Consider the following 136,697-nt stretch of genomic DNA (forward strand, 5'->3'; position numbering starts at 1 on the left):
TAAAAGTCGCCAAAGAAATTCTCTGTAATGCGCAATTAGAGCGCAGCTCTTGAGGAGGAGGCGAGGAAGGTATGCCCCTCTTCCCTCTCCGTAATCTCTCCTCCTTTTCTCTTCATCTTCTCCTCCTCCTTCATCCCCTCCTCCCCCCTTTTCCTCCAATTCAGTTTCCCCGCTAAATTTAGTCGGGAAAGTGACGTCACATGACATGGTGTCACGTCACTTAAGAACAAATTCAGTTTCTGCACTAGATTTAGCGGGAAAATTGACGTCACATGACCTCAGCACCAATTAAATTCCACGCTAAATTTATGGGGGAAAATAAGTGCTAAATTGGTGTTGAGGTCACGTAGCAGAAATTGATTTGGTGTTGAGGTCGCGTGACGTCAATTTTCCCGCAAAATTTTAGCGCGGTTACGCCGACGCTGACGGCGACACCTACGCCGCTCAACCCGGAAACGGGCGCTTTAGAACAGCGCTCTAACGAGCAGCGTTCATCCCCTCAACTGGCAGGCAAAACAAACGGCCGGGTGATCTGGAGCCGATTAGATGTCGCCAATGTCGATCATAGCCACGCGCTGGAATTAGCAAAGCACAGGACTCGCGCTGAGTTCCAGACATAGTGTTATGGTTCGGCTACTGTCATCATTTCAGTGATCGGACACGGACCACTACCCGAATGCTTGTTGAGCTATCACGAGCCCAAATCGAGTGCTCACGCAATCATCGAGTTGAATCGATGAACCCCATTCAAACATCGTCAATGGAGGATACTGCGACCCCGAGCTACGCCATCAAGTTTTGCGAGGGAGATATTGAAAGAAAACGCTCGCTTTTGTCCTTGAAGTCACACCGCGTCAAAGGAGACTTTTGCTTAGTGGTGTTGCGTGCGAGGATACTTGGGTCCAAATATTGGCAGAAGGCTACTAAGCTTACTGGCTGTAAGCTTACTAGCTTACTTAAGCTTAATCATCGCCAATAAGTGATGCAGCAGGCTTTCGCTTCGCCTAACCTTACTTAAATCACAAAGTAGGAGGGATGATCCCGCTCTGTTTTCTAGCACCTTCTGATTCTGGCCGTTCTTAACCCTGAATGTACGCGGTAAAGGCTAAACTCCGTGGAGCGAATATGCAGCAAAGAACCGACGAACTTCGTCCAGCGGCGCGTTCGCTTTGTGCGCGGCGCAACATCCACTCTTCTTCTGACACAACGCACAGAGCGAACGCCGCCGAGCGAAATTCGTCGCCTTCTACGCATGGAACTGCCACTGATCTTTATGACAATTTGCTGGATCGCACATTCTTGGTCGCTGCAGCGCATTTGCGACCACCGGAAGTTCCGAATCGGCCATCTTGGGCCCGTGTAAACCTACCGGGTAAAGAGTTGCAGAGACTGGGCGGATGCGTCCTAAAAAACACGTTTTCTGCTCGTTCGCCGTCATTTGCTGAAGGATTTTTCGAAAACCCTGGGTGTATGGTCGTAGATGCTTTTGAGAACCCGCGAAAATGTCAACATAAGCGCCGCACCTCGGAAAAAAGGCAGACCTTGTCGAACGCAAGACTCGCGGTCAGGCGTCATGATAAAAACGACGTGGCTTGGCACGACGAAGTGCTGCACCTCTGTGCCTTCGCACGCTTGGATACCGATCAACAATCGACGCCGTGTTAATCCTTCGCGAAAAAGTCACGAGTGCAACATGCGTGAAGGTATATGTGCCTCTGGAGCAACGTTTCACTTTACTTCGACGACAGTATTTCTAATTTGCGGCACGCGCGGCCCAGAAACGAGTTTGTTTAAAGGGACATTGCAAGGCAAAAACAAGTTTTTTTTAATAGCATATAGATGGGACAGGTTTTTCTTTTTTAATACTTTTCTCCACAAAAAAGTTTTTTTTGCGCAATATTTACGGTATTAGACGCAGTTTAGGTGGAGGTCACAACCCGCTCAAAGCCCCGCCAACCAATTAGTGACCCCACCCACTTGACTGGATTGGGTGCTCGACCGAACAGGCTAACAAGCGTAGTGTCTCCCTTTCGCGTCATCCGGTGCGCCCAGTCTTGAAGTATAAAACCGATAGCTAGTCGTGCGAGCAGACGAGCGGCAGCCTCCGGCATCTTCTGCTATTTCACCGCTTTCTATCGCCGTCTGCAATGCCGTGAGACGTGGACACAAAAGCTGTGTGTCGGCGCCCGCTTTCGTCTCTGTCCGTCTGCTATTCATCCGTCGCCTGAAAATGTCTGCAGCGCTCAGAGGACACGACCACGAAAGCGGCGTTCTAGCGTTCTATCAAGCCCGCAACACGGTCCAAGAAGTCAAAAGTCAAGCCAAATAAGTCGTTAGTTGTTCGAGGTTAGTCTGCGACAACATGGCGACATTGTTACCCACTGTAGATAAGCAATTTAGCCAGTGCAGTACGACTGCTAGCCTGGGGTTTTTAATTTGCACCACGCAGTAATGATGCACGACCACACGCCGTTACGATGCTCGTCCAGATCGAAACGGGCAGGGGTGGGAATTGAACCCAGGATCCCTGGGTTCTGCACACGCGAGCTTTCGCTCCACGTGCTCCGAGCCGGTATGCGCTAGCTCACCCCGCGACCGATATGCATGCAGTAAAGACATGTACGCACGACCTAGATTCAAAACATCAACACGGCGTTAATTCTTGAACGGTGTCCCAGCGCGCGAAGGCGACTTGACGCAGCACTTCGGCGTGCAAAGGCACGTCCTTTGATCACGCCGCCTGACCGCCGGACGCGTTCGGCAAGTTGTAACTTTTTCCTGCCGTTTTTGAAAACAGAGTTTTCGAAAACTTCTTTGGTGAACGACGGCGAATGAGCAGGAAATGTGTCTTTCAGCACGCAGTCGCCCAGCCTCTGCAACGCTTCACCCGGAAAATTTACATGGGTCCAAGATGGCCTATTGAAAACTTCCGGTGACCGCATTCGCGGAGAGGGAAGCATGATCCAGCAAATAGACCTATTGCTAAATTATCCAAGCATGAACGGGAATTCTCGGAATGTAAGTTTACGCGCCGCACGCGCTCGCCTTCCCCGTGTTGAAGATTCGAAGTAAATAAACAAAATATTGTGCTAACGAACGCGCGTGAAAGATGCCATTTTATTTTGGGTATTCACTTCAAATGTTTCATACAGGGAAGGTGAGCGCGTGTGGCGCGCAGACCTACATTGACAGCATTCATGTTTATGTTTCGTAATTTAGCGATAGGTCTATTGCCATAGGGATCAGTGGTTACTGTTGACACGAGAGCTCCTGGTGAAAGAAAAAAAGAAAGGCGCATATATATGTTTGAATCGTATTGATTTGGACTTGACTTCCAACATCCAAACATTTAATGATTTGTAGAAAAACAATACAAAAAACGAGTACGTTGGGTTTTACCTTCCCCAATATTGTGACACAAGCAAAACAATGCTTGTTAAAGGAATGCCTCATTCTCAACTGTTCGAAGAGAATCGCGATGTCACAATCTTTGCTTTATCCCGCCCTTTTCCAAACATACGGCCATCCGTTTGAGATATCGATGCATGAGTGATGTTTTGGAGTTCGTAGCGTCCTGTTCAACGCTTCTGCGGCCTTATATTGAGTAATCCAAATTACGGTTCAGCATCCCTCTAAACTTAAGTATATTACGTTCTTTTTTTTTTTTTTTAAAGCGGAGCTTTTAAGGGCTAGTTTCCCCAGGATCGTGTCCGTCAGCAAACAAATGATGACACAAATGATGATGATGATGATGATGATGATGCGGCTTTTCCTTTTATACCGGGCGAGCTCGAAGAGTCTTTGTGCCCTAGCCCAAAAAACCCTATAAGCTTCAGTTCTAAATTTTCTTCAACCAGTGTTCCAGAAGGGCTTTCGTTCTTCGCACGCACCGCATGGTGGAAATGCCATGCCCGTCCTGTGAGGGTCGTCTGCTCCGCCAGTATAGCGGTTGTCAGAGTCAGCCGTCGTGCACATGCTAGCATCGCCTCTGAGTGAAGCCGGCGATCCACCAGTGGGGTTTGCAGCAGGCACTTACAAAAGAGCACTAGGTGTTCAACTGTCTCAGGTACTTTTCTACACGCGCGGCACATCGTGGAAACCACCTTGGGGTCAAACCGCTGCCGGTATACCAGAGTTCGTAGAGCGCTTCTCGCTCCTCGAACAGAAGGCGGCTACCCAAGCAGTTGTCATAGAGCAGGGTTTCAGTCGCGATCAGTTCTTGTTTTTACTATACACCAGCAGCGTCAGCTTCGCTTGAGCGGCTTCAAATCACTGGAAGACCTCCCTCTCACGTACTCTGCTTCTCACTTGGCCTCCAACCTGTCACCCATCACTGCCTCTAAGGGTTCTGCGAAGAAGCCATACTTTTTTTGGAGTTGGTAGAAACGCTTCTGCCACCTTGTTTGTGTCCCAATCACCTGAGTGTGTACAAAAAGGCTCTTTGCCCATCGGTTTCGATCCATGCGGCGGAGTCGTGCATCATAGCTTATTTTGCTGGTGGCTTCCCTGGCCTAGAAGCTTCGAAAAAACAGAACTTCGGAAAGCTACCGCTATCTATATGCGACGGCGGCAACCAGACAACCGGCCTTTCGAGCCTTTCCACTCTGGCTTGCCGACGTGCGGCCGGACATTACTCCATTCCTACCATCGTACAACTACAGTGGCTTAAAGAGGGTAGTATAGTTACCGCATAGCTTCCACTATGCATCGGAAACGGCCGCTCCTTGGAAGACGGTGTAGGTGGCGGTTCGATCCGCAGCTCCGTTAGGGTGCCTCCATCGGCCGGCAGATAGAGGCACCCTAACACGCTTCATAACTAATATAAATACCTCAAAAACAATTATTTGTTTCCAGTGAACTTCCAAGGACATTGTTTGTGTTCGTAAGTGAATAAAATGTGAAACTAGCAGACAACGTTACTAGAACCACTCAGTTGGGAAACTGCCATAGAGACTGCTCTGAAAAAATGGCCCCAAGCTGTCCACCAGAACCGAGCTAATGGCGAACACAACGCCACCATTTCTCCCGCAGCGGCCACTCGAGGATCTGCATGTTACTTTTATTTTGGCTTTCATCGGCCACTTTGGTGCCGAAACAGATACAGCGGAAGAGGTTACAAAGGTGCCACCCCCGTCTCCCCAGCGGACACGCCGCGAATCTCTTCCAAAGTTAAAATGCACCCAGGTCGGGACGCGTATACCTGAAAGGACCGCTGAGGCATGGTTGTATAAAAACATCACGCGCCCTTCATTTTGTACTAAACTTCAACAAATTTCATACAAAAAGAGTCTTTTCCGTTTGTTTTTACGGAAAAACATGCTTTCAAAAAGTTTAAGGTGACCACAGTACAGACAAATGATAAAGAGTGGCGCTGTTGTCGTATTTAGCTCGGTCTCGGTGGACGCCAGCGGCCCAGGTTTCGACGGCGAGTTTCCCAACTGAGAGTTCTAGTAACGTTGGTAGCAGACGACGGTGTAGTCGACAGCCTCCGGAGCCAAGCTGGCCAAGTGGCCAAGCCGGAGCCATAGCCGAAACGACGGTGCTGCAAGCGCCAGCCCCACCCGCGGCCGTCTTTCGACGCTGTGCCGCTTCTCCGGTTTTGGTAGTACAGCTTCTCTGGTCTTCCTTCTTCACCGAAGTGGAAAGGCCTGAAAGCTTTTTTTAAAATATTTATTCATTTCGCTTGTTAGCCATATTGGCGCTGCAGCGAGTTTGCGACACATCCACACGGCGTCAATTCTTGGTCGGTATCCAAGCGTGCGAAGGCACAGAGACACGGCACATCGGCGTGCCAAGGAAGCTTTGAACACGCCGCGAGACCGGCGAAACGTGCTTTCGACGAGTTGTGCCTTTTTCTTGCGGCACTGCGATTTCGTAAAAATTTCCACGTGTTCTCAACGGCAAGTATCACGCATTAAACAGGATCTTAAAGAACGTCTTCGGCGAATGACGACGAACGAGTAGAAAACGTGTCTACAGCACGCTGGAAAACCGCAACAAAACGCTAGCAAAACGAACAAATTTGCCATGCAAGATGGCCGTTCGGAGGCCGCACTCCCGGAGCGGGGATGCGCGGTCCAGCAATTGTTATTGAGATCAGTTAACTGGAAACGCAAGCATGTCACGACGTAGTGAAAACCAACGTTTTTAGATTAGGGTCAGTTGGCACGCAGCCAACCAAGCCGCGATAAGACTTGTAAGACGATGAACGAAGTGCATTTAAAGAGATCATATGCAGCAAACCTAAAAAGTAAAGTGCCAGTATATTATACAATGTTTCCTTGCCACGAAGCGCATCTGTTTTAGCTCTTTTCTTTGGGGCATGCCGGAAAGCATCGGTCAAATAACAGAATTTTCTGCTCGCGCGTCCGGTTAGTAAAGTAGGTCGCTCATAAGGAACAGTTGGGTATTTTAACAAAACCGTTACCGCGTACCCAGTGTTGTAGACGTTACCAAAAAAAAAAAAAGTAACGAAATGCGTTACTCCTTACGGTCAACATAAAAGAACGAGTGACCGATATACGTTACCCCAAAATAAAAGAAACCAATTTCCGATACCGATAACGGGGACGCATGTTACTGTTGCATTACTTTTTATTTAAAACGTTAACACAGTTTATTTTTTTATTTTTTTTGCGGCTGCGTTTTTTAACATTTGATGCAAAGGCCGTGGGCTTTCGGGTTTTTCTAACGCACGAGTTCTTGCGTGGGGAAAAGACGAACAAAATTTCGAAGGTATGTGGAATGAGTGCTATAATTAATGACTTGCCGTATATACTTCGTTTCAGCTTAAGTCCAGACGCAGTCAACGCTACGAGGTAGTGGGACCAATCAAGCATCATAAAAAGCGCAAGTCACTGGGGCTTTCGTGTTTATAATTGGTTCAGTGATCATACAACACCTACAGAAACATGACGACCACCATGACGGTGCGCTTTTGACGATGTCTGATCGGCCTCATCAGCTGGTAGCGTCGGCTGCGTCTGGACTTAACGTGAAACGAAATATATAAGTACGAAAAAAAATTGTACTTCAAAAAGTGTACTTTTTCTTTTAGACCCTGGGAAGAAGGTGTAACAAATAACGTAACTACTTTACCCGTTACTTTTAATAAGTTACGTAAGTTACACGTTACTGTTATGAAAAAAAGTAAAGAGTACGTCCTAACTGGAACAAGTAACCCGTTACCGGCAACGACGTTACTTAAACGCTTTAACGCCAATACTGCGCGAACCGCACTATCAGAGCCTTTGAAGCACGCTTTGAAGCGCGCGCCCGGGTGATACCATGACCGCGGGGCACGCGCTTAGATCGCAACGGGACGCCAGTGTCGCCTTTCGGAAACGCTAAAACACTGAAGCCGCTGCCACCCGGAAGTTTTCCAACTGACCCTAATTTTAAAACGTCGGTGAAAACTCAATCTGGCGCGTGTTTAAAGGCCGACGTTCAGACTCAAGATTCTGCAAGGCAGAAGATCCCCCTCACCATGGGGGAGGAGGAAACAGGTAACGGTGGACAGGGTCGAAGGAGGGGGAGGAGGAGGAGCAAAAATGGAAAGCACGAACTGGTCGTCGATCTTTAAAGCGTCGATAAGACGCTTTAAACACGCGCCAGATTGAGCCGCCATTGCCGGCCTTCTCTCGTCTTACCGAGATGCCGAGCCACTGAAGCGGGGGATTGACGAGCCTCCACAAATGCCTACGTTGGGGAGAAGGAAGCAGTAGCACCTAAAGTGGCAATAACCTGCCCTGCTGCGGCAATGATAAAGGGAAGCTAGCGGAATAAGAAGGACAAAAACTGAAGGTCGGTTATGGCGGCGCCCGTACACAGCTGCTGCAAAGCGTCTATTCTATAGAGCCGGCAGCGCAAAAAAAGGTCGCTTGTTTTGGTCATTGGTTCTGGCTGCGAGTTGAGGGCACGAACGATGTTCTTCATTTCGTTTTCAACTTTTTCTCCGCGACTGCCAATATTTGCAAAACAAAGGTAGAAGACTTTTTTTTTTTTTACTATAAGCATTAACCTTTTTTTTTTTTTGCCGTATGTAAGTAAAAATACAATCTTTTCAACGGCCCCGTTTACTACTACTATGTTGCGGAAGCACGTGTGATTGTAAGCTTCTCAAAGTTACCTTAGCGTGCAAGGCTGCACGTGCTTGCTCATATGGGGATACGTGGGTGCGCCCGCCAACCAAAACGTGCGGAATCCACGAGCGGCGGCCACAGCAACTGCAATAGTTCCCTCTGACGGCGGAGAAACCGTTACCGGATCCATTCGAACCTCTCCCGAATTTTTAGTGACCACTGCCTCCTTTCGTCGCTGTAATGTCTGGAGACTCGTTGCCGCGTTCGGTGACTGACGTCGAACTTCAGGAGTATTGTCCTCGTCTTGGTCTCTCGGTTCACGCCCACACGCAGACTTTCGGGGATTCTGGAGTGTCGGGTTTCTCAACGTCTGAGCGGCAAACGGTGCCATCGAGTAGATCGACCGAAGAGCCGGTGAGTAAATAATAATCGCAGAGTTTTTGTTTTATTTATAGGGTGTTATTATTACCGGAGTTATCTCTAAAATCTGTCGTAAAGCGTGGCGCCTGAACGTTGCAGTCTCCAATTGTCATCAACGTTTTAATTTAGTGGTGGGTTTTACCGTGTTAATTTTTGAGGCTTGTAAACATTGAGAGCGACACCACTGACATGCTTAACGGCATACATAGACGGCCTACATAGACGGCCGAGTTGACCGAGGGCAGGTTTAGTAACCGGGGGTATGTTTGCGGTGCCATCTCCCGATAGTCAGAGCGGGCAGATGACGATCTCGACCGATTGCAGACAAAGCCGTCATCTACTCGCCGATTATTATTGATATTTTTTTTAGAGCGCACCTCTTAAGCGCCCGTTTCCGGCTTGAGCGGCGTCGGCGTCGCCGTCGGCGTAACCGCGACCCCCCCCCCCCCCCCCCCTCGGGGGGACCTCGGGTTCCTTTAAAGGACCTCGGGTTCCTTCTGGAGGACCTCGGGAGGACCTTGAGTACTTTCGGTGACCTCGGGGAGAGGGGGGGGGGGGGTCACGTGACCCCCCCCTCCCCCCAGGGTCACGTAACCCCTCTCCCTAAGTACCCTTCCCTACTCCTCCTCAAGACCTGCGCTCTAATTCAGCGTTACAGGGAGTTGTAAACGGCTTTCACTTTTTTGCAAGGAACACACCGTTTTATGGTACAACGGCTTGTACAATAAATTTTTCCAAGCTTTGCCGTAATTTTTTATTGATAGTACATTGATAGTACGGACGTAGCTTGGTATAAATTTCCGGTTCGCATTATCCGTACAAATTTCAACTATGGCGACACTATACTCAGAATACAGTATTTTAATTGCGTTAAAACGACCGTTACATAATAGCAACACCTTACACCCGGATGAAAGTCACTATTTTCTTTGAGGTACGGAGGTCCAAAACGCACTTCATTTTTTGTTTGATTTGTTTTAGTGAGTAATGAACAAGTGTAGAGTGAGTGACAACGAGACGGACAGCTTCAGAAACAATTTCAGTGAACAACCACTCTCGAATAAACTCAAGAAGTGACGGGCACGCTCCAGCGGGTCAGAGAAAGTATTGTATATAAAGTAATTGAGGACGATGGTGATGACGATCGTAATGAACATAAAAAACGAAAATTAGGAGCTATTTATTTAAACCCTCCTTATAGTGTTCTTTATCCGGTGTGTATCTTTTGTATACCTCAAAACGTTTTCCATCATATTTGTTTTTACAAAAAACGAAAACAAAAAGTGAAAGCTGTTTACAACTCCCTGTAACGCCGAATTACAGCGCAGCTCTTGAGGAGGAGGAGGGAAGGGTACTCAGGGGGAGGGGGGGTCATGTGGCCTCACGGGGGTGGGGTCACGTGCCCTGGGGGGTGTCACGTGACCCCCCTCCCTCCCCGAAGGTACCCGAAGCCCTCCCGAGGTCCTCCCGAAGGAACCCGAGGTCCTCCCGAAGGAACCCGAGGTCCTCCTGAAGGAACCCGAGGTCCTCCCGATGGAACCCGAGAGCCTCCCGAGGTCCTCCCGAAGGCCCTCCCGAAGGTACCCGAGGTCCTCCTGATGTCCTCCCGAAGGAACTCGAGGTCCTCCCGAGCTCCTCCCGAAGGAACCCAAGGTCCTCCCAAGGTCCTCCCGAAGGAACCCGAGGTCCTCCCAAAAATATTCGAGGTCCTCCCGAGGTCCTCCCGAGGTAATCCCGAGGTCCTCCCGAAGGTACCCGAGGACCTCCCGAAGGAACCCGAGGTCCTCCCGAAGGAACACGAGGCCCTCCCGAGGTCCTCGGGAGGAGGGGGGGGGGGGGGGGGGGGGGGGGGGCTCACGGTTACGCCGACGCCGCTCAAGCCGGAAACGGGCGCCTAAGAGCGGCGCTCTTAAAAATCACGCGAGTTAAAACTGCAGGAATTTTATTTTTACTGTCTTGTTGTTATTTGAACACAATTGAAATATGCAGTGATCTGTTTGTGCCATGCTAGTCACATAAGTACCTTGTAATTAGTAAGACTGCTTCATTGAGATATCAACAATTCCAGGTTTCTGTTGGAGTTGAAGTTCAGGTCTTGAACTTCACCTGTAGCTCCTGGAGACTGTGGAAGCAGGCTTTTTGCGCTGGAGCCCTTCTTAGTTTTGCCGCCGCAGTCGTCTACTTTGGAGTCACCGTTCGGATGGGTATCAAGTATCCATACTTTACTGCGGAAAGAAAACCACTCGGATTCCTGTTCCAGCTGTCATCCTCCTGCCACGAGGTCGCCTGCCACAAGTACGCCCAAGAGCTGGGCACCTCACTCAACCAATCCATAGATCCATGCGAAAACTTGTACGACTTCGTCTGCGGTGGCCGCAGGACATCGTCGGTCAAGGCTGAGGCAGAGGAAAGGCTGTACGAGCAGGCACTGACAACCGCGCTCTGGAGCTCGGCGACTTCCGCGCACAGATCTGTTGCTGGCAAGATCGGTGCTCTGGTGCGGTCCTGTTTGGCCATCTCCACGCACGGCCTGAACGAACTCGTCCAGTTCCTCAAAGATCGTCATTTGCCTTGGCCGTATCACCCGAGACTCAATTTACTCAGTATTTTGGTGGACTTATCCGTAAACTGGAACATTCACGTATGGTTTGAAGTGGTGGTTCCGTCAACGCTCGATAAGAGCGGCACCGTCCAACGACCCACCATCGAATTCCGGAACAGCGCGCAATTGAAGGAATGGTTCAAGACGCTGAGCACGCTTGGGCAGACGCCCCAGCACAAAAACAACCTCCGGCGATTATTTCAACTTCTCGGGATTTCGAAGTCTAGGACACGAAAAATGGTTCCTACTATACAGGCTATGGACAATCTTATTAGCAAAGTGCTGTTACCGGCTTCAATGAGAGAATACCCAAAGGCGATGGTGCTATCTATTGAGCATATGTCGCGTAATTTGACTCCCAGTGTGTCGACAGCCAGCTGGATCTTTCTCCTTAGCGGATGCGCTCTTTGGGCGGGGCCTTTCTCCGCTAACGACCTCGTGCGCGTCAAGAATCCAAGTACCCTCCTTGCAGTCGACTACTTGCTGAGTCTGAACTCCGACATCGAAGAAGGCCTGGCGCTCAGTGTTGGCCTCCGAGTGATCCAGGAGATTGGATGGATGGCTCACAAAGATATCGATATTCACCTTCGCGACACTGCGCCCTACAGATTCACCCGACGGTGCCAGCATCAGGTGGAGCAGATGGTTGGCGTGGCCTGGTTCAGTCTTCTGTCGCTTCCAGAGGGAGACAATGGCTTGATCAAGCGCATACAGAGCGCTCTCCAAGAGATCGGTCTGCCACATGGGCCGGCCGAGGGCATACTCAAGGGTCCCTGGGACCTGCCATCACTGCTACTACCCGTTCAACGGGAGACCTTCTTCGGCAACTGGATGGCCTACACTCAGCTTCACTGGAACTTGACCAAGAACAGAAACATAATGAGGATGAACTCCTATCAGGACTGGACATGGAAGTTCAATGTCACCGTGACTCCTCTGATTTTTTCTTTCCCTTTCTACCACAAAGACATGCCTAGCGCCGTCAACTACGCTGGTGCCGGTCGCCTTCTGGCTCGCGAGCTTCTTCGAGCAGCCCAGGGTCCAGCACAATTGCAACTGACCACGGACACTAGATCTTTGCTCGCATCTTTGACGGCATACCGCCAAGAGAGCAAGACACCGAGGTTCAGCCTCGGGCAACCACACGGCAACACGAAGGATCAGCTGTTTTTTGTGGCGTCCTGTTACGCGCTCTGTTCAGCAGACCAGGACGGCGCTGCTCGGAGGGCCTGCAATGCGCCTGTCAAGGGTTTACCGGACTTTAGAGCCGCCTTTCAGTGCTTTGGGACATAGGCTGACTGGTCTTTTTTTTTTTTTTTTCCTTTTATAAAGCAGTTTTTGTCTTATGCAAAAAAGAAAGAAAAAAGAACACTGATCAAGACAGTCACTGTGGAATTATTACTTTATTAAAATTTTAGAAACACAGCAAAATGCTTTCCGGATGTTGGATCTTAACTGCCGACGTTTTTCTTCATTAATAAATGAATACACAATAATCCACATTGACTTCACACACAAAAAAATAAGTTTATTTATAAAAATACGGGTTTTTATTATGCACTGGCGCAAAAAAGTACTACAGTGCACGACAAAACACAAACCATGCAATGATCGTAATTTTTTTTTTATTTTACAATTGGAAGCCTAATAAACTACTAGTGTGGTGGAAACATCATTTGTGGCACATGCCTCGGCATTACAGTACAGCGATCTTCAATACCATTTTTATTAAAATAATAATAAAAAAAACGCTAGCGTCGTGTTTGCGCTACCTGTGTCGTACAGTGTACATAGTAAATATTTGCGAGCTTCATGGACTGCGTTTCAAACACATCAACGCGCATTTGACTCGTTGATGACCTCTCTGTGGCCCCACTGCGCCCCTCCACAAGGGTCATATATAAAGAGAGTTTCGTCCCAATAATCACTTTCACCTAGCTCTCCTATTTGTCCATTGAGTGTAATGTTGTCGAGGCTGGCATTATTTTCCACGATTTTTCAGCCTCGAGCAAATTGAGCAGGAAGCTTTAGCAGACCATTTCATTCTGGAGATATATAGTGATCGAAAGGCTAACACTACCGTTTTATGCAGGCATTGAAGATTAAAAAGAAGAAAAACAGTCGGTAATGCTAACGATATTAAATACTAAAAACAAAAAACACTAGCAGCCACCACAAAAAGGTTCCCGTGCATGAACTTGTATTGTTGCTTAGCCTCGTGACGAAAAGAGATGGCAGCACATATGCGTGTTCACTTCTTGCAAAGTTTTGACGAACCCCAGCGGACGCCACGAGCCATGCCAACTGACCTAGCGCTTTGAACGTATCACGTGAGTACACGCCATGCGCGTAGTGGTGCCCCTCCCGAAGGTAACGTGACACTCGCGCGACATTGGATTCGCTTCGATGCAGTGCAAACAAAGGCAGCTTCTGTCTCCTCTGCATTCTTTGAACGTGTTCGAACGCCGGGCGCCGGTTCCGCGTTCTTATCAAGAAACCTTGATGTAACTTTCCGTTTCACTAAACATTTTCTGGATGACTCGCTCAGTTTCTTTATTAAATTAAATGCTGTCTTTTTTTTTTCTTTTTTTTTATCGTGAACGGTAGTCATGAAAGTGTTTGTCCTGTCATATAACCAACGTGTGAAACTTCCCTTCAGCTGTTTGTGCATTTGGTCCAGCCCCATGCTCTAGCCGACAACCCAAGGGCTCTAGCCAACAGCTACCTACCGAGCGCTCAAGTAGCAATCAGTGCCCGCATCATTAACTTCTGACGGCATCACGCACACACACGCACACATACACAAAGGCGCAAACATGTAGAACAGGTTTTCGTGGTCTCCTTGCTAAGTGGGAAGAGTGAATAAATATAGCAAGAAAGACAGGCTGTTACGAAACAATAAAAATCCTCTGTGGCTCAGTTTCAGTTGCTGTCAAGGCCACTAGGCCTCTGGAGAGTTGAGAAACTGGACAGATATTTTTATATGTGTTCTTTTTCATTACCACTATAACGTTTAAACGACGCTCATTCACAGTGACAAGGTAGCTTACATATCTTCATCAACCTCCCCTCTTGCCATTTTCTTTATTCTAAAACGTCTCAGGGTGCGCTCTCATGGTAACGATTTTCTAATTACCTTAAAAGTTCTCGAATCAACCGAGTGTGTCAGGTTTTGCCTCATTTAACCGATAACGTAAAAAGTCAGGCTAGTAAAAAACCAAAAAAAAAAACCTTTGAATTACTTAATGAACTGTTGAAAGACGGGATAAACGTTTTCTTTTAAAGGGAAGCTAAAACACTTAAAAAATAGCTTATGTTTTTTTTAGCGTTATTTATTTTCCTGGAGAACCTAAACACAGGTGTCACCATCATTTGTTCTTAAAACAACACTAAATGTGTAAAAAAAATATTCAGCCGCTCCCCACCGCCGAACGTTATTGGTTGGTTGGGCCGTGATGTCATAAAAGGACCTGGCGCTATTATATTTGCATCTGTCGCTCATTTATCAAAATAATAATTGGGTTGTGTGTATGTTTATACAGCCTAGAAGTTGGTCTGCGTCAACGGGCGACGAGTCTCCCAGCAGTATAGATGAGCAATTTAGCCAGTGCGGTACAACCTCTGGCCTGGGGTCTTTAACGTGCATCACGCAGTAGTGGTACACGTTCACGCACATTATCAAACTAATTGAACTCATCGTTCGGCACCATCTTCCTTTCTCGCCGGAGCGAAGGGACAATCTGTAGGAAGGGAAATTTGTCCTCGGCTCTCTGCAGAGTTCCGGGATTAGCAAGCGTCCGTGACGTGGCCCAGATAACCTCGAAACATGGTGACGTATAGGCCTCTACTTGGAGAAAATCTCCGTCGTATGAGTATGCCACAAGAGCAATTTCAGACTGTCAACTTCGACGCTGGTGGTGAAAGAATGCGACGACTTCAAGCTTGCCTCATGCTTTTGTAGAAGCCACCGAACTTGTCGTTCGACGCCATCGTTTCTCGCGGGAATGATAGGGCAATCCTCGGCTCTCGGCGGAGCCAACGTGCTTTTCTAGATGTTTCTGCAACGAACTGAACATGCTACACGCCAGGGGGCATTCCGAAGTTTCATTTTTCCCTTCAGCCTTCAGGTTGAGGGTAAGCCACTTCAGCTCGAGGTCGACGCTGGCGCTGCATGTTCGTTGATCAGCGAAGAAAAATTTCACTCAACCTGACCCAGAAATCCACCAAAGCTCACTAAAGACGACTCGGAACCCTAAACTTGGAGCGGTGAAGGCCTAAAACGTTTTGGGTCGCTTCAAGCACACGGGTACGTGTTTGCACGGGTACGGCAAGCAAAAACCTTCACAGAGCTGGTTTCGCTGGGATGGCTTGTAGAGTCAACTGCGGTCAAACCTAAGGTGAAATGAACTATAGTGAACTAATAGTAGATATTTTATTTCATTTATTTTATGACTGATACTCGTTACAGCACCGTTTGGCAAATAAAATACGACACGTTTTCTTTCTCATTTCCACAGTTACAACAGAACAGAAGGTCTTAGTTCCGGACAATTCGTGACATGTGAAATCTTTGCGTCATTTAGTAAAACCTAGACCCTGATACAACTCTGTTTAGTCTCTTGCTCCCCCAGGGAGCTCCCCGCTGCGGTTTCTGTGAGTTTTTGTTAGGTGAGCAAGACTAAAAGGAAGCAGACGGCGGTCTCTTCGGTTCAACCTACTCACTGACGCATGAGTGAATAATGACTGTACATTATAAATCTGTATCTAATTCGAACTTATGCGTTGGATACACAAGCCCTGTACGAGGGGGTGAAAAAACGCCTTCTTTTGTTCCGTCGCCCACTATTCTCGTTTATGTTGGCATGGGGCGCCATAGGCAGTATTGCGGGCAGACGATCCCGCTTACTTCCCCCTTCCTATTAAACACAGGGCAGTTAACTCGTCTTTGCACAAAATAGCATCAAGCAGTCAATTGTTTCATGCTCTCGTTGCTTTACGGACTCCCGATGGTGCATGCCCATCGGGAGTCCGGAAAGCAACGAGAGTGCGACTTTTGAAGCTGCTTCCAATGTGCGTCCTAGTACGCCTTTGCACGCAGCATGAGGGAACCTGGACGTCAGCGCACAACTTTTGCAGCGGCGAGGACCCGAAACACACTTGTTCGGCGTCTCGCCGCAGCGGGGCGACAGTCATGTGGCTCTCCTCCCATCCATTGTCTACCGCTCAACCTTTTCTATTTCGGCGGCCGCCTCTCGTGGCGATCTACCAGGCTTTGTCAGTATATAGGAGGCTATGGTTCAGGGCAGCATGCTCGTGCTTGTGCTTCTACCTTGCCCCCACATAAAATGAAAAAAAAAAATCCATGGTAATATCTACGGAACAGGGCACATGCACGTAAGCCTAGATTTGCCGAATGTTTTTGCTTGTACGGGAATCGGCACACAGAAGGCAATTTCGAAGGCCAGACGCTCGCGCCCGTGCTTTTGTCGTCAGCATTACCGATCTCTCTGAGATGGAGTAGAAACCCCACAGTTCGCTCTGCCTGTAACCGAGAGCAGAAAAAGACACCTCTGGAAAATGCACATCATAGACTCTTTGACATAAGTGAACCAGGCCACCGCACGCAGTGACATCCTCGCGGCGAAATAATACAGCGCCGCACGAACTCATTCATCAGTGCCACGTCATGGGATGGCGCCACTGCGTAGAGCCCAAAAAACGGTGCCTAGCCGACGAATTTTTGATTTCACCGAAGAGGAAACTACCTCAATATGATCAGTCATATCTTATTGACAAGTTAGAAGCCATTCAAAACCGTGCCATCCGCTTCGTTTTCCGCAAGTATACACGTACAAGTATAACAACACTTGAACAACAAACTAATATGTTAATATAATTCTTGCTGACCGACGTAAAATAACACGACTAACTTCCCTTCATCACATGTACTATCATTCACCCTCAAAGAAAGAAAAATATTGCCCAGCCGCCCACCATATCTCGGCACGCACAGACAACTCACAGAAACTTCAGCTTGCCACTCCTAGAACTAACACTTTCAAATTTTCTCCCTTACAGTTATCTATATCAGACTGGAATTGCCTCCCCGACGACATCGTGGCAGTAAAAGAGCCGATTAGATTTCGTTCCGCAATTGCCACTCTTCACAATATGTAAAAAAGAGCGGAAGGAGGAAAAAATTCCTAACTCTTGTTGACTTGTATCTGTATTGTTGTTTTTGCCCCCCCCCCCCCTTCCCTTATGTAAAGCCCCTACCGGGCGCTATAAGAGTACAATAAATGAAATGAAATGAAATTAATTTCCTAACGATACTGCCCTGAGGAAATCTGTTAGCAGATATGAAGTCACAAATTCATTTTAAACTGCAACGCGCCACTACAAGTTGTATTTATCCTTTATTTTATTTCTAAAACACTTCAAAACAATTTTCTTTTTGTTTAATTTGAGGTTCTGCACAAGAATAATGAACGCAAAAGCGAAAAATCCTCCTAGAACGTTCTGGGCCAACAGCGAAAAAGTCCGCTCGTTGCGAACGGGAAGCTTCTGTGTGTAAATATTGCTTTTATTGTAAATTAAAGAATAAATAAAATAGAAAGAGGGATGCAAGACGCATTGTTAGTCACCCATGGAGGGGTCTGGTTCGTCGTCTTGCGGGGATCGGGAGGAAAAGAGGATAGGGTAGGAGGTGACAATGGGGATGGGCGTATTTACAGAAATGAAGGGTATAGCCGCCGATGCGCTGGAAGGACAGGTCGCATCCCACCGCCGCCCCAAACGCAGCCAGAGCACGCGCTCCCCTGCTGGGCGCTGACTTCAAGAAGCCAAAGCGCCGTGGCACGAGCGCCCCCGCCACGACTAGGGCGACGGAACGAAGCACCCGCCACTTCGACCCATCGGCGACCATAGGATGAAGGCATGTTGTATGCTAGTTCACAGTCTCGATGACAGGTTTGTCGTTTCTAAAAAGTCAATGAGGGCTTTCAGTATATTTGTCCTTCTCGTCCGGGATCCTGATGGGAAGAGGAGAGCGTTAGAATCCCCCGGCGAAACATGGAGAGCCTTCAGTGTTTGCGTTAGTGTGGTTCGCTCTGTCTCTAGCGACTGACACTCCCAAATAATGTGGTTTCTGTCTTCGATGATGTTGCATGTGGTGCAGTTGGGAGACTTAATGCGCTTGATGAGATGAAGTCTCTTGTTGGTTGAAGCGCAGTCGGCTCGCAACCTGTGTAGGAGTGATTGTTGAGGCCTGGAGAACTTTTTCCGCGGAATCAAAGCTGGGATGGGTGTTAAATTGGTTTCAATATACGGGTGCATGCTTTCTATTGCCGTTGTTATAAGAGATTTTGCTGCGTTGTACGGGTGGACAAAGATAGTGGGACTTTGGTCTGAGTGGGCCTCTGCTGCCAGCGAATCTGCTCTTTCATTTCCGGGTATACCTACATGTGACGGGATCCATTGAAACCAGATGGTTGTTTCCTGTTTTGCAGCGCGCCTGGTCAAATTTGCGATGGATCTGGCTAGTGGGCACGCTTTTTCCAGACATGTTAGTTGTTGTAAGGCGCCTCGAGAGTCCGAAAAGATGGCGATGTTGGATAGGTTGGTGTGTCGTAGAGTTTGGGTAATTGCTAACCAAATGGCAGCAAGCTCTGCAGTGGTGGAATCAACGCAGATATCAATTCGTCCTTTACCGTGGTGTCCATCTTCAGGCGAGACATAGGCTGCAGTGCACGATCTGTCTTTTATACTTCCATCGGTATAAATGTGCGTCATGCCGGAGTAGGTATTTTCTATTGTCTCAACGGCGATGCTCCGCGCTACCACCTCAGAAACGTGCTTGCGTCGGGGGAGGTCGACTATCTCTGTTGAGACGTGGAGTTGACAGTCATCCCGATAAGGGGGAGGTATCGGGCATACATCTGTTGGGTAGCCGATAGTATCGCGGAATGTTTTTACAGCCTTTCCAACCTGAGAGTGGTGTCGTGTCATGAGGCGTTGAAGAAGTTGGTCCGAGGATGGAGCATCTGATAGACGGCTGACATATCTTAATGCTTTCTCCTGTGCTTGGAGCTGCAGTGGAGAATCTCCCGCCTCGGTCAAAGTTGGAGTGTTCTGTGCGGATTTAGGTAGCCCAAGGCAGAAACGGAGGGCCTTCCTGTGAAAGGTTTCTAAATATTTCCATTGCGTTTGATTTATATTTAAGAACGGCAAGGCGTAGAGTATACGACTTGTTATTAGTCCTCGGTAGAGTGTCGTCATTGTCATCTGTCTGGCACCCCAGTTTTTTCCAGATATTCGATGGAGAGCGCCGAGGAGCTTATGGGACTCATTGAGGATACCTTTTACCGCGGGGCGCCAAGTGACGCGGTCGTCAATGATTACGCCTAAGTATCGAACGGGAAGCTTCTCGAATGTTGGGATGTTGCCAAAAGTCACGGGTGTTGAAGCAGTTTAGTGAGTCGCCTACCACGGTTTTTATCAGTAGTCTGCCAGCACAAAATATTCCTTATTAAACATTCTTTTTTTTTTTCGGCATTTCATAGGCGTGTACGAAGAGCAGTTGAAATCGAAAAGCGCTCTGTCCTTCATAGCATTCGCAATGCCTAAAAAAATAATAATAAAAAAAACAAAAAAAAAACACGTTGTACCGGTTTGTTTTGCAGTGTTGGAGCTCTTCGCCTCGAGATTCGATCGTCACGGCTCATTAGGTGAAAACCATAACTACGCTTTGCTTTACCACTTAGAGGAAAACGAATGCTACGCACGCGAGGCCGAAGCCATAGCGGCGCCGATGCAGCGTTTGCGCTCCGGTATCAACTGCTAAGAGCTCGCGCTCTCTAACCTTGCCCGTGCTCTGAGCCGTTGGTGTGGACGCTTTGTCTTCATCCGAACTGTGGACAGAGGGATCCACCCCGTGTCTCACAAAGAAACATAGATGAACAAGAACGCGCTTCTTCTAAATTCAACCTGGGTCTCGAGGCCAATGGGGTGACGCCGCGCTGTTCGAATCGAAGCGGTATTCGCGCATTATTTAATTTAGTCGCACGATTAAGTTAATTGTGACGTCAATACACGCCATGTGTCCCATGGCTTGCATTGACGTCCCGTCAGCCGCCATTGCTCTGTACCAGGGATGGGCAGTAGTTCAAATACAAGTATTTGCAATACGCATTTCGAATACTTTGTGTATTTTGCATTTGTATTTAATTACAAATTGGGTCATGTATTTGACGTGTTTATTTAAATACTAAAACGTGGGTATTTCAAATACAATTCTAATTAAATACAATTTTGTGGGCGAAAATACATCCCTCAAATTTATTGTCACTGCCCAGAGCAGGAAGTAAACTACGTTCTGCACCGAATGCAGTGTCTCTCAATCAAGCACCAGCGTTTAGTGACTTTGTGATTACGGTACTAGTCCAGGGCAAGAATAGTGACGAAATCGACGTTCACGGGCAGACTGGCTAAATAAGTGCCTGTGACAACTTGTGATGCTTTCCAGCCTGATTTCCATTCATGTTTTTGCTTGGAACATTCTAAATGCGCGGGTCGTCCAGATTTTCGTAACTGGTGCGAGTTGCAACATTAAAAAATTCTCTAGCCAGGGCTGCGCGTCTTGGTGGTCTCGGTTCTTTGTTGGTCTATACCAAAATGTAATCGACAGAAAGAGCTGCTTGAAGCTCTGTACTTTTTTCGCCTATTACGTCCAAGCTGATTACATTTTTTTTTCTGTTATTATATTTCTATTCCGTTACTAGAGCCTCGTACACTAACTCCCGAGTGTGCGATGCAAAATTAAAATAAGATACCCAGAAACCCGTTGCAGGTGCCCTGAAGTAGCTGACGCAAATTTTGAGGAATGTATTCGGAAAAGTATTTGGAGGAGACCAAATATATTTGGTTGTATTTGTATCTTGTACTTAAATGCTTTTTTTGGAAATCTAATTAGATTTGTAATTAAATACATTTTTGGACGAAGTATTTTGTATTTGCATTTCGATACATACTTGCATGTATTTTGCCCATCCCTGCTCCGTACCATGTTCCAGTGCCCGTGCCTTCTGCGGCATACATTTAGCACCATCGAATCTGTTCGCCTCCGCAAGGTTTGCCAAGAAGAACGAATTCGATTATCCGAAATGTATGCTGCAGATGGTACGGGCACATGAGCGTGGTACGGAGCAGTGGCGGCTGGTACGGTGCCATATGACGTCACATGCAAGGTCTCTTTTCAAGACGCGCCATTAGTTTCTCGTAGTCCGTTCTTGGTGAGAGTGAGGGAGGGAAGAGAGAGAGAGACACATCTGCCACTTTATTGCTTCTCCAGTGGTAACGAGATAGCCAAGACCGGAGTTACGTTATATCTATTCGTAACAACCCAAAAACATTCCGATTTTTTTTTTCAGGATTGTTACGTAGTCTTTTATTTCGGTCAGTGTTTTTTTGTTTTTTTTTCTTCATGTTCAACGGACGTGGTGTTTTTCCGTGATCAGAATTCGGTGCGGTGTTGGCGTTCTTCCGACACTCCGATTTCCGGACGTTGAAACGGAATACCGGAATTTACCATTGATCTGTGTACGTTGCCCGGCGCCGGCAGCCGCCGCAGCCGTTCCTTTTTTTTTTCTTTTCTTTTTTTCATCCTTCCTTTTTTTCATCGTATTCACCACGCAGTCTTTCTTCATTTACGTGTGGTGGTGCCTCTGATATTTTCTATCTTTCTTTCTTCTTTTTTTTCTCTCTCTCTCGCGCTGTTTTCCTCTACGTTGCTCGGTCTCCATTTGTTATAACGCGACGTCCTGACGGCGCGAGTCCTGCCAAGGCCGTCTATCCAACAAGTTCCCTTTGTGTCCCCAGACACCAAACCCAACTTTTGAAATTACAAACAACAAAAAAATGGTATTAGTCATAAAAGAATGCTACAAATTCGCTTCTTTCCCTTTTTCTTTTTGTATTGAGTTTGTTTTTGTTTAGCCTGCCTGACTATTCATATGCTCGATGGCAAAGCAGACCAGAAGGCGGCTCCTTCGTTAAACGTCCGGTTATTATACTCGAGTAGTGACGATATTATATTTTTCCCGCGTTTGTCATTTAAATCAATCTGAAATTGTTTGCCATTACGCGCCTGCGTAAAGCCGCAATTTCGCACTGCTCGCACATCATACAAAACAGACGGTGTTCGCTCCATTCATGATGAGAAAAATTATCCGCGAAAAGGCCACAAGCGTGTTTTGCTTCATACATTTAAACATGCCAGCAGGTAGTTTCGTATTACTAATGCGACCGTTATACAAGGAAGGAACACGTCTCAGGCAGTTGAGACTTTTAGGGAACCGTCTTTGCAAATCCGACACGGTACGATGGGTCTTCCGGTACGAACTGCGCATGCGCGAGTATTCTGCGGTGACGCATGCGCAGTTCGTACCCGACGGCCCATCGTACCGTATCGGATGTGCGAAAACGGTTCCCTGAAACTTCCTGGTGTCTGCGGGCTGTCTTTTGTATTATGTATTCGCAGTCGGACCGCGGCTTTAATAACAGTGTGTACGCGGCTTAATAGGCGTTGGCAGATTTGAGTTCTATTTCGTAACCCACGAGGTATACTCCGGCCGTGTACCACTACTGCGCGGTGCACGTTAAAAACCCCCAGGCTAACGGTTGTACGGCACCGGCTAAATTGCTCAGCTACAGCTGAGATACAAGTCGCCCGTTGAGGCAGACTAATTTAGGGCTGTATAAACATACAGACAACTTTAAAAATAGTTTATTTTGACGGTTAGAAAACACGCGCGCACACACACAGGCGCACGCGCACACACACACACACACACACGCGCGCGCGCGCTCGCATGCGCACAAGCGCACACGCGCACACGCACATGCACTGCACATTCTTGAGAGCATAACCTGTACGGTTCCTGGACATTTCATCGAATGCCGTTTCGTCGGACGCCGTTTCATCGAAAAAATGGACGTTTCATCGAACGCTCTTTCATCGAACGCCGTTTCATCGAATCGCTGACGGCCGTTTCATCGAATGTCTTTTATATAAAAAGTGTGAAAGATGCTCTTTTATGCACGGATCGAGTGCATTTTCGTGTCATTCACCCATTTCATCATCTCATCGTCAGGTTTTTTAATATACAAACTTGTAGCTGTTACAATTTATTCTGATGCAAGTAACCTATGGGGATATTTGTACCGATTTTTATGTTTGTTTCGCATATTGTGCTTATATGTTGACCCCCTCTGTATTACCCGATGGGCCTTGAGGGTATTGTAACAAATCAATAAAAAGTCGCACTCCCGGTAAGAGCGCACTCCGATTCATGGAGGCCAGAAGGCGACTTAGGTTTTGCGCAGGCGCAACAACTTGAGCCATGTGAACCTCCTAGCCTCTCATGTCTTGCTATTGATACTTTTTTACTGCCCGAAGCTTGCAGTAGCTGAAGCTGAGGTGCTATTTATGAAACTACAACGAAACATTTTTTTTTTTAGTTCTCAGACTCAATGAAGTAAAAAGTAAGTACATCACTTCAAATTTAATTTGAAAACTTTCGGGGGGTTCATGTGCTTGTGCGACAGCCATTCAACGTTTCAAATGATGAGCAATTGCTCTCAAAAAGTCCCCCACAGCCTTGCTCCGTCGGTTCTCATAAAAAGGGCGGACCTTCTCATTTCTTGCCACTATGGCCTTCTCTGGCGAGGAGGCTCTTGGGAAATCAGCCTGGCCTCCAGCTTGTCTTCCGTCAGTTGATGTTCTACGGCGATGCAAGTCAAAAACCTTCAGAACCCGGGATGGGCACCTCCGACCAGCTTCAGGAAGCGGGAATGCCACCCTGGCGTTCGATAAGACGGCGTTCGATAAAACGGCGTTCGATGAAACGACTTCGATGAAACGGCTTCGATGAAACGGCTTCGATGAAACGGTGTTCGATGATACGGCGTTCGACGAAACGGCGTTCGATGAAATGTCCGGTCCCAAACCTGTGCATGGTTCTCTGCCCTCTGCTTCTGCCATCAATTGACCCATGGCCTTTGAATGTACGCCAAATAAAACAATATCTAAAATAAAATGACTTTTTTAAAGGTATTAATCCTGCATCGCGAAGGTTACACAAATCCCAGCAGTTGTGATCCCCACATATGAAACGTGAGAGACATAATTTCGCTACCCTTTAGTAATTTTTTAGTAATGAAAGAGAGGCCCGATTTCTTAGCGTTGCAGGAAACCAAGATGTTTGAGGAGGAGCAGGTAGCCAGTGCACTAAAGCCTTCCTGTCTTCGTATGAAGTTTGTGTTACGCACGCTGCCGGTGTTTCGGGGGGTTGTTTTTCATTTTCGAAAAAGTATTTTCCTTTGCCTGAGTTGGCTGTCACCACTGACACAGAAGGGCGTTTGATTGTGTTGGTATTTTCTTCTTCAGAAGTTCACTGGCGGCTTATTTGCTTATATGCCCCCGTACGATAAAAGACCAGTTTTTTTTATTTATTTACGTTGTTTTACGTCGTTTTGTAGATAGAGACAGGACGGTTGTCCTGTTAGGTGATTTTAACTACGTTGTCAGAGCAGCAGACAGAACGCAGTCTCGACAGCGCGCTGATAGATGTGCGGACTTCTTGCAGAACTGCTTGAAGATTACGATTTGATCGATGCTGGTACCGCTAAAAACGACACGTGCGAGATGCTTTTCACCCACTTTCAAGCTTCATTTCATGCCCGGTTAGACAGAGTGTATGTTTCAGCCTCTATGGCCACGTTGTTAACAAAGTACCGCGCCACCCCCGTGTTTTTCTTTCTGATCACTGTCTAATTTCAACAACCATCGGTGAAAAGGCGCAGCCGCAGGCAAAGTTAAACTGGAGGCTTTGGAAGTTTAAAATAAAGCTCCTGAAGGATGATGCTTTTCTTGAAGCAGCAGATAAAGCATTCAGAAACGTTTTTGAAGGAAGGGAGAGCGACATTTCTGAGGCGTGGGAAGTCGCAAAACAGGAAATTAAGATGATCGCTATAGAGAGATCTTCCGTCTTGGCGTTTGCTGCGCGCAGCAGTGAGCGTGAGATGAGCAGGAATTTGCTAGCTCTTTTGAGGGCGGGGTGCGAAAGGCCTGGCGTAGATTTTAAAAACATAGAAAGCGTTAGAGGTCAAATAGAGAACTTGCATCGCGAGCGGTATACTTAAAGGGCTACTCCACCGATTTTTTCATTGTCTCCGATTTGCTTGAAATTTTGCTAAACTAACCAACAAACATCGCGAAAATAGTATCCCAAATATTAGGTCAAAATATTGTTTTTTCGCGAAGTTATTGAATTTACAGTTTTGGTCCTCACCGTGTTTTTCAAGATCGAAGTCTCTACTGGCAACAATGAAAAAGTGACGTCAGTGGAAGGCAGGGGTTCACTCTTTGGGGTGTAGATTTTGTTTTAAACTGATTCGAAGCAGTTTCATGGTGTCAAAAGAATGCTTGGGAAGCTCGCTGCAGTACCCGCGCTCCGGCACGGAACAAATGATTGGCATATTCTATTTTTTGGCTGCTTGCTGGACTGACAAGCCTGCCTGCTACTGACGTCACGGCCCTGAAAAGCGCGCGTATATTTGAATGTTGGTTTTTGCATCATTTTCATTTGCCGATTTCGCAATAACTATTATGAATTTCGCGATTCTAAATAGCATACCGGAGAGAGTAAAGGCCGGGGAGTCAGAAAATATAGTTAGTTGAGGTAGCTCAAAAAATCGGTGGAGTACCCCTTTAAGTGCCATGGTTCGTGCTTGGTCAGAAAAATGCGTAATGGGAAAGCAACCGACAAAACGAGCCTTACCGGAGGAAAAATGCCACGCACTCCGTGATGAAATCGGCGAGATCGGGTACCGGGGTGTAAGTAGCACGAGTCCAAGCCATGATCAGAAGGCTTTTGTTGACCATTATAGGACTCTTTTTGAGATCCAAGCCAACGGGAGGAAAGATCCTATGTTTGCGGACCTTCTTGAGGCCCTTTAGACGCAAAGGAGCAGAAAATGCTCGAGAAACCTATTACGCTACAGGAGGTGGAGAGAAGGATCGGCGACTTGCTGAGCGCAAAAACGCCGGAGTCAGACTGACTGGGGGAGAGTTTAACAAGAAGTTTAATAACGTGGTGGCTAGTTTTTTGTGGTGTAATTTGCGAAGCGTATGAACGTAAGGTGCTGCCATCGTCGTTTGCCCAAACGTATGCGGTTTTAATTTCCAAAAGCGACGATGTTGACAAGCTTAGAAACGTCACAGGTTATCGACCGATAACGCTGTGCAACGTTGATTTTAAAGTTTTCGAAAAAATTTTGGTGCGTCGTTTTCAGAGTATTGCCTGCGAGATCATAGGTGAGTACAAACTTGTGGGATTCAAGGGCGGTCTATAGGAACAAATGATCACGTTGCTCGTAGTGTTTTAGAGAGCAAGCGACGATGACATAAATCAAATCGCTATGCTCTAAATAGACCTTGACAAAGCTTTTGACCGTGTTAAACGCGACGTTCTTTTTATGTGTTGGAGCGCGCCAATGTTGGTACGGAATTTTCGGAAGGGGCCAAGATGGCATAGAGGGGTTGTACGACAAAGTTTATTGTAAACAAAGAGGGTACCGAAGAAATTAATGTCCGGTCATCAGTCAGGCAAGGGTGCCCTCTGTCACCTTTATTTTTCCATCTGTACTTACAACCGTCCTGGTCGAGTATTTTAGGCAGCGAGGATTGTCGTGGTTACCGGCTGGGTGATGTTGAGATGAAGATAATGAGCTACGCCGATGATATTGCAGTATTTTGTAGAGAAAAGGAAAACGTTAGGTGCTGCTGTGGCGTTGGTAAAAAGGTTTTGTGAGGCCACAGGGGTAGCAGTGAATTGGGAGAAGTGCCGTGGATTTCGGCATGGGGCGTGGGACACAACGCCTTCAGTTTTCGAAGGCGTCAGCTGGGACCGGGCACCGTGCACATTCCTCGACGTGCCTTTAAACTGCTATCGTGAAAACAAATCCTATTGGTCGGGTGTCGCCACCGACCTCGGCAGGCGCGCCTCTCACTGGAAGAGGCGGGACTTGTCTATTTTTGCGCGCGCGACTGTTTGTAATGTTTTTTTTCTTACTGCCAAGTTATGGTATGTCATGCAAGTAATTTATTGTGCCCGCATCAACGTACAAAAGTTTCACCGCGTTTTTGTGACATACATCTGGAACTCGTCTTGGGAGCCCATGAGGCGCGACAATCTGTTTCATCGTGTCAGGGATGGCGGATAGGGATTATCGCCCTTGTTTGTGCGGCAGTTGGTGTCACGTTTCATTTTTCTCCGCGATCAAGACCACCCTTTCATACGCTCGTTCACTCAAAACAAAACTGCCACCTCATTTGCTGACCTTTGTAGTCATCAAGACTGCAAGGTTTTCACAAACAGGCTGTCGACGCATTCCCCTTTTTGTTTTCCCGCTTTTCTTTAGAGTATCTGTCTCTGTAAGCAAAGAAGACGCTGAAGCGTGAGTCGGTGTTAACTTTGTTTCCGGCCCCGCTGAACAGAAGTGTCATTTTTAGCGACGGCCGCGATGTACTCAAACGTGTTAAGCGCATGAGTGTTCCACCCGCTGTCCAAGCTTTTTTTTTTTTTTTTTTTTTTTTTTTTCAAATTGCATAGCAATACGCTTCCAATTAAAGCTTGGCTTAGAGAAGAGGACGTGGGTGTGCCATGGCCGGTGGAGTGCATGTTGTGTAAACAACCCGAGACAGTTGAGTACGTTTTTATTTTTTGTTAAGACGCAACTTTTTTTTTAGCCTACACTAAAGAAAGAGTTCTATATCAACCCGTCGGGCATACGTTGTTTGAGCGTAAGCAGCGACTATCGTGTACGATTTGATATGTTCTTTCTTTTAGGACTGTGCAGCATATGGCGCTCGCGCATGGCAGTGCGTCATGCCGACTTCAATACCAAAAAAGTTCGGTTTTACTTCTTTGCCCTTGTTAAACAAATAGAAAGCGTTTTTTTTTTTTTCGCCCATTAGCCTAAGGCCGAAAGGCTAGGCCTTTTCAAAAAGCTATTAAAAGGCTAGGCCTTTGCAAAAAGCTATTGGAAATGAAAGCTTTTTAATGTGCCCTGCAAAAGCTTTGGAGAGCATTTTTATTATTATTTGACATGTGGTTCCTTGCTTTATGCAATAAAGGAAAAAAAAAATGTGTGGACTAGTCAGTAGCGCTAGCTCACAACCGATGGGTCGTAAATTCAAATACCGCCTAAGTTTTTTTTTGTTTTTTTTTTTATAATTTTTTAAGGCTAATGAACTACTTTATAATGTAAAATCATTTGAGACCTGCGGCGACCTTTAATTCGCATTACATGTCATGTTTTTTATTCACTTTCATTTCACGCGTGACGTCACGTTTCACGTGAGCGTTGTGGGTTGTTTAAAATTCCCGCTCGAGGTCACGTGCCTGTTACGCCATAACTCTATCGACCAATCAGGATTTTCCCGCCTACCGACGTAGACGCCGACCCCGGCTTCTCCGCGACACAAACTCCGTAACGCTCCCCCGTTAAAAAAAAAAAAAAAAAAAAAAAAAAGCAGCTTAATTTGGCAGAATGATGAAGCCAGCCATATAATCTGGAGCCACCTACGAGCTCCATCGATAAGGGCGCGCCCCTTAATTTTCCGGTGTACGAGGGGCCGTGAGCACCTGCGCGATAAGCGGTTACGACTTTTGTGACGTAGCCCGTCCGCGTTGTGTGCGCCAGTGCAATAGGCAACCCTAGCTGTTGTAGTCCGATGCCCGAAGCAGAGCGATAAGCCGGCACAGTGCAACGTCAGACGATGTCCGAACCTCCGTGCGTCGGCGAAAGTTGGCCGGCCCCCTTCACAGGGTGAACCCATCGCACGAGTACGTCGTCCGTTGCTGGACGACCTTGAAAGAACGGCTGCCGTGAGTGTTCCGACCAAAATATCTCGTCAGCATAATAGTGTTACTAGGCTGTCCATACGTTGTGCTCTACGGAACCAGAGGGACTCTTGAATCTTGATATTCCGCAGGCTGTTATATCATTCTTCGTGAATGGCGTTCGTAGTTCGTAATGGCTGCCTTTTGCTTGTAACATAGAGAGAATGATAAATATATAGAGAAAAAAAAATGGTTAGGAGGCGTTTCTATTAACTCTGATCTAATTTAGATCTAGGCAGCCACTGTATTGCCCGACTCCCGTTTTTTATATATTTATTTGTCCATTCATTTATTTATTTATACTTTATTGAAGACTGTCATGGGGCACAATAGGGATGGGTTGCTGAAAACTGCTGTAGTAAAAAAGCGAAGTCATAGACTGGCTTCGGATTGAAACACTTTGCACATTTTCATTGTTTGTAGAAATCGATAGTCAATCTGAGTTTATTAAAGCGAACATGACCATGATGTTATATTTTTAACTGAGAAAAGAGAGGGGGGTGGGGGTAAATTAATAAACTAAGGTGTTTAGTAAATCTGTCTCTTCGCGTGCCTATATACTTTATTGCCAGCAGGGTGGCTTGCGAGCGCATATTCTTAATTTCAGATAGTACCGCGCATAAAGGCAATGTAATTTAATTATTCAAATAAAAGAAAATACCAACCGGTCTTCTGGTTAAAACGCCAGAGAGGTTTGTTCCAAAACACACAGTTCAAACATTTTTCGATATCATTTATATATAAAAAAAATTATGACCTAATGTTATACCTAAGGTTTCATATATAGATCGCTACAGGGTTGTGGGGAAAAAAAGAGAGTTTGCTCTAACAGAAGTTGATACGGTTTTTCGTGGCAGCAGGTGTCACAGAAAGCGGAATACAAGGCAGAACAAAACGAAAAAAAGAACGAGTGGACAAGAGAGAGAAACGGGAGAATTAAGGGGCTCACAGCAATTACAGCCAAATTGCTCTCATAGTGAAAAAGAAAAACTTCACACTAGGGACAAAAATTGGGACAAATATTTTGTGTTGTCCCAGTTTTCGTTCCTAGTCTGACAGGTTTCTTTCTTCTCACTGTGATCGTTCACTTGCTCGCCTGCGCAGTAGCCCTTATTTCAATGTTGCTGTGCCCGTGTTAGAAGGATGTCAGCCAGCCAGCTTTAAACAAGTGATGGCGACAACTTGAGAACTTCGACTGTGACGAGTTGACTCACGGTTGTATGCGATGTCGAGGTTTTCAGGGTTGCTCGTCCCAAGGATTACGAGTTCGTTAAAGATACATTTACTGAAATAAGATCTGCGCCAGGCTTGTCCCTATTTCAAATACTCCACTCAAAATACTGCAGTTTAAATACTTTTGGTAGTATTTTGGTACAGTATATTACAATTGCATTTATCGATGGTATTTGCTACCCTATCTTAATTTTAGCTATCACAATCTTGTACTGATTATCTCAAATATATATATCAACGTCCGAAGAAATGTGTCGCTTTAATATTTTACGGGAATTCAGGGATCGGCGGAACCGATTGCAGACTTCGAGCGGATACTACCGACAGGAAACAAGCCATGACAGCCGCAAAATGCTAACAAAAGAACAAGTAGAGGAAATTAAGAGTACACCAAACTTGAAAAAACGGTTAAAGTGCAGGCGAGCTGGTGTAAGTTATACATGATGATTGAAAACCTGAGACTTTGGTTTGAAAAACGGAAACTCGTGAAGTAGAAAGAAAAAGAGACAGACAACGTCTGTCCCTTTTTCTTTCTACTTCACGAGTTTCCGTTTTTTAAACCGCAGTCTCAGGTTTTTAATCGTCAGGACAAAATGTGACTTTGTTTTTCAAATTCTTTCTTTTTTACCATGCTTACGGGTTCATGAAATGCGGAATGGACGTAATTGAATTATATTTTTCTGAAGCAGGTATTTAGAAACTTATCATCTTAATTACTATTGTCGAGTATTTGTCCCACACTCATCTGCGCTCAAACTTTGTCTTTATCAAAATGAGGACACCATGAACTCTAGAGTCTACATTTTGCAAATTAAAGAAACGTATTTTGCTAAGGATTCTTTTCTATTCGTGTTTTCGCGACGCGCTGCGTTCTCAGTATAGATTCCTATGCGTTCACGTTTTACCGGAATTGTTCGCGGAACCTATATTTCGCGAATTGTAGGCGATTCGCGAAAATTAGGTCCCCGCGAATATTAAGTCCGTTTGCAGTATTCGCCGAGAAACTGAGAGGGAGAGGGAGACCTACAGTCACTGAATAGGTTTCCAGAGTACCGAAAATCCCAAGACCCGCGCCGTGGCGCTCAAATTCGTCCATGTCCGTGTCGCCATTTAGGTTCCTTGCATAGTACACTGTGCAATAACCGTACGCATACCGCGTCGCTGGCGTTGCCGAAAGGTCTTTCAGGTAAGTGTGCAGCGCTGTGGATAGCCGCTTTAAATCATTTGCGACATCATTTGCAATGCAGTCTAGCTGCACTCGTGTAATCATTACTCCGCGGCTTACGTTAAAGACCCCCAGGTTAGTAGTCATTGGTAAAATATCTCATTTTGAGGTCAGTCACCTATCACTGTCTAAATATTCAGAAATCTCAATAATTCACTCGAAGAGGGTGGTCTGTTTCGTGTTCCCATTGCAATGGCGAATTTGCTTAGCCGTTTATTTCTGGCCTCACATTATGCCGCTGACATTTTTTTGTTTACGCTTTTTGAACACTCAAAAGAGGGTCGTATAGACGCTTTGCAGCAGCTGTGAATGGACGCCGCCATAACTGACCTTCAGTTTTTGTTTCCTCGTATTTCGTTTATTTCACTTCATCATTACCATAGCAGGCCAGGTTATTGCCACATTAGATTCAACTGTGTCCTTTTCTAAAACATCGGCCTCTGTGGAGGATCGTCAACTACCGTTTCAGTTGCTCGGCATCTCGGTAAGACAAGAGAAGGTCAGCCATGGCGGCTGTAATTTGGCGCGTGTGTAAAGCATCTATAGATGCAGAAGCATTTCATAGATTTATTTACAACTGCATACAAGATGTTCAGGACTGGACAGGAACTGTATAGATTGAAACATAGTATGAAGCCATTGTGATCACTTGACAATTGCTTTGCTGGCCAGATGAAGCTTGCAGCGAAGTACAGCAATAGGAGGTATTCACTGGACGCCATATTTGAGGGCGATGTTTAGAGCGCATACTCAGAAGGAGCTCACATTAATAGACGCTTTGCACACGAGCTATATTGCAGCCGCCATTACTGACCTTCTCTTGTCTTACCGAGATACCAAGCCACTGAAGCGCGCTTTGAGGAGCCTCCACAAAGGCCATTGCTGGGGAGAAGGACACATTCGGACCTAAAATGGCAATAACCTGTCCTGCTGGGGCAATGATGGAGGGAAATGATCAAAATAAAAGGAAACAAAAACTGAAGGTCACTTATGGCGGCGCCCATGAACAGCTGCTGAAAAGCGTCTATAGGCTGCTAAGACCGGTAATCTTGATGGTCTGAAATACACGTGGTAAAAGAACTGCGGAAGCTCGCCGTCTGCACGCGCTCAGTAGCAGCGCACACAGATATGGCCGCCTGTGAATCCTCCCTATAATTTCCCCATGACGATTCTGGAGGCAGTTGATCGTTGACGTTATCTCTGTAAGTGGTTAATGCGGACAAATGGAACTGATGGTGAGTTACGAGAATGCCTTGATACGAATTCGATGACTCCCTAAACCGCAAACACCAAAGATGTTTTTGTGATCAGTTATTCTACCCGAACAGCAAGATGCATCTCATTCGCTCGGGGCATCAAGCACGGTGGCATCAAGTGACATACCTATCTAAGACTCTGCTGTCAATGCTTCATTCATGTTTTTGTACCACAAAAAGGGAAAACCAGCAATATAATAAAAATTAAAAAAAAACTCAAATGACAACCGCCTTACCCATTCAAACACAACTGTTTGCTTAAATTGTGTAACGAGTCACCCGGACATTCGTGCTTCGAATTTTGCATGCAAAGCTCTCCTTACATTTGTTTCTTGCGCTTCGTAGGAAGCAAAGCAGTGTGAATAAAAAGCACCGTTCGTGCGGAACCAAGCTCAGTCGAAGAAGCCTAATCGGCTAGGAGGCGACGAGTAATACGCGAAGGAGACCGGTGAAATGCACTCACCTCACAAAGCTTCCTTCCTGCAGTGGGCTTGGAATTCTTTCGTTTTAAAATGGCAAGCCAAACACTCCTCCTCTTCACATTAGCGTTCTTGCCCGACGTTCTCGGATCTGCTTCGGCACCCGAAGGCACAGCAAGCAGGCATATGAAGGTTGCGAAATACGGAACGTCAAGATGTCATTCCATGGGGAAATCCCTTGCAGTCGAAGCTGGCTGGACCCAACACGGTGGCTCATTGCGGCGATCAGAAAAACTGTTAATGATAGTGACGGCACACGTCTCGTATGACTGCTGCCGTACATTGATGTCGCAGGAAATCAAAACTTACACTACTAGAGTGGGACTGTGGTCGGCAAAGCATTAAAGAATGGGAATTCAGTACTCTCACACAGTATTCGGTGACTCCAGGTAGATCTAAAGAGACTGGATCGTGGCAAAGTAGCACCAAGGTCCCCCCATGGTCGCCATTTTGACTCATGAAATGAGCAACTTCTCCTTCACCTCTCCATTCCTGGTACGCCGATCTAACTTCGCTGGTGGGGGTAGCTTTATAGAGACGTGTCTTGTATACCGAGATTTCGCTATCCCCACACCGGCGAAACAAGCGGACATTCCGATATTAATTCCTGGAGAATGGGTGCAAGGGGGACAAAGGACAAACACAAATCTCTAAACACGGCTTGGATCCTTGTTCCCCTCCTCCTCTAGGGATTATTATCTCTATTCTTGTCAAGCTCGCTTGCACCTTTGCATTTATTGCATTATCATCACAAGCGTATACATCTTCGTACCACCACCACATGCGTTGTCGGTGCTTGGAGTTATTGAAAAATAATTTTCCTGTTTTGAAATACAAAAGAAGAACAATATCATTGTAAGAGATCCGTGGAGATGGGCACGATGAATAAGTTGATTGCATACACAATGCCAAAGACGCTTATATTGGCGAGGAACGCTTCCAGTACGATGATGCTCCATGGTGATCTTGGTGCGACTGGATAAGAACAACCCTCTCGAAGCATCGAGGTTTTGAAGGGGCCGAAATGGCGATTGCCATAGCTATACAAAGACCGATTAATCAACCCCTTGCGAAATTTCGGTCGTCTGCATGTTAGTATTTTTTTATTTATTTATTTTTTTGCATTCGTCTAGCAGACAGGAAAGGCAACTGCGCCACTTTTCCAGGATCTAGTGAGTATATGTAGACCTAGAGCTAGGTGCCTTTATGTCCACTGCAGTAGTCGAACGCGTTCGAATGCAAAAGCGAAACGCCGGATGCCGGCGTTCCGCGTCTTAACGCGTTCGGCGAGTGCAGTGAAGATAAAGGCTGCAACACTCTAAAAAAAAGGGGGTATCACTTGACACCATTCCGTCGCATATGGTGCACCCCAAAATTTTATTTCGACGTACTGCGCACTATAGTCGAAAAGACGGCCCTAAATTTTACGAGGAGCTTGATAACGGTGCGATATAAGTTATTAAATAGCTAAAGTACGTACCAAAGACCAAAGAAAGAAAACACTGAGGTTTTGCAGTAGGGCAAAAAAAATTATTTTATTATTATTATTTTTTGTAGTCTGTAACACGTGCATTAGCTATTTTAATAAGTTGTACCACACGGCTATCAAGCCTCTCGTGAAAATTAGTACAGTCAGATCGAGGTCAGTGCGCTGTTCGTCGAACAGACGTTTTGGGGTGTATTATTTCATTTCATTTCATTTATTATTCCCTCAGGGCCCGAAGGCATTACAGAGGGGAGTGGGCGGTCGACAGATAAAAATAACATAGTTGAACGAGGCAAAAATAGAAAAAAAAACAAAAAACACACACACACACACACAGCAAAAACACGCGCTACGCATCATCTGTTAAAAAGTTGGTAATAGCATTTTTAAAATAAACAGTGTTAGTTATTGAGACTATATGTGCGGGAAGGCGATTCCAATCAATGGAGGTTTGGGGTAGAAAAGAAGCATTAAAAGTGGATGTGCTACAATGGGGAATCCCTACCTTTAGGTCATGGTCTACACGTGATGATATGTACGATGGTTCTAAAAACAATGCTTGACGGAGAGCGGGGTTAGAGTAATAAATCTTGTGAAATAAACATAGACGAGATATTTTTCTTCGGAGAGAGAGATCAGGTAAGGAGAGGGACGATTTCATGGAAGTTACACTGGCTGTACGATGATAGTTCGAGAGTATGAAACGGGCAGAACGATTCTGAATAGATTCGACAGCTGATGCAAGGGTGATACCGGGGCCCCAGATAGAAGCTGCATATTCCAGTTTAGGACGAACTAGGGTTTTATAGAGGAGAAGTTTTAACGAAAGAGGAGCAAGCGAAAAGTTACGTTTGAGATAGCCCAAAAGCCTATTTGCGTTGTTAGTGACATATTGGACGTGGATATTCCAGGAGAGGTCGTTGGTTATGTGAATGCCGAGATATTTATAGGAGGACACAGAAACTAAAGTAGAATTGTTAATAGAGTAGGAAGGACAAGTGTTGTTATGACGAGATACTCTCATAGATGTACATTTAGTGATGTTAAGCTCCATGAGCGATTCCTTGCACCATTTGCAGATGTTGTTAATATCAACCTGAAGGGCGGAAATGTCAGAGTCGTTAACTATATCTTTATAAATTACACAATCGTCAGCGAACAAACTAATAGAGGAAGAAACATGCACAGGAAGGTCATTGATATAAATAAGAAATAAGAGTGGTCCGAGTACGGAGCCCTGAGGGACACCGGAGTTAACAGGTGAGGGCGAAGAATTAGTGTCATTAGTTCGAACAAATTGGAAGCGATTCGTTAGGAATGATTTTAGGAATGAATGGGACAAAGAATGTAAAAATACACCTTTTTTTTTAAGAGTGTAGTTTTTGGTATGCCCACTAATCTTTCCCAGTAGAGCTCGGCGTTCTGATGTTCCCGCGTGCTCTCGTCTCCTCTTCTCCCTTATTTTCTCGGCGCATTGCGACTACCTAAAAACCATCATTTGGGTCTCTAAATGAGCTTCGCATATTTGCCACTGGGTGCAGTCTTTATGTGGAAAATATCCAATAAAGTGTTTTGGTAGATCGTTCTCTTACCACCGATATCGATACCCGGTGACGAGACGATGCATGCGCAAAGGCGTCGGCGGAGTATCGTGTATCGTTATCGGAGTCATCGGAACGATCGGGTGAAACTCACTATTACCTAAATGTGACATGCGTCCGGGCTCCTTCAAACTTTAGCTTGCTTGCAACACTCAGGAAGTTGCGCGCCCGTCTCTGTTGCCGAGCTCGCGGAAAGAAAAAACGGGAGACAGTAGGGAGTTTCCGCAGATGGTTTTCGCCGTCTGCGAAAACCATAGCGGGTTGCGGAGTGCGTTGGCAACGCAACGCACTCAGCAACCCGCTACGATACCCGAAACTCTACAGCCAAGGCCATCGGCGCGCAGCCGCAGTAGCGGCTTCTTGGTTACGAAAGGGCTTAGCAAAGGGGGAAACGTGGTCTACGAAATCTCTTAATGAAGGCCGCATTTCGCAACATCAATACCAACATGCAAAAAAAAAAAAGCGAAAAAAAGAAACACGAGTAAATTTATTTCGCCGTATGCTTTTTTTTTTTTTTTTTTCATTATTAATAGTTTGTTTTGCAGTTTGCACGAGAGCTTCCGGGTTGTGTAGCTTCGAAGGCCACCGTCGCCGCCGCCCGATGGCACGGGCAGGGGCAGTCGAGGCCGGGCTTTTTTTAGCCACGGTCTTGGCCGCGTTCGCGCTCTGGTAGCGACCAACTGCCGACGGGAGTAGTTCGAGCCGATAGGCGCTAGCTGCCTCGTCTGCTCAACGCTGAAGCGTCTGTGCGCTCGCAGAACACGAACAAGGACTGCGCCCCAGCAATCGCTGGCATCGGCTACTTGGTCGAAAGCAGCGATGGAAACATCCCTCAGTGAGCGACGTCTTGTCAATATCTCGCATGGAACGCGCCGCAGAAACCGCGCTCACACTGCTCATTCCACAGACGACCACTGTCTGCGGCTCTTCCTTGGATAAACGGTCCCGTCAGATTGGCCGCGCCAAAGCGTCTGCAAACCTATTCGAGGCATGCGTACAAATTTTTCGACCATGTCTGTAACGCGTTACCTCTAACGCGTTACTCGCACATAGTTACGTTTTCCAGTAACGAAGTAACCGCCAAAGACTAATTTATTTTTATTACTTTTTGTTGTAGTTATGAGTAACAGTATTTATAGTTACTTAGAGAGGGGAACGATTACAACACAAGTACCGAACCTATGCGGGGCGCAAGTTCGTCTGCTTCTATTGCAGGGGTTGTTGTGACGTCAGAGAGACGCCGAGCTCTCATTGGCTCTGATTGCGAGGATAGTGGGTAGACCATGAAGCAAGCTGCCTTGAGGCCTATCCACTCCTCTTCCATCAGAGCCAATCAGAGCTCGGCATTCTGACGTCATCACAATCCCTGCAAAAGAAGCAGACGAAATTGTGCCCCGCATAAAGTTCTCGCCCGAGCTCGCGCCTGTAACTTGCACGACGAGAAAACGCTGATAGATTATAAAAAGTATGTACACAAGGTACGGTCAGGGTACAGTGTACGCACAGCTACCCTGAATGAACGCGTTAAAAAGCGAGGAATTATTAACAACGACAAATATTGGAAGCGCCTACAGCTTTATAAAAACGACACGTTCGAAGTAACGAGAAAATAACGCGTTACTTTCAAGCTGATGTACCGCATTCCCTTTGAATCGTAGTAAGGAGTAACGTACTTTGTTACTTTTTTGAAGTAAGTAACGAGAAAGGGTATTTAATTACTCTATTTCAGTCACGTGCACATGTCTGATTGAAACGTTAGTTGAGGCGTGTCCGCACATGCTTTTGTCGTCATGTCTGTAGCGAACGCCGTGTTTTGTACGAGAGATGGACAGTGTGGCTGCGCCTTCAAGGTCACGCCGTCTGAACGTTGCGTTGCTCTTCGTGCGAACTGACAGTCTTGCGAAGGGTCGAGGTTAACATCATATCTTTTGACCGTGCGCCCACACGGAGTAGTTGCCCGATTTCACCCTTTCGCAATCCGGAACGGATTGCGAAATAGCGGAATCGATACTCGAAGGTCAGCCCTGAGTTTGAAAGCGGGAAAGTAGAGGAACGGATTCTGATGGCTCGAATTTGGGAAGCTAGACTATGCCCTTTACAATTTTCTGTCGTGGGGTTCGAAGGTCCTTGGCGAAGTTGTTGCGAGCGCGTAGTGGTGACGCCCTATTCATTCATTACCTTTGTTCGACTAGAAGGTAAGACCTCAATCATCAGTAGAAGTTCAATTGTTAGACCATAAGGTCACACTGTAAAGATCCGTGCAGCATTTAATTCGGATAAGTTTTGAAAGGACAACCACGGCTTCGCGGCGACAGTTTTCAACGGCTCATTACAAAAAAAAAAAAAAAAATGTTAACTCACCTGGCATTCACGTAAACGCCCGACCATTCGCTAATGTGTCTTTCGGTGAGAAGTCAGCGTTCGCTAAAACGTTCGACCAACTGAGTGCCGCGCCACCTAAACTCTATTTTCATCGGTGACATGGTATCTATGGGAATCCTTTTTCGAATTCCTGATTAAAAGGCGTGTGCAAATACTGTTTCGAATCGAATGGCACAGAGTCATATCCCTAGCTTCGACACTGCAAAGTGGGTCAGTATTACATAGGGCGCTGTGAAGGCTATTGATCACTCAAGTTCGGCGTTAGCATTCTGCTGTTACTGGCGCAGTGACTAGTTGAAGCTAATCGCTGCTCCAACGAAGAAATCTCACGAGCAGATTTAATTTTAGTTTCAAAGTTTTCAAAGTTGCGCTTTACAGATTTCTCAAAAGATCCTTTATGCAAATTCAGACTCGGAAAATTTAAGACTTCATAGGCGACGTCTCACCGAATAGAGTCAAATGTCCTAAGCTCCTTGAAATTTTTGTTTTATTGGCCTAATATGAGCAGTCACCGAAAAGGCGTCTGTTCCTGCAATGTTACGCTGAAGCACGGTAGGGATACCATGCAGGTAATCGTTCGTGCTACACTAGATGTTAACCGGTTAAAATATAATCGCTTCCGTAAGACTCTATACGTCAGGGCAGACTGACTTTCTGTCGTGTAACTATTGCAACTCGCAACTTCGTATAATTGCGTTCGTAGTTAGAAAGGACTTCCCAAGCAAAATTAGGTTATGAAATGCTTTATCAGGAAAGTGCACCGTTGTTTCTCCTTCGCCGTAAAGCTGAGCGCACCCTCGCCTTTGCAGCGGCCACGTGTCTCAGCAGCTGTTTGTCAACACCGGAGTGCCGGGATAAACGGAAGCCATAGGTCGCTCCGCAAATAGTCACGCCGCTCGCAGCGGAACGGCGGAACTTTCAAACCCTCAGTCCCATTATAGCGGCTGGTTGACATCCGGGATCGTCTCGACCGGCATGACGACACAAAATCGCGCCATTACCATCCGGTTCACGTGACAGCCCGGCGGCGAGTCACGTGCCCCGTCGCTTAGCAACGGGGCGACAAGCCAGACACTCCGCGCGTGTGCAGTGGACGCTCAAGGAAAATTCCGCTTCTCGGTGCTTCGAGTAGGATTCGATCCGGGCGGAGCGCGGCATCGATTTTCGGGAGCTGCAGCTGCGCATAAAAGCGACAGCGCTCACAGGCGCCGGTCTAGCTGAGAGAGTTCTCTTGTCGTTCGAGTCGCATCTTCAGCTTCTTCGGGAAGGACGGTAGGACGACCTCTCTTTTGATTCTGATCCTTTCACTTTGTAGCGTGTCGTGCTGAGCCTGTGTTTTCTGTTTCAGTCGCTTCTCCTGCCCACCGGGGCTTGGGTGCGCGCTCCTTCTCCTGAGGATGGGCAGCCGTCCTCAGGAGAAGGGCTCTTGTCGGTCTCACCCGGAGAAGACCGCCCACGTCTGGCGCTATTGGAGACGCAGCTCGGCCCCGATCAGCTGCTGGCTCGTTGCCACGACTTTGACCACGGCGATTGTTCCAATCAACCTATCAAAAGTGCAAAACCACCGTCCTGCCTAACAATAAGCACTATCTGGTCAGATATTATACGAAAGTCTGGGTTCCGAACGTTACTTCCGGAAACTGCCAAGCTCCCTTGCACTTTCGAGGTTGTTTGTAACATGCCTGATGGTGCTTCGTTCGTAGTTGTAGCTATTTGAATCCTGGAAAAAAATGGACCATTCTATGTAGCACCCGTCATAGACCAATTCTTGGCAGCACTTTGCCGTGTGCTTGATCACTTCTGTCCAAGCCGGTATTGTCCGTCTATGACTGTTGCTGCTTAGGACGTGTTCTTGGCAGCGAGCCAGCTTGCGTCGTTCATTAGATTGTCGTCCGGGCATGTCTAAATTTTTCTTTTTTCTTAAAATTCAATATTAAGTGCACACTTGCGAAAACTTAACGAGACCTGACGATGTGGCTGAGGAATTCTGCATGCTATGAACATCGTGCGTGTCCAATGATCTCATCGATTCGCGGCTGTGCATGCCAAAGACCAAACGAGATGTATCAGTGTTTTCTCATTTATATTTCCATGAGATAAATCAATTCAGACCATTCGTGTGCCCTGTATTCTTGCCATCGAGAGTGCCTCTTCCCAGTGGTGGCGTGCCGGTGACGCTTTTTGCCGAAGTCCCACGACCCGTCACCTCTAAAAGCAGTTTGTCCTCCAGAGGAACAGTATCTCGCTGACGTGTCTTGTGCGTGGCGGACTGTCCGACTTCCCCGGTGACACTGCTGTCATTCCCGCTCTCTTTCGTCCGTAGGCGTCCAGCTACAGCCATCATGTCAAGTAAACATGTTTCAATTAAATAATGTCGTACTTTTTGCACGTGGGAGCGTAAAGTACCCGAGCCAACATGGACTACCTTCCAGCACCGACACTTGTCCAAAATGATTGTCCTTGTCAGTACTTTTCAATCAAAGGTGCTGAAATTCTCTAGGGTATTTAGAACCCTTCTAGATGTAACTATATCTCTGTACTGGCTTTAGCTTCAGAAATTCTTTAGATGGGAGGGAAGTAAATTGTGTCGTACATGGATGGTTTGGATGGAGATTTATGCTGCGGTTTTCCGTGCGACAGGTGTCCTAACTCGATGACCCAACTCTTCAGGTTAAAGATTCTATTATGAGCCCCTGATGACATTAATCCAGCCCTGACGTTATTTCTCGGAGCACTTGGCTCGGTGCCAGTGACAACGTTCAAACACCCGCTATAGCAGAGACGAATGTGCGTCTATGTATGCGTTTGTGTGAGCGTGTACAAATATAGGCGCATTCCTGGGGGGGTCGTACGCGACAGACCGAGACGTGTGGCGCACGCAGAGCCGACAGTCAGACTTGCATAACGGGAAGAATGTCGCCGGGAGGGTTGCAACCGGTCTGACGGCCCGTGGCGCGACGTCTTCGCGTGTCGCGGGTCTCGCGGGCAGTAGCGGTCGCGGTGGAGCGAGCACGGGGGCGATATCCGCTCTCCTGTTTTGGCATCGGAGCAGATCGCCGCGTGGCCGACATGGTGAAGGTGGAGATCGAGAGCCCCGGCGTGCGCTACTCGGCCGAGCACATCGAGGCGGACTACCTCTACTCTACGTCTGAGGTGAAGGTGGATGGGCCTGTGTACCGCGTGAGGCCTCGCGAGGTGCGCATGACCTTTAGGACCAAGCGCCGAGTACCCAGGCTGGGCGTCATGCTGGTCGGCTGGGGAGGCAACAACGGCAGCACCGTCACTGCGGCCACGCTCGCCAACCGGATGGCCCTCTCCTGGAGGACCAAGAACGGCACGCAGGTACGTTTCGATCGGTGGACCGGGGACTGAACCCTTTGTAACAGGCGGTAGCTTGCACCACGTAGTCTGAAGACTTTAGGAAATACACTATTCTTCCCGTCTTATTAAGCTACCGTATATCTCTATGACCTGCGGCCATAAGGCTGGTCAAAAAATGTTATAGAGGACGGAAAGGGGGGGGGGGGGGGGGGAAGTTGCTTTTTTGCTTTTTTTCTTTCGGAGGGGGAGTCGCCAAGTTTCCTCTCGTCAAACCTTGTCGGCGTCACTCCGACACCAGATCCACTGGGGGATAGCATTGAGCAAACCAAAATATGGTTTGTTTAGGATGGCGATCAACAAAAGTAAGGAGCCTACGGTGTGATAAGAGTTAGAACCCCGTTGCCGTTACTGTCGGGACATCTACCGTCATCGCTGTGTGATAAATTGTTATTTCAACTTGCAGTACTAGAAAAAGGAGTTGGTGACTTATCCTCAAGTTTCTTAAATCCGGGGCGGTCTTACGAACAAAGTAATGGATCCCCCCAAAACTCCATTCGATATGTCTTAAAATGCGCTACAATGTCTCCCAGTCAGGCGATGGAGAGGGACAAGTCAGATTCATGAAACAGTCAGATTTTTGTGCTTTAAAAGCATGAAATGATTTTTAACGAAACTTTACGAAAAACGAAATCCCGAAATTTGGTCCGTTTGTCCGTCCGTCCGTCAGTGCGTTTTCCGGTAAATTTAGCGGAGAAAGGGGCATCACGTGACCTCACGTGACCAATACACCTTGGGGAAATTGACGGCGCGTGACCGATACGTCAACTCAGTTTCCCCGCTAAATGTAGCTGGAAACTGCACGTCTTGTGGCCAAAATATGAATTCAGTTGCCCAGCTCAATCGAAAAATAGCGTCGCGTGACATATATGCTCCAATTTTGTTTCGCCGCGAAATTTAGCGGGAAAATATACGTCACATGACGCACCAATTCCCTCATTGCTCCCTCCTCTTTCTTCCTCCTCTTCCCCCTCCTAGCAACACTTTCTAGATAACCCTAGGGGATGTTGCTCCCAGGGTGTTTCACAGCATGTCATGCATTATAAGACCTTCATGGTCGATGCCAATTTGTGTTGTTTAGGTCACAGGTTAGCGATCCGGTTATTCACTAGTCTAGCGTTTTGGTTTAGCGTGTAATCAGTCGAAAGGGGTGAGAGCAGTGACATATAAAAAAAATGAAAGGCGTTTACACTTATCCGTACTGCTGAATTTTGAGGAGGAGGAGGCGAGGGTACGGAGAGGAGTCGAGGCCCCTCCTCTCCTCTTCGCCTGCTCCCCTCCCATTTAGCGGGAAATTTTCGCTAAATTTCCTGCTACATTTAGTGAAAATTTTCTAAAGTTAGCAGAGAAATTTTCTTGCTAAAGATAGTGTTGAAATCTTTCCGTTAAATTCAGCGGAAAAATTTCCCCGCTAAATTTAGCAGAAAAACTTTTCCGCTAAATTTAGCGGGAAAATTCCCCCGCTAAGTTTAGCGAAAATATTTCCCCGCTAACTTTAGCGGGGGAACGCCCCATAACGCAACGCGCGGTTAAGTCAACGCCGATGGCGACGCCGACACCGCTCAACCCGGAAAGGGGGCGCTTAAGAGCTGCGCTCTAAAACGCTCGATAACGTCTTTATTTTGCTGCCTTCAAAAGAGAGTAAAGGTCAATAAAGCATAATCTCATCCTTAGTGATTGCAATACCGCACACTGTTTTTTTTTTTTTAAGTCGGAACATCAAGAATTTGTTGATGAGGCTGTTAAATTTATTGACAGGGGGCAACTCGACGTATTAGACATGGGGAATTTGTAGAGAGCTCATAATGGGATAGCTACATCAATAGCAGTGAATTGAACTTATAAAAAAAAATCTTAAACGAGCAATGACTCTATATACGGCAAAGACGCACAGCTCAAATAAACCGTTACCTGCCGGTGAGCAATAAGAAACAATGAGCCTCATGCGACTTAAGCTACGGCGAGATAGTACAACGAATTCATGTAGAAGACAATTTTTACTTCACTCTCGCGCTTTCGATTAGTGTTCTGTGATCAGTCAATCGCGTATTGGCCGAGAAATCTTCAGCTTTTATTTTTTATAATATCTGACATTTGGAGCACTCATTTGGTTTCCGATTTCTCATCTGTCAGAAATACCAGGCTGAAACAATACTTTATGGCGAATTTCACTGGTCGTTTTGGAGCGCGTCGGGATCGACTTTTCTGGAGCGAGCCTATTTCACTGGGCGATCGGGATCGAGACCGACGTGTTTCACAGGTCGTTTTGGATTAGCTCCCGCTCCAGATCTCGATCTGGATCCGAGAAAAGTCGCTCCCACGATTTCGGCGGATTCAACCGGATGCCAGCCGGGCCAGCCCTCGGCGCACACACGTGACTTCCTTGCTCGTGGGGCATCTCGCCTGATCTCGCCCATCTCGCCGCAGAAGAAGAAGAAGAAGAACGTCACGTGCTGGGCTCCTAGATTATCTCGACATCAGAAAAATTCGTAATGGCCGCTTGCTTACCCCTTGGCTCGACAGCCGGTTCGTTTTCCAGGAAGGAGAAGAGAAGGTATTTGCCGCGCTACGGGCATTCCGGCAATCTTTGCTAGAAGCGCCTGAGCCATTCGTGCCGCTTGTGCGTCAAACACGTGTTTTAGCGCCGCGATTGCGAAAACGTCTTCGAAACGACCGCTGCGGCCGCGGAAAGGGGATTCCCGGGCAGTTGAATGACGGGAAGGCATCCGCCGATCCCGGAGCAGTGGTCATGTTCCATTGGGGATCCGTAGGCGGCGCGACCCCGTTCGGATCGTGTGCTCTAGTCCGGGTCTGGTCAACTGATCCCGGCGCGCTCCAAAACGCCCAGTGGAATTCGCCATTAGATTGAGCATATTCCAGTTCAATTCGCTCGCTATCCTTCCGTGAAATTACCAAGTCAAATTAGGATTTTGTAGTATGTAAAGAAGCTCATTGGGTAATTTTCATTTGAGTTAAATTTCCCAGGCAAGGAATACATTTAATCAGTTTGTTGACCTGCTGAGTTTCAAGCATAATGGATCCCAAACGTAGTGTCCCAAAGTATTTCTGTCCTTAATCTCCATCTTTACTGCGGAAAAGAGCTCATCGCCACGTATTTAAGACAGCTCGACATCTTGCAGCTGTCTGCACAAATAAGCGCGAACAGAAAGAGAGTGGGAGAGAAAAGGTAGTGCCGCAACCAACGAGTTGTGATGGTATAGTGCCGCAACCAACAAGCTGTGAAGAGATAGTGCCGCAACCAAGGGGTTGTGAACAGAAACTGCCGCAGCCAATGAGTTGAGAACTATCTTTTACGGCCACCACCTTTGTGTCGCAGAAAGCCAACTACCTGGGCTCGATAACTCAAGCGTCGACGGTGAGCCTGGGCACGGGCCCCGAGGGCGAGGTCTACGTGCCTCTCAAGGACCTGCTGCCCATGGTGAACCCAAACGACGTGGTCTTCGACGGCTGGGACATCTCGAGCGCCAACCTGGCGCAGGCCATGCGCCGCGCCAAGGTCCTGGACGTTCAGCTTCAGGACCAACTCTGGCCCCACATGGAGAAGATGAAGCCGCGGCCGGGCATCTTCGACATCGAGTTTGTGGCCGACAACCAGGCGGAGAGGGCCGACAACGTCATACCTGGTGAGGCCACGGGGCGACACCTTCCGATGCATGGCTTGCTTTGACGTTACATCAGTGACGGATGTCCTTGCCGCTGAACGCGTACTGTCTGCAACAACACAGTTTGCACCATGTACCAGATCTTTTTTCTGCAAGAGTAAGTTGAAGTTACCACCATAATGCGACGGCGTCACGCCTATGTCATGTATGCTTTTTACGCACAGGGATCTCAATATATATTTACGCCAAACACACTTGAACCCCCAGTGGCGCATCAGATCGCGCACCCGACGCTGCGCGCGACCCTCGACTTGCTCTAATTCGTATACCAACATGCGTAAATTTGCGAGTCCGTAAAATATACAAGAAAAGACAAAAAATAAAAAAAGCGATCGGTACAGGGATGGGTAAACAGCGCTTCACGTTTCTTCTACTTGTTCCTGTCTTTGTTCCACTCTTTCATTTTAATTGCTATCCAGATTCGATTATCCTTTCAAATCCCTCGGCATAAATGCCATTCGAAATGCCCGTGATAGTCAGGTGTGTCAGTTTTTGGACAGGGAAGACGCCCGTCAGTTCAGCTGAACTCGACCGTCGCTGCACTAACTAGACTTTGCAAAACAGTGTCCATGAAACTTGAACGAAGCAGACACCGCCTATTGCAATAAGAGTGGCAACGCGCAGCTGTTCCTGCAGGATCTAAAAGCCACATCCGCGCTTTTGTTGATAACACGTGGCCTGCAGCGCCCAGGTATCCGGGGTTCAGTTTCGATCTGGGTGAGCTTCGTACCGCCTGAACCTGCGCAGGGTGGTTTTCACGACTGTCATTTTAAATTTGTCGGAACATATAAGGCTTAACGCTTTTGTTTATTTAAATGCCCCCCCCCCCCCCCTCCCTCGCAGTTTTTATCAGATGTTAATGAGGGACACCACTGTCCCTCGTTAACATCTAACCATTCAAAGCTCTTATATTTGAGCTTTAAAATAGAGAGTGTCTAGTCTAAGTGATCGAATATGTGAACCTGAATTTGGGACCGCGTGGTTTTCAGGAACCAAGAAGGAGCAGCTGGACCGAATCCGGGCGGACATCCGGGACTTCTCCAAGAAGGTGGACAAGGTCATCGTGCTGTGGACGGCCAACACGGAGCGCTACTGCGACGTCCTGGAAGGCGTGCACGACACGGCCCAGAACCTGTTGGCGGCCATCGACCAGGGTCACAAGGAGATCTCGCCGTCCACCATCTTTGCCGTCGCCAGCGTCCTCGAAGGCGTGCGTTGCCTTTCTTTCAAACTGGGGCAACTGAATACGATGGAGCCAGGGCTCCTCCGCGTTCATTTTCCCTTCGCCGTCAGCTCAGCGTATTATCGGCGTCGATGCGTATACGCTGTCACATGCGGAAACGCCGTTTAAGAGTACTGCAGAGAAGCGACCTTTCGGGGCATTCAAATTACAGTTCCTGTATTCCTTTTAGATTGGAAACTATTTCAATCAAGACCAGCAGGCGCTTGTCTATGTACAATGTTGTGCGCCTCTCCAGGTGGAACCGTAAGACAGTAATGGAATCTGTGTGAAATATGGCTGGGCACTTGGCGCACCCGGCCGAGCTAGCTTTTGGCATGCCCTCAATGGAAGTTACGGCGAGCCGCCCCCTTTACAAAGGGGTCGCTATAAAATCCGAATCACCCCCCCCCCCCCCTCTCCGCCAAAAAAAAAAAAAATTACTTTTTAGAGTTTGTTTTGATCAACGTTTTCAGAAACCCTTTGTTTGTGTGTGTGTGTCTGTTTTTGTGTGTGTTTGTGTGTGATCTTGTAGTCATGTGTAATCAACCGCGTTTTGGCACTGCCAGCCTTGCGCTCGTTGCACGAGGGGTAACCTTAGCGCACTTCCGCGCTTCCAACACGCCCCAAATCATTCTAAAATTGACTTATGTAGTGGTTTTCGGTGACGCTCACCAAGTTTTTGATTAAAACCACATATTCATCTTTAATAATTAAGAAGTTAATTAACAAATATTAGATAATTAAATGGCTTATCATGAGGAGTATCCTTCTTTACTGTGGCCCCCTGGCGGTATAGTTCAACTGCACAGACCGCAGTGTAGCTCTCACGACTTGTCTACAACAAACCTGAAAACCTAATAAAAACGACCTGTATTGTTTTACTCGATCAATAGCCTATTTTACGCTAATGCAAAAGGGCTAACTCTTATTTAGGAGCAGTCATCCAGCATAAATCCTTAAATACTTTTTTTTCTGCCAGAAATTGTTTATGCAGGTGGCAATCACGTGAAATTGTCTCTTAATTGAGTTCCTGTTTCAATTCCATTATTTTCACGACATTGCGTTTTGCGTTTCGTGTGCAGTGCACCTACATCAACGGTTCCCCTCAAAACACCTTCGTGCCGGGCCTCCAAGAGCTTGCCCGGCAGAAGCGCACATTCCTGGCGGGCGACGATTTCAAGTCCGGTCAGACCAAGCTCAAATCTGTCCTGGTGGACTTTCTCATCTCGGCGGGCATCAAGCCGGCCTCCATCGTAAGCTACAACCACCTAGGCAACAACGACGGCAAGAACCTGTCCGCCCCGGAGCAGTTCCGCTCCAAGGAAATCAGCAAGAGCAATGTGGTCGATGACATGGTTGAGAGCAACCCAATCCTCTATTCTCCGGGGGAAAAGCCCGATCATTGCGTGAGTGTCTTTTCGCAGCTGACGCTGCTTTTACTCCTTCCCATGGACCACAACGGGCCTATACGAGCCACAGGAGCCAATTCATATATCCGCGGTGGGCGAGAAGTCACGAGATGCTCCGAGCTATGTGGATTGGCTTTGGTAGCTGGCAGCGTTCGTCGCGGTACATTTAGATTCCCTAGTAGCACAATTAGTTCTGTGAACGTCCTCAGGATGCCCTAACGTTCTAGGGTTGTCCCAGGGACGTTCACAGGACATTTATGCTGCTTGAGTTTGTTTCACTGGGATGGGACCGGCTAAGTTCTAGGGCACAGAATACCTTGTTTCGTTTCGTACACCGATCATTCGTGGTGGGCAGGGCTGCGGTAGGGGATGTACAGGGAAGTGAGGGCCCATAAGGTAGGTAATCTTCACACGGGGGAACCTCATGATTGACGTCTTATTTTGTGGCTTTGCCAATGGCGCGGCCGCGAGTTATCGCGTCACTGGAATGGCTATCCTAAATATTAATGCCAGCAGACGACTCCACGCCGCCCTCCGACTCTCTGGGGCGCGGCCCGCAAGCATCCCGTGGCTGCGAGCCCCCGTTCCCATGCTTTGAGTGCTACACGCGCCATGAATAATAGTTTCATGGCGTTGATATCTTTTCGCTCGAGAAAGAGCTCTTCTCATATAACGTGTTCACACATTTTGCAATATTCTGTTTTTTTTTTTTACTGAAAATTGCTTCGTTTACTTATTTGCTTCTCGGCCCTTTCTCGCGTAGATCAACCGGGCTTTGCTCATAGGCCCATCGGCTCCATGAATATTTGGTCAGTAGGAGCAACTGCCAAAGATAAAGCTACCAGCGCAGGTTTCTGGCCGTCGGAAAATATCCCTCAAATACAAGTATTTTCGTATAATGCTGCTATAAAAATCATCAGGAAAGCAAGAAGTGCCGTAAAAAGAGATTTGTTGTCATGCCTGGTGCGCCTAGTAAAATATACAAAAATTAAACTTCTGGAAAATACGCCGAAATCGCTGCTGTCGCTACTCTGATTCTCAACTAAATGCGTTAGCATTTGGCGCAGGGGTTCCGACTCGGCGAAGGATGAGAATTCCAACTTCGCGACGGTTCGTACAGTGTTGTTTTCGGAGAGCCGGTCTGCTCTCCCGGGCGTCGGTGGTTTCGGATGCAGCCATCACAGCTTCCGTACAGTCCCGCTCCTGCGGCGCGTCATTGAAAGCGTGCCAAAGAACCTTTCCCTCTTGTAAGAAGACAAGCGGGCGTAACGAGCGAACGAACGAAGCGAAGGAGCACGGCAAGAACTGTGCACTGTGCCGCGGCATCATGAAGCCATTCTAGCCCTGTCCAGCCCAGTCGAAACTATAGTCCAAACCAAAGCACGACCGCTTAAAGGGACTGCTACATGCACCAAAACGATAAATTCTAACGCGTTCGAAAGAAATAAAATAGGCTTTGTTTGAATGTCAGTTTTCAGTATATTTTATGGTGCAGTTGTTGTCCAGCCGTATGGCCTCAAAACTATCGGATGCAAAATTTTGAATACTCTTGTTATCCAGCCGTCTGGCCTCAAAACTATTGGATGCAAAATTATGAATGTCATTCAAGCAGTTGTCAAATGAAAATGAAGAGGTGAAAAGCGCGCTATCTGTCGAACTGTCTTTTCTACATAGGAAAACAAAATGGCACTCCTGTGACAATCACTTTGACCACAATTTCTATAGTCTGGAATCATTACTGTGGCATCTCATGACACTCTCATAAAAGTATGTGCTCAGACTCTTGTTGCTTCGGATTAATTTTCGAAATCTGATGAAAGGGACCGCTTACCCCGCGCGCAGGTGGTGATCAAGTACGTTCCGTACGTGGGCGACAGCAAGCGCGCCATGGACGAGTACACGAGCGAGATCATGCTCGGAGGCCACAACACCATCGTGGTCCACAACACCTGCGAGGATTCCTTGCTGGCAGCCCCCCTCATCATCGACCTGTTCGTCTTGGCCGAGCTCTGCGAACGCATAGAGTTCAGCGTGGCCGGCAGCAAGCTGCAGAGCTTCCACAGCATGCTGTCGCTGCTCTCGTACCTGTGCAAGGCCCCCATGGCTCCCCCTGGAGCTCCCGTGGTGAATGCTCTATTCAGTCAGCGCTGGTGCATCGTCAACGTGCTCCGCGCCTGCCTAGGGCTGGCCCCGTGCAACTTTATGGACATCGAGCACAAGCTGAGCGATCATTCCGTTTGGGACAGGCCCAAGACGCTAGTGCCCGAGGAGACCGCCAAGAAGACCATGGCTAGGTCTCCGCACGAAGTCCGCACCATTGCGTGAAAGGGGCGGAACTGCGCTGTGTTGAGTTTGTCCAGATGCTGGCTCATTCGAAATTCCTTGATCGCTCGCCGGATAGCTCTAAAGGGAGCAGTCTTCGGACGTGAAGCTGGCGATGTTTATAATAGGTCTGACTCTGTATTTTGCTTCCCTTTCGGAATTTGTAAGGTTGCATGAATCTTCAGCAATGTTCCTTTCCTGTCTCAAGAATACTTTATTTTGCTTAGTTACTTGGCTTTGTTGGAAAAAGAAGTGAAACAAAGCAAAGGAGTGTTGCAGGGCGTGCGCGAAATGTTCTGACCGAGAGTAACTGTATGTTATTAAAACATACACATTTACTTTCTTTGAGGTTTAGAATGTGCGCATACAGAAGTTAACCACAAAACACTTTTTATGGTAATAAATTTATTTTTGAACCGATAAAAGACACTACTAAGGCACTTGCACACCTCAAGTGTTTGTGTAATGCATTCGTGTCTCGTACAGTAGTTTGTGGGTTACTCAAACCGACTAGCGACAGCAAACGATGTTTTGTATGTTTGATCTTGTTTCTGTGTATTCACCTAAAAATAAAGCCGATGGCGTTTCTTTTTCGTAGCATTTCAGTGTATCACTGTTGAATTTTGACAATATGTAGATTTACCTAATGGACAGAGCTCAGACGGAAGTAGATAAAATCCACATTCTCGCACCGATGCCTGTTTATGTTATGCTCAATGCCGCGGTGTATGTTTGCTACAGACTAGAGACAGCACAGCGGAAAACGAGACATGCGTCCAAACGAATTGCCCGAACAAAAAGAATCGTTTGGATACGAAATACCATTGTTGGTGGTAAATTAAGATGCTCTCCTAATCTAATACTTGTCAACAGCTCTATTACAAAAAAAAAAAGAAAAAGAATGTTGGGGCTAATTTATGCTGTGAAGGTGGTTCGACAGTGAAGTTGGGGTATCACATGCGAGGGACTGCCCGCTGTGCTATGGACCCTTTTCATGGCAAACACCATTAGGTGGTGCTTTGACGTCTTATAAAACTGCCGGTTTATAGAAAGAATGAAAAAAGGCAACCTTAACACCGCTGCTTCAAATGTATGGAAATCGCTTAACCACCAGGGCCCGTTTTCTCGAACGCGAACCGTGGTTTCAAGTTAACTATTGTCCCTAGAAGGGGGAATTCTAGGTCACGTGACTCGAAGAGCAGGGGCGCCGAGGGAGGAGCAGTACCTAGAAGCAAAATGGCCGCGGCGTCGCTTAATGAGGGCTAATAGTTCTGCTTGGTTCTGCTGAGCATTCATTTCGATCCGGCTGTTATATTAATGACGCACCACCAACCTTTTAGCACGTCAAGCAAAGCGATAGTTCATAGGGACTACTAAACTAACCGACGGCAGCATTCCGCGAACGCATCACTCTTCAGCAGTCCGGGATCCAAGAGATATGACGGTACTTAAGCCTTGCAAGTGTTTTTATGGTGAGTAAAAAAAAATTTTTTGCGAACGAGTGTTGGTGTATATTTATACACTATGCACGCCAACTCGTGAGCAGCGATTACTTTGCGGAGAAAGGGGGTTATCCTCAATAAAGTCTTCGTTCCGGGTGAACAGCTGAGACATTGTACTGTTTTTTTGTTCACAGTGCGCCGACGGTATTCCGACAGCATTGAAGTTTCTACATATCCCCGGTGGCCAGCAATTTAACGGTGACGAGAAGCTTAGCTTCTCGTCACCGGTGGATCGGTTGGGCAAACGGAAGAGAGGGCAAACAGTTGAGATCAGCAGGAATCGCAGAAACGTGCTTCGCAAGGAACAAAAACGAGACTACAGCACCGGCGTTGCCAGACTGGAAGGAACACGGTAAAGTTATGCGTTGTTTATGGCGAAACATATTGAAGGAAATGATTCTTATATTTTCGAATATTCGTCGACAAACTCTAGTATAGTAGCTAAAATTTCTTCGTACCATCGGAAGCAAATAAATTGGTCTTCAAGTACAACATTACTATATTTTGTCTTAAAATACCATACTAGATCGATGACAACCAGCGGAAAAAGAGGCTAAAAAAATAACTGGCTTGTTTCACCGATAGATGGCGGATCTTAATGCCCAATCAAAAAGAATTATTGTTGTTCTATATCCAGCCGTTTATTACACTACCTAGGTACTTTTCCCTTCCTAGGCACCGTGGTTTACCAAAATGGGTTTACCATCGCTTCGAGAAAACCGGCCCTGGTGGACGCCAAAAGAACGAAGGAGTGCGAGATCTGTTGAAGGGATACCGAACCAAACAATTTAACGTGCGTAATAAGGCGCGCGCTTAATTCTTTTCTTTCCACGAGCCAGCAGCCGTCGATGTGCGCGAGCGCACGCAACGAAATTGACGTCATAGTCCCCCAATCGCGCTTAAGATGACAGTGAAATGTACGGGCTCCGGGCAGAAGGAGAATAAAGACATGATTTTCATCGCCACAAGCGAAAGCTAAGTGTTTGTTACACCAATTAATCGCCTACCTTTTATCACTAGACACCCCTTGAGATGAAAAAGCCAGTCTTTTTTCTCATTCCCATCATCGAAGAAGAAGCCAACTGGGCGTAAGACGTGTCTTTTCGATCGTCCGAAAGCCAGCCGGACCAGTGGCACAGACCACGTCTTCGATCGACATGGTGCTCAGGCTGCTCAGTTACAAGCTGGACCGCAGGCTGAAAGACTCCAAGGCCCGCTTTCGTAAAGACCGCCGCTCGGCCAACACCGGCGCCAACCCCTGCAGCCCGCCCGCGGGGGTGATGGATTCCCTGCGTCGCCGGTAATTCGGCCGGCTACTATGCAAGTCGGACACGCGAGGAGCCCACTCCAGGTGTTCGAGACCGGCCTGCTAGAAGTAAGCAGCAAATGGCAGCACCGCGAAGACCACAACCGCGAAGAATGCTATTAGGCCTAACGCACATACCTAATCATAAGCACTCTCATCTTGTATATTACATCATCTTATAATCCCCTTCACTAGACGCGGCACCGCGGGCCTCCTTGGTACGGGCTGTTGCCTTTCTGCGGTGCCGCGGCTCTCCTGAGCAAATAAAGATTATTATTATTATTATTATTATTATTATTTTCCCCGGGGCCCATATTTCCCTGTCATCTTAAGCGTGAAGTGGAGGGGGGTTGCGACGGTCAATCTTGTTGTGTGTGCTCGCGCACACTGGCGGCCGTTGGCTTGTCGAAAGATCGTGCGCTGCTTAATTCAGACACTGAAATGTTTGGTTCAGCATCCCTTTAACATGTTTTGAGTGTTCTTGTAAGCCAACTTGCCTCCTCAAAGATGTAATATCGTACAGCCGAAGGCCCTCGTTAAATCTCCAACTTTGTTGTCCGTATAGCACATGTGCTTTCTAGCACTGGTGACATAAGCAAGCTCAACAGGGTTGCAAAGGCGGTGCGACCGGAAGTCGCTTGGGACGCAAGCGGCAGTTCATGCTGGTAAACAGCAAAAGGGTCCATGATTATTTTTATGGCAAACGCCACCAGATGGTGCTCCAGTCTTTGACGTCCCAGAGAACTTCCGGATTAAAGAAAGAATGGACAAAGGCTGCTTGAAATGTAGGTGAAACGTTTGACAACCAATTCTCCAGGTGAACGCCGAAAGAACGAAGGAGTGCGAGATCTGTTAAAGCATAGCCTCCTCTCTACTCACAAAGCCTGGCAGTTCGATGACGGAGGCATAGAGTCCCCGGTCACAGATTTGGAGCGCGAGGATCCGGTAGCACAGAGCATTTCTCGTAGTCTGGTATTCAGCACACAGCTTTTGCAGCGGCGAGGACCCGAAACATGGATTCAAACCCGACGAGAAAAGAAGCGGTAGCCCGAGGAATGCGAGAAGCACGAGCGGACATTCCATCGCTCGGGACAAGTGTGCGTAGGCGGCTCGCCGCAGCGGGGCGCCCGTTACATGACCCTTGTAGAGTGCCTTCATACACACGCGCGCTTTTGCTTGAGTGGTGACATCTCAGCCATTTTTCCGCCCAATCGTTTTTTTATGCATTTTGAAGTGCGCGCAATCCGGTGTCACTCAGCTCGAGCGCGTAGCTCTGGCTGATGCATTGACGCCATCTTACCGCCCAAGTCACGCACCGAGTGCGCGAGAGCGTCACGCGCTGGCACATTCCGGACAACAATGGATGTCTTCACCCTGAGACAGACAGACATCTAGGCACCCTAGACCCTTGTCTGCCGCTCTACCTGTTCACTTTCGGCGGCCGCGTCACGCGACGATCTGGGGCTCTAGTTCGAGGGATACTGAACCAAACAGTTTAGTGTCCATAATAAGTAGCGCACTTTCTTTCCACGAGCCAGCAGCCGCGGTGTGCGCGAACACACGCAACTAGATTGACGTCATAGTCCCCCATTCGCGCTTGGGATGACAGTGGAATGTACGGCCTCCGGGCAAAAGGAGAATAAAGACAGGATTTTCATCTCCACAAGCGAACGCTACGTGTTTGTTACGCCAATTAATCGACTAGCTTTTATCACCGGACCTTACTGTGGAGATAAAAAGTCTGTCTTTATTCTCCTTTTCCCCGGAGCCCACACATTTCACTGCCATCTTAAGCGTGAAGGGCGATCGATGGCCGAGTGGGCTAGCGCACACCAGCTCGGAGCACGTGGAGCGAAAGCTCGCGCTGCAGAATCCAGGGATCCTGGATTTAATCCCCACCCCTGCCCGTTTCGATTTGGATGAGCATCGTACAGGCGTGCGGTCGTGTATCACCACTGCGTGGTGCACGTTAAAGAACCCAGGCTTGTACTGCACTGGCTAAATCGCTGATCTAGAGCTGGGAGACTCGTCGCCCGTTGAGGCAGACTACAGCCACTAAATGAGCTGCGCTTAGAGTATCGGCACTCCGCTCCCCGACTTTGTTGTGGGCGCCGCCATTTTGGCTCGTATGCAGAGCAGACGAAACTGCCGATCGTCATGATTCAAAAGTGCGACTTCCTCAGCATTAGATTCGATGTTAGGAAGCTCATGTAATATTGTTTTGCTCTGTCGTAAACTGTTTGAACATTTGTGGATAGCGGAAAAGCGTTTCCTGTGATTTCAGATAAAGCTTCAGGTAACTGGCAACCATAATTCTAAGACACAATATGGCCAAGTGTCGTTACTCTGAAGGGTAGATTATTTAGTGGCACTAAGGCAGACCAAGTTCTAGGCTGTATAAACATACACAACACCTTTTTTTTAAGCGTGAATGGAGGACTATGACGTCAATTCCATTGCGTGTGCTCTCGCACACCAGCGGCTGTTGACTCGTGGAAAGGATGTGCGCCACTTATTATAGACACTGAAATGTTTGGTTCAGCATCCCTTTAAAATGCTGCGAATGTTCTTCTAAGCCAACTTGCCTCCTCCAAGATTTAATATTGTAGAGCCGAAGGCCCTCGTTAAATCTCCAACTTTGTTGTCCGTGAAGCATATGTACAAGGTGTCACAAAAGAAAATTTACACAGTCTTTTTTACCGCAAAAATAAACTAGGCATCGCCGAACGCTCATTCTCCGCCCAAAGGTAGAGCTAGAGGTCACAACCAGAAGCCAAAGTTTCAGCCCGATCCGATAACTTAATCAAAAGTTATAAGTGATTTTCTGAAAATTTCAATGGGAAAATGGCGGCCGACGGAGTTTTCAAACACATGGGGCTCTATGGCACCAGAAACCGAAAACGGGCAAAAATGGGCTCCATTTTCCCATTGAAATTTTCAGAAAATCACTTATAACTTTTGATTAACTTATCGCATCGCGCTGAAACTTTGGCATCTCGTTGTGACCTCTAGCTCTACCTTTGGGCGGAGAATGAGCGTTTGGCGATGTCTAGTTTATTTTTGCGGTAAAAAAGACCGTGTAAATTTTCTTTTGTGACACCCTGTACATCCTAGCACTTGTGACATTAGGAAGCTCAACAGGCTTGGAAAGACGGTCTGACCGGAAGTCGCTTGGGATGCAAGCGGAGGTTCATGTCTGTAAACAGTAAAAGGGTCTATATTAAATGATTGGCAAAAGAAAGGTAAATGAACCGTACCAAACCTTTTGTATATACGAAAGGCTAGTGATGTTACTTTCCACGTGACGTCACAAGCTGCCGTCAAAGCTGCGGCGACGGCAGCTTGCGCAACAGTAATCTTTACCGAGAAACGTAGGCGGCGAGCGCTACGTGCTTCACATTGTTAGCAGGAGCGCCTTATGATCAATCATCTGGTTCGTGTGCTTTTTTTGTTCTTGCTTTTGAGGGTGTTTTTTTTTTTTTTTTTAAACAAACGCTGTGTTGTATTTTGTAGGCGTGATAAACACTTATCGTTTTAATCACTGAAGGTTTTTTTTTTTTCCCGTGAGGACGACTACACGAAAAAATTTAAAAACAAATCCGACCTGTAAACTTCAAAGTAAAAAAAAAAGTTTAAATTTAAGCGTAAATATACTCGTGGATGCTTGAGCGCGTTGATGTCTAATTCAGGATAACGAAAGAGCGCCATGGAAGACAGACGGCACAGACTTCCGTCTGTTTCTCTTCCATGTCCGTCTTTCGTTGTCGTAAAAACTATAATACCCTTGTTACACGGGCACATTTAACTGCAGTTACGCTAAGCCACAGATAGCGCACAATACTTGCGGACAACATTCTGCGGCTATGCAGTCAAAGCTATGGGCGAACGTGCGCTTGAGCATCTTGAGCATCTATCGAAGCAGTGCGCGCGCGCTCTTCACTTTTTCTGAAATAGCTGTCAGAGAGTGTAGTGCGGTATCTGTGGTGCCGCGCAACAGCAGTTAAGCCGAGTTAACCGCGGTTAAGTGTGCCCGTGTAACAGGGGTATAAGAGTGATTCCTGTCCCAGTCAAATTTTAAATGACGCAGAGTAATGCAACTTGCTTCGTATGACATATTTGAGAAAAAGGGGAAGCGTGTACACAGGAGCACGGAAGGGAGGGTAGAGCAAGTCACTGGATAGAGCGTCAACAAAGGGACTGTCCGAATTTTTCAGTAATTTTCTGATATTTTGCTGCAGCGTCGCGTATATTTTCAATATAGTCAAACATCGCAGCTGCTTGAAACCAAAACCGAAACTGGACTGGGAAGGGGGGAGGGGGGGGGGGGAGAGGGTGAGAAGAAATATGGTAACTATTTCAACGTCAACAACGTCCACTTTCAAAATAATTTTTAGTATTACTTTGACGTCCGTGACGCCACTTCCTGTAGACTTGAAAATATTTTCAAAAACATCTTGACGTCCCCCGTCAAAATATTTTGTCATTATTTTGACTTCTCAAATTTAGAACTTTGGAGCTTCTGAGTCCGGAGCGATCAAAAAGGCGACTGCGGAGCGATCAAAAAGGCGATAAAAAATATATATATATCAGGGTGTCGAACCGGAACCGAACCGAACCGAAAACCGGAACCGAACCGGTATTTTTTTCCGGAACTGAACCCGAACCCGAACCGTTATATTGTTATCGCGATGAACCCGAACCGGAACTGAAGCGGAAAAAGATAACGGTTACCGGCTTATGTCAAAACGGTTCGGCCACGCGCTGTTGACAATGAATGTGCTATCAATGCCATTTGTTTTTTAAGTGCCGTCAACTGACACACACCTCGCTTACATATTTTTCTTCTCCACTCAGTTTTAGGAATATAAACGCTGCATCCATGAATCTTGACAAACGCTGCATCCATGAATCTTGACATAGGAATTAGTATTGCGCTGGTCGCGGCTTGCACGGAAGAAAAAGAATTGGAAGGCTGTGCAAAAAAAGAAAATCGCGTCACGGGATTTCATTTTCCTACAATCTCATAAATCCTAAATGCTGCTGTGTGCTAATTTCATAACACGTTTCTAGAACGCGCGAATTCTTGAAGCTTGCTTCCATCGGAATGAGAAAAGAAAAGGCTGTGGAGTTTGATAATAATGCATCCGGTTTCGTATAGGCACTTAGAAGCTAACGTATTTGTGAGACAGCGAACCCTTTTATTTTAATATTTATCCTATTACGTCCTTCTGGCGTTGCGTTCGGTGAAGTGTTTTCATATCCGTATCTTGTTTAATGAAAACGTCTTTAAGGGTCTAATTTGAGTTACCGAAGGCTAGTTCAAGTAAAGAAAGCTGTATTTTCTCCCCACTGTTCCTTCAATTGCCTATACGCCGAGGAGGCGGGATAGTTAGCGAGTTCTACTTGTAAGTGGGTTTGTAAGGAGGTCGCGGATTTTACAGCTAATGCGTCGGACCCAATTACATGAAGTCCGAATGCGTAAACGTCGGTGAGGTAACCTTTGAGTGCACATAAAGAAACCATTCCTGGTAGAAAGCCTTACACTACGATGTATCCCGTTTCGTATGTGCTGATTTCAGATGTTTTATTTGTAATTTATTTTGATGTTGCAATTTGTCATTTATAATTTCCGAACCGGTTCGCGAACCGGTTAGCGGATCCAATTAATCGAACCGGAACTGAACCGGAACAAAATTAATTTACCTGAACCTGAACCGTAACCGAACCCGTATTTTTTTCGGTTCGACACACTGATATATATATAATCTTTATTGCAGGCAGCGTCGCGGTTCGACACGCATTTTCCAGAAACAAGTGTCATGCAGTCAACTGCTGTTTTATGACCTTTTAAACAATGTGAAATGCAAAAAAAAATGTTGGGATTTTAAATTACGCTGTGAAGCTGGTTGGAGAGCGAAGCCGTGGTATCTCCTGAAACGATTGCTCCCAAGTGCACACCAGCCGAGCAAGATGGCGGCGCTCTGAAGCCGGACTTGCAAACGTGTATACCAAATGATCGACGAAAGAAAAGTAAATGCACCGTACCAAAACCTGTTTTATATATGAAATACTTCGTATGCTGCCGTTGCCGCGGCAGCCTATGGAACCACAATACCGAGAAACGCATGCGGGGAACGCTACGCGTTTCGCAATGTTCGCGCGCGCCTTATCAGCTAGGATTATACTTTGACGCTTATTTTGTGGTTTTCTTATTGAAACAAGTATCAAAACCCCATGATAAATGATAAGGCGCGCGCGAACGGTGATAAGGCACGCACGATGGTTTTCTGTTGACTATTCCGTCGTCTACTGTTCCGTCGACGGACTCGAGAAAACTTAACCAACAAGCCAAACACAGGGCGTCACAAAAGAAAAATTACACGTTTTCTTTTTTTTTCTTCTTTTTTTACCGCAAAAATAAACTAGGCATCGCGGAACGCTCATTCTCCGCCCAAAGGTAGCGCTAGAGGTCACAACCATATGCCAAAGTTTCAGCCCGATTCGATACCTTATTCAAAGGTTATAAGTGATTTTCTGAAAATTTCAATGTGAAAATGGCGGCCGACGGAGTTTTTGAATACATGGGGCTCTATGGCACCAGAAACCGAAAACAAGCAAAAGTCGACTCCATTTTCCCGTTGAACTTTTCAGAAAATGACTTATAACTTTCGATTAAGTCATCGGATCGGGCTGAAACTTTGGCATCTGGTTGTGACCTATAGAGCTACCTTCGAACGGGGAATGAGCGTTCGGCGGTGCCTAGTTTATTTTTTGCGGTAGAAAAAAAAAAAAACCTGTAAATTTTCTTTTCTCACACCCTGTTCAGCTTTGCTGTAAAACTTCTCAAAGTACATCAGCTATCAGGTCGCACGTAAAGTTTTCTCGGTTGTGCCAAACAGCACAAAATGCGGCACCGCTAATTTTCATTATTTATTTTGCGTGATTTATATAGACAACGGAGTTAAACGCCGTGTCATAAAATGCGCATGCAGTTGATTGGGAAATGGTATCTCGAACCCCAACCGCGCCCGAACCTTTGTTCGTTCGCACCGGTCAAGAAACATGAAGGAGGCGATGCATTCCTTCACAACCTTTTATTTAACATCCCGATCGTTTCGTAGAAGTGGAACGACACAAGGTGCACTCGCAACTGTGGTTTATTTCGAAAAGTACATGCATTTATAGACCCCAGAACCCTGTCAGTTGCGAGGGACACGCTGATGACTGACAGGGTTCTGGGGCCTATAAATGCATGTACTTTTCGAAATAAACCACAGTTGCGAGTGCGCCTTGAGTCGTTCCACTTCTTTGTCCTTGTCTCTTTCGTCGCTTTTAATTATTTAAAGGATCAGTCATAGTTTCATAATGATGAAATTCATGCGTGCATTTGCGTGCTCTCCCTGTCTTTCTTGAGATGTTCCATTTTTGTACTCTTTTGTATTGTGTCCATAGGTTTTGGGAATTTTTGATGCTTTTCTGTGTAATGCCCACCCCTCATGTAATACCGTAATACCTCCTTCTCCGGGGGTCTTCGAGGAAAATAAGCTTCAAAATAAGCCTGAAGCCTCACATAACCCTCCCCCCTGGCTACGCCGCTGCGGTAAGGCGGTGAATAGTCCTGATTCCTGAAGCACGCCGCGCAAGCTGTAATGTGAAACTCGAGGCTTGTTTTTAAATATTTTAAAGTTTTCTCATGTAGAAAGAAAAACTTCGTGGCGTTGTTATTTATTAGAAAGATTACTGGTAAACTAGCATAGCCAATCTGTGCTTTCGCATAGCACGTCGTTAGCTTGCATCCTACTAGCTGCGTCACAGGAGGGCGCCCGCTAAGTGGCGCCACCAAGACATATCGTTGCCAATGCCCGCTATGTTCATGCGACACTAATGGGACGAGAGAAGTTGCCACTCATTTACAGTCGACTTGGGGGAAATTTGAGTTTGTCTGGTTCCCTAATATATAAACAAACGTTGGACTTCGCACGACAATTCTTATACGCGTAGCTGAGCGCGCCGCCGGATACTAGCAATACATTTCAGGGTTGATGAAAATACAAGACTCAATGACAGAATACGAACACTGACAGAAATAACGGTGGTGTCCGTTCTTGTCCCTAACTGTTTTTATTCTTTTATTGATTCTTGTCCCTAATGCATGTTGGCATGTTCTATGATGTGTCATAAGAATGAGCCATGGAAACTCGGTGCCTCCACGTGAGAGCTCACTTTTATATATCAAACGTGTATCTTACAGCGAAGCTGTATACGGCTATGGTTCCATGCAGTTTTGGTATCCATGTGAAAAAACAAAAGTATGAAATTGCACTTAATAGCCCTCTGTTGTATAGAAATGCATATGGGCCCCGTCACCTCGATATGTATTTTAACAAGAAAAGACGTCGAAACGTGTGACAATGGAGATACATCCGAGAACAATGGGGCCTTTATCCCGCTCGAGTCGGGTTTTATATATGTGAATTGTAAAGAATTATATGTGTAGATCTCACCAAAGTTCTAGTGGAACCCATTATCATAGTGATCACAAAGCAATCATCACTACTGTTTCAAAATGATGAATATATATACCGTAAATCAGGGACGGCGCCAAAGGGAGGCGAGGGGTGGCGGGCGCCTCCCCTAAAATTTGTCCTGCCACCCCAAAAACATGCCAGCCTTTACTCCCCCCCCCCCCCCCCTCCTCATCCTAATTTTCGCGCGCAGACCCACATACGTTACATGGTTCGTCATTTTCCTAATTTCCTCGTCCCATAGAAAAGGCATTGGCTTGAAGGATAGCCAGCCTAAAGAGGTCTCATACCGGACGTTTTGAACTTTTTCGTGCCGTCCGCTATATTTTCTTTACGTACCCCGTGAAGAACGATGCATGAATAGGGAGTTTTCGTAGATCGTTTTCGCCGTCCCGCAAGGCCCTCCGCAACCCGCTACGATAGCGGGAACTCTACTGTCAAGGCTATCGGCGCGCAGGCGCAGTAACAACTTCTTCGTTGCGGAACGCTTAGCGGAGGGGGGCAGCGCGGTCTACGAAAACTCCCTAATATCTGTATGGCTTGCCGAAGCTAAGGAGCGTCGTCGCCAACCATAAAAGACTTCCTGAAAGTAGCTTCACCCAAGTGATTACTCGGAAAGACTTGAAATCCCATCTGCACTGCGCCGTCGCTTCGTACCTGCCAGACAAAGGAACTCAAGGGCACTGTTCATGTTCTGACCGAGGAAATCTCCCAAAGTCCTGACACGCTCGGGCCGACTGGCGAGTTCCCAATGGGCGGCTTTGATGTGTCTAGGTCATCCTGCTTATTTCAAGTCTCTATGGGGTCCTTGTAGCAACTTTGGTGACGGCGACTGTGTGTGCTCGGGAAAAAGTATCGCGACTCCAGCAAAACGGTCGCCGCCAAGCGGGAAAACCGGGAACCAGTCGGTCCAGGTCGCACCGCGTCCCGCCGCGTCTCTGATGGCTTTCGCGGACACGTGCTGTCGGCGCGGGGGCGAGCAATGTAATTTGACGAAGGTCCGAAAATTTCTTAAGTTTGCCTGAGTGTTCATTAGTGTGGTGAAGCCTCAATAGATCGTTTCTTTCCATCACGTGTTTGAAAGCCCGTTTACTCCACAACACACGGTCGCGTGCTTTCAATTTTTTGGATGAGGAGGAATCACGGAAAAACGTTTTGATTTCTCGTCTGTCTCTAATCACATTCAAAGTGACGACTGCTTGGTAACTGATAGGTGGTTTCTTTATAAGGATGTAGAACAGTGGACTGAGGTCGACGGACGAAGTGTTTCACTGGAGGGAACACCAATGTTGCAGTTAAGTGAATGGGAAGGTTCGATAGCTGCTTTCCTTGAGTTTGGTTGTGCTCGATTAGCTTCAAGTTAATTTGAGCCAGTAACGCCGGCCGGTGCGTTGGCTATTCATCTTGGCGGCTTTTCGCCGAAAAAGACCACGTTAAGGGAGTTGGGCTAATTTCGCAATTACTTGATTCAGAAAACCTGCTCGCTGCGTATGATTAATGACGGAAATTATCTGCTTTCAAAAGGTGGGGGCGCGTCTCGCAAAGTTAGAAGCTGTCACGTCATTAAGATCTATCGCGCCTTTAATATTTATATTATAGCCCCTGTCGAAGCCAGCAGCAATACACGTCTACATTGCTCAGGTTGACCGGCCACAAAAAATACCCATTTTATCCGTTCAGGATTCGAAGTCAAGTTCAATGCAGAGAGGTCTGAGTGAATCTCCGATGAAGACTCTCCTCAGTTTGTCCGCATTCGTCTCCGTTCTACCGGCAAGAACCGTGTGGAACCGTGTGGCTAAGTTTAAGTAGTATCTCTCTGTTTGTCAAATATACTTTTATTCAGCAGTTCACATAATAGTTAACTAAGTTCATATTTCAACCCGAAGAATATACTAATATCGCTTTAGTGGGACCATAGTACGTAATATGATACATAATCCGCATATTCGTTAAAATGACTTGTCGATTGCTACTAAAACCTGAATTGAAATACGAGTATCAGCTGCTTAGTGAAGCGCCAGCGAGTTGACATGCTCCTTGGCTCAACAAGCGCTTGCTTAATTTTTGTAATTTTCCTGCAGCATGTGTTCTTGACCGAGCACACAACTGGAGCTGTTTCTTGAAACGCGGACAGGCACAAAAGCTCAATTTGCGGACAGATAAGTCGCATGGTCGAGGCATGCGAGTTAGCTAAAAATTACTCTCGGTGGAACAATTTTGTAGCCCTCGCCGCTTTCCTTAGATGATCAAAACTAATTAGAGTCTATTACCGTTTCTCCGGAGCCCATAGTTTCGGTTTTGATCGAAGTCTCCGAAACAAAAGTTTGACATAAAAAAAAAAAAAACACCGGAAAAACAAAGCTATGCTCGGCAAGTTTATGCGCACCGGCTACGCTTAACTGTCTCAGTTCAAATACCCATAAAATTGGGCATTCAACAAAAGAAAATTTGTTAAATTGAATGCGCCACCCATTCAGGCGGCCCGGCCGAGCCGACGCGACCTGGACTCAGCCGCCATGTTTGTTTGGTGGTGGCGCCCCCTATAGGTCGCTGGAGTCGCGAATAGGTCGGAGCCTGGTGGTTCGAGAACTGCCATGCTCCCATCATTAGTGACCTTGGGGAACGGAGTCCTTTCGAGGGACTATCCCAAGAGGTTGGAGGAAAGCTGAAGGTGTTTCTGTATTTGGGGGGGGGGGGGGGGGGGGGGGGGGGGGGGGAGGAGGAGGGGGGAGGGAGAGAGGGAGGGAGGGAGGGAGTAAAACAGTGGAAGTGCTGTATTTGGACAGAGGCCTATCGAAGGCGGACTACCACGCAGTGCGGCACGCAAGATGTCCCAAACATCATCGGCTTCCTTGAAGCAGATGAAGAAAAATGGCGCGGCTAAATCTGTCACCGTGTACCTCTGCCAGGCGTATTCAGCAAAGAAGGGAGAATCGTCACTACATCTACATGGTCGCTGACGTGCTCCGGTTTTCCGCGGTGCAGGGGACTGCCTAAAAAGCAGATGATGAATCACGACAAGCGTGAGCGTGCTTATTTAGTATTGCGGAATGTAAACATGCCTGAATATTTTGCAGGTGAAATGCTACATTAACCAGAGTTGTACATAGGTTGTAAAATAATGAAATAAACTGAGTTGATTTCTATTAAAAACTCCCGAAGCGCCAAGTCATCGTCCCTGGATATTTGTTCTTTAAGTCGGATCGAAAGCTCATGCCTCCCCAAATATGCCGTGCGCCTCCCCACTGCCCCCTCATTGTGAAAAGCCTGGCGCCGTCCCTGCCGTAAATAAACATTTGGTGAAGTGCTTTTGTGTGTCTCTTGGTGAATCATTTGTGGTGGTGCTCTACAGTTTCGCTGGCCAACCACCTTCAAAGAGTGGAATAGCTCAAAAATTTTTTTGGTGCATTTCTAGCAGCGTAATTTGGCTCGACATATAATAGCGTCTCGTAAACGTAGACGATAGAGTGTAAAACGAAACCGAAACTGCATAGGTGTTAGGTAAATTCCTTGATCTAATATAAAGCCTGTGGTTAAGATACAATGTGAAACTATGACAATATTCAGAAAATATTACGTTGTTATTTTTTTTAACCAACTTGATTGGCATTACCCCTCGTTGCTCAAGATGAGTGGGTTTCCCAAGAACTCCACACAACCTTGGCAGCCTTCAGATGCAATGGCGTCTGCGTATCAAGCTAGGTCTTTGTACGATTTTGACAGCAAAGACAAGCGGCTTCTAAGCTTCAAACAAGATGAGAAATTTATTGTTATCGAGCAGTTATGTAAAGATCCTAACTGGTACTATGCCGTTAGTGAAAAGGGAATTGCGGGCTTCGTACCGGTCACTTATATTTTGCGCGAAGAGGTAAGGGCGTTTTGACAAGTGTATTTATTTGCATTAAATCCTCCGTTCGCGCTTCAGCGAATTTTTATAATGTAGCATACCTGAACTGTTACCAAGACAGAATGCCAATGTTATATTATTCGGAAACGCCGGTTACCTGTTCTGACACTGAAATTTGATGTATATTTCGACTAACATGTATTGACCGCTTTCGACGCGGTTTCCAGCATTTGGTGTCCTCGTCTTAATTTGAATCCGCCCTCTCTTTGTTTTCAGAGCGATAGGGAACAGTTCTTGGAACTTGTCGAGAAAACACTGGAGGCGCTGCAAAACAGCACTTCAAGCTTAGATGAGGGCAACACCAGTTTCATGAGCCTGCAGAGGAAAGCGCTTAGGTACAGTAACGCTCTTTTGTAAGTCAACTTTCCACTTTCTGTAGTCGACCCGTCGTCTTGTCTTAGACAAGACAGAGTTCTCATCTAATCAAGGTGCTTTTTCCTTCGTAAGAAAGTGGGGGCAATATATAGTTGTTTCGTGACACCTTTCGAAATAATTATTTTTCTGTGTGCAAGCAAGTACAGATAAAACGCTATTACATATGAAAAGCACTATGAAATCAGCATACGAAAAACATCACATCTTTTATGTACTGGGGTTTTGTGCGACCACTTGTAATGGTCAAAGTAGCTGATTGTTAAGGGTTGCAAATAGAGGGACAGTAAAAATGCACCAGCTTTACCTGTCCAACCCCACTTAACTACTAAATCAGGTTCCTCAGACAAACCTACCCCCTTGATAAGGTATGTGTAAGGCAGAGGCTACATCCATGCACGGGGACGTAGCTAAGTCGGGAGGAGATAAGGCTCCATCCAAGCAAAAGGTCACGTGACTTATAATATAACGACATAACTTGTTTTTATATACATATTATGCTTTCTAAATTAAAAGTAAATTAGGATATTAAAATAAAGAGGTCAAATTTTATTGTGGTTTTAAAGTGAATATGTCATGACCCCGTCAAAGTTTTAGAAAATTTATCAATATTTTACTGTTTTCTCACAATAATAGCAAATATCATGCATCATAAAAATATTATCAATATATGTCTTTATAGTTATGTTGTCCAAGAGTCACACACGTGGGGGTGGCGTGCGTGCCATCCGTGGGTGTGGGCGTGGTTGGCTTGGTGCGGGTGGAGCCTCCGGGGCCTTTGCCCATGTGTGTATCGCTGCCGAGGCGAGGCGGTTAGGCTTCGTCGTGTCTGTGGTTGGCTTGGTTCGAGGTTTATTAAGGTCGGTTCTCACATGAAGCGAAGCGCTAATGTAGCGCTGCTCACGTGTTGTCAGCTACTTACAGTCTGCCGCGAGCAATGGATTTGACGGTGCGATACAAAGCTGGCGAACGCTCCCGTCGGCACGTGCTTAGTGCAAGGTCAGCGCTGGTCAGCGTTATGCTTGTAGCGCTCGGCTGTATGTATGAACAGGCCTTTAGTGTGGGCTAATGTGCATCGAAGAGGACAAGTGCGAGCCCACCGTTCCGTACTTGACTTGCGTTCCGTTCCGTTCTTGACTTGCGCGCACACTCGTTCCGTTCCGTTCTTGACTTGCGCGCACACTCGTGCAGTCTGGATTTCTGCAGACTACCCGCTCGTGCTTGCAGCTGTAGCGCACACAGCCCGGAAGTCGATTCCTGCGTGGACTTAGCCAAGTTGGGGAGGGCAGCACATCCATACCGGAAGTGACGTAGTGCGTTGATGGAGCCTTATCTCCTCCCAACTTGGCTGCATCCCCGCGCGTGGATGTAGACACTCCCTATTTTTAAGGGAAGCCGCATCACTAGCAAGATCACTTCCAACCTGCTTTCGAGGCCCAAGCATGGCCTCGGAGGCAGGTTGGAGCCCATTGGCCTTGTTACCACTTTTATATGCTTATTAAACATGTCCCAAGACTATCACATTTTGTCAAACACGAACTCAAGACAGAGAAGAAACAATTGCGCAAGACCGAAGACAGCATTCTCAAAAGTGCTTCAATGTAGTTGCAGCGGTGGGGGGAAACGAAAATGGTGATGGACAATGGGCTCCAAGCTCCCAAGCCTCTGGTTGCTGCGTCTCTGGGCCCCAAGGATTGGAAAGATGAGTTTCAAAGCTACAACTGGTATCTGTCCGCAGTGCAGCTCAACAAAGACTGCCGGAAGTGAAAGTCGCAAACCTCATGACCGATCAAGTCCGAAGCACAGAGGATCTGCGAGACGTTTGCAGCATCAAGGAGAATTCCAGAAAGCTCTTCACGATGAAGATCAACTCTGCTTATGAGCGGTACAACTTATCAAAATGAAGCAACAAGAAGGCCAGAGCTTCATAACTTTCTTACAACAGTGAGATTGCAGGCTAACAAGTGCCAATTCTGAATCCTGACCGACGAGATCCTAAGGGACTGCATCATCGTGAACATTTTGAACGACAATGTTCGCAAAAAGCTTTTGGCGACATGACCATTGACTTCAAGAAATCCGTCCACTTGTGCCGAGCATGCAAACAGGCAACGCTAAAGCTGAAAGGAATAACAGCAAAAGAAACAAAAGCTCTAAATGCAATCGACGACAAAAAAAAAAAAAAATCCCAAGTCGGCAAATTGACTGGAGAAAGCCTTGCAAAGTACTTTGTATCGGCATGGAGCAGCAGAGAGTGCCCTGCATACAGCAAGACCTGCAACTCGTGTTGCATAGTAGGCCATTTTGCTGCAGTGTGCAATTCGTGGAAAGCGAAAAATCTGTGAGGTTGGGAATGCCTTGGAGAAGCAAGAGTCGGACAATGAAGAAATTTATGTCTCCGGGTTCAGAGCTGCAGCCAGCAAGAAAAAATCAGAATGGTAAGAAATCCTTCAGCTCAGAAGTGCCAAGACTGTTACTATGAAACTGGACACGGGAGTGCCTGTAATGTGCTACCCAAGCAAGAAGCAAGAAATGAGGGCTTGAAGATGGTACCTTCAAAGGTAAAGACCATTGTCTCCTATACTAACCACAAGTTTTCTGTTGTGTGGGAAGCCCAAGAATTGTGTGAAGCTAGTAGTGAGAAGACAAGACTGACATTTACCATTTGGGATACCCCAGTCACACCTGTTCTTGAACAGACAGCATGAGAAACTCCCAACTTGGTGTAGCGTGTACGTCTGTTTAAAACACCGAGAGCTGACGACGGCATCTTTCAGATGATAGGCTGTATCAAAGACTATGTTTACAAAGCTGACATCGAGGAAGCCGCAGTGCAAAAGCTGGAATACAAGCCACCAAGAAAGATCTTATACGTCTTGATGAATGAAGTAAGTAAAAAGCTTGACAGCGTGGAAAGATGAGGAATCGTAAAGAAAGTCATGCCACCAACGCTGTTCAGCAGTTAAATGGTGGTAGTTAAACAACAAGGAAAACTCGGAATTTGTCTGGACCCAGTTGAACTCAGCGAGGGTTGCTGAGAAGACAATATCCCCTGAGAACCCTCAAAGTTGTCACCCAGATACAGAAATCCTCATATCACAATGTTGGCCTGAAAAAAGGGTTTTGGCAACTAAAAGTCTCGGGAGAGACACAGAGCTATCTCGCATTTAGCATGCCCTGGGAAAGATACTGCTTCACAAGAATGTGATTTTGAATAGCTACAGCATCAGAAGTATTTCAACAGGTCATCAGCTACTTGAAGTCCTTCCTAAGGTTGTGAACTCTATGGACGACATCTGGGTCAACGGCAAGACCAGCGAAGAGCTACAAAAGCACGTGCGCTCTTCTGAAAGTACTGTGTGAGGCAGGAGCAAAGATAAACAGAGAAAAGTGTGTGTTCGACCAAACTATACAGTGAAGTTCCTTGGTTACATGCTCACTGAAGGACTGAGAATTGACAATGAAAATGTGAATGCCATTGAAAGGATTGGCGAGCCAAAAGACAAGGCAGAACTGTTGAGATTGATAGGAATGCTACAGTACTGAAAACAATTTGTTCAAACGTGGTAGAAAAAACACAACTTTCCATACAAGACGTCGACTGGCTATGGATGGAGGAACAGAGCTCTGCTCTAAAAGAAATCAAAGAAGCTTTATGAAGTCTCTAACACTGGCGTTGTATGGTGCAGTGATTTCCCTAAACCCCCCCTATGGGGTGTAAACACCCCCCCCCCCCCCCCCCCCCCCGTTTTTCCGAAAGCACCCACTTGATTCACAACGACTCCTATATTCTCAATGCCCCCCTAAAAATTTAGACACCCCCCCCCCCTCCTCTAATTTCAATTCCTGGAAAAACCTCTGGTATGATGTAAATGGAAACATGACAGTCTCAGTTGATGCAAGCTCGGTAGTTCTTCGTGCGGCGCTCCCACAAAATGGAAAGCCAGTGTCATATGCCTCAGCAGTACTGACTTCTGCGCAACAAAACTATCGCCCGCAGATAAAGAGGCATTGGCAATCAGGTTTGGCTGTAAAAGGTTTCATCAGTACATGTACAGATGACCTCTGATAGTAGAAACGGACTACAAACCTTTAGAAACAATCAGCCAAAAGCCGCTGGGAAAAGCCCCACCACGCCTCCAAAGGCTGCAGCTTGATGTGCAGCATTATACACCAAAATTGTCTACACAAGAGGCAAGGAGCTGGTCATTGCAGACCTCTTGAGCAAAGACTGCAAACCAGAAGAAACATCAGATTCGGCCACGCAGGACAGTACATGGAACTGTTGGCCGTCATTCCTATAGCTCCAACGACCCTGGAGGAGTTAAAACGGATACCTATAACAAGATCCACAACTACAAGAAGTCATTGAAGCAACCCTCGAAGGCTAGCCAGAAAAAACAAGGGGACAGTCAGAAGCAATGAAGCTCTTTTGGCCATTCTGGTACGAACTTGCTGTTTACGAGGACATCCTCTTCAAGGGCAACTTCATAATCATTCCCTAAACCCAGAGGAAGCAACTGCTCCAACAGATAGACGAGGGACATCTTGAAATTTGAAGTGGCATCAAGAGAGCCAAAGAAACTGTCTACTGGCCTGGAATGTCACAGCAGATCAAGGAGTTTGTTGAATGTTACACGACATGCCAAGCAAGCCAGAAGAAGCCAACAAAGGAGCCAGTGCTGCCAAAAGAAGTACCAAGTCTCCTGTGGGTAATTGTCACAGCAGATCTCTTTGACTGTGCGAGAAAGACCAATCTGGTGATAGTGGACAGCCACTCAGGCTACATCAGCTTCAAAACGCTAACAAGTGGAACATCAGCAGATGTCAAAACACTGGAGTGCTGGTTCGCAATGCACAATGTTTTAAGGCTACTTGAGTCAAACAATGCACCTTGCTTGTCAGCAGAAGAATTCCTAGAGTTTGGAAAAGAATGGGGATTTGATCACCAAACATAGAGTCCCAGGTACCCAGAATCGAATGGACTAGCCGAAAGAGCGGTGCAAGTGGCCAAGAACATGATAAAGAAATGTCATAGACGGTACAGACATACACAAGCCATTACTAAACGTGAGCAACATGCGGAGAAACGAAGGGCTCGGATCACCAGCACAAAGTCTTTTCAGTTGTCGAACCGATACAACACTACCAGTCTGTGCAAAGCTCCTGAAACCTGAAATTATTAACAGTGTTGAAGAAAAGCTTGAAGCACTGCATCGGAAGCAAAAGATGTATGCAGACATTCATGCACACCCACTCCAAAAATGATCGAAGGATCCAAAGTCAGACTATTCGACAGTCACCAAAAATAAATTGTGGGAAATACGCCCCACCTAAGGTCTTTTATTGTGAAGACACTGAGGGGCAACCTCAGAGAAATATGTCTTTCATTAGACCTATCAAGGCAAATTTTGAAGGCACAAAGACAACACTACCCACTGTCGCACAGCCACGTACACCTTACAATTCAGAGAGAAATGGACCGTCCACTGTCCGGTCGAACAAACCACAGTGAAACAGACACTCAATCAACACATGGACACGGTACAACAACCACCGCATAAACTGGAATGCTAGTGAAGGCACCGGCTTGAATGAATTTTTAAAACAAACAAAAGAAGGGGTGTATAAAGGAAGCCGCATCGTTAGCAAGATCGCTTTCACCCTGCCTTCTAGGCCCAAGCATGGCCAGTTCTTTGTTATCACCCTTTAAACATATGCTTATTAAACAGTTCCCAAAACGTTCTTTGTTATCACCCTTTAAACATATGCTTATTAAACAGTTCCCAAAACCACAGCATCTGGTGGTACACAATCCCTAACTATGTCTTCCAGCTCCCCAAAAACTTTCCTGCCTTCTTAACTTTTTTTTTTTTTTAATTAAAACAATTTAGGAAACTTATTAGGCTGTTCTTTAGTGCAACTGTAAATGTACTGCTTGCAGAGAAGAGTATACTGTAATGAACTTTATTTTGGTGGGCTTAATATTTAGAGAATTCAGCAAAGTGTGGTGTTCAGAAATGTTTTGCAGGCATAAACTTTTATGTGTGAGGGTGGTATGCTATGTTTTTGTTATAACAGAAAAACATGTTTATGGATTCTATTTTTTGCAATATTATTTAGGTCGCTAAATTATTGAAAAGTAGATTTTAGCACAAAAAGAATTATTTACAGTATTGGTCTACAATTATAGCACCACCACCTCATTTTCGGAAAAGTAGTAGTCTCATGAAAAACACAAAAACAGCATAGCTTAGAAGGTGAATGCTAGATGTGTGTAAGCCAGTTAGAGTATTAGATAAGGCATTATGCCACCAAAGTATTCTGCTGTGAAGAGCTGTCCCAGTCTTCATCCCATCTTCAGATTGGCTCAATCAGATCGTTGATTTTGCCCTTTTCCAAGATTTTGCTTAAACGGAGCATAGGAAACAATGTCTCCAGGGGGCGAGAAATTAGCTTTTTCACTTTGTACTGTGCAGTTAATGTAATAAATCAGCTTGACTAAACTGCTTCATTTTTGAAACCTACATGTGCAATGGTGCTTTGGTAATTTATGGTGTGTTCATAGCAACAGAAATGTTTCAAAGCAGCTCTGTGCAAAGTAAACAAATGTTGGTGCCTCTGCTGGACAAGATACCATCTACCACCAAACCCAGTGTTTCGTAGCTTCTCCTATGATTACGGTGCCCACTTTTCTCCGTAGCTTGTAGAGATTGTGTTAAATCACTGCCTCACTCTGCTCCACTAGCAGAGCATATGAGTTCCTCTCACTACCATAGCAACATCTGCTTCTCTCTCACCACAGCTAGCTAACCCTATTTCCGCCGAGGCCACCATTGACCCGAACACTATGATTACTGGAAGTGGGCTATCTTTCTGTGTTTTGAAGAAAAGTATAAAAAATCAAGCCCAAAATAGGGGTGGGTTATATTTTGAGGGAGGTGCATCTCCCGGTATATTAGGTAGTCGCCTTGTCAATATGGAACTATGAACATGTCCAGCGATTCAGGGTTTATAATTGTCCACCTCCAAACTTGTGTCTCCGATCAATACTTTTTGGGGGTTTCTCATCTTCATTCTCACTCTTGAAGGTGTAACATTATCTGGTTTCCTGACTGAAATTACTGCTGTTGACCTTTTTTTATTTTACTTTTGCAGGCGGTTACACCACCTAAAGGAAAGCTTGCGGAGTTCGTGCGAAGGTATTTTTGACAAACAGTTACTTTAGAACTTTGTTAAAAAAACATACAATAATGGTGCATAATTTACATTGTTTGGTGTTGAACTAACGAAACAAACAACAGTTATTTGCTCTTTCAAGGCGCAAAAGCTTTTAAATGCTGAATTACCATTTTGCCTGCCATGATCACAGTGACCTGCAGCATGACACAATTGCAACATCACCAGGTAGAAATCAAGGTGACTAAATAAAACTATAATAATCACACCTGTCACGTATATGTTTCACGTATCACAATAACAAATTATCCTGTGAATGATACATCCGCAATGATGATAGTATTTGCTTGCCTTTGTTGCCGACGGTCTATAATGTAAGCTGGGATGCTGACCTTACCTGGTTTGACCTGAATTTTCGCTTGTGAAATGAAACTCAACCTGCAAAGGAAAAGCCCTATATACACTTCAGTGCTCTTTTTATTAGGTATCTGGGAAGAGAAATTTCTATATTCGAGATCAGAGTGCAGCAAAAATTCTACTATTGGTTGTCTCTCAAAAGCTGGAGCTTGTAGACTTTACTGACTAGGAGTGTGGTGTTTTCTGGGGCAGGACCAGTGAGGGACACGCCGAGGGAGACTGCCCTGGGCCACCAGTCACCCAGCGATTTCCTCCAAGAAGAGTACTCCAGGATAAACTCGGAGTGGATCTCGGAAAACCTGGCTGGAGCAGAGTTTGAAGTTGCTCCCCGGGACAAGCGTGTGCCCACTTCCAGCGGTGAAGAAAGTCACCCGGAACTTCCAACGTTGGCTGCGGAGCTCATAGAACAGGTGAACCCCCTGATAATTTTGCAGGGCGTAAATGTTGGACTTGTCATCTAACGTCTCTTGGAGTGGGTTACGTAGATGTTCAAGAGTGATCTACAGTCCTGCCAACCTCATGGACGAGAGTCAGTAGTTTGTGCACATTCTTTTTTTGTCCCAGTGGGGCAATAAATACTTTGCAAAAAAAGGGGCGAGTATGAGGCACGTAAGAAGTTGCGAGATTGTCCTCCTTGCCTTTGTAGCATCTACCACGTGGCACTAAAGAGAAGAAACAGGGTAGCATAGCTCACCTGCTCGCATGCTTGCCTAAAGCCTATGCCTCTGTCGTCTGCTACTGCTACCTTGACACTCCTTGAAAGATAACCTTGACCACAGCGTAAAATAAAAGACGCTAAATGTGCGACTTCTCCCAGCAGCAGATTACACAAGTTGGATTGTCAATAGTACAAGCCCCGAAGTTACGTTAAAACGAGGGGCCGATGCGAGTGCTGCAGGCAGCACATGCACAGGCGGCCTACGTTCTGGCGAGCGGCAGCGATAGTTGCGCAGCTACGCACAATCGCAGTAGCACAATAGCAGAGTGTGGAATCTATACATCCGGTTTTCAGAACACCTTTTGGCATGTGGGAGGGAAGGGGGGGGGGGGATGAAAGGTTTGCAAAATGTCCGCTGCAAAATCTAGCACAGAGAACCTATGTCTTCCAAAACTTAGACCTCGTTCCCGTCACCTTTGCTCTGCTCCAAGCTAAAGTGAAATGGCGATTAGTTCTGTTCTTCACCACCGTGCATGTGGTGGTCGAATCCTGTGCGCAATATTGAATCATTATCCACTCTGCCAAGCTTGTTTCTTCATTAGATCACAAAGATCCTTCCGATGCTGCAATCCCCTCCTCAAGTCTCCCAAACCCGTCGGTCTGACACAAAAACATCCTGCTTTGTTAAATCAGAGTCAGTAGCAGTGCCCGACAAGGAGCAGTAATGCAGCACATAGAATTTGGCAGCTAAACTGTCGGTTAATTTGAGCATGTGCATTGCATATTCTCACAGTGGAGGAAAGCATGGTGCACCTCAGTCTTACCAATATAACTACCTAATGAAAGGACAACTCTAACCAAAACATAATAATACGGAGCCCGACGTTTGAAGGCCAGTTCGGCCCCTTGTTGACGGGTGACTGTTTTCGTTCTTGTCGTCGTCTTGTAAACTGCCCAGCGTTGTTGGCTTCTTTAAAGCAACCGTTGTTTCTGCACGTGTGTTATGTTTCGTAGCGCCTCGCATGACGCACTGCAAACCGGACACGTAGCCACTTGGAAGTGTCCCAGCTGACCGGTTGACATTATTTTTTGCATTCTGAATGTACCACAACTCTAATAAAAGGCGTCTTCACCAGTTTCTTTCCGTGCCAAGAATAGAGCAGTTGTTAAATCCGATTGTGTGACCCTCTGTCTGGACGAGTTCTGCCAGCGTGCTACCCTGCACGTTATTCTTTTTGACGTCATTCTGATGCTGGCGTAGATGTTCTAGGAAGTTTTGTTTTCCCAACGTAGGAGGCAGCACAGTCACCACAGGGGATCCTGTAGTTGAGTCTCTGAGCCTTTTCTTTAAGGGACGATCCTTTGGAAAAGAGAAGAGGCATCCAATGGTGGACACCGGTTTATGTGTTGCACTGACGCCGTATTTTCGTAAAACGCACGCGAGAGTCTCGCTTGTACCCCTGATGTACGGGACGCAAATGCAGGTGGGTGGAGAGGGGGGCATCTTCTGTTTCATTGTGTTTAAGTTTTTTGTGTGTGTTGTTTGAAAACCATGCAGGATACCCATTCTGTTTCAGGTTGTGTTTGATCGTTGTGACCTTTTTCGAGCCTCTTCAGTGGAGCAGACAGTAATTGCTCACCTGAAGAGTGCGGAAGTCACAGGAGATTTGTGCGTTGCAGGGTCGTAGGACGAGAAGTTCAGGCATCGGCCGTTGTGCGTCCATTTTTTGTAAACTTCGAATGTCAAACAGTTGGACTTTCTCTTCGTGAGCACGTCCGAGAATGGGAAGAGAACCGTCAGGCTCCAGCTCAATTTTAAAATGTATCGCCAGTTCGATGGAGTGTAAGTGGTGTTGAAGATTGTTGATTTCACTTGTTTTGACCTAACAGAAACAATCGTCGACATACGAAATTCTTGGCACGGTAAGAAACTGGCGAAGACTCCTTTAATTAGAGTCCTGGCACACTCAGAACACACAAAACAATGTCAACCGGTCAACTGGGACGCTTCCAAGCGCCTATGTGTCCGGTATACGGTGCGTCATGCGCGGCGCTACGAACCATAACACATGTACAGAAACAATGGCCGTTTCAAAGAGGCCAACAACACCGGGCAATTTGCAAGTTGATGACAAGAACGAAAACAGTCACCCGTGAACAAGGAGCCGAACTGGGTTTGAAACGTCGGGCTCCGTATTATTTTTTGGTTAGAACTTTCCTTTCATTAATTGTCATTCCTAACCAGGTGGATGTCCACCGGAAGGTTTACGACCAATATAACTGCGTGATAGGATGCAAAGTGAGAAGAGTAATTTCTCAGTATGAATGTGTTGTCTGCATGGTTGTTTCAGGTGCGCAGCCAGACCCAGCTGAGCCATAACCTGTCTCGGGTGGCGGTGATAGCTGTGCTGCGTTGCCTGTCTCGGTCCTTGCCTGGTACTTGTCCCTGGGACGGGCTCCTGGACAGCGTCCTGAAGGCAGAGGTGGGGACCCTGCACTCTGCACCCTCGGTGCTAAGATGTGGTATACCGTCGTATTAACTCGCATAACTAATGCATTCGCATAATTCCTTCCCAACCCGCGAAAGAATTATCTTTTAATTTGCGCTGTTCCATTATCTATCTTTTACATTTTCATTACATCAGTGGATGCACCCAGGGTGCTTACACTAAAGAAGCCTTGGTGTCAGAGCTGCCAAACACGGCGCTGCGACGCTGATACGTAGCTCAAGGAATGTTGAGGGAAAACGCGGATAGCATGACTCCAGCAGTTTACAGGACACAGATAAAGTCTTCGTGCAAAGATACCATCTATGAAGATTGCATTTGTATGGAGAATCATGTTCTCAGTCTAATTATTCGCTATGTCATTTATGCACAATGCAATGATTGGCTGTATATGTGCTTTGCGGGAAAGTAGAAACAAGGGCCTTGTTCATAAATAGTGCAGCTGTTACTCGAGTAACTATCAGTGATGTTATTGCTGCACCAATTGCGCCAAACTGCGCCAAGGGGCTAACCCTGCTACATCCTGCTACATTTTGCCGAAATATGGGTAATCTGCGCCAAGCCTGCGCCAAAAGACCAATTTCGGTCGTCTTTCAAAACCGAAACTAAACTGAGTACCGTAATTGAGCATGCATGAGCTAGGTAGCGCAAGCGGCCGCCCAACAAAAAGTACCCTGTATCAATCGTCCACCTAGTTTTACATAGTTTTTCCCGCCACCTCTCATTTCACGCTCGCGTCGTTCATGTGTCTCGTCTCGCGTCTTAAAAAAAAAAAAAAATAAAAATTCAACGATAGGCGCGGGCATGTGTTGACGCTTCACTGCTTCAGTCGTTGTACAAAGCGCTCCAAGTGCTTAAATGCTTTTTGACCCTGACTCGCAATGTCTTGTTTTGACCTGACTCGCTCAGGTTCTTTTTTCTGTGTGTTTAGCTTGTACCTCGCCTGCCGGCCAGGAAAGCACGTGCCGCTGGACTGTTTTTTGTCGTATTTTGCATACAATTTTGGAAACCAGTTGGCAACAGAGCGGAGTGGCACGGTGTCTGTTTCGATCGAACAGCCACCTCCGCTCGCGCGACGAAGCACATGCAAATGAAAGCCTGCCAAAGTTGCCCTCATGTGCACGCGGACATGACTGCACGACAGAGGCACCAGCCGGGACGCTTGCAAGCCATTGTTTTAAGTTTGCTTACTTTTGGGTCCATACCACATGAGCGAATGACGTTTTAGCGAACAGCGACATTTGAGCGAATAACGGGGGCGCGCGTTAACCCATACGCCGCGCTGCGCTTTACGCCGCTTCGTGGCGACAGTCTGCGTCGGCTCATTACAAAAATGTGAACCCATTTGGCCCACCCGAAAACGCCGCTTTGCGGCGTCCGACTATTCGCTAAAGTGTCATTCGGTGAAACGTGGGCGTTCGCTAAAACGTCATTCGATCAAGTGAGTGCCTCCCACCCACAGCACTGTTCATTTGTGGGACGGCTCAATGTCTCTTTGGAGACATTGAAAGTGGGAATTCATTACTAGCCAAAGGCAAAGCGAGTCTTGCAGCAGCCTTGTAGAAAGTTTCGAAAAGCAAAAAGAAAAGCACCCGGTAGTCTTAATGCACCTTTGTCTTGTATACAATTTCGCATTGCCCTGCAGTAGTTACGTGTTTCATCAGTCGGAGACAGCTTCCATTTATTATATTATAACTGAGTCGGTCAACCTAATGCTGTGATATTTACTAATAAGCTGGCCATTTTCAAATAAATTTTAATATGTGCAGTTTGGTTATTATTTATCTATAACCGAACATATATATGTATAACTTAACTGAAGCATTGCAAAATGTGTCATGTTATTGTGTTTTCAGTAACATGTTGAAAGACTCCCAGGTGGTCGAACTTGACCATAATTTGTTTATTGCGGCGAGCGAAGTGGCCTTCATTCGTTCAGCACTTAAAACGAATATGTTTATTTTTCTAAGAATATCTGCTCCAAAAGCCACTTTTACTGCTCCGAAACATTGTTTTGGCTGCTCCAAAAGCAACTTTTGCTGCTCCAAAACACTGTTTTGCCTGCTCCAAAACCACTTTTTCTGCTCCAAAAACCACTTTTTCTGCTCCAAAGCACCGTTTTGGCTGCTCCAAAAGGTGCTCCAAAACGGCTTAGGCCAATCACATCACTGAACTATGGTAGTCCAAGGTGTCAACTGCTCTCCCTCGCTGCGTCGACAAAAAAAGTGGGGTCTACATCGTCGTACGTCTAGACCTCCGGGCGTTACTCGGGAGGGCCACGTGGGCAGACGGAGCGCCATTGGCCTGTTGTTCCTGCGCATGCAGGAGTGCGAGCGACCCCTGGTGGCCAGCCAGGACGGAGACCGTCTACAGCTGCTCCTGCGGCGCCTGTGGCACTGCAAAAATGACGACCAGCAGCGCAGCTGGCCAACCCACCAGGACGAGGCTTCCATCCTGGGCCTGCTCGAGGAACTCTACACGATCCTGGTGGGTTTCTCCCCGTCCTCGCCGCCATGGTGACGGGAACCCATCTCCGACTGATATTGCATCGTCGCTTGTGGTACCTCCATTTACGCCCGGTGACTTTGTGTCGTGCTGTTGGCTGAGGCGATCCTGGCGGAAGTGGCTGCGGCAGACGACCGTTGGGCCGCAGCTCGCTCTGCAGCCAGGCAGTCGACAGAAGCTACCAAAGCAGACGCGAGATGGCACGCTGCGACGACGGCCATTTGTGCATCTGTTCGTCGTTTGGTAGGCGTATCTACGACCAACCGCTTGGATTGCAACGTTCGACTGCGTGACGTGCTTGCTCTCGCGACGTAATTTGTTGCCATTTGGGGACCATATTCGACACACAAGTGGGATCGGACGATAAGTGCGTCAATCAGCGACGCTTTTTAGGCACGGTACCCTCACCGCTTGTTCCAGTCGTGCCGACTTTTCTTTCTTCTTTTAGGTGGGCACTACCAGCCAAGCTTTTTGCTTTGAGCTCTCGAAACCCGAAGCTTCTCTCAAAAACATGAAAGGGAAAAAGTATGATGGTACGAGTGTGGCCTTGCGTGTCGAGTTGCTTATTGTAATATCTTGAGAGATACGCCACTCTGAACAATAACTTCATGTTTGGCATGATTTGCTGTTTTTTTTTCAAAAACGCCCAAAAGATAGCCCACTTCTAGTAATTGCGGGACCTTGGCCAGTGGTGACCTCGGCAGAAACAGCGTTACATATCTGTGGCGGGGAATAAGCGAACGTTGCTGACTGGGAAGGACAGTCAGTCGTTTTTGGTTCACAGCCCTCTCTATGATCGCAAGTTTTAGCAGGTCAAAATCTTAAACTAGCATTTTCTAGAGCGCAGCTCTTAGGCATCTGTTTCTGGCTTGAGCAGCATCGCCGCCAGCGTAACCATGCGCGTTGCGTTATGGGACGTTTTCCCGCTAATTTTTACGTCACATGACCTCAACACCAATTCAGTTTCCTCGCTAAAATTAGCGGGAAAATTTTCGTTAAATTTCCCCGCTAAAATCTTTGCTAACTTTAGCGAAAATTTCGTGCTAAATGAGAGAGTAGCAGGAGAGGAGGGAAGGGTATGGAGAAAGAGGAGGGACATACCCTCCACTCCGTACCCTCCCCTCCTTTTCCTCAAGAGTTGCGCTCTAATTACAGAGAACTGTAAATGTGTCTTATTTTTGCAGCTTTTTTTTATCGCGCACCGTGAGTTAGCCCACTCCTCATTTTCACCCGATTTGCTTTCAGTTTTACGTGGGCTATCTGTCGGGATATTACGGTCAAATTCTGATTGTAATGTTTGACTTTTTTTTATTTCTTTCTTCATTCTAAGTTTTGGTTTTCCATGCCTAGTTTCTTGCTCTTACATGCTCCTGCTTTCTCGTTTCAATCTGGGCACGCTCAGGTGGACGCAGACCCCAGGGTGTCGAGGCTGGTGGTGCAGGCGGACGAGTACGACTGCGTCACGACTCTGGCCCTCTATTACCAGATGGTAAGCAGCGCTGTCACGTGAATCCTCCAGTCTGCTGAGGCACTTTCTCAGCCTCCTCGAAGGGATGCGTAACATTGAACCTCGGCTCCGGGGTCAGAACCTTGCGTTTGCTTCGAAGACCATACCCAGCAGTTTATACAAATTTACGCTAAGTGCTGACCTCAACAGAGTTTCAAGTTCGTAGCTCTGGAAAGTTGCTCAGAGGAAGATGAGCACTATTGTAACCAGAGCGTGCACACTTTTCACGTTAGTACACAAGACAGGGATGGAACTACTGCGCCGATTGCGCCATTGTGCGCCTAATGACTTTTAATGTGCCACACTGATGCAAAAATATAAATAAGAACAAAATTGTGCCAAGTTGCGCCCAAACTGAAATTATAAATGAGCCTCGTCGAAATTAGCCGTCTCGCAGTTTCTGTTGGCAACATTGAATCGGAACTTCCGGCTCAAATGGAATGCCGGTGGATACGGATCCGAATCCAAAAATATAAATAAGAACAAAATTGCGCCAAGTTGCGCCCAAACTGAAATTATAAATGAGCCTCGTCGAAATTAGCCGTCTCGCAGTTTCTGTTGGCAACATTGAATCGGAACTTCCGGCTCAAATGGAATGCCGGTGGATACAGATCCGAATCCGAAGCTCGGAACGCTTTGGATTCGGATCCGTATCCACCGGCATTCCATTTGAGCCGGAAGTTCCGATTCAATGTTGCCAACAGAAACTGCGAGACGGCTAATTTCGACGAGGCTCATTTATAATTTCAGTTCGGGCGCAACTTGGCGCAATTTTGTTCTTATTTATATTTTTGGATTCGGATCCGTATCCACCGGTTGTTGCCATTGTTATACATTGTTTCAGCTTCAAACAGTGGATATGGATCCGAATCCGAAGCCCGAAGGTCGCCATTGTTATACATTGTTTCAGCTTCAAACAGTTGTTACAGCATTCCTCATTGCGATGCTTCTGCTACCAGACCTCTTTGAAGTCATTCGCTGTCGCTCTGCCTCGTCTAAATCCACACGCTGATGATGCTACAAGCGCGAGCTCCCGACTTTCAGCCTCCCTGCCAAGAACGCGCGCTCGTGCAGTGCATGCTCTGTTTAAGGTCACATGCTGGCGCTTGTAACATCGGCTGCGTCTGAACATAAGCTGGAACGAAGTATAACTGCCATTGCTGTGTGCTTTTCTGGAGTCCTGGAGTCACTTAGTCTAAATATTTGAGCAAACAGCACTGCCATATTGCAGTAAACTCAGATGTATTTAAGTTTGTGCTCCTCCCTCTTGGCTGTACTTGCATGACTATAGACGTTTCCACTGTTTGCAAAAATGACAGTCCACACATGCAAAATCACAGTCCAGCCAGCACTGGCTCGCAATCGCAGCCAGCCAGAAACTGCGCGTGCATAACACACAAGCACAGCAATGAAGGCGCCCAATGCACTTTTATGGAAAGGTGTATTGCAAGCCTGCAGCCCGCATTGGCCCACCCCGAGGCCCTGCGCAGAAAACTTGGGAACATAGCAAAGGCGAGCGAGCAGTGATGGAGCAAGGTATGAGCTGAAAGCTATTTCTACCTGTTTGTTTATATTTACCTCTTGGCAAGTCAATTCCCTTACGTTTCACACTGTCGTGGAGTGTGACACGTGTTTTGTGTAATTTTCATGTAATTTCGTGACAAATGTTTCAACTAAAATATTAATTGAAACTACCGTTAAGTTAACATGGAATTGTCTATACGCCATATTTCGTTGAGTTTTGAAAACCAGGTGACATTTAGCCTCTTTTTTAACATTCTTAAAGGGGCCCTGCAATCATATTTAAGTGTATCCCTTTTTTGCGGTTTCCACGTCTCCTGGGGCTCGGGCAAGCCAGCGGGCACGGAGAGAGTAACTAAATATCAGTGCGTCATATTTTAATCAGACGACCCGGAACCTCCTCCACCGACGAGGGCGACCCGCAGTACCGAAAGCGCGCAAAATGTGACGTATTAGGTTCTGGGCTTACTACTGGTCAGAGCCGCTAAAAGCTTCTTTTTGGTCAAACTACAAAATATAAGTGGCACAAACCATTTCAATTATTTATAAAAGTAGTTTTTGTTCAGTATTTTAGATCAGAAAAGAAACGAATGCAGTTTATAAAGTACGGAAACAAGAAATGGCCCGTCGGCATACCCGCCGCCAAGCGGTGGAAAAGGCGGCGCATACTAGAAAGGAGTAGTGGGATCAGGCGCCGACACGGAAAGGTCTCGGATGTACACGGCGGCGCTGCGGTCGTATGGATAGCAGGATCCGACCGGCTCCGAGCGTTCCGAAGGCCTTCGGCGAGAAGCTTTGTCTTGCGGTTTGGCCGTTTCTCGGAATGGGAGCGCGAAGTGGCTCTCATTCTGAACTGATCTTTACCTCGTGTTTGCTGTCGTTTGTGGCCAGTGAAGTGTCATGCCGAATTAGTGTTTAATCGCGCAGCAAATGCAGTGAAAACCGCTCTGGCTGCCCGCTTCATACAGCCAAGCCAGATTACGCTTTAGTGGCACACTCTTGTGCCGTCGACACGGAATGCGGCAGCCGTGAGCGCTCGATAAGCTCACTACCCCTCCTCTAGTTCACGGCCACTTAAGCAACCAAGGACATCATGAGGGAGGTTATTTTTTGCTTGTTTTTGTAATTCTAATTTGCCTATAACATTTAAAATAAAAGGAATTTCGGGAAAAGAAAAGTTTCACTAAGTTACTACGTTCAGTGCGCTCAGGTTCGGTGCAAATTAAAACCCAGTAAAAAAGTCCTTGCAGGGCCCCTTTAAACCTCGTATGCTGCTCCCAATTTGCTCCAAGACTTCGTTTTTGCTGCACCCAGCCTGCTCCACACTGTAGTGTTTTCTGCTCCCAAGATTGCTCCAAAGCTGCGTTACCCAGTTCTATTCCTGACAACAGCGTCGAACGTTTTGCAGCGTCTCAGAATGCCACACTTGGCTTTGTGGCTCAATGTGCTGAAAACTGAAAGCTCGAAACCCAGTGTGTCTTGATGTATGGGAAAATTGGAAAATAAACGAGTGCATCACCAAATATGCTTTGTGATTGCTGGGGCTACTCTGTGTGAGAAGTTCGCCGTTCGCAATCAACCCAGGAGCCACGTGCATCGCTGCGAGTCTGGATGCTGCGCGTGTTCCTGACCCTGTGCGAACTGGACTTGCAAGTGGTGTCCTTGCTACTACACTCAGTACTACCCATGGAGCTGGCACGAGACCTGCAGGCCAACTCTGATGGTGAGTGGAACAATTGTGTTGGTTGCTGCCGCAAACAATTGCAGCAGCGTTTTTTATTTGTTTGTTGTTTCTCCTATAGTTGATGCCTTTTCGATAGTGTTGGGGGTCAGCTTGTTTTCCTTGTATCCAAATGCTGCTTTTCAGAGCATAGCCAACAAAGTGTTCCATGCCATAATAAAAACAGGGACAGAGATGTAAAAGAAGCATTGTAATGTTTGCAAGCAGTCAGTTATTCCCAGCTCGAAGTTCATAGTTTTTGTTTGCTGTCTTTAGTTTCTTTTTGCTGTGCTTTTACCGTGATCACCAAACACCAACAAGTCAAATATCAGGAAGGATACAATTTTCTGCCAGAGGCTGCCCAAAAAAGTGTAGCCTCCAATGTTTATGGTGTCGATAAAGTCTCCTGGAGCATGTCTTTTATTTTTCTCTTATCTCAGAGTTTTCATCTCATCTTAGAGTTGGAGGATTGTCCCTTAGACTTGTGATGCTGGAAAGCAGGTTTGACAGGCTCATCTCTCTTTCAGACATTGAGAGGACCAAATACACAGCACTGCTGCTGACTGTCATCTTCTCCACAGGAGAGAAGCCACCGAACAACGTCCACGGTCTGTCATTTAATTTTTTTCTGGGCAAGCACTAGGCCAATTGAAAATTTTGACGTGCCTACAAGGCACAATTTAATTTGTCAGTTATCCAGACTCAATTACTTTATAGATGTGTTGCTTTGAACGAAAAAAAAGAAACCAATTTTGCTTGACATTGTTTGCTTGTGACAGAAAAGATGCAATATATGGAGTGCTTTTAAAAGCCCGGCAATTGGGACCACACAAATTAGAAATGAGAGGCGATTTGGTCTCAAATAAATGTGGCATTGAAACAGTTCACTTGCAATGTGTGCACAAAAACACACAAACCTTGACCTTCTTATAAGCTGTTAGCAATAGCTCCGCTTTCACCAGTCATTCCTATTGTTCCGAACAGATGCTCGCGCGAGTCAGACTTGGCTGACAGAGCGCGGTCACTCGCTGACTCGGGCTCCCTAACTGGCACGATCGTACGACCATGAATCTCTCTCCGGTTCCCCCTGGTTGCAGAGTATGTGGGTGAGGCATTTGTGGGCTTCCTGCTGGAGACAGTGGAGTCTGCGGAGGCGGAGGAAGAAGTGGCGGAGCTGTGCCTTGGCACCCTCCTCTCCCTCAATCTGCACCTTGACATGAGGGAGGACGACCACTTTGTGCTCAGGGCTCTCAAGGCCCGCCAGGATGCACGGGCACTCACCGAGAGGCTCATGCTCCTCGTCAACCGAGAAGGTCGGTCTTCCCGCTTTTTCCTTCTTTTAGTGCCTAAATAAGAGATGAGCACATTCTGGCCTCTGGGACATTTAGAGGAGGCAACGGAACAATTAGAATTTTTTCTGACTAGGGTACTCGTGTTTTGAGGCAAGACAGTACCCAAGAAGAAAGACTGCCAGTATATACTTTTACAGTATATACTGGCGGTTGCAAGGAAGAATGCAGTGCAAAGTTTCATCTGTCTACATGAATTGTAAAAGAAATTATAGTCATTTTCATCAGGAACGCACTGACTTCGTCTGTTTAGGAAAACTATTGTTAGAAAGCTAATGTAATATCCAATGTTTTTCTTCCCTAAATCAGCAGCAGAATGCCTTGAGAGAGCAACTGTGAAAACAAAATTTCCAAAATGTAATTTATTTTATGCTAACTTTGGGGAGTGAAAAATCAAATAAATTTTTTGCCTTTTATGTCGTCGACAAAATCTTAACACCTTCTATAAAAGACATCCAGAAAGTCAAAAAACAATTCCACAGTTGAATCACCCATAAAATTTAAGTTAGGAAAAATAAAGTGATAACGCAGAGGTTCGGGCGAGTTGGTTGCTCATGATGTACAGGGGGAACAGTGCACCTGCAAAACAGTCACTCAAGTCGAGCACATACACAAAAGAAGGAGACATGCAGGGCTGACTAACAACTCTTTGGAAATCCCTCATGAACTTCCTAACGAATGCTCTTTAAGATTCCTGTATCTTCGACTCTTCATGTTACCCCACCATTTATGTTGGTCCTATGAGCCCAGGGGGAAAAAACCGCTTTTACCATTCAACTTGGCACGTTCAGAACTCGTTAAAAAGAGCATCGAGCGGTTATGCCTCAAAAACTCATTCACAAAATCCTGCTGACATTCCATTCCATTAGTGGCCGAAAAACTCAACAACGAAAGCAGGCAAGACGTTTGCACTCAACAAAAGCAAAGAGACAAAACAAAGAAACCCATCATTGTGCCATATATTCATCATGTTTCTCACGGACTGAAGAAAATAGCTAACCGAATAAACTTGGAAGTCATCTTTTCAGCTCCTAACAAACTTCGCACCTTGTGCAAAAAAGTAAATACCCCACCAATTACAACTGTCGGCTGTAAAAAGAAGCATAAGAACACCTTTGTACCTTGTACAGAGAAGGTGGTGGACTCCTTTCACCTCTCGTGTGGAAAACTCTACATAGGTCAGACCGGAAGGTTTCTTAACGATCACCTTCGTGAACATAAGAACACATTCACGAACAAAGGCTTTGGACCTTTAGGCAATCGCTGTCGAAACTGTGGCTGCTCAGTGGTGCTGAGTAACTGGGCCGTGCTTGGCAAGCACCACAACCAGCTCACAAGAGGAACTATCGAGGTAGAGAATATTGCAAAACATAACGACAGATGTGTTAGTACTCCAACTTTAAATTTATCACAAAAAGAATTAGACCACCTAGCCCTACATTAATTTCAATTTAGTTAGTTTTCAATGCATTGCCGAAATGTCTCGATGCTTCTGCAGTGTCGTAATATAAATCTGAGTTAAAAAAATGAGAAACTGGTTTTGTGATCACTCCTTTAAAAGTATGCAGCTAGAAGCAGGTGCAGATGGCACTATAATTGTCTTTCTAAAAACACTTTAGTCCACTGGGAAATGAAAGCGAGAGGCTCCATTAGGTCTACATACATTTATGGCTCTCTCATAATCTGGGTATGTATGTAAAGGTTTTCTGGGGTGTTTCTGTTTGATTTTTTCAGTTAGTGTAATGCAGGGTTCTCCTCACGGTGGGCGGCAGTGGCTTTGCCCACCGCTCCGACTGATGGCTCACCGCTCCAACTGACCGCCCACCGCTCAATCTTTTTTTTTTTTATGTCGCGGGATGACGATGCGATTTTGCCTGCGCACATGGCTGCAGTTTGTCGCCGTCATACTCAGCAGGTCCCCACACCGCCACGTTATTGTTCGCTATCACATCGCTGACTGCCGCCACTGCCACACTGCTTCAAACAAAGAGCGCAGGCGCTCGGCGTGTTTCTTTTTCTTTTTTTTCTTTCTCTATCTCAGCGGCGCGCCGCCGGCAGTGCTTGGAGGGGGGGGTAAACAAATGCAACGAACCAAAAAACAAAACAAAAAGACAAACCCCCCCCCCCCCCCCACCCCCAGTAATGTCCACCCCTCAAAAAGTCCTGGGGAGAACCCTGGTGTAATGTTAGTGTTTGTCCCCATGTTCTTTTTCTAGTCTTGTGGTGTTGGGTGGTTATTTTATTTAGAGAAGCGTGTCACCAATAAGGTGTGTCCACCACTTTTCACGGGTTTACTCCTTTGCAGAGAAAACCCAATAGTATAATGTGCAACCTTTCATTGCTGAGCGAGTGCTGCAGTTGTCCGGAATGTTTGCCACACCACAGGCTCATCCCGATACACATTCTACATATTCATCCTTTCTAATTCAGAGATTATCTTCTAAACTCTAAATGGCTGCCTACGCAGACCACGCCTCCCTTTGACTTCTTGCGGACTCGATTTTGCGCCTAATTGGAGCATAGGAAACGCTCCCCCCGGGTCCACCTTGCTGCTATGTATTCTGCTTTGCGTGCGTGCTTATGGGGCACTAAATTGTGTCTGCTAAAGCTGAATGAACTCGTGTTCTGCGCAGACAGCCCTTAACAGTCGAGGAAGCGCACAACATAGTACTGTCTTTCATCGACGTTGGTAGCTTGCCTTTCTTGCTTTCTATAAAAATGCTCCGCACCTGTGCATTGTCACAAAAGCAAATGGGAAGCCCTGTCGCTTCAAAAGTCATCTTGAAGTGTGCTCGATCATAACGTCCCTGTTGCCAGACGACCCTGCCCGTGTGCTGACCCACGAACTGAGCGGTGTGCCCAACTCCGTGCTCAAGTTCCTGGTGGAGCTGTTCTCGGACAGTGCCACGGCCGAACTCTTCTATCTCAATGATGTGGCCGTGCTGCTGGACATCGTGGCTCGACAACTGAGTGACCTGCCCCCTGGGGACAAGGTGAGCAAGCACACTATAACATTACAAAGGCTCAATGTGTTTCTTCAGCCTTGTTTGGAGTAGATTAATTTCGTAATGTGCATTGCATGACATGGTTGTAGTCGGAATGCTCTGTCACTGTTTTTTTTTTCTCCACACCCTATTTATCTGCAGTGAATTGATTACCGCAAAGTACCGGGTGACTGCCCACCCCACATTCACTGAAAATTGGGTTTATCTAGACATGGGTGCTTGTCCGGTCAAAGTGGGCTCTTAACGTATAGTTAGCAGGATTCCCAAGTTTGAGAAATGTGAATAGAGGGCTCTCCAACAAAGTGAGCAATTCTGCGGTATTTTACGGTACTATGAAAGCTACCTGCAAGGTGTGTTTATTGTGCGGCATGAATGGGGGGGTGTGAATTTTGGTGCTCAGCGCTAGCTTTCGCAACCAAAATGCAGAGTTCATGCTCGGCGTGTCAGAATTGGACGCAAGTGTTTAGACAGCTTGAGGTCAGTCTACCTCCAAGGTATGGCCACACTGGTTCACAATGATGGTGAAAAGTTGAGCCACTGTAGTACAACTGGCTGAATGCATTGTGTTTGTGCTGAGCATGTGAGACGCTGCTCAGATAAAGATGACAGAAATGTTAGATATACTTTAGCAAGTCACTACAACTTCGATTGCCTCCTGGCCCCTTTAAATGCGTAAAAAGTATGGTGTGGACCTTTTATTGTTCCTACAGCCAAGCTACATCTCTAACCAAGTTTACTTTTAAAGGGCAATGATGGTGAAGCCGTTACAACTCATGCTCTCCAAGCATGAGTCACTCGACATCCTCAGAGCACCGCTTGGGGCATCACTAATCAGGAAACTGACAGTTTATGTGCCCTCAAATAAACGTTTGCTCGAAGACGGCCACCGAGTTGGTGGAAATATCCCATTAATTTAGTTCAGCTTCCCGTTGCATGGAATTTGCGTATTGCAAATCACTTTTCTTTGCATCTCCGCTTCTCTTTTGCAAAAGTGTAAAAAAGGAGAAGGAGGGAGCAAGAACTGCAGGTCAACCTTTGAAGAGACTTTGCTCTGCCAAAAAACATTTTTTTTAAAACTGCCTCTATCACATTAACTATCATTCTTGTTGTGGGATAGTGCTTTTCGGGGCATAGCTTATTTATCCTGGCAGTTAAGGGGGGACACTGGCTAGAGGTTGAAATTCTGAACTACTCAAATGATCGGAATGAAATTTGCAGGGGAGATTTAACTTCAGATGAAGGGGTACTATGCAAACTTTCAGTTCTCTAGGACAACTTTACATACCTGCATAAGATGTGTCACTCTTCGTTAAGAAATGTATGATATGCAAAGGAAGCTACTAGGCATAATTTTAATTGCTTGAATATAAAGTGGGGGATGTGGGACTTTGGGCTATCTAGTTTTTATAACTCAAGTGTAAATATTTTAGGAAGGGTGATTACCTCGAAATATGAGATGCATAACTGCCCTATGTCAATTTTTGAACACTTCTTGAAAAAAACGAGTTAGAGGTGAATTCTGGCGTATTTTTATCCCGTGAATCTGAACATCACATTCGTTTTCTCTGAAGATGCAACTAAAAGCAACAAAACGCGAAAAACCTCCGACCAGTCGTGACGTCATACTAGGATCTTTGGGCCGCCAAGCGTGTGTCGCTCGTGTGGGCAGCGCGTGCAATGGCAAGCTTGTCAAGTATATTTTTCCGCAATGACGGCAGTCGTGACGTCTCTTTCTGACCTTTTTGAAAATAGCAAGAGTGCGCGCGCATAGCTTTGACAGGCGCTGAAGATGCGCGAGAGCAGAGATTCCGACAACTCCTAGTGTGACGTCACGCCCTGGGAAGGAGGGGCTTCGGCGGTACTTTAAAAATTAATTTCTGAAGCCTCCGCGCACCAATTTGAAAAATAATCTTGCTATTCCTGATTCTGGAGGTAGAATGAAGGCTATTAAAGTGTTTTTTCTCAAATACAGAACCGCTTCAGTTTCCCTTTAATGAGGACATCAACTTAAAACAAAATAAAGTAGATAGCCCAATTCTCCAGTAAATTTCAGTTCAGAAACATCTTGACTGTGGTATCAGAATAATTTTATCCTCAAACAAAAGATTTCTTCGTATGAAATTTGCAGCAAAAAGTGGAACTGAGAAAAATGCATTCAAACATTGAACTCCTTTACTTTGTTAGTGCCTCACAATGTGTTGAAAATATTTTATATCAATGTAACTATTTGGCGCATGGTTATGAAATTTAGTGTAAGAGTGTATAATTAGTTTCTAAAACTGAAAACCTCAAAATTGAAAAATGAATTTTTTCAAAAATTTTTGAAACTTAGGTTTATGTCCCCCCTTAAGAACAAAGCTGCGCGAGTCAAGCATAAACTTGCATGTGTGCAGCACATACACCCATTGCTGTCTGCCCAAGCCTCGTTTTGTAAAAGGGGTCATGAAACGCTTTTCCAACTTTTTCCTGTTTAGCTTTCCTCCTCAACTCATAAATCGCGCATTCCACCAAACAGTTCAAGAAGACGAAAAGAGGGAGTCCCCTCTTGCTCGGAATCTGGTTTATGTACCCGGATAGAGCCATTGTCCCCCTAGAAGATTAGCCCGTCGCTCAAAATTCAGACAAAAGTTGCTTTCCCCAACCAGTTCACCCCGGAGCTGACAGTGCTGTGGAAGCTTCGTGCTCGTTGGGCCAGCCACACTTGCCACATGATCACGCTCCTCCGCGCATACCCACGCGCAGAGATTGAGGTCAGGTGATAAAAGGGAGGTGGCTGATGGTCCGGCAAGTGCGTAGCTTCCACCACAATGTCAGCTTAGAGGTGAAGGGACTGAGTGAGGTCCGGTTTTGTGTGACGTGCGTTTGGACCCGATGACGCGCTTTTGGGACCGCGGATGTATCACAGTGAAAAGGCAGACAGCTTGCGAAGGGGAGGAGGAACGAAATAGTCCCCTGTGTTTTCAAATTTTCGCACTGAAAGTCAGGCTCTTGTCTTTCTGCCTTTTTTTTTTTGGCCCACCGAACGATGTGCTATTAGTAAAATCCCAATCGAAAATGATTGATCCCAACTAAAAATCCGTTTCATGGGCCCTTTAAGCAACAGCGATAGGATGCTTAGCATTTGAGTTATGTCGTCGGTATTTGGTGACTCTACACTCGGAGACAAGCTAAGGATGCACCAGAGGCGTGGCCTCCAATGCAAGCCTTGGATGCCTTCGGGAACTCTTGGGAATCTCGAAAGCACGCCTGCCGCAATGAGCACTTTCTGGAGGCGGAGCGTCTGGTGTATTTTCATCATTAACCATTCTGTGTGCCCACTTGCACGAAAGCATCACAGCAGGGTAACCCTGTGCTAGCTAAGAAGGCATCCTGGGCGGCTGGTGCGCAGAGGAGGCCCCTGTACCTGTCCCTGGTGGAGCGCGTGCTGGGCTCCACTTCGTACGAAGGCCACCGGCAGACTGAGCTGCAAAGGTGCTTCCAGGCTGCACTCTCTCGGGAGGAGTCGGCTCCGGAGGAAAAGGAGGTCGTGCGGCGCATCCAAGACACCTGGCCCCATTGGTTCCCCCCCGCCGACTGCTAGGCTCGCAGCGCCTGACACCCGAGCAGTGTCGCTTTTGAGGTTACCCTGTCCTCCACCACTGCCCGCTGCAGCCGAGAGTGGAAGGCTGCAAGGTCGACGGGTTGCAAAAGATGTGGATCGAAAGCAGCAGAGTGAAGAAGAACCGCGCTGGGTTGCTGTTCGTGAGTCGGAGGGAATTCACAGATGCCGATTGCCTCTTTTGTGTCTTGTGCATGTGGATTTTCTGATGCGTGTTCTTGTTTTATTAATTTATAAATATTAGGTAGTGCCATATCTTAATTCTTTAGCTTTGTTTGGCTTTGATGAACTGCTATCAATGCGCATGTTTAGTGTTATTTTTTGTCTATTTTTTTCTTAATGAATAGAGTTTTTTTTTTTTTTTGCAGTGCAGCTATCTTTTCCATTAAGGGCTTTGTCTCGAAGCAGGGGTTTGATGGTCATATGAAACAACCACGTTTCATGACTACGTATTATTGAGATTATTGTTTGAATGGTGACAGTCTCATTGATGCAGTGCTAACGCTGAAAATAGTGTGTAATAAAACAAAACAATCTTGTAACTTAGAATTTTGTTTTTATACCCCCCACTGGAAAGAGTTTTAAGCTTGACAATTGGTGTCTTGATAACACGTTGCATCCTACTAAAATTACATGGGAAAGTGCGAATGTTTTGTAAATTGCTCCTAGGTATGTCAGGTATTCTAGTACATTTGCTAGAAAATGGGGAAACCCTTTAGCCAACTTATTAAACGTAAAGAGCCAATTATTCATTGCACTTCGTCCAAGGCAACCACCCAAGCTGTGGCCATAGGCAGGGACTCAAACCGTAACCATAAACAAAGCCGAAAAACCATTTAGCAACAAAATGTTTTCAGTAACCATAACCGTAACGAAACCGTTATTTGACATTTATCGAAACCGTAACCGTAATTTATTTACCGGTAACCAATATTAACCGATATTAGCCGGTATTAAGGGGGGACATGGGCCTAAATTTTAAATTTTTTTGAAAAAATTCATTTTTTAATTTTGAGGTTTTCAGTTTTAGAAACTAATTATACACCCTTACACCAAATTTGATTACCATATGCCAAATAGTTACGTTGATATAAAATATTTTCAACACATTGTGAGGCAGTAACAAAGTAAAGGAGTTCAATGTTTGAATGCATTTTTCTCAGTTCCACTTTTTGCTGCAAATTTCATACGAAGGAATCTTTTGTTCGAAGGTGAAAGTATTCTGATACCACAATCAAGATGTTTCTGAACTGAAATTTACTCAGGAATCGGGCTATCTACTTTATTTTGTTTTAGGTTGAAGTCCTCAGTGATAAAAAACCAAGTTTTCAAAAATTGACAGAGGACAGATATGCATCTCATAGTTTGTGGTAATAACTCTTCCTGAAATATTTACATTTAAGTTATTAAAACTACATAGCCCGAGGTCCCATATCCCCCACTTTATATTCAAGCAGTCAAAATGATGCTTAATAGCTTGATTTGCATATCATAGATTTCTTAATGAAAAGTGACACATTACCTTATGCAGGTACGTAAATTTGTCCTAGAGAGCTGAAAGTTTGCACAATACACCTACATCTGAAGCTAAATCTCCCCTGCAAATTTCATTCCGATCACTTGAGTAGTTAAAAAGTTTGAGCTCTAGCCAGTGTCCCCCCTTAACCGAAAAACAAAAATATTAGTTTCTCTCAAGAAGGACCTTGAGGAGGGATCTTGAAATGTTGTGGCCATTTGACACCGTCAGCGAGTGGTGCATCTGGTAATGCATTTATGTTCAATCTAAATTTAGGACTAAGAATACTAGTTGGAATCAGTGGTCGAGCTTATAATGAAAAGTCTCTATTTTTAAATCTGCCACACTCCTACAATTGCTACACAAATTCAGTATGTCTCGCCTTCAGGGCATTAACTAATAATTTACAATTCTGATATGTCCATCTGACTCGATTCTTTCAAAACCACCGATATTCCTGGCTTGCAACTAGGGATGTTGCGAACTGGTTGGGGTTGGAGTTTGACCAGGTTTGATGTTTTCAAACTTTTATTGAAAAGTTCGAGAAAGGTTGATTAGGGTTCGACTCTATGCGCATGCGCGACGGGCTGGCTCAGTTGGTTTTCGATTGGATGGTGATGACCAGATGAGCTAGTCAGACATTCTACTTTTAGTAAGGGCAGCACTGTTTGGTTGTTTTAGTAATATAGCAAGAATAAATTATGTTATCAACTTTTAAGTTGTTAGAATTATGTTCCGTTGGTTGTAACTATTTATAAAATAAAACAGCCTATTCTGTAAAATTGTGTTCTCCAAACCTAGACATGCTTCTATCAAAGTCTAGCCACACTGTCAAAAAGTGGAACCTTATAGAACCTGTTTAAAAGGTAGGAGGTTCGTCGAACTGCTAATCAACCCTTGAGGTTCGACGTAAAAATCTGGCTCGGCGAAAGTTTGTGACATCCCTCGTTGCAACATATCTGTAGGAGGAGCGTCGCGTCCAAACCTCGGAGAAATACGGCGTCACTATATAAATGCACAATTTTTTTAGCACAACAGAATCGGACAGCGAGAGACGTGCACTTCTATAACCACATGCATTTGCTTGGAAATAGCAAACGTGGCGTAGGTTTAACAGTGCACAACAATGGCGACTATAAAAACAAAACTAGCAACACAGGACATATTTTTACAGCTTTCGGTGTTGTTTGTTCCCCTCCTTAGTCTTCCTTGTTTTGCGCTATTGCATTTACATTATGTTTGACTTTCATTAACTAGCCCAGCTCTCAATTGTATTACTTTATTCCACTTAGCAGTATTTGACTAAAAAAGGCTATAGTTTTTCCTTCAGTGTGGGCGAAGCCTCTTCTGCATATCTTAGGTTGCAACAAACTATAGCGACGAGAAGGTGCGAATGGCTCTTCCAGAACCCAGTGGGAACTTTCTGATGGCGGTTTACAAACGCTGCCAAACAACAAAGTAAAAGATTTTTTTTTTTTTTTTTAATTATATAGAATGCGAAGATCCCCAAGTAGCAGGGTGACATGTATGCTTGGGTGTCAAACTATATGATGCAAATAGATGTAGTGAAGGAACAAGTATTGGAGCTGGAAATGTTCAACTTCTTACCAATTAGAAATACTAAGACGTTTTTGTTATTGTGAATGTCCCGTTGCTGGATATCTGGAACTACTTCAAACCTCTTACTATAAAACGGCTGTCTAGCATTTCAATAAAAAATAATTATTGGAGAAACCGAAATAAACAGTTTCTTAGGAACATATAACCGATAACCAATCAGGAAAAATTTAAACCGTAAAAAACTGAAACGAAACCGATATCAACAGGAAACGGTAACCGTAACCGAAACGTTACATTTTTTCGGTTTGAGTCCCTGGCCATACACGACACTATAACTCAAAACTTTAATCAGCATTGAGTTACTGAGCATGACTTTCACATGCTTTTCTATACTGAGAAGCACATGTTCACTTCTCTCCATTGCTAATCTTCTTTCGTAAACTGTCATGATTGGCTCTCTGCATGCTGTCCAGAAAGTTAGTAGCCTCGCAAACTTTCTTCACAGAAAATTTGCATTATTTCTGAGCAGACAATATTTCTTAATTGTATTTTTGATAAAATTATTTTCCCAACTAGTATTTGTTTGAAGCTTCATTCCATATCAAGGTATATCTAGTATGAAAGACCTAATTGTACATTGCCAGTTTTGTTTTGTAAATATTTATTTGCTTAATTTTCTTTATTTTTAATTGATGCTGCTAGCAGGCTTAGTGGACGACTTCTTCTGTGGGGCTTCTTTTTTAAGCTTTGAGTTTGTAGATTTTTTTGGCAAAACACAGACGTGTAGACTGTGCAGGAATGAAATGCTTTTACTTGATACTCTCAGTATTTCATTGCAGCTTTGGAGCTTACTGCTGCAAAACCAAAACATGGTTTTCCTGATTTTTGAAGTGTTTGAATGTTTGGCAATGTACAATTAGGCTATTCACAGATCACAGCTTTTTAGCAATGCTAATGCAATTAATTAAACCACACTTTCACGTTCCTGTCATTCGGTGATCTAAAGGCACAAAACAGTTACCGTATTTACTCGCGTATAGGTCGACCTGTTTTTCAAAAATCGCCTCATCAAAACTGGGGGGTCGACCAATACGCGAATCCCGGTATTATATTTTTCAACTTTTTTTTTTTTTCGGGGGTCCCGAAGTTAGGGGGTCGACCTATACGACGTATCGACCAATATGCGAGTAAATACGGTAGCTGAAACACACATTCTCCAGCTTTTTGTTTATTGCGGTATGCTCATGTTTGTGGCACCAATGTTGCTTGTAAAATTTGGTGCTCAACTTTCTAACCCGTACCAGTCACATGCCTAAAAGTGCCGGCATCATGTTTGGGACAACAGTGTCGTGCAATGTACCATCCAGTTGTCGCTGCCTGTTGAGCAGCGACATTTAATCAGGAACCAATTTTCCTTGTAAACCAGAAGCTTGTGTATTAGAACCACACTTCCCTCTGTTCTATTTTTGCATTTGACATTCCTCTGCAAGAAGTTTGTATACAGTCATTCCTCAAAAGGCTGTAGTGAAAATTATTTGTTGCAAGTGTGCGCATTTTGGTGGCACTTTTGCAGCTTCTGAGAGACACCATCAGCACTAATGGCCTCTGGTGACTATAGGCCTGACAACCCCTTCTAATTGTGATGTCTTTCATTTCAATAATTGGTGCTTTTATCACTGAAGTCAAGGCATTGGGATGCATAGACTTGCTCATAACCTCGTGTAGCTTGCCTTTGCTACTTGTCTTGGGAGAGCCAGGTAAAATTGTGTCACCTGCCCCTGACAGATACAAAGTCAGCTTTGGTCAATTCATTTAAAGAACTGAATTTGCTAGGGAAATTTGACTTTTTCTTTGCAAGCAGGATTTTCCACGTGACATTCCAACTTTGATACGTAAGCTCCCGGGATCAAGCTGAATATTTGGAGCTGAGCTAGGTACATATGCGTATAGGCATCTGTAATACCAAATGATTGCTTTATGCTTGTGAAATGCCTTTCTCTGAGAGACATATAGCACTTGAAGAGATACAGCAATCAAAATTCTGCTCCTCATTCTTTTGATTTGAAAGCTTCACAAAATATCTCTTGGGACAAATAAAGCTACTATGAACTTGTTTCTAGTACATACCTTTGAAGCTGTGTTGGAGGACGCTGCATGATCTATGATCTTCATCCAGAGAGCAGCACCGCAGCACGAAAGAACTGCATTGTTGCGAGAGCAAACATGCGTCCAAGCCTGCACAGTCACCGACTCAGTGAAATCGTCTGAGAGTAAGAGGATAGTGCATAGCGTCAGTCTGTCTTCGGGCATTCGGGTCAGTGAGGCTACTACTATAAAGCCATTGGTGCCCGCGCAGAAGCAAGTCGCACCAGAAGGGTCCCAAGATGCTTGCAACATCTTGGCAGCTGCTTCTCAACGGCTTGTCAGAGTGGGGCATTTCAAACACAAAGATACACGGCAGCACATTTGAAATACAAGTGCGCTATTATAATTTATAGTCTTCACCGACCGTATCTCGCTTACTTTCCTACATTCATCTCGGTATCTTCAAGGGTCAATCGTCCTGAGGGTTTGCAGTGAGTTGTCACCACTTGACGCACCCTGCCAGCTATCTAGTCGTAGAAGTATCCATACTAGTCAGGAACGCTCAAAGAGCATGCCATAGCATAGCCACTTTCAAGGAGATTAACTTACGTAGCTTTCCTGCTGCAGGACCACTTCGAAATGCTTTCAGTCGTTTTCTTTTGACTGCCAGCTATGCCATGTCCTTGTCAGCATATCCTTGCTGGTAAGACGTAAGCATGGCTGTGTCTCGGAAGCATGTTGGAGGCTGCAGGCTGATTGCTATGCTGCTTGGAATCTGTCCAATGGAAGAGCTCTAGCGTTGATAGACGATTTTACACCTGTGATGGCAAGACATCTATATGCAACTGGTAACGTTAGTTACATTCTGCCACATACGTGATGGGGCTAGCCGAGCGTTGCGATTGAATTGAAGAAATAGAATGACGTTGAGTGCTTTCCTTTACATACTACATAATACTCTTTTCAACTTGCATTTCCAGAAGCATCACTTTGGCAACATTGCCTCAAAAGCAATGTGGTACATCTGACCTGTGCTGCAGTTGTGTAATGAATGACATACAATAGTGTTTTAAGAATTTAGTGGCTGTATGGTTTGTTTGTGATGGTAGCTTGGAGGTACCAGTAAGTTAACCACCGGCTAGAATACTTACTGCTATTTCTTAAATCCAGTTTTTGCTTTTCAGTGAATGGTTTTTATTCATTAAATTCCTCACTCCTTCTAGAACAATGCTCCATGCAGAGTTATATGGTCTTTCTCTCCGTTTTTTTTTGTTATAGTTTTTCCTAGGTGAAATACTTGGTTTAGAATTGTTTTTTAATTGCATGTGAAATATTTTGCTTGTGTTGTAGCCCTATCTCATTGATATTGTGTTCTAGAAAGGCATAGTGCAAAGCCTTTAGCAGTTTCACCATCTGTGCTCCAAAAATTCATCCAGTGTCGTATGTGATAGAGGTTTGATTTGATTATGTGTCTGTAGTTCGCACAAATTCGCGCTTAAGCAACTCGGTCCACTTGGAGTGTCGGAGATTAGGATTTGTGATTGTGGATGCTTGCTACTCGTGTATGCCAGGGCATTTTTCCCCGCATTCCGCACTAGCATGCCTACAGTCATGAGTTGCATTATGCATCTCGACTGATTATGTATACCAACCTACAAACAGGAAACAGTGATAAACAGTCATCCAGGTGTCTCATTTTATACTGTGCACTTGTATATTACCGCTCGAAAACAGGAATAATAAAGTCTCGATGCTTCCTCCCCTTTTCACCAGTTGATGCTCTTGGTTGTGCAGCGTTGTGCTGTACCTTCCCCTTCATTTATGCTTGGGTGTCTGCTTATTGTCTAAATAATATGCCCGAGTTTTTATTGTTGTAGAGTGGTAGTGTAACGTCATGCACTGATCTGGATATCCCTTGCCATATTTGAACCTGTAAGTTTGTTACTCCAAAAGATGGTGTTAGAATTTACAAGGTCTCCTAATTTATTGCTAGGGCAACTCTCATACCTGATTCAGAGGTGTTTAAAAAATTAAATTAAAAACGTTTTGTTAAAAAGTTGTATTAACTTTTTAACAAAACATTAAAAGGAGGCTTCTTACAGAGTTGTGTTACTACAGCAAATATTGTTGCCAAAACTTTGGTAATAGCCATTGCAATTATAAAGAAGAAAGCCGGCCAAACACCTCCAATTTTTTTTTTTTTTTTCGTATCCAACGTAATACTAGAGGTATTGATTCGTAATTTTATCTTTATTTTTGTTTATGAAGAAAAAAAGGAAACGGTGGGCATGTTCGTTGTGGTGGCCCAGTGGAGCGGGCAGCCTGGCGTAACATGCCGGTTCGGCCATGTTTTTTCGGCTTGTTACAGGGAATACAAAGACGCCCATATTTTCTAATAAAAATAGTCGACGTTTTTCATACTGAGCGTCAGGTACGCACAAGCAGAATGAGCGAAAAGATTTATTTTCTTTTAAAACATCACGATTGGAATCATTCCGCATTAACTTAAATAGCTTTTCTGCTACACAAGTTAATGCGGATGATAGAATTGGATGCCTTTTGCCCGGAACGGGAGTGGGAATGGAATGGAGCTCGATTCTTATGCAAGCTGTGCCGATTATCATCTAAGGCCTACGCGCTGATGGCGCTATTCGCTAGCGCATGGTACGTGGCTCTTGAAACAGCATCGTTGTACTACAGGCGACTGTGGCTTGATTGTCTTACTGGCTTATCCTCCTCCGAGGATGAAAATGCCGTGGCCTCGGTGCAGCAACCAAAACTGAGTAGATGACAGACATGTGACATTCCTAGTGCCGCGAGATGCGGCAAAGCGGCTAATGTAATCATGCGCGATTAGTATGTAGCTTTTAACCAGGGTGTCAACAGAAGCCGAACCGAAAACCGGAGGAAAACCGTTATTTTTAACGGAACCGGGACAAAACTAACGGAGATCAAGAATTTGATATTAAACCCGAACCGGAACGGAACCATATTTTCATGGGTTGATTACCGGTTCATAGGAAACGGTTTGGCGTAGTAAAGTGAGAGCCACGCCTTCTTGCGGGTAGCGGCGCGAAGTCAATAAATATTCGCGACAGTGGGTCAGTTTTGACTAAACAAACGGCAGCGACGACGTGGAGACAGCTCAATGTGCAGCGCCAATTGGCGTCGGCGAGGAGGCGTACAGAGCGCGACACTGTTAGAGCGCGAACAAGCGATCGCCGGTTTTTCCAGTTTTTCTCTTTGAAACCAAGGGGCGTCATCCAAGTTATTATTGCTCCGGAAAGAGCTCATCTATTTCTATAGTGTAAGCGATGACATTTCGTGCTCACTAATACTATTTAGAAGTGAAATGCGAAAATGCGCCAATGTCGTGTTCGCGCTAACAGTGTCGCGATGTGTACACTTCTATGCATTGTTTCACCTTACCATGGACCGCAAAAGACGCTGCAAGCTCGGAGAGTGTCACTTGTCTTTCCGGTTGGCCGGGGACACGGTGTGGCCGGGGAGCACGAAGTCACAAGACACGTTATGAACAATGGATTGGCTCGTGTACATACGTCGTAGCGTTCGTCGCAGTGAAACGGAATGTATCTGACTATGACGAAAGACTAAAGAGCTACTTTTTGTGTGTATTTTCTTTTCTTGCTCCTGAGCGATATTCCCCAAAGAAGGAGAAAGTGAACATAATCATGGGAATAAAAACAAAGTTGACGGCTGTCGCGCGTTCGTTCCGCTGTGACGAAATTTAGACGCGCCAAAAGGGAAAGCCGCAACACTAAAAAAAGCTCGAGTTACACCTAAGCAGTTCTTACGAGTTGTGAATGCGAAAGTATGCGAGCCGCTCGTCCGTTCCCTTTTTTTTTCTTTATTACCTGATGTTTTCAAACCAAACATTACACAAATACACATATTTACATTACACCCAGGGGTTACATGACATGGTTACATGACAGGTATATACAAATGAGGAAGAAATATGAAATCGTCATCCCTTCAATGGCTGACGTTGACACCTCAAAATTACCTTAACGTTTCGAGCGTTTCAATTCTAGGTAACCAATCAGGTACGGTCTCTTGCGTCCTACAGTTTGCAATGTACGCCTCAACATTTTGTAGAAAATACATCCTGGCCGGCTGAGCATCGACGCCATTTCCCTTTTTCGTCTGCTGCGTACTTTTCGTCGCCGGTCAGCGCGCGTGCTCCCCTAGGCACGCCGGTGGACACGCAGCGCCATGGGGTGAGCGGTCGTGGAAACTGACGAGCGCAGCGGCCAATGGGGGCCCCGTCGACGCAAGCCAGCCAATGGAACCGAAGGCGAAATCCATCAGCTTTACTTAGCTTCTATTGGGATCGCGGAAAGTAGGTGCCGTTTTCGCGCTTCAAACTGATGACGGCAGCTCGCTCCATGAGACAGTTAATGCTTTCGCATTAAAAAAAAAACAAAAAAACTGCGGCTCCGGTCGCCAGTTACCCAGTGCCCTGGACACTGCTTGAAGAATTGCTGTGTGTGTGCGTTTTCTCGAAACAAGTCGCCCGTTGTATTGTTTCTCCTTTTTTGTTTTGTTGTTGTAATCGAATTTCGATCGGCTTTCGCTGTGTTTCTCCTCTGCAGGAGTGTTGTGGAAATGCCACTCCGGAGTTTCTGTGATTCTGGAATCATCCCGCACTTTCACAACCACGGAATGGAATATGAATGGAATGGCGGCAGCGCTACGGGGGAATGGAATGGGAATGGAATGGGCTTGGGATCATTGCATCACTGATGCAGACCGCGTCATTGCACAGAAGCTGACTGACCGCTTGGTTGTCTCACTTGCTTATGCTCCGAAGATGAAAATGGTGCGCCCTCAGTGAAGCAACCAAAACTGAATAGTTGGACTGACAAGGTGTTGTTCCTGGCACCGCGGGACGTGACAAAGCGGGTAATTACTCGCGATTACCATGCAGCTTTTAACCACAGTGTCGAACCGAACCCCAACCGGAAAACGCAGCAACACCGTTTTTTTTTACTGAACCGGAACAAAATTGCAACCTGTCTAAACAATTGCACGGTACTAGGACGAAGCAAGAACAAACTAACTAGAGAAATTATCGAAGCAGCTAACAAAGACCTGCTAAATGGATTATGTGTTAGCACCCCATCGATTACCTTATCCAAAAAAGAGTTAGATTAATTAGAAAAACCTCCTTAGTGACTTATACTGTGAACGGACTTGATCTTATCCTTTTTCATTTTTTTTTTCGTCTTATTTTTATTTTGTATTTTATTTCCTTGACTCCGTTTTCTTCCTTATCTTCTCTCCTTTTCCTGTTCGTTATCTTTTTTTGTTCCTTCTCTGATCTTCCTTAGTTAATCTTTATTTTCTTCTTTTTAATGCGCAAGAGTAAAAGATAACGAAGATAATGTTTACCAGAGTTGACAGTCAGCGCTGCGTGAATGTTGTTTCTTTGTGTGGGTGTGATTTGATGGTTGTCTTTTGTGCGCTGTGAAGTATTAAAACGAATCCAAACATTTAATATTAGATCCAAACCGGAACCGAATCGTAATATCGTGTGGCAGTCACCATGGTAATAAAAACCCGAGACTCAGGAACACAGAATGGGACGAAAAGGAACACAAAGTGAACACAGACGAACAGGAACACAGAAGGGAACGAACTCTTCTGTGTCCCTGAGTCTCGGGTTTTCATTACCATGAATCATCACCAGCTCGCTTGTTTCTTAAGTATTATGGCAGGCACCAACCAGTTCATTGGAAACGTTTAGGAGTAATAAAGATGTGAGCCGCGCTTTCATTCATTTTCATTTATTGAACCTTAAGGGCCCGTGAGGGCATTACATAAGGGGGGGATCATTCATAATATACATTGGAAAAACAGACAAAAAATAATACATTCAGGAAAAGGTTGGTAAACAGTTAACAACATAAAAAGTGCGATTGAAGACTTGATTTAAAGGCGTTTGGTTCTACGATGGTGACGATGGAGGATGGGAGGCTGTTCCAGTCTTTGATAGCTTGTGGGAGAAAAGATCGGTTGAAAGCGTTTGTTGAGCCAGAGATCCTTTTGATGGTACAGTCATTGTTGAGGCGAGATGATGTTCGATCGGGAGGTGATAATAATGCTGTTTTAAGTTCAAGACAGTCATAATAAATTTTGTGAAGGAGGCAGAGCTGAGAGATGTTCCTACGAAGCTGCAAAGAAGAAAGGGTGAGTTGACTTTTTAGGGAAGAGACACTGATGGAGTTATCGTACGTGGAGAGGATGAAACGAGTGGCCCTGTTTTGAATTGCTCCCAGATGATTGATAAGGTATCCTTGATGGGGGTTCCAGGTGGAGGCAGCATATTCTAATTTAGGTCGGATAAGTGTGTCGTAGGCCAGTTTGCGGACGGTTGGTGGAGCAGGTCGAAGGTTACGTCGGAGTACTCCCAGGGTCCTGGAGGTGTCTGCGGAGATGGCTTCAATGTGATTACTCCATGAAAGGTCTGATGTTAATTTTACACCAAGATATTTGTACGAAGGAATGGTCTCAATTAAATCGGAGCCCAAGTAATATTGGTAGGACAAAACAGTTTTTTTTCTAGTGAAACAGATTAGTTTACATTTAGATTTGTTTAATGGAATCAGCCACTGTTCGCACCATTTATTAATTTTTACTAAATCATATTGAAGTTGAATGTTATCATGCACACTTGTTGCTTTGTTATATACGACACAGTCATCTGCAAACAGGCGAATATTAGATAAAATGGTGGCCGGAAGGTCATTTATGAATATTAAAAAAAGTAGGGGACCCAGTACGGACCCTTGAGGAACACCAGATGAAACGTTTGTTAGGACAGACTCATGGGAATTAGTAACGGTGTATTGCACGCGGTAAGAAAGAAAGTCACGTATCCATGAGAAGATTATCGGGTCAAGACGTAGTGAAGCCAGTTTGGATAGTAGTCGTTGATGGGGAACATGATCAAAAGCTTTCGAAAAATCCAGAAAGATGGCGTCAGTCTGAGCCCGACACTCAAGATTAGTATGTAGGTCATGGATGAAGTCGCAAAGCTGCGTCTCACAGGAGAATCCCTTTCTTGCGAGTGGCGGCGCGAAGTAAATTAAATATTCCCGGCTGTGGCGTCAGCGGATTAGTTCTGACTAAACAAACTGCAGCGACGACATGGATGGACCGCTCAATAATAATGATGAAACAGATGAGTATATTTCACGTCTATCTGCAGCACGAATTGGTGTCGGCGAGTCGAACCAGCTCCTAGCTCGGAGGGTGTCACGTGACCCTGCGGCTGGGTCGAGCGACGCGGGAAGCGCGAAGTCACGGGACAAGCTACGTACTATGTATTGGCTCGTGTAGCTCGTAGCGTCTATCATGAAACCGAGTAGGTATATCTGTCTATGCGCAGAAACTAAAGATCTATACTTCATGTGTGTGTGTGTGTGAATTGTTTTTTTTTTTTTTTTTTGCTGCTAAGCAATATTTTTTTTAACGAAGGAGAACGTGAACATACACATCAAAATAAACAAAAAAGTTGACGGCGGTCGGCATGTTTGTTCCGCGGTGGCGAAATCCGGAGGCGCCAAGAATCGAAGCAGCGACCAGCGCGACACTGCGGTGCTGATCGCCGGGACGCCAGTCGTCCAAAGTCCTGGAAGCTGCTCGAAGGGAAAGAAAAAAGAATTGTGTTCGCGTTTTGTAAAAACAGGACGTCGCCCGTTGTCTTTTTTTTTTTTATGTATTTTTTAAATCGTCTTTCGACCGGCCTTCGATGTCTTTCTCCCTTTTAAAGGAGCTGTTCAACGATTTTAACGCTGAAATAATTTGCATCTTCTACTTTTGACATTGTTTATCTTGTCACAAAGAACAGAAAACACATCTCTTTCCTTCGAAATGTTGCAATTCTGCCGCGTAATCGCAAGGCAAAAATTAGAATATTTCCCGACCTGCAGCCCCGAGCGGCGGCCATGAGAACCACACGACATGACGTCAACAAAGGACTGGTAAAAAAATAGGAAGTTATTCAAATAGCTGCTCAGTAAAAGGTAATTTTTTTTTTTTTTTGTAAATCTTGTCGTTTCAACATAAGTATAAATGCGTCAAAACCCTGGTATCATTGACAAAGCATCTATTATACGGAGTTTTAGTGGCGCCATCTATCCGAGGTCAACAAAACCGTCAGCTCTATCTGCTATCGCGAACAGCTGCCAGAAGCCGGTGGGGGACGGGGGCAGAGCCGGACGGGAATGGCCGGTCCCGGACGAGACTTTTCTCCTTTCGCCATGTTGATCGCGCTGCGCAAGCACGTGGTCACGTGGTCGCGAGCGGGTGAGTTCACGCTGCTCACGAGCTTCACCGGAGCCCCTCGCGTGCCCTACTCACGTCACAGCGCACGTGACTCTGAAGATGGTGAAGGAGTTGAGAGGTGCCAAAAACCTTTACGTTTGTCAATTTTTAGAATAAAAACTAGGACATGCAGGCAAAAGCGGTTTTTAGAGCGCAGCTCTTTAGGCGCCCGTTTCCGGCTTGAGCGGCGTCGGCGTCGCTGTAACCGTAAGGTCACGTGACCCCCCAGGTCACATGACACCCCCAAGTCACGTGACCCTCCAGCAGTAGGAGGGAGGTGGAGAAGGAGGGGGAGGAGAGGTGGAGGAGGAGGTGAGGGGAGGAGGTTGAAGGATGAGGAGGAGGTGAAAGAGAAGGAGGTTGTCGAGGAGGAGGATGAGGGGAGGAGGCGAGGAGTAGCAGGCAGGATCACGAGGGAGGAGGAGGGAGGAGGGGTATACCCTCCCCTCAGTGCCCTTCCCTCCTCCTCCTCGAGAGCTGCGCTCTAATTCGGCGTTACAGGGACTTGTAAACGGCTTTCATTTTTTATTGTTCTTTACTTCAGGAAGGTCGAGACACCAACTCTTAAATTATTTAAGGGGAGAACTGGAATTGTTTCACAGTTCCTTTGACTCAGTCGTTGGAGTGAATCGGGCGTGCGGTGAGGGTAGTTTGCCTCTTCTATCTGGAAGAGCATCTTACCGGCGCGCGGTCGTGTATCAGTACTGCGTGATGCCAGTTAAAGACCCCAGCCTAACAGTCGCACTGCACAGTGGGTAAAATATGTTGCCATACTCTGGCAGACTAAACTCCTGTGTCCAAACAAGCAACGGTGCAGGCTGCCGCTATGGTGTCACTATGTGCGCTGGTTGATTGATTCATATGCGAGCAATGTACTACTTTAGTACTGTTTCCAGGCGCCTGCATAACCACGTAACTTTCATAGGACTGTGGTTGCGTTAAAAATTCAAGATCACAAGATCTAATTAAGCATTTATTTGTTTTGCTGTCCTCGTTTGTCAGCGTTTTCTTTTTTTTTTTTTTTCTGTTCTTGCCGCAGTGTATGGAGATTTGGGGCATCGCTTCTAACAGCGCACTAGCGATGCTGTTGTGGAAGTATTCGAAGCAGAGAACAAGATAGCTTCTTGCGCCATGCACGAACTAGACATTTTTACGGCCTTATCAAACAAACAACACGCTAACGATGTATCGGTGGAGGGTATACGGTTCGTTTGGGAAGAAAATGGGCGGTTTTAATTTTTGGCGCCTGTGGCGACTCGCAAGCCAGTTACGCTTCATCGCGCGATCGATGTCTGCAGTGACACTAAGTGCCACGAAGCGCTTTGTGCGACCAACCTTCGGCTTAGTAGAGTGCTTTGAGGAGGTTTTTGTACGCTTTTGCAGTCGCCTCCGCGTTTTTATGCCTCGTTAGCAGCATGAAGCTGCGAAAAAAGTAGCTTTATGCTGCTTTTTTCCAGTAACCCAATGCGACTGTCAATGGCCCTTTCTCCCCTTTAGAAATTAGAAGAATGGAATGGTGAAGTTCAGCCATTGCAGGAGTAATAATGGGCCCATTGTCTCCATTCCGAGGAGTTGAAAAGAATGGAATTGTCGGAAAATCCAATACCCCAGAATGGAATTGGAATGGAATGGGGGGTGCCCATTTCGCAACACTGGTGGAGAACGCTTCGAAGTTCTTGTCGCCGTGGCCACCCGCAGCGCTAAGACAATATAACCTAGAGGACAAGGCGTCCCCCCCCCCCCCCAACGTTGTCACTAGTGTATCCACGCAGCGCCATCTAGCTTGCGTCAGCATCGCCGCCTGCACTTCTGGCAACAAGTGCGACGCTAGTAGGCGGCAACGCCAAGACCAACGTAACTAAAACACTCAGTTGGGAAACTTATCCTTGAAACCTGTGCTGCTGGCGTTCACCGAGACCGAGCCAAATACGATAACAGCGCCACCCTTTAGCGACGACAATAAACATGAAAGTTGCTTTATATGGCTACTGTTAGTGTCACTGTATGTTCCCAGAGTACTGAAACTTCCATCGTATATGTTTCGGCGCCAAAACGGCCGATTAAAGCCAAAATAGAACGGACACAGCGGACTCTATCAAATGCGATACAGCCGTGACCCGAGTGTCCGCTGCGGGAGAAGTGGCGGCGTTGCGATCGCCATTAGCTCGGTTCTCGAGTACGGATCGGTGCCACTTTTTCAGAGCAGGCTCAGTGGCAGTGTTCCAACTGTGTTGTTCTAGAAACGTTAGCCAAGACGGACGCGTCCGTCGATTTGCGGCCACTCTAGTCGAACTTCGTCGGGTTTGCCGCTTGGGGCGGTTGGGGGTCCACCAACGATGACGTTACACGGAGGCCTTGTCTCTTCTGTATGGTATTGGCTAACGGGCTCGTTGGACTAGAGCGACAGACGACAAGCGTTGTTCGCAGATGCCAAATACACGTGTCGGCAGCCTCTCAGTTCTACTCTTGAGCTTCACCAACTGGCCTCGGAAGAACACGTTTGGCCAACAGGAAGCACTGCAGCAGGCCGTTTGAGAGGCCTAAAAACTAACTGCAACGTAAAAAAAAAAAAAAAAAAAAAAAAAAAAAAACCATGGGTTAGCATTTTAACTCTAGGTGGCAGCAGTCACAATATAAGTCGATTACCTAATTGGTCTTCTACCTGTCCTTTGTCTTTCGCACTAACCGTTTTTGTCGTCACAACCAACGGTTTATCCAGGATTTTTGGGGGTACCGGGGAAGAAGGGTTGGGAGTGTGTAAGAGTTATCGGTCGCAACATTCACTACGGTAACTTTTTCTGCAAATATACCGAAACACCACTCTCCTGAGATCACAGGCTTACAAGCTTTTTGAAACGAATAAAGATTAAATGTGAACACAAGGCACCCCCACCATCGGGAAACATCGAGGAAGCCGACCAAGTACCGCCAGTGCTTGGGACAAAATGCGAACAAAATATCGTGAGCGGATTTAGCGTGCATACAGAAGCCCGAGGTGCGCAAATACCGCACAAGCTTCCCCACTGTACTCTTACAATGACAAACATGTTCATATAGTTATTTGTCTATAACGCCTAGTTCTGGAATATAAGACAATAAATAAAAAAAATGAAGTTAACCCGAGGCCCTAATTTACAATGAGGTTATATCTTACTTTGACTTAGAACGAAAGAAACACTCAAGAGGACGAAACAGACGACACTATTCTCAGTTTAGGTGAAAATTACGGTGCAACGAAAACAATGGGCGAGGAAGGGGTTTTGGTTGCTCGCGTCATATTCCAGAGCGGTGTTGAACCTTGAAGGGGGTTAGCCCTTTGACTATGATTGGTGAACAGTGGTTGTTAAAGGGCACGTCTTTCTATTTTCTTTTCGTGTTGTCCGAACTTGTATTTATTGCCTTTCACTAGTGAATAAACCCAGCTGGGGAAACAAATTGTTGACGTGTTATTTCTTTTGTTTTCCTCGTCTTGGGGCTTAAAATATGTCGTTTCTGCAATCAGCTATTCTGCATATTTTCTTGGAATTATTTGTCCGACGTCAACTAGTTCTCAGCGGCGCATCTCATGGAAAGGAAGCTTCGCCGCATAAAGGGTGTTTAAGTGGGGAAGCCGAACGCGTGCGTTGGCTCTTGAAGGTCAAAGCACGCCTCGCTGAAGGACTGCACGACTCGCCGAGGGACGCTGGAAGGAACTGTCAATCCTAAACTGCATTATGTGGGCAAAATTCTATCAAAACCGCTCCCTTCTTAAGCTTGCCTGCGATGTGTGCTTATACAAGGGCTTGCGATGTTCTTGCTTGGCTGCGTCACTTTTATTACTTGAGAATTGTATACTATGTATATGTAATACTATTTTCGCTAGCGCGTTAGGATAAAGCGAATAATAGTATGAGTGGTAATAAAATTCCTGAGAGAACGAGCGATTTGCTTAAAACTGTCGTGCTGTACGCTGCATCTAGTAACGACGTGCATTGTTATGTATTGCAGACTGGGGCTACGAGTTGGTGTCAACCGATGGATGGTCTGAAGGTATTCACCGGTCTCGGGGACGACAGTGTTCTTTTCTCAACATTAAGTGCAGTACAAAAACAAACAAGGATAAAACTAACTTCGCCACTCGAGGCTGCATGAGATAATGATACATATTGAACAGTGAAGCTTCCAAAATAATTTACAACCTATTTGGACTGCGCGTGCGACAATTACTATTTCTATACACTTTCCCGAACTATTTCTAAAATCGTTAACCAATGGAGAGAAAAAAAAAAAAAAAAAAACTGCTAGAGAGTATTTTTTGTACCTCTGGAGGCGAAATTGTCAGAAACGCCACAAGGTAGCTTCTAGCGTTATTGCACGTATAAACGCTTTAAACATCCGCCAGATTACAGCCACCATTGTTTACCTTCTCACGTCTTGCCGAGATGCCGAGCCACTGAAACGGGCGTTTTCGAACCTTCATAAAAAGCTGAGGAGAAGGACAGAATAGAATATAATCTGGCAACGAACTGTCCTGCTGTGGTAATCATCAAGTTACGTAACCGTAACAAAAGGGGGAAAAAACTGAAGGTAGGTTATAGTGGTGCCCAGGCACAACTGCTTAAAATCGTCAATATCCCTCAGGTATTGACAATATATATATATATATATATATATATATATATATATATATATTTTTTTTTTTTTTTTTCCTTGGGTATTTAGGAAACTGAAACGGGGGCTTCTGATTTAAAGTCCAAAGTTTGATGGTGCGGGACAGGCCGTTTAAAAATGCGAATTTGTTTGCGCCTTACCTAATCTTCAGAAAGTCATTACTGCGTCTGGTTCGGTGATATTAAAGGAAGCAACGCAGGAGTCTGATTGGACGTGTGGAGTTTTGCGACGATGAATGCAAAAAGACTGACTTTCATATGAGATCGGACGCCATGACCAAAACTTTGGAGATGTGTCCACGAGTTCATATCACTTTCCCTCCGACTTTATTGCAACGTCAAGAGGTTTATTTATGTATTTATTTATTTGTTTTTGCATTTCTACGTAAAGACGGGACGAGTGGTGTGCTGGATATTTGCTTACGCGAAGTTGGGGATTCGGTGTCCAGTTTGCCTTTGATATTGAACCTGTCTGCGCTATGTTTGTTTTTGTGTATATATTGGGACGATATTGGAATTTTGGTTGCTGCTCTTGCTCAACACTTTTATTTCGGGTCAGCCAGATAGGATTAGCGGAGCCGTCAACCGCCGCGTTATACTAGAAACACGCAGCGGCGGGGCATCTCATCAGCGGCCGTGGAAACACGACCCGCTGACAAAAGCAAATAGACACACGAGGTGCGTCCTTCGAGCTGTGGTTTGAGCATTATCGAATTAGTGACGACAGCCTTCGTTGACGACGCGTACGAATAATTCGAAGTCGACCCGCGTGCTTTCGGAATTTAGGTTTGATCGATACGAAACGTTGATAAAGAAAAAATACAATGGCAATGACATTTGTTTTGCTTGCCATCGTTTTCGTGTCTACAATTGGCGTTCCTGAAAGTGCACTTCACTTGATTGAGCATTACCCGTAATGATTTTTTCTGTCATTGTAATATATATATATATATATATATATATATATATATATATATATATATATATATTACAATGACAGAAAAAATCATTACGGGTATATATATATATATATATATATATATATATTATATATATATATATATATATATATATATATATATATAACGGGCATGGTGGCGGGAGGCCGAAGGCGTGGGTATAAAACTGAGAAGAAAAAAAACCCTTAGTGAAAAACAGCAACAACGGACGATTTAATCTTCGACGTTTCGGCCGGAGTCCGGCCTTCGTCAGGAAGAACTTTTACAGATGAACGCGGGTGGTATTTATACAATGCTATGGTCGAGTCCAAATTTCGGAGGGGTGACGGTTGAAGCTTTCGAGAGAGTTAAGCATAGGGCAGTTCTTATCCGGGTGAAGAAGCTTGACGGTGCCAAGTTTCAAGGACGGCGGGATGACGGTTGTAGCTTCTTGAGAGGGGGCGCAAAGTGACTTTGTGTCCCGGACACAAAGTCACTTTGCGCCCCCTCTCAAGAAGCTACAACCGTCATCCCGCCATCCTTGAAACTTGGCACCGTCAAGCTTCTTCACCCGGATAAGAACTGCCCTATGCTTCCCTCTCTCGAAAGCTTCAACCGTCACCCCTCCGAAATTTGGACTCGACCATAGCATTGTATAAATACCACCCGCGTTCATCTGTAAAAGTTCTTCCTGACGAAGGCCGGACTCCGGCCGAAACGTCGAAGATTAAATCGTCCGTTGTTGCTGTTTTTCACTAAGGGTTTTTTCTTCTCAGTTTTATATATATATATATATATATATATACAGTTTTTTTAATTAGCTTTGTTTCATTTCTAAAGCTTGTCTACTTCGCCAATTGGGATACCATTGAGCGGATGAGTTTCATGGCGTTAAATAGCGAATTGCTGTTTTTCAGTACATTGCACGACTTTAGAGTAACATGCAGTGATGGTTCGTACATGCTAAATGCGATGGAACTCGCGATGTGGTGCGGGTTGACGGTCATTGAGCTACACAGAAGGCGATGGAGGCCCGATCGACCTCAAGTACAAACGACTTATTTAGACGCTCAAACTATGTACCCGTCCTATGTACTACAGTCGGGGAAAATATGAAAAAAAGCTAAGCTAGCGCGTAGCTTCGGAAGCACCCAACGCTATCCAACAAAAGAAAGCCGAGTTATCAGCAACCATGATGAGTATTTGCAACATTTAAGCGGCTGTTCGTTGTTTGTTTTTTGTCATCCCCGGTTTAGATTGCCAGCTGTTGCTGACTTTTTGCTTATCTCATCGCCGACTTTAGATGAAGCTTGCAGCGTTCAACAACAGCCAAATAGCGAAAGCGGTTGCGGCTCATGCAATAGGGTCGTCCTTTTGAGCCCGCAGGGTGTGAGCGATCGGGGATAAAGCCGCAGGTGCAGGAATTAGTACAGATTTTAACGCGATTGGCGTTAAGGAGCTCGTGTTGCAGAGAAGCCGGCGTCGGCGTTGATGGCGTCGTGATAGGAAAATCCTGATTGGTGGATAGGGTCATGATATCACAGGACATGAACTCGCGCGCGAATTTTCAGCCACAAAACATAGCGATATCGTCCGCTTGAGCCAAAACACGGACTTTGGAGGAATGTAGTCTCAAGCCGCCTATTTCAGTATTTGTGATGATACTTAAACAGAAGTATTTTATGTAAATGCAGCAAAGCAGGGATGATAACTGACATCTTTGGCGGACAGGTCGCTGCACCTGAACACGCTTTACTACCGACTTATTTACTATTAGCCTAGTAGTACAGCCATTGTGCGCCATTCGCACACCCTCCTGTATAACTGATCCGACTTTGACGTGATCCAAAACAGATAAAAGTACATGTGGAACCCGATCAAAAGCTTCCTTTAGATTTATTTGTAACATGGCTACGCAACACTGCATGGCATCGAAACACTCCAAGACGTACCGCGCTGTATGAATATTAGTAAAAATATTTCAGTTATGACGCTTAAGAAAGAAGGCGGAAGAATGTCGAGGTCAAAAGCTTCGTTGAAAACATCAGCTAAAAAAGCTGGCATTATATTTTTGAAAGTTTTATGAAACCCTGCATTTAGTACATCCGGCGTATAGATTAAAGCTATCGCTTTGGTGATAGCTGTCATCTATAAAATAAATGATCAGGTGGCCTTTTTTTGACACGTTAAAAAGTGCTTCGCGACCTTTCAAGAAAGCGAATGGGGACCCTAAGTTCTCTCTCTAGCAGACAGAGCAGAACGGCAGAACTAGCAAAACGCAGATTTGAGAAAACTGATTGGCTCACAGAATAAAAAAATATATATATATATATATGCTAGAGGAAACATAGAATCTGAATCAGAATTTCGTTTATTATCCCAGGATATTATCAACGAACACCGAAAAACCGAGTAACCAACTTTGTGATTCGATTGAATGAGTTGTGGTCTCTCTCGCTTCTTGTAGCATAGCGCCGCAAGCTTGATCTAAAATCAGACTATGTACCAACATTAGCTCAACAACAGGTAATCTATCAAGCGGAAAGTGATTACGAGTATTGAGCAGCGGCTGAAATGAGGCTTGTGCAGATGATAGCCCTGTCATAGTTCAGATTTTTTTTCTTAAAGGGATACTGAACCAAAGAATTTAGTGCCCATAATAAGTGGCGCACGTTCTTTCCACCAGCCAGCAATCGCCGGTGTGCGCGAGCACGCGCAACAACCATGACGTCACGGACCTCCATTCGCGGTTGAGATGACAGTGAAATGCATGGGCTTCGGACTAAAGGAGAATAAAGACAGGCTTTTCATCTCTACAAGTGAAAGCTACGTGCTTGTTAGACCAATTCATCGCTTCCTTTTTACACCAGGCACCACTGTGTACATGAAAAACTTGTCTTTATTCTCCTTTGGTCCGAAGCCCATACATTTCACTGTCATCTCAACCACGAATGGAGGTCTGTGACGTTATTTTTGTTGCCTGTGCTAGCGCACACCGGCGGCTGCTGGCTCGTGGAAAGAACGTGCGCCACTTATTATGGACACCAAATTCCTTGGTTCAGTATCCCTTTAAATAGCGCTGGGTGTTTTTGGAACCACGCACTCGTTTGGCCCTTTTCGTATTTTTCCCGAGCGTACATAGCAGGGGAAGTCGGCGTCTTCTGGGCCAATGTGACAATCGTTCAGCTCAGGTAAAAATCGCTTCCTCTCATTCCGCCTCGCGCACTTGAAGGCTCTCTCATCCTTGCCGTCTGAAAATGACCAACTAAATATATTAAAATTTCCCCGAACCACGCTATGCCGACCGTCCAATGGTCGCCTGGGGGACGGCTCGAACATTCGTTCAGTTCCCAACGGACACGACGTGACAGGTCTGTAGTTCCAACAGTGGGCTTGGTTGCCGCCAGCCCGACGCCTCGCTGAAGCTCTTAGGTTGCAAATCCGATGCGCCAGCCAGCAAGGGTCCCCGTGACAAAACACGAAAGAACACATAAAAAATGTCACGGGGACAGGTTGCTTCTCCACCCGACGTTCGCTCGACAAACGAGTGCCCCCCCCCCCCCCCCCCCCCCCCCCCCCGGTCACGAAGTAGACAAAAAAGAAAAAAAAAAAAAACTGGGAGCCGAAGACGCTCCGCGAACGCGGGGAGAAGCCAGCGGGGTGTCACAGACTCTTTGCACACGCTGAGAACCGTTCCTCAGTAGCATTCTTAGCAACGTAGTAAAATAATGATTTTAATTAAAAAAGTCAATAAATCAGATTTATTTGATTTAAATCAGATTTATTTAATTCAAATCATATTTATTTGATATAAATCAGGTTTGTTTGATATAAACCAGATTCCTTTGTTTTAAATCACTGTAACTAGAAAATAGCCGTTACTTGCCACTTGATGCATTTTTAACATGGCAGATTAATTTATAATTTTGTCCGGTCATCGATTACAATGCGGGAGAAAGAACTACCGTAAATTTGAAGTTTCATTCACAACATTTTATTGATATACGATTTTAGCCAAACTAGAACAAAAAATGGCTTGATTTTTTTAGTTAATTAGAAAGCCGATTTGATTTTACTTTCGCGTTTTGACTTGATTGCAATAGGACATAACTTCATTATTGATACGTATGCATTAGAACGCTCTTTTCCACGAAAACCCGCCGGTGTCAGTCCGTCCGTCCGTTTGTCAGCGCCATGCATGACGTCGCGAGGAGAAGGGGGTGGTGAGAAGGGATCGTGCCGGCGGCCGAAGGCGGCGAGAGAGGGAGACGGTGACGCGTGATGACGTCAGCGCTTCGAACCAATACGAGCGTCGCACAGCTGGCGCGGAGCCAGAGACGAGCAGGCGCCGCTTTGGAGTGCGGCCCAGCTCAGTTGACGCTCCGGCGATGGATGTGGTTCTTTCCGCGAGTAATATGGATGATCGTATCCAAGAGCGACGACGGAAGAAAGCCGAGGCTGCGCGTCGGCAACGTCAGGCCGAGGCAGAGGATGAGCAGAAGCGTCGTTTGGCTGCTGCCGCAGAGGCAAGGCGACGGAAGCTTGCAGCGGAAAGCGAAGAGGAAAGGCACTAAAAAAACGACAGTAAAGCGGTGATAAACGATTGGCAAGGGGTCCTAAACGTATAGAAAGGGTTGAAAAGGGGGAAGGGGGGGGGGGGGTACCAATGCTAATCATTTCCGTCGCATGAATCCTATTGACCGTCGAACTTTGTTTGTGTGTTTTAATTTTCTTGCAATAGGACGTTACTTGGCTGACAAAGGAAGTGGAAGGTGGAAATAAAGTTCAAAGCTCCGATTTGCTCAGAAGAGTACTTTCTATTTACTCATATGTTCAGCTTTATATAAATATTTCTTGCTGGATGATTTTTTTTATTTAAATACAGAACAAACGCACATACAAAGCATGAGATGATAAGCAAATAGTGAATACAAAATATTTTGGGGATTATTTTGGCAGGAACGACTTCATTTAAATCATCATAGTAAAATTGGTCTAATTGAAATCACAATTTTAATAATGATAGAAATACCGATTTAAATCATATTGATTGTTATTTTTTGCACTGATTATCAGTATAAAAAAGTTATTAATCACGTCTCGAACCACATTTTCCGCTAATCTTAAATATTACTATTACGATAACATATAGTAAAGTCTGCATTCAAATTGGAAATTTCTAAAGGAATTTCCTGTAGAAAGTTTAGAAAGCTCGACGCTCTGATTTTCTCTCTCTCAAAAAAACAACAAACAAAAAAAAAACAGTTTTGTGTTTATATTTGGTATGCAATACATCTTTGTTGCTTGATAGTTATTTAATTTAAATACCAAACAAATGCACATAAAATCATTAAATTATAGAAAATCGATAAATAAGAAATATTTTGGGGATTGTTTGCGCGGAGAAGGTTTGGTCTAAATCATCATACTGAACTCAGTTTGATTTCAATTGCGATTTAAATCATCATTTTATTGTCCACCCTGTTATGCGCCAAATGTTTTCATATTTTGTATTTGTGACCTGTGCGTGGTTGAGTTGTTTTACGCTGCATTCTTTTCTCCTACATTTTTTTATCGTGTTTTCTTTACTCCTTAAAAGAAACACATACACACAGAAAAGAACAAAAAAAAAAAAACCCGTTAGTTTGCACAGTGTCATCATTCGTTTATATGGAATTAAGTTTCATCTTTCCGGTTCGGTTGGTTCATTTCGTTTTCGACTTTTTCACGCAAAAATACCTTTACACGTTGTTTGCCCATTGCTTATCATCCGTTTGCATTGGTCTGGTCAAAGTTCAATTTCCAGGTTTCCTCTCTACCTTCAAAATATTTCCAGCCTATGTCCACTTGCACTACTTCGTTTGGCGTACTAACCTGTCCACGCTCCTTTGGCCGATATCTAAGCGCGATTGAACTTCTGTCCTCATGCAGAGTACCGCATTGCCATTTCCATCTTGACTTTTCTTTTTATTTTAATTAACCCGCAACAATTTGATATCGACTTTAAGAGTATGAGTATTTGGTATGATGTCTTATTATAGCTGATTTTTTTTCTTTTCAAGTATATTTAGCTCATGTTTTTCTTAATATTTGTTTCCCTGACTCGGTTACGATATATTACAATGTTTTATAGTTTTAGGGTTTTTTTTTTTTTCACCGTTTCGTTAGAGACCTTTGTTCCAGACCTGTATCTGCTGAACTTCGGGCCTAAGCTGCCATTTTGTCATCCACATATCCTAATTTGTTCCTGGAATGTATCACGGCTATGTGTACTAACAGTACAATGTAATCTTCATGCCTCAGCTCTGGAAGGACTTGATACACTTTTTCTTCTTCTCTCTATGTCAGTTACTTCAACACCTACGTTGAACTGTTTTAAGTTTAATTTCACTCACGTACAGTGTGAGGGGCTGAGACGACAGTGAACAACCAAACACAAACCTTCTTTTTATTGCTCATAGTTCTGTAGTTTCCGCTTCTAATGTTATAAACATTTACGTCTTTGAGCACCCTCGTTGTAAAAACTTTCAGCCTTATCCCGAAGCCATGTATTTTTATCAATATTATGTCGAGCGCAATTATTCTGTATTATTGTTATCAGTCGTTCCCTAAACAACCCGTATATAGTGAGCGATGATGAATAACTTATCTTCCAGGTTGCTCTCCTTTATAGAAACCCGTTCTGGAGCTTACCTAGAACCTATTTATTCCCCGCTCATTGCGCCATTCTTCTCAACTTTCTGCCATTGGGTGATACAATTGAATGCTATCTTCACTGGCTTTCAGTTTGCATAGAAGCCTAATCTCACTTAGTTTATAATCCTTCTATAAATTGTTTTATTGATCACACGTTGTAATTTCTTTTTTCGCCCGAGGTCTTTATTCGTTTTCTTTGTTTGCCTTCTAGCTCTGTCGCTGTTCGAGCCGGAAGCATACTTCCTTCTTTTTCCCCTTTCCGAGCTTACAGTCGCCTCAGTTGTCTCGCTTCATCGATTCTTCTACGAAAAAACGCTCCATCGATTGTTCGCCTAATTTATTCCCGTAGCCCCCTTCCTCTGTATCCTTATTTCCTCCTGTGCGGTTCCGAGAAGAGTGTCGACCGAGGCAACACCGTTGTCGGCCCTGCCAGGCTGCTCAAGATTTCGCGAGTTTGTGCCACCCCCGAGCTCAGCTTTCTCCTGCGGGAATCCCTCGAAGGGCGACCCGAGACCGGTGGAACAGGAAATTAGCTTCCGGCTTGAATCGGGAAGCCGCGGTCTTCGTGCTCCACGCTCCCGGCATTTGGGGTTTTCGATTGGCTCCCTTTCGGTCCGGTAGGAGCCTCGGGCGCAAGGGGCTGTGGCTTTGCGGAGTGTGTACCAGCGCAGCTTTAAGGAAGACGCGAGGCAATACACGTTCGAATCACTGACTTAGACGTCTTCCTTCCCTGATACTCTTCACTTTACGTGCGCTCAATATTTCCTTATTCGAGTTTTTTTTTTTTTGTTTTCGAATAATGTCCGGACTGCGGATTTAAATCCAAATTGGGGCTTAAAGGGGCTGTGCAACGACATTGGGTAGAAATATTTCTTACTTTACACCAGCTTCCTGGCACTAGTGGGACTGAACAATACTCGAACGCAACTCCACTGACCAAGAAGCGTCTTCGTCATGGCGGAATTCAAAGAATGAAACCGGAGCTTTTCTTTCAGTCTCTCCTTCTAAATCCGCCTTTTGCTCCTTCGCGAAATTTGTTGACAGAGCTGTGGGGACAATGGCAACAGTACGATCCCCGGGAATGAGTCATCGAGCTTTGCGGTGACGATATTCAAGTGCTGCTCACACAGTGGACGCGAAGTCTGCGTACGCATTCGATCTGGGCTCTTGAAAATCGATGCCTCGACATGCATTCGAGTAGAGGCCCGTGTCCAATCGCTGCAACGACGACAATAGCCGAGTCATAATAATGTCTGGAACTCGGCGCGTGTCCTGTGCTTTGCCAGCCCCAGCGCGTGACTATGATCAACATTGGCGGCATGTAATCGGCTCCAGATCACGTGGCCGCTTGTTCTGGCTGCGAGTTGAGGGCGTGAACGGTGCTCGTTTTTCTTTAATTTTTTTCTGGAACTTTTATTGGCGTGGGGGGGAAAACGAGCCCGGGTTTCCTAGGTCATTAACGTCAGGGATCCGTTTTAGGCGGTATTTGCGCACAGTACAAAAATTGTTGCATCGCTCCTTTAAAGAGCGACGAACTGCGTTTGCTCTCTGCAGTTCTTATAGGCTGCCTCACAGATTTTCGTTTGACTTCGATCGGCTGCGTTGCGACCTCGTGTGATGGCATATGCAGCGACGCGCGGCGCGCTCTGTTCTAACACGACAGGAGAGCTGCGCGTGCGCAGGAGGGGTGTGGGCAAAAGCGACCGCTCTCGCCGTGTTTTTCCCATTGCGACGCGGGCCGTACGTTCGCAAACCGAAACTATTGCGGCGTTTCTAGCTTATTTTCTGTTTCCTGTTCTGCTATTCCTTATGTCTGACTATGGGCGCTCGCTGCCAGAGCCCGAACAGCAGCGATACAGCGAGAAACTGCGTGTTGACGGCATTGCCTTCGAGGATCCCGACGCCGTGAACAAGGAGCGCTGGCAGCTCCGACGTCACATCGGCCAAGTTGCTGCCGCCAACCTCGGTGGCGCACATTGCCGTCTGCCTGGTCTTTTCGTCGAGCTAATTTACGGCCGACACGGTGCAACTGAGAGCGTACAAGTCTCTCTAAGCAACTACTTTGAGTCTGGTGAGAACTGGTTGAGTGCTATGCGTGCGAATACACCGCGACTCGTTCGTGTAAGAAATTTAACTAGACTTTTTCACGCCACGAGCTTGGTACGAGACTACAGGCCCTGGACGCCTTAAGGCGCCGCGTTGTGCGTCGTCCGAGCCCAGGTGAGGCCATCGGAGCGGGCAGCTGCTACACCGTATACGATGCTTGGGTGCAGCGAGCAACTTAGGAACCTTTGGGCGGCAACTTGTGTGCAGACACTGTAGGAACAATGTCCGAGTGGTCTGGATCAGATGACAACTCTACGGATAAGAGTGCCGCAGTGCTGGGAACAACGATTGCGGTGGAAGCTGTTTGTAATACTAGTGTGTAGAAACTGTGTACACATGTGGAGACTAAATGGGGCGAATAGCAGCTGGATTCCATCTTCTGTGGCGGCAGTGTAAAGGCGATTTTCTCAGAGCCTGTTCGAGTAGGGTGCCTTGTGTGCGCTTCTTTTTTTAGGGTAATAACATCTGGCACTTTCGTTCCTAATCATGTCATATGACACCTGAGACTGTGGTGGAAGAATTCGGAAACTTTTTAGTAGAAGGAACAGACACAGAAAACGACCTCTCAAGTATCACCCAATGGCAGCAATTGAGACGTCGTTTCCTGTGTCTGTACCTTCTACTAAAAAGTTTCCAATTTCTTCCACCACAGTCTCAGGTCTTATATGACATAATTAACTATCACCAGCTCGCCTGTACATTCACTGTCTTTCCAATTTTGTTCCGAACGCTTATTTTTATTCTTTTGTTCTGAAGCGCGTGAAAGAGCGTGTCCCTGCGCCACAAGCACGCGCTTGTGGTGCTGACTGTACTACGGCGACATTTTGTTCTCGACAGTTTATTTGTATTTTCTTTGTGAGCGCGTGCTGTCGGCATCGGGTACTATGCTGAGCGCAAGTTCGTATGCTTTTGCAGGGGTTGTGGTGACGTCAAAACGACGCACTCTGATTGAAGGATAGTGGGTAGACCTCAAGGGAGCTTGCTTTTAGGTCTACCCATTATCCGTCAGAGCCAATCAGAGCTCGGCGGTCTTACGTCACCACAACCCCTGCAAAAGCAGACGAACTTGCACTCCGCATACTTCGTTTAAGCTGGAGTACAGACGCAGCCGATACTACAAGCGCGAGCATGTGGCCATGAGCAGTGCTCGCGTTGTACGAGCGCAGGTGCTTGGCAGGGGCGCTGAAAGCCCGGAGCTCGCTCCTGTAGTTTCTCCTATGCTCACACTTAAAGTGAAACAGAGTATACTGATTGATGGCATCACCCTAAACAGAAGGAAGTTGAGGCAGCCTAGTTGGAGTGTGAGAGGCAGTAGTCAGAGCGCGCGGAAAACAAAGCAAAACGTGGCAGCGCCGAGGAGAGCTCTGGCGCTAGGTCGTGGCCAAAGAGAACCAAACACTCGAACATACCTCAACCCGTTGCAATCGCTGCTACAAAGTAACGCTGCTACAAGTTGAAGATGTTTGGTAAAGCTCCTTTTTTTGTTGTTGCTTTTTTATGGCTTTTTTCTGTGAGTTTGGAGCGCGCTCGTTTCACAAAGCAAAGCGACGCTGTATGGCTGAACACGGGATGTTTTCTATCCCGTTGAGATTAACACGGATGCACTTGAGGAGGACGTTCGGCTGGCACTGGTGTTCGATCAGTGAGAAGACGAGCGCTGCGTCATCATTCGGCTAGCATTCGGCTTATCCCTTCCGTCCCTGGCTGGGAACCGAAGATGGTTAAGTGCCAGCCATATAGCACGTTCCGTGTCAATAAGCGCTTTTATAATTTATTGAAATGTTACATGCTCACATTATTGCCGTATTTACCATCAGCAAGCTTTAGGGGAACACGCGGTGACCAACAATAGGGCCTGTTGATGTCATGCCAAACCTATCTGCGAGTGTACCTCAAATCCCGCAGGTCAGAAAGAATTATCTGTCAACCCGATTTCGATGCTTCCCTATTTCAACCACAATGCAGGACGAAGTCATTGTTCGAGTTCAACAAAGAAATTGCCCCTGCCTCGCCCCCAGAGTAGGCGCCTCTAGCTGCACCCTGTTACAGCCTTCCCTCGGCAGCCTTTGAGAACAGAATAAGCAGATCCCAACCTGGAAGTGAATGTGAAGCCGCTGCTTTGTTGCGCCCGGCCCAATTGCACGGATGGCCGAACGCAGCTTTGTTCCCGCCGACGCACCGAACCGCCTGCGTGTCTGGGTGTGCCCGCCGAAATCGATGTTGGCGTCGCGGGACGACTTCGGCCCGCCGAGTATAGACCTTTTCATCCTCCACTGTGTGGGCGCTGCAGTCTGGAATCACACGATGTTGCTGCCATTAAGTTGCTTCAGCTCGTCGCTCCGCTCTCCCCTCCGCGCCTTGGCGAATGCGTTGAATTCGTGTGTTTCGTCGCGCCTCACCGCGTTTCTTGTTACACTCCGGGGTGTGTCGTCCGATGCTTATATTTACCACCTAATTGCATTACATAATTATGTGCAAAACTTCTGCAGTTAAGTTTGTAACACGTTTTGACTATTTTGTACCGTCTGTGTACCGGCTACGCGTACAGAGACTTTATGGGAAAATTTGTTAGTTCACATTGTCGCACCTACTTATGTCTGACGTTCTTAATTGTTTTTGTATTGTACCCCTATTGAAAATTCCATCAAGATACGTAATTTGGGACACTGACTGCCAGTCAGCAGCCTTGGTGGAACGTGATGGACCATCAGACGTCATCTGATGGTCCATCAGATGATGTCTGACTGCCACTGCCAAGGGAATTTCATTAACAAGGGCAGCATTTATGTAAGAGTAAAGCTATACGCACTCATAAAGATCGTCAAATGCCTCCAAAAACAAAATGTTTGTGAAAAAAAAAAAAAAAAGCAGGACCACCGCGCATCGAACCCGCGACCACATGCGTACAAATCGGACATCTTAACCCGTATGCTACGCCACCGCTACAGAAAATCGATTTGACTATTCGTTTTACACGAGATGCTTCGGCATGCTATGCAAAGCACTCGTACATAACTCGCCGTACTTCAGTTCTACTCACCTGCCATGTAGAGTACTTTCGCGTCGTAGAACGATCCTTTTGTTCGCGCGTCACCGGCCCAGTAGACCTGGTACACCTTGTCGTCTTCAACTACACCGCTAAAGTCCCTTACATCGTCGGAACTTACAACAGGCTGTATCTTGTCGAGTAGAAAATCTACTAAAACATAAGACATTGTAGAGCCCGGGCAGGATCGACAGGTTGGAGCAAGCGGGCAAACAAAACGAGTCGAGAGCGATCGTTTATGAAAGCTCGGCGAAGCCTCTATGGGCGAAGCGAAGCGAAGTGCGAAATGTCGTGTTCGGCGCTTCGGCGGGCTTCTGATCAAGGTTGTCGGTCGGTTACGTGTCATATCTCTAACGTCAGCGGTTTTATGGGCTCACGTCCCGAAATCGTTTTTTTGTGCATAGATTATTTTTCGTATTCATAGATTTGTCGCAATAGTGGTGTCCGAACGAACTTTACGTCCTTTGACCGTACGTCTGTCTGCACGTCAAAACTTTCTGACGTACAGTCAGAGACAACCTATGTACAGTCAGAATCACCACCAAGACATCCTGATGGCATTTCGCGGCGGCCGACTGCCACCAGAAAACCATCAGAGAGCCGACAAGCGGGGTCTGACTGGAGTTTGACTGTCGGTCAGAGTAACTTGTTGGCCAATCAGACATGCTTGACGTACAGCCAGGCACAGTCAGCGGTCCACTAGAAAACATTGACTGCCAAACAGGGTTACATTGATGAATTTTTCCTTCGGGACACATTCGCGTAATCGATTTATTCACTAATAAAACTAAAACTGTACACCATGCCTCGTCTTATGCCTAAACCTGTTAAAACGGAGGTTCGGGCGAGTTGGTTGTTCATGACTGACAAGGAAACAGCGCACCCTCATAACAAGCACTCTAAGCTTTCATGCACACAAAAGAAAGAGCCACTTACACAGCGCTGACTGATAACTCTACGTTATATTTACAATTTTCGTTTTCGTCTTTCTTTGGGACTAGGGTTTCTATGGCAAAAAAAATGCCCTTTTCTTCTTCCTTCTTTTTTCTGTGTTTTTGTAATAGGAAGCTAAACCATAAAATTATCGTATGGCTAAGTACTCTAGTTCTTTGTTGGATAACATTATGAAAGGAGTGCTGACACGTCCCTCCTTTTGCCTGGCAATGTTCTCTGCTTCCATGATTTCTCTTGTCAGCTTGTCGTAGTTCCTGCCTAACACTGTGCATTTCTCCAGCTGCGCTATGCAGCCACAGTCTCGGCAGTGAATTCCCAGGTGTCCGGAGTTTTTGTTGGTGATAGTGCAGTTGTGCTCACGAAGGCGATCGTTGACGCACCGTCCGGTCCGTTCTATGTATTGTCGTTCACAAGATAGAGGGAAGGAGTAGACCACCTTTGCAGTACACTGTACGAAGTTGTTTTTATGTTTCTTCGTGCACTTGACTGGTTCTTGCGGGTGTGTTTACTCTCTTGCACAGGCTATGTAGTTTGTTAAGGTGTATCCACACGACGGACCGGGCCGCGGACCGATTGATCACGTGATGCGCGGCCCCTGGGCCGCGCGGCTGCAATGAGCATCCACACGGCGGACCAAACGAGCAGACAACAGTGTGAACGGGCCGGTCTATCCCTCGACCTCACAGCTCCGCCAAACGCATGCAGCGAGCTGCTTTGAGGCTATTTGTAAGGAGCCAAGATGGAGGTTGAACGAAAGAGACGTTTGGCCGCGGTGGCCCTAGCGTTGACTATTGAGGACGAGGAGGACTTAAGTAAAGCGAAAAGGGCATGCATCTATTGTCCCACAGAGCGGGGAATTGCTCCACGAGCGCGATGAAGTAAAAAGTTGCATCGTCGCACTATGCCGCCATCGTCGTACAAGAAAAGGTTCGTCTTCTTCGTCTTCAACAGTTGGCGCCAAAAGGACAGAACTTTGGATTTGGATTCCAATTCAAACAACAAAAGTCAGCTTGTTGCCAGACTTAGCACTTCAATTATACTAAAAACGCCGCGGTCCGCCGCCAAGGTCCGGGCGAGAAAAGTCGCTTGGCACTTCTCACAAGCGCGGGCCGCGGACCGCCGGCGGACCTCGCAAACCGGTGACGTAAGATCACGTGATGCGCGGCCCGCGGACCAAAACAGCAATTGGGTGCGTCGTGTGGATACGCCTTTAGGGGCTGAGAAGACGATGTCCAGGTTAACTCTATTAGCTATTTTCTTTAGACCGTGGGAAAAGTTGTGAATATATTGCACAATGATCGGTTTTTTGGCCCTGTCTTTTTCTTTTTGTTTAATGTGGTCCCCTTGCTTGATGTCTTTGATGAGTCTTTCGGCCACTGGTGTTAGTAAGGAGGTTGGATATCCTGCGCATTTTAATCGAGAGACTTGCCCGTTGAAGCTGGTTTGCATGGAATGGCAGCCTGATTTTGTAAGTGCGTTGTTGAGACTTAACCGCACAATGCTCCGCTTAACAAGTTTCGAGTACGCCGAGTTGAAAGGTAGAAGCGGCTTTTTCCCACTGGGCTCATAGAACCAGCGTACATGGTAAGGTAAAATAAAAAGTCGCAGATCCAGGAATCTTAACGAGTGGTCAACTGGAAGTTCGTGCGTAATGTTTAAAGGGTTCATGCAGCCTTTAAAGCTGTCTAGAACTTCGTCTAGACTTTACAACCACGGTTGCCGAAGTTCTAGACAGCTTTAAAGGCTGCATGAACGCTTTAAACACCACGCACGAACTTCCAGTTGACCACTCGTTAAGATTCCTGGATCTGCGACTTTTTATTTGACCTTATCATGTATGCTGGTCCTATGAGCCCAGGGGGAAGAAGCCGCTTCTACCTTTCAACTCGGCGTACTTGAAACTTGTTAAGCGGAGCATTGTGCGGTTAAGTCTCAACAACGCAGTTACAAAATCAGGCTGCCATTCCATGCAAACAAGCTTCAACGGTGGGACTCGATGTGAAAGGGTCCACTCCGACGACGAGCTACAAATCCAATCGGAACGTGCGAGCCTGGGAAAATGCTTAAGAAAGTGAATTATACTTCGTTTCACCTTATGTCCGAGCGCGGACGATGTTTTGAGCCGAAGGGCCAATCAAACAGCTCATAACGCGCAGCGTCATGGCGTGCCCTCTGTGCTTGATAGGACTAGCCGGCGGAGGAGCACGCACGGAGAGGCGGCGAATACCGGCTGGTCCTATCAACTGCAGAGAGCACGCTTTGACGTTGCGCCTCTTTCGCTGTCTGATTGGCCTTTCGGCTGATAACATCGGCCGCGCTCGGACCGAACTGAAACGAAGTATAGTAAAGTTAATGAAACGAGCTCGCTCACTGGGACGTTGCAGCATACCTTACGTCCGCCTTGCTAGAGCACTTTATCGCAAAGAAATAGCTAAGCGCTTCATTTCAAATGTTATTCTCACTTTACGTTCTAAGAGGCAAAACAACCTCTAACGATGCCGCTTCCGGAATTCAAAAACGCTTGAAAAAAGAAACGCGCAGGTCGGGCAGAAATTATAAAAAAAGGAAAAACCTCGGGCTTCTTCGTCTCGTCATCGGCTACGAAACAGTGGCCGACGGCTCAAATGAACTGTAGCGAATAAAAATGTGCGGTATGGCGCAGGTTCCCATATACAAATCAAAGTCAATGTCCAGTACTAGAATACAACGAGGCTGCTGGGAGTTTCGAAGGCTTTGGTAAAGACATGCGGGTTTCTCGGCCGCGTACACTTTTTTTGTTACGGTCGCAGGTTGGGCGGGTCCGACTCTGGGCCCGAGATTGTGGAGGCGTAGATCGCAGTCTTTTGGAGCGCCAGGCAAGGTGACGGATCCGGAAGTGCACATCTCAAACAGAGCCGCCATGCCAGGAACGTTGCTGATGTTGGACACGGGTGTCACGACCTCCGTCATGCTTGGCTGAATAAACCTATAGTCCGGCGTTAAGCTTCCCAAGCTTACAACGACGCACACCTTCCCGACAATATATGGAATGGCACTGCTCAGAGTTACACCATTAAAAACATCGGTCGCAGTCTGTCTGTTATCGCGACCCCAACCGATCGTGTCACTGTCGTTCAAGCGGTAGGTTTCGCAGAAAATAAATTCGAGATTATCTACCACCTCCTGCTGATCCGTTACCCCCGCTGTCGTGTTGACTATGATGTTAACGAGGTAAGGGAGCCCGTTAGTTAGGTACAGCCTTCGAATGCTTTGCGCGGGCACATGAAGCGTCTCAAAGTCTCCGGAACTGCCGCACGTCCCCTGCATGTCACACCAGTGAATGGTGACGCCGTCGAGCCTATCTATGCTTCACCAACTACTTCAGGATGTCGGCTGCCAATTTCGCCATTAAGAACGAGTCTCTTTCAAGCCGCGAGAAATGAGCGCTGTCCTCGGGATAACCGCTGGCAGCCATGTGAATCTTTACGGGTGTGCTCGGAGAGTACTGCCCCTGCGTCGCTCTCAGCGCCCAAATGCCGTAACGCACGTCGAACTCGGGAACTCGTCTGATGGCTTTGCCGTTTCGAAGGCCCATAGTCCAGTAGATAATGTTCGGGCACAGTTTCAGCAGAATGTGTTTGGGAAGGTAGTCCCAACGCAGTCGTTTACGGAACCTCGAGTTGTTGTACAGGCAATACAGGGCCGTCGTCATCTTGCTGACGAACGACAGAGCCGGAGACGCGTCGGCCGTGCGTAAATTATGGACGTTGTTGGCCAGTTTTACCTGCGGCAAGCAGCTCTCGTCGACGTTGGTCCACGGGTCGGGCGTCTTGACAGCGGTCACACTTCAGGCGTCGAACGCCAGGATGTAGTATAGCCGAGGTACGGGGCCAGGATCAGGCCCAGCAGGATGACGAGACCCGCCGGTGTCATCAAACACACGAACCACATCTCGAAGAGCGTGCGTTTTATGCGTTGCGCCTCTTTTCGATTTCTGCGGCAGACCGCGCACTAGGGTGGGGCCATGGGAATCGAACTCTCCCCGGACTTTGAAGAGTGGCTGGTGACGGGGGTACACCGGGGGAAGATCCGATGGTTCGACCTGGATGCCCGAGGCCGCCCGGAAGTCGACGTAGGGAGCAGGGGGCCATGGGTGCGCGTCGCGGGTGGAGCTCGATCCTTCGTAGGAACTGAAATGGCGTGCTGGTCGAAGACTTTGGGCTCGAACTGGAGTCGGACCCACGCCCGGCGGACGGTTTGCGCCTCGTTTGGTAACGGTTGAGTGCGCCATGGTGGCAGGAAGGAATGGACGCAGGGTGGTTCTGTTGCTGCCGACGACGGGCGATCGAAGCATCGAATGGCGCGAGAGACCTTGGAATCATACCGCGTGAGAACCGCGAGGAATGGGTGATGATGCTACATAACCCTTTTTGTGTGCGTGTGTTGTTGATGAGGAAGGTAAATATTTAACGAAGATTTATTTATTTAAGCTTAATTTAACCTGAAGTGTCCAGAAGGCATTATCGCAGGAACAATGTGAGAAATTTATAAATTTAAAGGTGTACAGAAATATACACACAGATGGACAATACACATAAATATACAAGTTGATTAACGTTCACGTTTCGGCTAAGTTTGTATACAGACATAATGAAAACAAAACAGCGCAAATGCAAGGATAAAGTAAAATGTAACCCCCAGGACATAGCGCTAACCTGACGATAGCTTCGAGGATATTACACGTGACGTTTCGAAACGATCCTGGCGACCAGACGCCACGCAAAGCATCTTGGATATTGCTTGACCGCTAAGTTTCGGTTTCGATTTGCCAACCTCGCTTCACGCTATCCAGTCCCGACCAAAAATACAGCGCTTTCATTTTCAAATATGCTACTTCCGTTACATTTATAACACTGTAGGTGTTGCGTATACTTATGAGGATGGAATTTCGGGGCACGTTTTGTCGACCTCCCAACGTGCCGGAGCTTGCGCGAAGCTAAACTTAGGACGACGATGGCACATGGAACCGGTCATCCTGTTCCATCGTCTCTGGTTTCCTAAATTATTCGCCAGCCAGGAGGGTTACGCTGCACGCTGAAGTGGTAGTGAGGCTGCCGGAAAGGTATGGCCGGCCTAGGATTAGATTCAATAGGCCTAGAGTCGTAGATATCTTGAATGGGAGATAAAATTCGCCCGTGATATCCTCTTAACCTGGCGCCGACAGTGCGGGTAGAATTAGAGGGAGAGAATGAGACGAGAGCATGTGGTGACGTCAGAACTCCGAGCCCAGGTCGGCATGATTAGTGGGTATACGCAAAGCCAGCTGCCTTTTTCTTCACTCATTCTTCGAACGCGTTCGAACGCCGGCGTCCGGTGTTCACGTTCGAACGCGTTCGAAGAGACAAAAGAAGATAGCCTTGCATCTACCCCCTAATAGCCGATTCACACGACGGACTGATCCGCGGACGGATAGATCACGTGACGACATATCCGCGGTTCGTCCGTCTCCCAAGCGCATCCACACGAGGGAGACGACGAGCAGACGCCAGTGAGGACGGACAGAACCTGTTCGCACCCCACAGTGCCGCGAAACTCCAACATCGCACAGTAGCACCGTTGTCCAAGAGAGAAATCGACGGTTGCTACCGCGATAAAGAATCGTACGCCGCTGCTAGGTATAGATCGAGAACGAAACACCGGGACAGGCTTCGCGCGAAGCGCCACTAACTTTACTAACCCAAAGCATGACAGTGACACAGGCATGATCCTGCCCGAGAAAGCTTCGGCGTAGACGCGACGAACTTCTGGGCTCGCGGATGTGCGTTTGGAGATGCCTTCACACACTCCGCGCTCGTGCACAACGCTCAAGCACACCACATCCACAAGAGAGGGCTCGCTCGGTGAAATCCTGATTGGACGTGCAAGAATTATCGCGGCGTGCTAGACTAGTTTTGACGGGAGCTTCTTGACACGGACCCGGAGGAGCACCGGAACCTGCGTTGCGTCAGCCGGACAAAGTTTCTGGAGTTTCTCTCACGCGTGGAACCAAGAATCGTACGACAAAATGGACCAACAAACGCACAAAACGCAACGACGCGCCATTTTTGTTTTGAACGCACAGATGGCACAGAAGCAAAAAACCAAGAAAACCATGTACCGTTGCCAGACTAAATGCTTTCCAAGTCAGTCTGCCGCCAAACGTCCGCGAGTGAAAAAGGCGCTCGACTTTATCAGTCCGCGCCTCCGCGGAGGAGGCGCGGATCGCAGGAATCGGTGACGTGCCGGTCACGTGGTACATGGTCCGCGGACGAAAATCGCGATTTGGTCCGTCGTGTGAATCGGCAATAACCAGCGTGCCAGAGCTCGGATTTCTGGAACGTTTTCCTGTTAAACCCTGCTGTTACACTTTACACATGACCTCTTTTCTAACCTAGATAACAAACTCCAAACTGACGCCATATTCATCGATTTCTCGAAAGCATTTTACAGGGTATCTCATCAACGCCTCATTAAAAAAACTATCTTTCCTTAAACTTTCTTTAAACATTACAGACTGGATCAGAAAGTTCCTCCGAAATCGCACGCATTATAAAATCATCAATAACAGAATGTCAAGCAGGTCCTCTGCCGCTTCAGGCGTCCCACAGGGAACCGTACTAAACACATTATTATTCTTATCATACATCAATGACTTTATAAAGCTTCTATCATCCCCGTGCGTCTCTATGCAGACGACTGCGTCATTTACAGAACCATAGGAACACGAGTTGACTATAGAACAATTTAACATGACCTCATTATATTTGAATAGTGATGTAACAATTGGCAGATAAGCCTAAACATGGAAAAGTGCAAATTACTAACATTCCCTCGCCGAACCACCTCGTCTAATTTTCCTTACCAACTAGGTATCAATAACATTGGTCACTGCACATCATATAAGTATTTAGGACTTCACCTCACGAGCGATCTCTCATGAAACAACCCCGTTAACGAAGTTGTCCTAAAAGCTAACTGCACGCACACTTGGAAACACGTAACCTCAGACTCTGTTCGCCCGAAATCAAAAGGCTAGCCGACACAACATTAGTTCGGTCCCAACTAGAATTCACATCATCGATTTGGTCACCATTTCAAATTTATCTCTCTAACGAATTAGAAAATTTTCACAACAGAGCACTAAGGTACATTCACTCCGACTACACAATTCGTATGCCAGCATTACTTCACTTCGTAATCGGGTTGATCTCCAAACACTTTCTTTTCGTCGAACGCTCTCCCGACTTCCCATTCTTCATAAACTGTATTATCACAATCCGCAGATGAAAATTCTCTTCCCTGCCCCCCAGATTGAATTTCCGCAAAGGTTGACAATGTGTGTAAAATCAAATTCATTCACACTTCATCCTTGTTTTTTTGCAAATGTTATGATACAAAGTATTTTTTTTTTTGTTTAAAGCGAGAAAACAATTTTTGAAGTTGAACTCTCGCACCAGAACCCGGCGTCGCTTTTAACACCTCTTCGCCGCACAGCACGCCACCGGCGACGATAGCTGACATGATTAGGTCCAAAGAAAGAACGTTGTCTTCTACCGCTCCCCTTATCCGTCTTTCCAGCTGCAAGGGAAGAAACGGTGGGCTTCGTTTTGATAATCGGAGGTGCCGCCAGTGCGTAGCCATAGCTGGCCCGTTCTGCCCATTGTATCCGAGGGCGGTTCCCCACATTCCGAAACGCGATGGCTAATCGACGGGCGGCATCAGCTGACGTGGACTTCTCCTAAAAGGGAAATGCGACAATATCGCCGCGAAATCTAGCCGTCACGCATACTGCGGTTGAAAGCGGAACTATTTAGGGACGCAAGAATTTGCCGTTTCAAAGCCGATTTAAACACAATCGAGGCTTGAGCCTCCAACTGCGCGCATTCGTTAACACCACATCGCCTCGTCGTATGAGAATGCGTGTTCAGGGGGCATTTGTGTTGCTGTTTAAATAGTGTCCTGACGTTGAAAATAGAGAGCGATTGCAATGTGTACGTAAGAAACAGCAAACTTGAAACTACAGGATTTTTTTTTTACTGCGAGATATTTAATCAAGCGGTTTATACATTTTTAATAGATTATATACCTGCAGGGCAGCCGGTAAAGGTTCTATTAGGCCCCGGAGCAATTAGATATTTTTAATTAGAAAAAAAAAGAAACAGAAATGCTAAAATTAAAAAAGTGTTTTTAAAATCATTTAAATTGAACAAAACTGCGCAAGCCCAACCACATTGTAAGTCGAAAGCCGTGCAGATTTAAGAAAAAAATATTGTTGGGTGTTTCATAAAAAAGTTGATTTTTCATGAAATATGGAGTGATACCTAGTTTCACGCTATTTCCTAAAATAAAACCGCGGTCACGCCGTCAAAAAATGGTTTTCGTCAAAATTATTTTAGGGCATGGCTACAAACATTGCGGCAAAAGGCCATGATCTTTTTTTTTTTTTGTTTTAGAAATCGAAGGTGGTCGAGCGCAACGTCTGGGACATTTGACATGGAATGACCTTTATAAGTTCTTCGTGATTCCGCACATTTTTAGTAATTTTGTCGACCCGCTCCTTCACTAAGCCCTCATGTTGCAATATAATGGCGATTTCCACTGGTCGTTTTGGAGCGCGCCGGGATGGACTTTTCTGGAGCGAGCCTATTTCACTGGGCGATCGGGATCGAGACCGACGTGCTTCACTGGTCGTTTTGGATTAACTCCCGCTCCAGATCTCGATCTGGATCCGAGAAAAGTCGCTCCCACGATTTCGGCGGATTCAACTGGAAGCCAGCCGGGCCAGCCCTCGGCGCAGACACGTGACTTCCTTTCTCGTGGGGCATCTCGCCTGATCTCGCCCATTTCGCCTCAGAAGAAGAAGAAGCACGTCGCGGGCTGGGCTCCTAGATTGTCTCGACATCAGAAGAATCCGTAATGGCCGCTTGCTTACCCCTTGGCTCGACAGCCGGTTCGTTTTCCAGGAAAGAGAAGAGAAAGTATTTGCCGCGCAACGGGCATTCCGGCAATCTTTGCTAGAAGCTCCTGAGCCATTCCTGGCGCTCGTGCGTCGAACACGTGTTAGCGCCGCGATTGCGAAAACGTCTTCGAAACGACCGCGGTGGCCGCAGAAAGGGGATTCCCGGGCAGTTGAATGACGGGAAGGCATCCGCCGATCCCGGAGCAGTGGTCATGTTCCATTGGGGATCCGTAGGCGGCGCGACCCCGTTCGGATCGTATGCTCCATTCCGGATCTGGTCAACTGATCCCGGCGCGCTCCAAGCGCCCAGTTGAATTCGCCATAATATGAGCAGTCGAATTTCTGACTCGGGCGCGAGCCCTTCTGTACCAGTCGGTGCACGCGCGGTCAAAGCATGGCGGCAGGCAACAATCGCGCGCTGGAGGCGGAGCTCGTTTTGGGGAACTAGTGTCCGCGGGTACGGCCGTGGACGACGGTAATCTCCCCTGTGCATCACCGCGGTTGTTTCACCGCCGTACCTGACCGAAATTAACGATGGGCTCAGTGGCGTATCAACTTGTTCTTGAGTGGAGAGGGGGGGGGGGGGGGGGGGGCAAACCAGACCCCCCTAGGGCACCTAGGCCCGGGGTCGGTGCTCTTGGTATCCCTTGGGCGCCGCCGGCCCGTGTTTACCCTGCCCAGTGGTGGCTGTTTCAGGGGGGGGGGGGGGGGGGGGTATCAAAACACATGCCTTGCCCCCCCCCCCCCCTCCCAGAACTGGAGGGAGGGGGGGCAAGCGCTCCCCTGCCCCTCCCCCCCCCCCCCCCCCCTTCCCGGTTGGTGCGCCCATCAATGGGCACGATCGGACGCATCTGGTGTTCCCAAAAGCGCACGCAATTTAGGCTCGAAACAACTTAGTGGTTCACCAAGTGGTTTAGTATCATTGTTTCATTCGCTCCGTGCTACAAGAAAAAATTACCGCATCTCCACGTGGTGAATGATGTTGATTGGGGCGAAGCTCGGGTGGTGCTGATGATACTGATTTTGGTCATAGTACAGTAGGCAGTGCTGATGGTGCCGTTTTCATTCATCTCAGTAGAAGTGAGTGAGAAAATGTTTTATTTTCAGGTGGGGTACCTGTTGCCCTTGAAACTCGTCATTGGCTACAGGGAAAGGGGAAGAAGGGATTGGGTCTAAATGTAAATATCAAGTCCGGCGGACTTGATGAACTCTATCAGCGAGTCTAAAATTGCTTTTCTGTGCTCGGGGGTGCCGTCTGGAAGAACCCATTCCTTTAGGCAGGATGGTCTTTCTTGTGGAGGTAGAGCATTCAAAGCTAGTTTCCGCTTGATGTCACTTTTGGGACAATCCCAGATGATGTGTTTGATGTCTGCCAATATTTGGCAGTGATCGCACATGCAAGTTTTGGCGTTTTCCCCGTTGTTTATTTGGCGGAATTTATACTTCAAGGCCGGTGTCATGGTGGTTCCTGTGCGCAACCTTCGTAGGTATACACGCTCCCACCGACTGTAAGGTGTCGATGGAAGTGGGTGTTCGTCTGGCCTGCGTAAATCGGCGAGTCTTTGGCTTCTTTCTAGTCGTTCTTGGGCTTTGATTTCTGATGGGTCGACGTCGTCTTCGATGTCTTCATCTACGACGAAGTGCACTGAGCCTTGGCTGGGTGGGACTGCCTGTAGCTGCTTTTTTTTTCTTCTTCTTTTTCTTGATACTGATTGTGGTCATAGGTAGTGTTGATGGTGCCGTTTTCATTAATATAAGTAGAAGAATGTGTGGTTTTCTTCTTTTTCTTTTTGTAAGAAGACAAATGGAATGGCAACTTAGAACCCCTACTCTTTTTTTTTTTTTCTTTTTCTTGATACTGATTTTGGTCATAGGTAGTGCTGATGGTGCCGTTTTCATTCATGTCAGTAGAAGAATGTGTGGTTTTTTCTTTTTCTTTTTTTTTTTTTTAAGAAGCCAGATGGGGATGGCATCTCAGAGCCCCCTATTTTTTTGTCTTTTTCTTTTTTTCATCTTCTTTTTCTTGCTCTCGCTGCTGAACTCACGAGCAGGTTCACGCCGGACGTTTCTTTCATTTTTTTTCTTGCTCTCGCTGCTGAACTCACGAGCAGGGGCACGTCGGACGGCGGACGGACATACGCACAGGGCTGTGCTCTGTTTCACCTTATGATGTACCGCAAGAATGGCTATAAGCGCGAGCTCCTTGCTGTGGGGCAGATCTCGGCGGCACAAGCTCTCGTGCAGTAAGGGCAGCTGCTAACGCTATGAGCTCGCGCTTCTAGCCTTGGCTGCGGTACAACATAAGGTGAAACGGAGTATAGCCCCTGAAACGATTTTCCTGCTCCTTCCTCCTTAGCTTTAAAGGCCTGTTCACACATGCAGCGGAGCGCTACAAGCATAGCGCTGACCTCGCGCTAAGCGCGTGCTGATGGAAGCGTTCACCAGCTATATATCGCACTGCCAAAACTGTTGCTCATGGCAAACGATAAGTAGCTGACTGCACGTGAGAAGCGCTACATCAGCGCTTTGCTGCATGTGTGAACCGGCCTTAATCCTCAACTCAAATGCGAATTGTGAAATCACGTGGTCGTGACATTCCTTCGGCAGCAGTGCGATGACTCCTAGGTTCCACCGTGTTTTTTATGCACGCCATAGAACTTTCATTCTCCGGTGACGTTAAGTTCCGTCAGGGCACTCATTGGCCACGAACGCGAATCCAAATATTCGTCGACGGATTGATTGTTGACGAGCGCATACGTCCCAGTGACGCAGTTCTCGTGTCCAATGCGTGAGCTGAGCTCCGCTGACGTCAGTTTGGCGCCGGTGACGCGCTTTTGGAAACGCAGATTTTTTATAGTGAAAAGGCGGAGACCTTTTGAAGGCAAGAAGGTACAAAATAGTCCGCTATATTTTCAAATGTTCGTACCGAAAAGCTGGCTTTTGACTTTCTAGCCTCTTTCCTTAGGCCAACTAAACGATATGCGATTAGTAAAGTCCCAATTTAAAATCATTCATGCCAACCCAAAGTTCGTTTCATGGCCGCTTTAAGGAGCTTCGCCCCTAATAAATTCTAATCGCGAACTTGAGCGGAAACGGCATGAAAAAGCAACACAATCGCCTGCACCGTTGGAACCGAAACCAACCAAATTGAAGCAACCTGATGGTGGCGAGAGCATCAGCGTCCCCTACCCGCCGTTTAGGCAACTACTGAAATGAAAAGGTCTATACACCTTTTCGCCGCCTGTTTGGGTCTCGGCGCAGCACGGCAGCCTCTCCGAGGGTTTACATATAAATCACTACTGGGAAAATAACCCTTACCCGGGCCGCCTATTCGGAAAGGCTTGGGGTGTAAGTCAACAGGCCAATTTCGTCAGCTCTGCTTGGCGTTTTTTGGCTGACGCAGAATAACTGGGGAACGGGAGGGGGGGGGGGGGGGGGGGGGGAGGTTTACCTAAACACACCTCGAGTGATTCACGCAATTTTTTTTTTTAGGCAGCT

At 46.3% G+C, this 136,697-nt stretch overlaps 2 protein-coding genes across 6 annotated transcripts; both read left to right on the forward strand.

The window, feature by feature from the left end:
• The first annotated feature begins 28,946 nt into the window (after positions 1 to 28,946).
• LOC8052816 (inositol-3-phosphate synthase 1-A) lies at positions 28,947 to 51,342 on the forward strand. 5 transcript variants are annotated; one of them, XM_029976018.4, is made up of 7 exons: positions 39,789 to 40,000; positions 40,077 to 41,077; positions 41,781 to 42,070; positions 45,444 to 45,750; positions 46,779 to 46,999; positions 48,094 to 48,417; positions 50,263 to 51,342. In XM_029976018.4, the coding sequence occupies exons 2-7, from the start codon at positions 41,071 to 41,073 to the stop codon at positions 50,743 to 50,745; spliced, it is 1,632 nt and encodes a 543-aa protein (XP_029831878.2). In that variant the 5' UTR covers positions 39,789 to 40,000; positions 40,077 to 41,070; the 3' UTR covers positions 50,746 to 51,342. The 5 variants fall into 5 exon arrangements, with proteins under 5 accessions (XP_029831881.2, XP_029831877.2, XP_029831878.2 ...); XM_029976019.4 differs by having other exon boundaries at positions 40,959 to 41,077; XM_029976021.4 differs by lacking the exons at positions 39,789 to 40,000; positions 40,077 to 41,077 and adding an exon at positions 28,947 to 29,051.
• A 14,412-nt stretch (positions 51,343 to 65,754) lies between these two features.
• On the forward strand, positions 65,755 to 92,851 carry LOC8052815 (NCK-interacting protein with SH3 domain). Its single transcript, XM_040503927.2, has 12 exons — positions 65,755 to 65,943; positions 66,199 to 66,335; positions 73,513 to 73,556; positions 74,143 to 74,360; positions 76,960 to 77,091; positions 79,441 to 79,602; positions 81,023 to 81,109; positions 84,233 to 84,371; positions 84,896 to 84,976; positions 85,466 to 85,681; positions 88,535 to 88,710; positions 92,111 to 92,851. The coding sequence occupies exons 1-12, from the start codon at positions 65,755 to 65,757 to the stop codon at positions 92,300 to 92,302; spliced, it is 1,773 nt and encodes a 590-aa protein (XP_040359861.1). The 3' UTR covers positions 92,303 to 92,851.
• The last annotated feature ends 43,846 nt before the right edge of the window (positions 92,852 to 136,697 follow it).

Source organism: Ixodes scapularis, unplaced genomic scaffold, assembly GCF_016920785.2.
Source record: "Ixodes scapularis isolate PalLabHiFi unplaced genomic scaffold, ASM1692078v2 PGA_scaffold3__209_contigs__length_174095766, whole genome shotgun sequence".
Lineage (NCBI taxonomy): Eukaryota > Metazoa > Arthropoda > Arachnida > Ixodida > Ixodidae > Ixodes > Ixodes scapularis.

Bases quoted from the DNA above. Each gene is read 5' to 3' on its own strand.
- LOC8052816 (XM_029976017.3), top strand. The intron at 45,751-46,778 runs GTGAGGCCACGG...CGTGGTTTTCAG, and splicing joins GGCCGACAACGTCATACCTG to GAACCAAGAAGGAGCAGCTG. The intron at 47,000-48,093 runs GTGCGTTGCCTT...TTTCGTGTGCAG, and splicing joins TCGCCAGCGTCCTCGAAGGC to TGCACCTACATCAACGGTTC.
- LOC8052815 (XM_040503927.2), top strand. From the start codon at position 65,755: ATGGCGTCTGCGTATCAAGCTAGGTCTTTGTACGATTTTGACAGCAAA. The intron at 77,092-79,440 runs GTGGGGACCCTG...CTGCGCATGCAG, and splicing joins ACAGCGTCCTGAAGGCAGAG to GAGTGCGAGCGACCCCTGGT. The intron at 81,110-84,232 runs GTAAGCAGCGCT...CAATCAACCCAG, and splicing joins TGGCCCTCTATTACCAGATG to GAGCCACGTGCATCGCTGCG.